Source organism: Entelurus aequoreus, linkage group LG12 (genome assembly GCF_033978785.1).
Source record: "Entelurus aequoreus isolate RoL-2023_Sb linkage group LG12, RoL_Eaeq_v1.1, whole genome shotgun sequence".
Lineage (NCBI taxonomy): Eukaryota > Metazoa > Chordata > Actinopteri > Syngnathiformes > Syngnathidae > Entelurus > Entelurus aequoreus.
Window position 1 is genome coordinate 44,938,583 of NC_084742.1, and position 144,179 is coordinate 45,082,761.

Sequence of the window (144,179 nt, forward strand, 5' to 3'; positions counted from 1 at the left end):
CAGTTAGCCGAGTCATTGTGCACAATCCATGTTGAGGCACAAACCAGTGACGTGCCTCAACTGGCTGCTGATCACCGCACCGTCTCTTCTCAGTATTTGAACGGCAAATGTGAAAATAAAAATAAAAATAATCTAAAACTGGTGAAGTTAAATGGAAAATAACTTTAGTATAATCACTGGATACATATAACAATTTAATTGATTTTTTTTCTTTTTACTTTTTTTTTCTTTCCATGATGGCAGGTGAGGCCGTGCCTCCCCTGCCTCTAGTGACTGCACGCCACTGATATATATATATATATATATATATATATATAGCTATATATAAATATGTATTTTATTATATATATATATATATATATATATATATATATATATATATATATATATATATATATATATATATATATATATATATATATATATATATATATATATATATACAAGGGGAACATATTGTAAGCAACAAAAACTTAATTTAGAGTTTTTTGGTTAGGGTTAGCGTTGGGGTTAGGGTTAGAGGGTTTGGGTTAGGGTTGTATATTAAGGCCATGCAGAATAAGGAATTAATAAGTACTTAAAAATGACTAATTAAGAGCCAATATTTATTAATTTGAATGTTAATAAGCAACTAATTCTTGGTGAATATGTTCCCCATACTAAAGTGTTACCAAAATCTCATATACATAAAATGTTTTGAATTATTTGAAAATGTGAATATAAAGTATGAAAATGAAAGTATTGTTGGGCCTGCTGGTGTTGGCGTACTAGTTGGGCTTCTGATGCAATACCCCGGCGGAAGGACCAAAGTATCTGGTGACAGGACGGCGGAGGTTTGCCCTCGTTGCCTAGTTACCAACTCAGGAGGCGGCGCATGAAGTGCTGTGCGCGCCATGAAACTGGCTTCCTGTGTCGGCCATTGTGGCTCTCCGTGTAGACGGCGACGAACGGGGCCATCTTCCACTCACTCGAGCCCGAATGTCTCCGTTTTCCTCGTCGAAGCCTACGAGACACTGGAGGTGAAAACAGCGCCATTTCTGTCGGCGTCCATGATACGCTATGCTACCGCAGCGGATTCCAGAGCTCCAGCTCCGAAAGGCAGCGGGCGAGAACTAGCCGCTCCCCTTTCGGTGGTCTTCTCCTTCTTCAGCCTACAGCAGGTACGTGGGCCGGCTTGTGTGTTTATTTGTGTTTTAGGGGGCTTTGTGATCCATTCTACGTGTTGTTGGCTGGACTGTCTGACGACATGGCGCACATTGGAAGGGAGAGCAACTGTCAGGACTGCTAGCTTCAGCCTCCCCCCTTCGGTCACAACAACGACCAACGCTACGACGCCGCACGCCAATGTCTCGCCTGGATCGCGCACTTCCTCGCTCCGAGCTCCAGCATTTCGGATGCCATGTTGCCCGCTTCCACTGACCGACTTGGCCTAATGTCAGCAGGTCGCCACTTGCTAGCTCGCCTCGTACACCGGGAGCTCAAATGTCACCGCGTTCGAAAACGTCCATCAACACAACGGAAAGCTTGTCCCGACATTTTTTTAATCGAATATATACATGTCTGTACACAAATTGTGGCGTTTTTGTTGCTTTAAAACGCACGGGACAAGCTTTTAGCTTGTAGGCTAACGTTAAAGGTCGGTGGTCCGGCTACACTCTTGCTGTGGTGTTAGCTTATGTCGCTACATCCTAACATTTAAATATGACCCTACCTAAATGTGCACATCCTAAAATAGTTCACTAGATGGACATGAGTGTGGACAGGATAGTTAAAATCTAGCACATACCAAAAAGCCATGCAGACTTCCACAAGTCGGTCTGCAATATTTTATTGATTAGGCCAGCTGAGGTAACTTCTCAGTGGTAAATAAATGACTTAATTGTAAAGTGTTGCACTGCTGGAACGCCGAGGTTCGCACAGTTAAGCTCCTTATCTTGCCCCCTTTTTGACGTCTCCTAATGGGTCACCCCCTTGATTGACTGCTTGCTCGACCAATCCGAGCGAACCGGCCTCCATTTGCTCTTTTTTTTTATTTTTTTAAACCAGCCTACAAAACACATGCGCGTGACAGGAAGTGTTTGACTGCCACTTCGTCCTAATATGATTGTTGTGTTGTCATGGAGCGATTGTTGACTACACCTGAAGTAGTGTCGCTGCTCTTTGTTGTTTAGGAGGAGGAAGCTTGAGTTTGACATTCCATGCATTTATGATAGGAGAAAAGCAAGCCCCTGTGTGTGTGTGTGTGTGTGTGTGTGTGTGTGTGTGTGTGTGTGTGTGTGTGTGTGTGTGTGTGTGTGTGTGTGTGTGTGTGTGTGTGTGTGTGTGTGTGCGTGTGTGTGCGTGTGTTTGCGTTCGTTCGTTCGTTCTTGTATTTCTACCCTTCTTGACACATCAACAAGGAAAATTACCTTCCGGTGAACAAGTTAGGACCAATATCATGGTCCCAATACGGAAAACCATTGCATCTAATAGAGAGCCTAATACTAGAGTCTGTGAACATTGATCCAAAGTTTGATTTAATGTGAATACAAAAGTATACACTGACAGGTGCAAAGGCAGCAATATATGCTGAAATAAGACGGCAGCTAAAGAATGACTTCCCTATTCATCCCCGAAAAAACCCGCCAGGTGAACAGCTGACTTTTTTCATAATTGTTCCAAGTAAAATTTCGATTATTATTATAATATTGCCAAAATGTTAAACTTTTCTCATAAAAATTGTGACTTTTGTCGAGTGAAATTACGACTCTTTTCATAAAATTGCCAAAATGTTAAGCTTTTCTTGTGAAATTGTGACTGTTATTGAGTAAAATTATGACTTTTATTATAATACTGCCAAAATTCTGTTTTTCTTAGTATGTATATATTATTAATGTTGTAAATACACATTTTTATATATCTAGAAAGGGTGGTCCTAAAAAGGTAGGCATTTTTCAGAGGTCTCAAGAAGGTAACAAATACAAGAATGTATGTGTTCTTCTATTTCTACCCTTCTTGAGACATCAACAAGGAAAACTACCTTCCATGTAAGGACCGGTGAACAATTTGGGACCAAAATCATTGTCCCAATACGGAAAACCATTGTATCTAATAGAGAGCCAAATACTAGAGTCCGTGAACATTAATCCAAAGTCAGGATTTTTGGTTGATTTAATGTGCATACAAAAGTATACACTGACAGGTGCAAAGGCAGCAATATATGATGAACTAAGACGGCAGCTAAAGAATGACTTCCCTATTCATCCCCAAAATAACCCGCCAGGTGAACAGCTGACTTTTTTTCATAATTTTTCCAAGTAAAATTCAGATTACTATTATAATATTGCCAAAATGTTAAACTTTTTTAATAAAAATTGTGACTTTTGTCGAGTGAAATTAAGACTCTTTTCATAAAATTGCCAAAATGTTAAGCTTTTCTTGTGAAATTGCGACTGTTATTGAGTAAAATTACGACTTTTATTATAATACTGCCAAAATTCTATGTTTTTCTTAGTATGTATTATCAAAGTTGTAAATACACATCTTTATATATCTAGAAAGGGTGGTCCTAAAGAGGTAGGCATTTTTCGGAGGTCTCAAGAAGGTAAAAAATACAAGAATGTGTGTGGGTTCTTGTATTTCTACCCTTCTTGAGACATCAACAAGGAAAACTACCTTCCATGTGAGGACCGATATCATGGTCCCAATACGGAGAACCATTGCATCTAATAGAAAGCCAAATACTAGAGTCTGTGAACATTGCTCCAAAGTCAGGATTTTTTTTGTTGATTTAATGTGCATACAAAAGTAAACATTGAGAGGTGCAAAGGCAGCAATATATGATAAACTAAGACTGCAGCTAAAGAATGACTTCCCTATTCATCCCCGAAAAAACCCGCCAGGTGAACAGCTGACTTTTCTCATAATTTTGCCAAGTAAAATTCTGATTATTATTATTATAATGCAAAAATGTTAAACTTTTCTTATAAAAATTGTGACTTTTGTCGAGTGAAATTAACTCTTTTCATAAAATTGACAAAATGTTAAGCTTTTCTTGTGAAATTGCGACTGTTATTGAGTAAAATTACAACTTTTATCATATCGCACAAATGTTCCGTTTTTCTTGTAAAGTTTTGACTAGCGTTGAGTAAAATTATGACTTATTATAATGCTGCCAAAATTCAAATGTTTTCTTAGTATGTATATATTATTAATATTGTAAATACAAATCTTTATATATATAGAAAGTGTGGTCCTAAAGAGGTAGGCATTTTTCAGAGGTCTCAAGAAGGTAACAAATACAAGAATGTGTGTGTGTGTGTGTTCGTTCTTGTATTTCTACCCTTTTTGACACATCAACAAGGAAAACTACCTTCCATGTAAGGACCGGTGAACAAGTTGGGACCAAACGTCATGGTCCCAATACGGAAAACCATTGCATCTAATAGAGAGCCAAATACTAGAGTCTGTGAACATTGCTCCAAAGTCAGGACTTTTTTGTTGATTTAATGTGCATACAAAAGTAAACATTGACAGGTGCAAAGGCAGCAATATTAAGTTAAAGTACCAATGATTGTCACACACACACTAGGTGTGGCGAAATTATTCTCTGCATTTGACCCATCACCCTTGATCACCCCCTGGGAGGTGAGGGGAGCAGTGGGCAGCAGCGGTGGCCGCACCCGGGAATCATTTTTGGTGATTTAACCCCCAATTCCCTCCTCTCTGAGCTGCCACCTTACCGTGGTAGAGGAGTTTGCGTGTCCCAATGATCCTAGGAGCTACGTTGTCCGGGGGCAAAGGCCCCCTGGTAGGGTCTCCCAAGACAAACTGGTCCTAGGTGAGGGATCAGACAAAGAGCAGCTCGAAGACCTCAATGAGAAATAAAAACTATGGACCCAGATTTCCCTCGCCCGGACGCGGGTCACCGGGGCCCCCCTCTGGAGCCAGGCCCGGAGGTGGGACACGATGGCGAGCGCCTGGTGGCCGGGCCTGTCCCCATGGGGCCCGGCCGGGCACAGCCCGAAGAGGCAACGTGGTTTCCCCCTCCAATGGGCTCACCACCCATAGCAGGGGTCATAGAGGTCGGGTGCGATGTGAGCTGGGCGGAAGCCGGAGGCAGGGCACTTGGCGGTCCGATCCTCGGCTACAGAAGCTAGCTCTTGGGACGTGGAACGTCACCTCGCTGGGGGGGAAGGAGCCTGAGCTAGTGCGCGAGGTGGAGAAGTTTCGACTAGACATAGTCGGACTCACTTCGACGCACAGCAAGGGCTCTGGAACCAGTTTTCTCGAGAGGGGCTGGACTCTCTTCTACTCTGGCGTTGCCGGCAGTGAGAGGCGACGGGCTGGGGTGGCAATTCTTGTTGCCCCCCGGCTCAGAGCCTGCATGTTGGAGTTCAACCCGGTGGATGAGAGGGTAGCTTCCCTCTGCCTTCGGGTGGGGGAACGGGCCCTGACTGTGGTTTGCGCTTACGCGCCAAACCGCAGCTCAGAGTACCCACCCTTTTTGGATTCACTCGAGGGAGTACTTGAGAGTGCTCTCCCGGGTGATTCCCTCGTTCTACTGGGGGACTTCAACGCTCATGTTGGCAGCGACAGTGAAACCTGGAGAGGCGTGATTGGGAAGAATGGCTGCCCGGATCTGAACCCGAGCGGTGTTTTGTTATTGGACTTTTGTGCCCGTCACAGATTGTCCATAACGAACACCATGTTCAAACATAAGGGTGTCCATATGTGCACTTGGCACCAGGACACCCTAGGCCGCAGTTCCATGATCGACTTTGTAGTTGTGTCGTCGGATTTGCGGCCTCATGTTTTAGACACTCGGGTGAAGAGAGGGGCGGAGCTTTCTACCGATCACCACCTGGTGGTGAGTTGGCTGCGATGGTGGGGGAGGATGCCGGACAGACCTGGCAGGCCCAAACGCATTGTGAGGGTTTGCTGGCAACGTCTGGCAGAGTCTCCTGTCAGAGAGAGTTTCAATTCCCACCTCCGGAAGAACTTTGAACATGTCACGAGGGAGGTGCTGGACATTGAGTCCGAATGGACCATGTTCCGCACCTCTATTGTCGAGGCGGCTGATTGGAGCTGTGGCCGCAAGGTAGTTGGTGCCTGTCGTGGCGGTAATCCTAGAACCCGTTGGTGGACACCGGCGGTGAGGGATGCCGTCAAGCTGAAGAAGGAGTCCTATCGGGTTCTTTTGGCTCATAGGAATCCTGAGGCAGCGGACAGGTACCGACAGGCCAAGCGGTGTGCGGCTTCGGCGGTCGCGGAGGCAAAAACTCGGACATGGGAGGAGTTCGGGGAAGCCATGGAAAACGACTTCCGGACGGCTTCGAAGCGATTCTGGACCACCATCCGCCGCCTCAGGAAGGGGAAGCAGTGCACTATCAACACCGTGTACGGTGAGGATGGTGTTCTGCTGACCTCGACTGCGGATGTTGTGGATCGGTGGAGGGAATACTTCGAAGACCTCCTCAATCCCACCAACACGTCTTCCTATGAGGAAGCAGTGCCTGGGGAATCTGTGGTGGGCTCTCCTATTTCTGGGGCTGAGGTTGCTGAGGTAGTTAAAAAGCTCCTCGGTGGCAAGGCCCCGGGGTGGTTGAGATCCGCCCGGAGTTCCTTAAGGCTCTGGATGCTGTGGGGCTGTCTTGGTTGACAAGACTCTGCAGCATCGCGTGGACATCGGGGGCGGTACCTCTGGATTGGCAGACCGGGGTGGTGGTTCCTCTCTTTAAGAAGGGGAACCGGAGGGTGTGTTCTAACTATCGTGGGATCACACTCCTCAGCCTTCCCGGTAAGGTCTATTCAGGTGTGCTGGAGAGGAGGCTACGCCGGATAGTCGAACCTCGGATTCAGGAGGAACAGTGTGGTTTTCGTCCTGGTCGTGGAACTGTGGACCAGCTCTATACTCTCGGCAGGGTTCTTGAGGGTGCATGGGAGCTTGCCCAACCAGTCTACATGTGTTTTGTGGACTTGGAGAAGGCATTCGACCGTGTCCCTCGGGAAGTCCTGTGGGGAGTGCTCAGAGAGTATGGGGTATCGGACTGTCTGATTGTGGCGGTCCGCTCCCTGTATGATCAGTGCCAGAGTTTGGTCCGCATTGCCGGCAGTAAGTCGGACACGTTTCCAGTGAGGGTTGGACTCCGCCAAGGCTGCCCTTTGTCACCGATTCTGTTCATAACTTTTATGGACAGAATTTCTAGGCGCAGTCAAGGCGTTGAGGAGATCTGGTTTGGTGGCTGCAGGATTAGGTCTCTGCTTTTTGCAGATGATGTGGTCCTGATGGCTTCATCTGGCCAGGATCTTCAGCTCTCGCTGGATCGGTTCGCAGCTGAGTGTGAAGCGACTGGGATGAGAATCAGCACCTCCAAGTCCGAATCCATGGTTCTCGCCCGGAAAAGGGTGGAGTGCCATCTCCGGGTTGCGGAAGAGACCCTGCCCCAAGTGGAGGAGTTCAAGTACCTCGGAGTCTTGTTCACGAGTGAGGGAAGAGTGGATCGTGAGATCGACAGGCGGATCGGTGCGGCGTCTTCAGTAATGCGGACGCTGTATCGATCCGTTGTGGTGAAGAAGGAGCTGAGCCGGAAGGCAAAGCTCTCAATTTACCGGTCGATCTACGTTCCCATCCTCACCTATGGTCATGAGCTTTGGGTTATGACCGAAAGGACAAGATCACGGGTACAAGCGGCCGAAATGAGTTTCCTTCGCCGGGTGGCGGGGCTCTCCCTTAGAGATAGGGTGAGAAGCTCTGCCATCCGGGGGGAGCTCAAAGTAAAGCCGCTGCTCCTCCACATCTAGAGGAGCCAGATGAGGGGGTTCGGGCATCTGGTCAGGATGCCACCCGAACGCCTCCCTAGGGAGGTTTTTAGGGCACGTCCGACCGGTAGGAGGCCACGGGGAAGACCCAGGACACGTTGGGAAGACTATGTCTCCCGGCTGGCCTGGGAACGCCTCGGGATCCCCCGAGAGGAGCTGGACGAAGTGGCTGGGGAGAGGGAAGTCTGGGCTTCCCTGCTTAAGCTGCTGCCCCCGCGACCCGACCTCGGATAAGCGGAAGAAGATGGATGGATGGACCCCCAATACCAACCCTTGATGCTGAGTGCCAAGCAGGGAGGCATTGGGTCCCGTTTTTATTGTCTTTAGTATGACTCGGCCGGGGTTTGGATATATGATAAAACAAGACGGCAGCTAAAGAAGGACTTCCCTATTCATCCCCGGAAAAAAAACGCCAGGTGAACAGCTGATTTTACGACTTTCGGTTCTGACGTAAGACAACCCGCGTCCCATATGTGACCATAGGATGAACAAATACATTATGGTACTAAGACTCTAGTGGCCATTAACAGTTAGCTTCTACAGTAAAATTATGACTTTTGTCATGATTTTGCCAAGTGAAATTTCTTACAAAATTGTGACTTGTCGAGTAAAATTACGATTCTGTTCATAAAATTGCCAACATTTTACACTTTTTTTGTGAGATTGCGACTGTTATTGAGTAAAATTCCAACTTTTATCATATTGCACAAATGTTCAGTTTTTCTTGTAAAATTTTGCCTTTGTGAGTAAAATTACGACTTTTACTATAATACTGCCAAAATTCAAAATTTTTCATGTGAAATTGTGACCTTTTTCTTGTGAAATTCCAACTAATTTCTCACAACAAGCTTTTTTATTATTTGTATAGCATGTGTATATTATTAATGTTGTAAGTACACATCTTTATATATCTAGAAAGGGTGGTCCTAAAGAGGTAGGCATTTTTCGGAGGTCTCAAGAAGGTAACAAATACAAGAGTGTGTGTGTGCGTGCTACCAGATTGACCTTCATTACAGATAATGACACTGTTTCAATCAATTTGTTTGATTCAATCAATATGTTTTCCACGTAGGGTCATGCCTTAGGGCATTTTAAATAATAGCGGGTTTTTGAGTTTTGCTTTCCAGGATGTAAATATTATGTGTTCACTTCTGAAAGCAACCAAGTAGCCAGTCACATTGACATGTTTGCTTGCTGTCTTGCAGGTGCTGAAGTATTTTCCCCAATATGGGCGCTTCTGTGTGACGCAGACACTACTTGTGTTTTGCTGAGCAGCTGAGATCGATCAGCAGCCATGCCTGACGAATGAAAACACCTTTTTTTGCGTAAAGCAAAAAAAAAAAAAGAATACCACATGCCTCCTCATGTAGAGCCCCTTCAGTGCATCCTGCTGGACTGATTGCCCACTACCCTTTCTGAGGTTTCAGTTCCACCTCTCCCTTTGCACTCCACCCAACAGCAACAACTCATCACTATGCCGATCCAGCTGAGAATGACGAACACCTGAGGTCTCATGCGTCCAGTGAGCACCGATTCAGACGGTCCCGCTCCTTCCGAGAACCTCTCTTGTCCCTACCGGCTCGTGGGCCCCCTGCCTGCCTCAGAGATGTCGCTGTTCCAGTCGCTGGGTCCAGTACAAAGCTGGCTGGGCCAGGAGCTGGAGAAGTGCGGGATAGATGCCATGATTTACACCCGCTACGTCCTCAGCCTTCTCCTGCACGACAGTTACGACTATGACCTGCAGGACCAAGTAAGCCTTCACCTGCATTATCACTGTTGGCGTTAACGCACTTTTTGTGTCTTTTAATGCATTGAAATCAGAAAGGCCGCGCATTTCCGGAATTCCGCGCGTCCTTGGGACGCTGATTTTTATTTACTTTTTACCGACCCTGCCTTCTCCGAGTCCAAACTCCGATTTACTTGTTTTTTTTATCGATTATCGCTTTCCGCCAGTGTTTTGTTTATATTTGCCGAATCAAATTTCCGTTCCCGTTTATTGCGTTTTTATTGGTCGACTTCAAAGTAATGAACTTTCCAGTACAATTTCTTAAAATTTGATTTGCCGAAAGTTTTATCAATCACAAATACTGCATTTCTGGTATTAGGACTCTCACGTGTTATTGTTTTCGTCATGGCGAGTAATAAACCCAAGAAGAAAGATGTTTTGCACGCCATGTAAACGGGCAAAGAAAAAGAACACCTTTACGACCGGGTGCACTGATTTTCAAAGATCCAGCCTCACCAGGCACCAAGAAACATCATGTTTCACCTTTCTTGTTTGTCGGCTCCCGGACCGTGGTCGAGGAGCGCAGGGGAGACGTTTCCTCCAGGGCCAATGTATTGTCTGGGGTAACACCCTCCACTTTACCCGGCAGTGGGTCCCTACAGTTCTGCTCTTTGGTCGGAATGACAAGGCCGTCGATTAGTTACAACTCTTTATTTATGTTTTCCACAAAGCCAAGCGGACATCCACCATGCTATTAACACTCCTGAACATGCTAGCGCTCCCTCTCCTAACTTGCCCCACTCACTTACACACGTCACTCACCCCACATATTGCCATTCTTAAAGGGGAACACACATCTTATGGCCATCACAAAGCCAGAGATGAAATGCCAGAGGCATTGAGTGCCACTGTATTAAATGACATTGAAACTAACTTGCAAAATTCTAAATTTGTTGGCATTATTTGCCATGAAAGTGTAGATGTGGCGGTTTTTAAACGACTGATCTACGTATAGGTGAGAATAATCAATTAAATTTTTCATATGCATGTATGCCCTGGCACACGATTATCATCATATCATGACCGAAGCAAAACACTTTTTACACTTTTATACTGAAATAAAGACACCTACAACTTATTAAATGGAAAAAAAATACCGGCAGCGGTAAAGTTTAGATCCATGAAGGAAAGAAGAAAGTGAATGAATGTTTATAACTGAATACATTTACTTATGCATAAAATGTGTTTTCTTTTGTATTATTTTTTTAACGAATTAAGTAGCTTTTATGACAACCTTTTTCCAAAACACAATATACAATGTGATATATAACAGGATAATGCATACATTTATCATTTGTTTTCAAAACGGTTACAAAAAAGTGGGACCCCAAAAATGTACTGTGGGACCCCTTTTTTATGACTTCATGGGGTCCCTGGGACCCCGTTTTGAAAATTCCTAGCGCCAACACTGATTATAATCACTTAAATTGATCTTATGTGTGTGACTTTATTAATATTGTCATTGTCTATTCAACAGGAGAATGACATCTTTTTGGGCTGGGAGAAGGGGGCTGGGAAAAAATGGGGCAAGAGTAAGAAGAAGGGAGGGACCGACCTGAGTCTTGAGGAAATGAAGAAACAAGCAGCTGTGCAATGTCTTCGTTCTGCATCGGATGAAGTAAGTGATCATCCTATAATTGACATGGTTGTGTGTCGTAATCGGATATTTGAAATGTGAAAGGTTGTAAAATGTTATGAATCCATGCATAAATGAAATTGATTCACCAAGGGGTCTGGTAAGCAAAAATGTGTCATGTATCTGTGAATTGGGCAATTGTAAGTTCACACCAAGATTGTTGTTAATTTGTTCCGAGCGAGAGTAAGGTAGGTGTCCTGCAAGTTCATAATGGCACCATGCAAGACTGAAAGGGGCAAAGAGTCTCTGCAAAGTGAGTCCTCTGAGGACTGAACTCTGCTGTCTATTTTATAATCGCACTTGCTACATAGTTTTGCAGCATAGTTGCTGCGCTGTCAAGCTGACTAGCATTAGCACAATGATGTAAGAGGAAACAAGAGGTAGAAAAACACTTTTACCTTTTTAGAAAGAAGGTAGTGGTTATAAATGCTTTTTTTGTCCGGAATTAGGAAGCATGTCTTTGGTTAGCATATATAATTATTTATTTTTTATTTAACAATATTTGTTTAATTGAGCCGGCCAACATGTTAGTTTTTAAGCCTAGATAATGTTGCTTAGTTAGCCAGCGTTTGCTTTTTTACGGCATTTCTTCATCACAACCAAATATACAACCGTCACAGTCAAGCGTACCTATGTTTTTTTACATATCAGCTGCTTTAGACCTTGTGCCTTTTAATCACTTTTAATGTGTTAACTGAGGTTTGTAGTCAAAAAGTTAATGGTCAGATTTTTAATAAAACTTTCAGGAAATGTCAAAAATTAGATAAGGAGCAAGTGTTGTTAATTTTGGGGTTAATCTGGATTTCTGTCTGGATTCAAAATAGTTCTAAAGTTTTCACTTCTACTTGTTCCTGGACACTTCGAACACATGTGCATCCCATAATATGGGGCATGGCTTCGCCCGCTCATCAGTGTTTTCTCAGTTCGACAATCGCCCGTAATCATTTCACAGCTTGCAGCCATCGGAGAACAGTGGCTCCCTCCTCATTAGAGTCCTTTGCTTTCGTTTGGACACACGTTTTCATTCACAAATGTTCATGCGTCTTCGAGTGTAAATTTGTTTCTTTTAGCGCAATGTCAATTACTAAAGTAAAGTGCACTGCTGAGCTCTGTTTAAATTATTCAATTTTGATATGTGTGTCTTTTGACATTAATATTCGTATCACCATATCTACCACTTCGGATGTGTATTTCACCTCGGTTGTTTTTAACTTTGGCAGATTTATTGACATTGTACTGGCAATACATTCACTGTCTGTAATCTGCGATACCGTTTACTTGTTTAGAGCCAAAGGTGCATTCAAGGAACATTGGAATTTTCAGTATTTGGCGAGAATGGCCACTAGGGATTTACGTTTGTAATGATTACTGGTATAATGATAAACCACAGTAAAATTCTTGGCAGTTAGTATTACAGTACTGTTTAAATGTTTGATCACCACTAAACAGTGATTGTACTGCACTCTGAAAAACTCACTGTGATACTGTAGTTTCACGGAAAAACAGCTAGCACACGAATCGCTAGTTATCTTAAATGCTAACATTAATACAAGACACGTTAATGCCTTTCCTCATTACATATGTCACCCCAATCTAAACTTGCATAAACACATTTCTGTTGAAGCAACTAAGCTATTCAATTATGCCCATTGAACCCACATGCTGTGCTCTCTTAGGACAGAGTGGTAGATATGACGATCCATACACTGGATGTGTCTACAACAGGAAGGGAATCCATGTGACATAACTTTAAACAGAAGTGAAAGGCAAACTTGATCGTTAAAGGTGCTCTCAGACTCCAGCATATTGTGGGCGGAGCAGACTAGGCGCTGAATGTCTGCAGGTCATCAAAGCTTCTATAGACGTGCTCTGCTTTGTTGTTGTGAAATTTTTGTGAACATTTTTTTATTCCACAATCCCCGCACAATTACATTTGTCATACCATGGTGCCGTTTCTTGACGACAAAGAAGTGGAGCTGCTCCTCTAGCTGCTCATTTTGCTAAACAGTGAACTAAAGAAACAGTCGGTGGTATGTACGGCCATTAAATGCCACAAGAGACGGGAAGGAGAGTATTTTTAGGCACACACTGTTGGAAATTTAATGCATACATTGGCCTGATTTTAATTTCATGATTGGTGGCAAAATGCAGATCGCTTTCACATGTAATGCGGGTTGATGGAGAAAAAAAAAGAAACCGAGCAGAGTATTGTGTCACAGGAGTGCTAGTATTGTGTCACAGGAGTGCTAGTATTGTGTGACAGGAGTGCAAGTAGCAGGGTCACGTGCGGTCAAAACATTTGAGCACAGGCCTGGGGGATGTCCGCTTTGATAATGCACGGATCTCTGCGAACTCTGTTCTGCAACTCCATAGCATGTTTGGGCCTTAAGAAACACTGTAAACGTATACAAATTAATTGCCGAAGTAAATGTCTTAAAAAAAAAAAAAGTGGTTAAAAGACTTTAGCGTTTGCATAAATAGCTTTTGAGCACATATTGTGATAATAATGATAACCGTGCTAATTTTAGTCACTAGAATCGTGATACAAAATTTTCATATCGTTACATCCTTAAAATGTCCCACAAATGACAGTATTCAGTATGACATCTATTGCACTATTTTATCGGTCATTCTCCATTTTTTGCAATATTTAGATTGCATATGCTTTGCATTGTTTATTTTTTATTTCATTACTAATTTACTTCTTTATTTCGTTTTTTTAGTAACCATAGATATAAACAAATAACATATTAATCAGAAACATCTTCAATAATAAAGACGGATATAAGTGTAAATGACGTCTACTATCATTGTTCTGTCCATACTACCTGTGGGAATTGAGGGTTTAAATCAGTTGCCTTTTATATAGTCTTTTAGAGGTCACAAATGTATATGCATATACATTATATACAGTACCAACACCTCCTTAAAGCACCACTTAAGAACTTTCAGTTTTGGTTGAATTTGGTGGCGCCAGTGGACCAAAGCGGTAGTTTTTTGCCAGAAGATCAAATTTCCCATGAGGACTAGCGCATATTAACCTGACTCTCGCCAGATCCTTGTAGTTCGCTGAGCTCCACACAAGGATCTGGGCTCGAGGGCATTGCAAACTCCTTCAAAATAGCAAAAAATAATGAACCAATTAGGATCGCCGGGCGGGAATTCATAGATGTGACGTAGCGCCGAAGCGACTGTTTGATTCAAACAACAATGTCAGCACGCAGCGAGGAGTCGTGTGTTGACATTGATTCTGCTATTGAAACTGTTTTGCGACATCGATCGTCTACTGACATTGCTGCGTTGTTTCAGTAAAAGTTGTCTAACTTTTCACTCTGTCGTTATTCAATATGTCGGCTGTTCTGTTTCGGATTTCCCAGCGTCGCTCTCATCAGCGTCACGAGTTGATTTCGATGTGAGTGGTTGAAGTAGCACGTCATTCAAGATAACGGTTAAACTGGTTTATCCAATCACATACAATTATTTTTTTTTTACAAGGCCCCGCCTTCTGAAATACATCTCCTATTGAGAAGTCCCAGATCCTTGTGTGGAGCTCAGCGAACTACAAGGAACTGGCGAGAGTCAGGTTAAGCGCATGTAGCATCATACTGAGATGTCAGCTGTAAAATTGGCACAAATATTACATCTTTAATGGCTATGCTGAAGTTAAATAGCAGACACTATCAAGAAATGATCTTGGATTGCGCTACAAACATGACACTACTACCAAGAATGTATCGGGCGGATGCAGGTCCGAAGCAAAGAGACTGGCGGGAGATTTTTTTTTAAGGAAGTAGTAGTGAAATCATCATGCTATGCTGGTGGCCAATATTGCTACCATGCAAATTTCTGATAGCATTATCATTTTAATTTGAGCAACAAAAGTCACTGGTTCAGCAGGAACAGAGCCAAGGCAGCATCAGTTGGCAATTCCTTGTCTTTGAACTCACGCCAGCAAGTGGATCTGGACTGTCCTTTAATCCGGGTAAACTGTTTTTCTGTTTTTGTCTCCTAAGACTAAACTTTTTGTTTCGTTGGTTGTTTTGGAGCTTCGGCCATGATAGCAGTAATTGCATGTGAACCTTCTCTTTCTTGTTGTTTTTTGGCGGTACGTTGGCGTTTGCATCGACTTCTGTCTTTTAAACGAATGCGAAAATGGGTAATGACGTACACCTTAAAGCAAGTCAGCACAATGGTAATTTTTTTGTATGTCAGGGTTTCTGCCACCCTTCCTCAATGTCGCTAAGTGCCAGTAAAAGCGACACAGACCCTCTCAGGCCATGACAGAGGTGTCATTCAACTAGTTAAAGTCGATGTATTATCCCAAAAGTTATGAAAATATTTTATAAAGTTTGAAAAGTTACTTAGTGTTCCTTTAACAATGCGTTTTTTGAATAAAGTTTCTTCACTAGGGGCGGCGTGGCGAAGTTGGTAGAGTGGCCGTGCCAGCAATCGTAGGGTTGCTGGTTACTGGGGTTCAATCCCCACCTTCTACCATCCTAGTCACGTCCGTTGTGTCCTTGGGCAAGACACTTCACCCTTGGTCCTGATGGCTGCTGGTTAGCGCTTTGCATGGCAGCTCCCGCCATCAGTGTGTGAATGTGTGTGAATGGGTGAATGTGGAAATACTGTCAAAGCGCTTTGAGTACCTTGAAGGTAGAAAAGCGCTATACATGTATAACTCATTTATTTTATCATTTATTCACTACTGCGAGAGGGGGCTTTTCTAGTTGTATTTTATTCAAGAGTCAGTCAGGGTCTTTCCACGCTCTTTGATTACTGACCCATTATTGTTTTATTTATTTATTGAAGTGCACATCTTTGTTGGTTTCCCCTAAAGTTAACCGTTTCTAAATGCAGTACTAACTGTTGCAGTTCCAACATCCATAAAATAGGGATGTTCCGATTAAGGTTTTATGCTACTAATTCTGATACAGATCACCCATGAGTGAAACTGGCCGATAACAATACCAATACTAATACTAATCACACGTATTAACTGTATAATTTTTCAATTAATGATGAGAACTTTTGACAGTTTAAAATTATCAACACAATAGTTAAACTTGTTCATTATTCTCTTTTAGTACATACAATTGTTTGAATTAAACAAAGTCACACAATAACTAAACAAAATTTTAAAAAAACTACGATCTTGAATTGTTTGGTTTTTGTCTTCACTAACAAAAACAACAAACAAATGGTTTTAAGAAAATACAAATATTGATCGAATCACTGTAGTGGGTGGGGCTGGTATTTTTATTTTGTATTTTTTATTTTTTCATAAAGAAATTCAATCATGTGTGCTTACGGACTGTATCCCTGCAGACTGTATTGATCTATATTAATATATTGTGTTTTTTATGTTGATTTAATTAAAAAAAAATATATAGATTTTTTTGTTAATTTTTTTTTTTTAATTTCTTGTGCGGCCCGGTACCGTACCGATCCGCGGCCCGGTGGTTGGGGACCACTGCCTTAGAGCAGTGGTTCTCAAACTTTTTTCAGTGATGTACCCCCTGTGAACATTTTTTAAATTCAAGTACCCCCTAATCAGAGCAAAGCATTTTTGGTTGAAAAAAAGAGATAAAGAAGTAGAATACAGCACTATGTCATCAGTTTCTGATTTATTCAATTGTATACCAGTGCAAAATATTGCTAATTTGTTGTGGTCTTTCTTGAACTATTTGGAAAAAAAGATATAAAAATAACTAAAAACTTGTTGAAAAATAAACAAGTTATTCAATTATTAATAAATATTTCTACACATAGAAGTAATCATCAACTTAAAGTGCCCTCTTTGGGGATTGTAATAGAGATCCATCTGGATTCATGAACTTAATTCTAAACATTTCTTCACAAAAAAAGAAATCTTTAACATCAATATTTATGGAACATGTCGACAAAAAATCTAGCTGTCAACACTGAATATTGCATTGTTGCATTGTAATGAATGGAATAGCCTACTTGATTTGATGTTCAGTTTATGAACTTACATTTATATTTTGAAGTATTATTCAATAAATATATTTATAAAGGATTTTTGAATTGTTGCTGTTTTTAGAATATTTTTTAAAAATCTCACGTACCCCTTGGCATACCTTCAAGTACCCCCAGGGTTACGCGTACCCCCATTTGAGAACCACTGCCTTAGAGGGCCGCCCAAAATATCTGTTTCTCAGCTGAGGTTGTATGGGCTGCAGCGTAACTCAATTGTGATACACTTTTCCACCACTTGTGGCAGTAATGACAATCTTAAACAAGCGGTGGTATTATTTTTTATTTTTTCCCCCATAAAGAAATGCAATCATGTGTGCTTACGGAGTGTATCCCTGCAGACTGTATTGATCTATATTGATATACAGTATAATGTATATTTTGTGTTTTTTATGTTGATTTAATAAAAAATAAAAAATAAAAATTTTTATTTCTTGTGCGGCCCGGTACCAATCGGTGGTTGGGGACCACTGCTTTAGATGAGGTTATCAAAGACTTTCATAGGGCAAAAATTAATGACAACACTCATTTCGATGCAATATTATTTTGAAAAGATGACTTTTTTTTTTCTACGCTCACACTATACCTCCTTGCCAAAAAAATGGGCAAATCCATAAGTGTTAAGCAACTCATATATGAATTATTTTTATTTTTTTTACTTTAAATGCTTTAAATCTTTTAGAAAAAAATAAAATAATAATAATTATGAAAAAAATATATATATATATGCAATATCCAAAATGTGTTTTAAAGTGCCATCCATCCATTTTCTAATGCTTGTCCCTCTCCGGGTCGCAGGAGCCTATCCCAGCTGCACTCGGGCGGAAGGCAGGGTACACCCTGGACAAGTCTTTTTTCAAAGTGGAATATTGTAAATAGGTTCTGGCATGTTCTCTCTGGGACTGCTGGGGTTCTTTCCGGGTACTCCGGCTTCCTCCCTACTCCAAAGACATGCACTTTGGAATAGGCTGCCTTCCGCCTGAATACAGCTGGGATAGGCTCCAGCTTCCCCTGCTATCCCGAGGGGACAAGCTGTAGGAAATGGACGGATGGATGGATGGAAGGTAGGTATCAGCACCGGTTTTTGCTTAAACTTAACGTTCCATCCATTAATTTTCTACCACCTGTCCCTTTCGGGGTCGCGGGAACTTAACATTTGTCTTAACGTAAATAATGTTGAAGACTCCATGCATTTGAAGTTACATACAGTAACCACATAACCTGGCGTCATCTAGTGGTTTATTGGTGCCATTGCATATATACACACTGACAATGGACACAAAATGTCTTCAAAACCACATTTACACACTTCTCTGTGGCAATAACAAGCCACCACTATCATTATTAATCGCATTTAAGTTGTTTGTTGGCAGATTTTTCTATTTGAATAAACAACTATGGAAAAACACTACAGGTAAAACTGGAAAAATACAAATATTGTGCAAAGGTTTGTTTGTACCAGCAATTAGTTACAAATTGAAACTAATACACTGAACAATAATAAACGCAACATTTTTGTTTTAGCTCCCATTTTTTATAAGTTGAACTCAAAGATCTGAAACTTTTACTTAATATACAAAAGACCTATTCCTCTCAAATATTGTTCACAAATATGTATAAATCTGTGTTAGTGAGCTTTTTTTTCTTTGATACGTAATCCATCCCACCTCACAGGTGTGGCATATCATGACGCTGATTAAACAGCATGATTATTGCACAGGTGTGCCTTCTACAGACACAAATAAAAGGTCACTCTAAAATGTGCAGTTTTGCTTTATTAGATGTCTGGGGGGTCCGAAAAGCAGTCAGTATCTGGTGTGCCCACCATTTGCCTCACGCAGTGCAACACATCATCTTCGCATAGAGTTGATCAGGTTGTTGATTGTGTCACTAACACAGATTTAGACATATTTGTGAACAATATTTAAGAGCAATAGGTCATTTGATTGTTTGTAGTGTGAAACATGTATAATAATGACAAATACAAAAATATAGCATTATTCATTGTATTGATTGTACTTAGGCGAAAGAGTCCTTCAATGTGCAATTATATTTCCGCATTCTTTGGATTCATATTCATGCGCCACCGAAAAATGTTGGCATTCGACAGAAAAGTGTCTCCAGCAAGATGGCTAGCCGTTAGACTTCACAAAAGTGAAATGAGGCGACCTGTTGCAGTAGTGCAGGAGAAGTTTATGAATGGTGGCCATTAAGGCTTGGTCATGTACCTCTGTGCCCATACACAGTGACCTCTGGCGTGGATGGGTGCTGCTTCACTTTTTAAGACGAGCCACTGTCACTTTTCTGCCAGCGCAGGCTGTGAAAGTGCTTGATTTGATATACAGCAAAGCCTGCTTTTTAAATGTTAATATCGCCAATGATTGCCATTTAATCGTGGCACCCAAAACCGTGATCGTTATTAAAATGATGTTAATTGTGCGGCACTTGGAGTGGCTCCACACTGTGTATAGAAATGCACAGCGAGCTGCTAGCAGTCTGTCAGCCGGGGAACCAAAAATAAATAGTTTGTGATCAGCTTTAAAGGGCATTAATCAGCAATGGCCGATCACATACTTTTTCATGTAAATCGGCCGATACTAATTGGTGGCCTATTGATCGGCAAATCCTTCTAATTAAAAAACTTGTGTTATTTATGACCTCCATATAGTCATGCTCTGTTTCTTTTGCAGAACTCTGGGATTGAAAGCCTGGTTGAAGAGCTTTGCTCCAAACTTAGGGAAATTCAAAACAAACAGAAAGGTTTGACTGATTCTGCTCACTATTTGTAAATATGTAATTCGTAAATAGACATGATAGTCATTTTAATGTTATGTTCGACAGAGGAAAAACAGATCCAAAAGAAGTCTGAAGGTGCTCTATCTCCAGATCGGGTTGAGTCCCCATCTTCAAAGGATCAGGTTGAAATGTAAGCATGTATCGTGTGTATTATTAAATATCCATACAAACTACTACTCTTGTATTTTGAATTTCCTTCTTTTTGTATTTTTGTGAACTCAGGTATTATGAAGCCTTCCCTCCTTTGTCAGAGAAACCTGTTTGTCTCCAAGAGATCATGACCGTGTGGAACAAAGCCAAAGCCTGCACGTACTCAAGTTCATCATCCTCAGCAGCCCCACAGACCAGCACAGACACCTCCTCCCCAAAAGATTGCAACAGCGAGTGTGAGGCTGCAAAGGAACGGAACCCAGAATCGTTTGGTACCATCACCGGTGTGAGCAATGAGAAAGGCCAGCAACGACGAAACAAGAAGGAGAAAGAAAACCGATATCATTGCAGCGCAGGAGCAGAAGAGAAAAACACACTCCACTCCAAGAGACAAACAAGACACAGGTCTGAGGGCAAATACAGAGCCCGTTCCTGGTCTTCTGGCTCTAGTGAAGCAGGCTCGAGCTCAAGTGGGAACCAGGGAGACACAAAGTCATTTAGAGGCAAGACGGTTAGAGTAAGGCACAAATGCAGAGAGGTCGGGAAGAATAGGAGACAACGCAATAGCGGACCGTTGAAGCTTCAGCTGAAGGCTATTGACAAAGAGGAGCGACGCAATGCAGGAAGGGGCAGTGCACCTGGAAGCACTGGCAAAGCACCACAGCTTTACAAAAAGAGTAAGAGATCCCTCAAGGAGTTTTGTAAAGATCCAGGCTGGGTGGAAGCAAATGAGATTGGCCTTGAGGCCAGAAACACAAAGGAATACATGGAGGAGCCCCTCTGGTACACTGAGCCCATCACAGACTATTTTGTACCTTTTAGCAGCAGACAAAGCAAGCTGGAAACAAAGTATAGAAGCAAAGTTGGCTCTCCTGAAGACTTAAATCTGGCAGCTGACATGGCTATGCTGCCAGAGAGAATCCAAGGAATCTGCATTGCCAGCGAGAGCTACCAGAGAACATACCTTGCTGCAGGCTCATTTGTTGATGGACGTTTTGTGGAAGCAGAGGACGAGACTGCTGAGCTCATTGGGAGCTCAAGCTGCCTTCAGCCAGAGGATAGTGGAGATTTAGATGACAAGCATCTGCCAGAATTCACCGACTTCTATGAAGTTGACATTTATCAGTCCATATTGGATACTAGTGCCTCAGACTCGTTACAAGAGAGTCGGATCCTCAGCATGATTCGACAAAAAAGCAAAGAGCAAAGAGATGTCGAGGCAGAACCTTGTTTAGTGTTAGATGGCCTTGAGCAGCAAGGGAAAAGTGCAATAAGGGCAGACTTAGAGGAAGCGCCGGAATCAGTTGGGTTCCTAATGGAGGATCTTGACAATATGGCTCAAGTTTGGGGGTGTTACACTCCATCTACGTCAGATGATATAGATGGAGAAAGTTTCATGGGCGACTCCCCCATACGACTCTCCCCCCTCCTTGATAGTGTTTCCTTTACTTTGAGTAAAATGTCAGGAAATCTGGTGGAGCCACAAGTTCCTGAAGCCACCAGGGAGCCATCTTCTTGCTTCTCTCTTTTTGAGCTGCAGTACGACAGCCCTGCTTTTCCTTTTCCCCAAGACTCGCTCTGTGTCGCTCAAGAAAACAAAGCCGATTCTAGTGTTTGTCTCGACCCACATACTAATAAACAGTCTCGTTTGCTAATATGGACCAAAAATAGTGCCTTTGATGAAACGGAACACTGCTCAAACCTTTCAACGCGAACATGCAGTCCGTGGTCACATTCGGAAGAGACGCGTTCAGACAACGAGCATGGGAATATTCCCACGGAGGAGTCTACTCAGATTGGCACAGAAGAAATTGATTTGAGAATCCCTCCTCTTTCTGGTACATATCTTGAGGAAGAAATCTTGGATTTTTTGCAAGAAGACTCTGGGCGCAATTGTGAGGCGACCACGGCATCCAGTCAGACTTACACCAAAAAATCGAAATTGGAGTCAATTTGTGGAATAGCATTAGAAGAGGATGAAAGCAAACAATACAGTTCTTGCATTTTCTCAGATGACACAAACCAACAGAGTGGCGAGTACAGCTCAGGTATAATTAAAGACATTTGGTCTGTAGTTGGGGATGGTAAATTGGTGGTATCAAGGCAAGGTGGAGAGAAACCAAGTGAAGCGTTTCCTGAGGACTCTGTTGGCTACTGTGGCAGCTGTCTGGAGGTGCAGGCCAAACGAGTTCCTCTTCATGGACCTCAGAAAAAAGCAGTGCAGCGCTCTGAGTATCACCTCTGGGAGGACAAGAGCGAAGAACAGGACTTAGCCAAAAACAAACTATCCAAGTTAGATGGTGCTGGGGATTACATGACTCCGTCCAGACCCTGTGACTTGAGATCAGATAAAGACAGTACGTCTTTTATCATTGGTGGAGTGTATGGAGAGTTTAAGAATTGGGCTGTCATGCCACCAAATGAATCTCAACACAGCTTGCTACAGTCTACCGCCACATCTGCTTCTACTTCTGAAATGCTCACCATTACTGGCACCGATGTGTTCATGAACACTAGCAGCTGCTTCGCTCCAGGACAAAGGCGCCTGTGGAGACCTCTTGTGTCCTTTGGCCAAAGCGACCACACTTTTACAGGGAGCAGAGATGGATTGAATAAGGGATTTTCTCTTATCTTCCGAGAAGATTTGCTTGGATCTTACGGAGGTTTGCGCGATGAGGAGCAAGGTTTAGAATACCCCTTTGCATCCTTCCACCTGAATAATCCCTTCTCTCAAGTTCTCCATGTGGAGTGTTCCTTCGAGCCTGAGGACATGGCTTCCTTTAGTCCTGGCTTTAAGCCTAAATCTATTCTTTGCTCGGACTCAGAAAGTGAAGTATTACGCCCTCAAATTTATGGCATCAACCAAACACAGTACAGGGCCATTCGCATCTCCCCCAGGACTCATTTCCGGCCAATATCGGCCACTGAGTTGTCTCCTGGTGGAGTGAGTGATTCCGAGGCAGAGTCCGACAAAGAGGAGGCAAGTTTTCCCGTCCTGGCACAAGTGGATGTCTTTGATGATCCTCAGGCAGATCTCAAACCTCTAGAGGAGGATGCAGAATGTGAAAGCCCTTATTATGGGAAGTCCGAATTGGAATCTGGTAAATTCATACCCAGATTGAAGAAATCTGGCATGGAGAAGAGTGCCCAAACCTCCCTGGATTCACAAGAGGGCTCCAGTACCCTCCTACCAATCCCTGAGCAAGAGAGAAGTTTGGACTGTCAAACAACAGCAGCAGCAGCAGTATCAACTGCATGTGGACAAATAGACATCTCAGTTGGCACGTTTCAAAAAGCGGAAACTCCAGGAGCAAAACCGACCTACTTACGTGCGGCAGCAGGTCAAGTCCCTAAATATGGGATCGCTTATGATTTTGTTGGAGATGTGCCAGAGGTGAGTTTTCTTTTACGCTGCCAATACGATGTAATGCTAATTTGTGACACAAGCATTCAGTATTGCATAACCTGTTAACGTTTTTGCCTGTTTAGTTCCCACTGTTAAACATAAGTGGGCAGGGAGGAAGTGGAAACCAGGAAGATGAGTGCTGGTGGCAAAACACTCTCTGTTCCCCCCTTTTCCCTGGATCTCAGTGTACAGGTACATGAACATATGTATTACCCATAGCATGACTTTGTAACAATTAAAGGAAAGTAGAGTAAACTGACCTGATTTCTGCCTCTAGGGAGCAGCAACATTTGAATTGTTTCACTTGCAGAGGACTCATGTTGGCGTGAGGGAAAGATCCTGGACTCTGGTGACTGGACCTCTACCAGCATTTATTCAGGGTCATCTCAGAGCCAGAAAACCTAATGTAGGCTGATTTCATGAGCTTGTCCCCAGCCGCCCACACACACACACACACACACACGCACGTACGCACACACTTGCGTGCACACAAACAAATAACTGATGGTTTTCCTTTACTAACAAAAAAACTTGTGTAATCAACAATCAGATCAACAGAAAAATTAGTTAAAGCAGGAAAAAAAGATTTTGTGTGTTTGAGTGATGCCATATGCAAATGTAATTTTTAGAATCGGTGATTCAGCTTGCAGCTATTAGGCATCCATATGGGTCCTTTTAGTTGTGTTCCCACCATCAAACATTAGAATACTTTATAGCTGGTGGTGTCTGAATGGTTGTACATGTGCGTCTGCCCGGCCAGTCTCCCTCTTTTTTTTTTCTTTTTTTTCTTTTTTTTTTTTAATATAAAAACCCTGGTTAAAAGACTAATTGCTGCGTGAAATGGAACACATCCTCTCCTCTACATCCCCTCTTGACAAAGACCACACTAGGATGTGATTTTTTTTTTGAGGTCTAAAAAAAATGTGATTATATAATTTACAAAGTTTGTTGTTTGAACAACTTTCTGAGAGCAATGTAGAGAATGTGTGCGCCTTTCTTTAAGATATCCATCAACTCTCCAGCAAAATGGAAAGTTATCATAAAGTCAGACGTTTGTACGGTGAGTTTTTGACAATTTAGTAATAGATTAAAGACTGGTTTGTAAGACTACATTTATTCGGATAAAAATAAAACGGGGAGCTACAATTGCATAACTATGTACTAAAATACAATGCGCCAAAACAATTGGGAAGACAAAAACACAACCATGAAAATAAAAAAATATTTCTGCAGGCAGCCTTTGCAGCTGAATGCAACATTTACCGGTAGTTGATATTTTTGTTCTTCTATGGTACACAACATTGGTGCTATACCTGTTCCAAGATGTGGCTGTGATAAATAGAATCACTTAGTATTTTTTTCCCAGTCCATTCAGTCACAAATCCATCGACTTTTGTTTATTTCTATGAAGCAAATTAAAAAGGAAGAAAAAACATTTTGTCTGATTACTCTTTAAATGTGGTTTGGTTTTAAATTTGAAATTGTAAGGCCTGTAACCAATGCAGCAGGAATAATACGATCTCTTCCATTGATCCAAAGCAAAAAGGACACAAATCATTCATTTATTTGTCTTTGTGTTGCAACTAAATCAATACAGCAAATCGTGGGCATGGTTAAAAACCAACAAAAATGCCATATTGACACTACAAGCTACCATTGTTTTTCTTGTATGGAGTGTTTTTATTTTGTTTTATTTGGTTCAGCATATATCTTGTTGAAATGTTGAGTAATGTGTTAACTCCTGGTCTCTTTAAAATGTGAATGTGTACACATGCATACATTCTTTAAATATGAAACAGATATATTTTTGAAAAGCTGAAACTAATTGGGTTCTAGTACACTTCCGTGAGTCATGCAAATTATACTTAAACAAATCTGCAGGGTAACTACTTTTCCTGTTTGCATTGTATAAACCCGCATAACTTTCCCACTTTTTGTTCCAACTGAAACGGAAGTAGGATGGGTTATTTTCCAGATCTCGCCATTGATTCTCAAGCACAAAATCCCTATCCTCATGCCATTGCTTGGAAATTTATGTTTAACTTATGTGGCAGTTTATTTTTTATTGGCTTCCTGGTTTTGATATTGAAAGATCTGAAAGTATGGGGTTCCCCCCCGCTAAATAGCTGAGATTTAAAAAAAAGAAAGGTACTCTCTTTCAGGGTCTCGCAAGCTTTTTTCTCAGTCATCAGACACTCAGGAATTTTTTGATATAAGTATACTTTTCATAAACATTGACAGTGTGGCAGTACAATGCATATTTGATTGTAGATCACAGATTTACATTATTTCCAAGCAAACCACAGCGACAGTGGACTTTATTTAGAACAATGTAGTTTAAAAGGGGGGAAAGATTAAGCCATTGTTGACTGCATAAGCAATGTGACGGCTTTTCAAGAGGCCTCTAGAGTCCTATGCAATACCTTGGTGAAAACCTTCAAGAATATGTGAAGAATAGTCACTCTTTCAATTTTGCGTGTTTGTTTTTAAGAAAACGATGCCTCAGTACCCCTCTAAAAATGTCACAGTCAACCTTTTTTTGGTTTGAGTGATGTTTAATCACTGATTGAAAGGTAAGACCTAGTTTGAGTGTTGAGTTTCAAAGACCCAAAGGACAGTGTGACACCAAGTGTTTAGTGTGAGTTTTTCAGTGTGTTATAAAGAGTTTGACTCATAAAGCACTTATTTGGAATTGAAAGAAATACATCCCACCTTTTACTCCATCAGCTCACTTCCATTTTTGTATACTGCATTTGGTTTAAAAAAAAAAAAAAAAAAAACTTGTGTGATGAGAAAATGCAGTCAGTGAGGGTCTTTGGTTTTGGAACAACACTGGTGTGGCGGATGGAGTTAGGATTGCATTGTGGTTCAAAGAACATATAACCCACCACTGAAAAGTTTACTTTTCCTTGTCCGTTCATTCCTTCACCACCCTTCGCCTCTTCTTTGTCCTAAAGTTAGCTGTGTTGTTCTGATTTCATGTGCACCCTGAAGAAATTATTTTTCTTTCATTGTGGATTTCATTAACATCTAATAAAAGGGTCAACCAAACATCTGTCAATTTGTATGTTCTTATGACCATTAGCCTACGTGGAGTGCACCAATTAGTGGTGAGCAATAATTAGGCTGGCTGCAAATTTTAATATGGCTCCAATATGAAGTAAATAAAAGGCAATAGTGTTGTTGATGCCAATACTTAGAACGTTTCTTTTAATAAGCTGAGCGCCTTAACCATCAAAATCATACATTCTAGTGTGAGAGTCTCACTTGTTGAATTAAACTAAATAAAGTCAAAATTTTCTCATATATTGAGGTGAAAATTAAGTCAACAGAGCCCTCCTGTGTCCAAGAACTTATTTTTCGTTTGGGAACAACTGCAGACTTTGAACTGTATAAAACTGTTTTTTAACTGCTTTTTATATAACAAATTGCTCTTAATATAATTTGTATTTGCTTTCTCTGTGCATATATATATATATACACTACCGTTTAAAAGTTTGGGGTCACCCAAACAATTTTGTGGAATTGCCTTCATTTCTAAGAACAAGAATAGACTGTCGAGTTTCAGATGAAAGTTCTCTTTTTCTGGCCATTTTGAGCGTTTAATTGACCCCACAAATGTGATGCTCCAGAAACTTAATCTGCTCAAAGGAAGGTCAGTTTTGTAGCTTCTGTAACGAGCTAAACTGTTTTCAGATGTGTGAACATGATTGCACAAGGGTTTTCTAATCATCAATTAGCCTTCTGAGCCAATGAGCAAACACATTGTGCCATTAGAACACTGGAGTGATAGTTGCTGGAAATGGGCCTCTATACACCTATGTAGATATTGCACTAAAAACCAGACATTTGCAGCTAGAATAGTCATTTACCACATTAGCAATGTATAGAGTGTATTTCTTTAAAGTTAAGACTACTTTAAAGTTATCTTCATTGAAAAGTACAGTGCTTTTCCTTCAAAAATAAGGACATTTCAATGTGACCCCAAACTTTTGAACGGTAGTGTATATATATGTATATATATATATATATATATATATATATATATATATATATATATATATATATATATATATATATATATATAAATATTTTTTTATACAAACCCCGTTTCCATATGAGTTGGGAAATTGTGTTAGATGTAAATATAAACGGAATACAATGATTTGCAAATCATTTTCAACCCATATTCAGTTGAATATGCTACAAAGACAACATATTTGATGTTCAAACTGATAAAAAAAAAATTTTTTGCAAATAATCATTAACTTTAGAATTTGATGCCAGCAACACATGACAAAGAAGTTGGGAAAGGTGGCAATAAATACTGATAAAGTTGAGGAATGCTCATCAAACACTTATTTGGAACATCCCACAGGTGTGCAGGCTAATTGGAAACAGGTGGGTGCCATGATTGGGTATAAAAACAGCTTCCCAAAAAATGCTCAGTCTTTCACAAGAAAGGATGGGGCGAGGTACACCCCTTTGTCCACAACTGCGTGAGCAAATAGTCAAACAGTTTAAGAACAATGTTTCTCAAAGTGCAATTGCAAGAAATTTAGGGATTTCACCATCTACGGTCCATAATATCATCAAAAGGTTCAGAGAATCTGGAGAAATCACTGCACGTAAGCGGCATGGCCGGAAACCAATACTGAATGACCGTGACCTTCGATCCCTCAGACGGCACTGTATCAAAAACCGACATCAATCTCTAAAAGATATCACCACATGGGCTCAGGAACACTTCAGAAACCCACTGTCACTAAATATAGTTCGTCGCTACATCTGTAAGTGCAAGTTAAAGCTCTACTATGCAAAGCAAAAACCGTTTATCAACAACATCCACAAACGCCGCCTGCTTCTCTGAGCCCGAGATCATCTAAGATGGACTCATGCAAAGTGGAAAAGTGTTCTGTGGTCTGACGAGTCCACATTTCAAATTGTTTTTGGAAATATTCGACATCGTGTCATCCGGACCAAAGTGGAAGCGAACCATCCAGACTGTTATCGACGCAAAGTTCAAAAGGGCATGGTATGGGGGTGTATTAGTGCCCAAAGCATGGGTAACATACACATCTGTGAAGGCACCATTAATGCTGAAAGGAACATACAGGTTTTGGAACAACATATGCTGCCATGTAAGCGCCGTCTTTTTCATGGACGCCCCTGCTTATTTCAGCAAGACAATGCCAAGCCACATTCAGCACGTGTTACAACAGCGTGGCTTCGTAAAAAAAAGAGTGCGGGTACTTTCCTGGCCCGCCTGCAGTCCAGACCTGTCTCCCATCGAAAATGTGTGCCACATTATGAAGCGTAAAATACGACAGCGGAGACACCGGACTGTTGAACGACTGAAGCTCTACATAAAACAAGAATGGGAAAGAATTCCACTTTCAAAGCTTCAACAATTAGTTTCCTCAGTTCCCAATTGTTTGAGTGTTGTTAAAAGAAAAGGTGATGTAACACAGTGGTGAACATGCCCTTTCCCAACTACTTTGGCACGTGTTGCAGCCATGAAATTCTAAGTTAATTATTATTTGCAACAAAAAAAAAAAAGTTTATGAGTTTGATTGATTGATTGAGACTTTTATTAGTAGGTTGCACAGTGAAGTACATATTCCGTACAATTGACCACTAAATGGTAACACCCAAATACGTTTTTCAACTTGTTTAAGTCGGGGTCCACTTAAATTGATTCATGATACAGATATATACTATCAGATATATACTATCATCATAATACAGTCATCACACAAGATAATCACATTGAATTATTTACATTATTTACAATCCGGGCGGGGGGGGGGGTGGGGGGTTAGGTTTGGTTGTTATCATTAGTCATCAACAATTGAGAACAGAGAAATGGATATTGGAACAGTGTAGGTCTGACTTGGTAGGATATGGACAGCAAGTAGTGGACATAGAGAGAGAGAGAACGAGAGAGAAATAGAGAGAGAGATCAGAAGGCATAAGAAAAAGTATCTACATTTGATTGTTTACATTTGATTATTGACAATCCGGGGAGGGTGTTAGTTTAGGGTTGTAGCTGCCTGGAGGTGTACTTTTATTGCGGTTTTGAAGGAGGATAGAGATGCCCTTTCTTTTATACCTGTTGGAGCGCATTCCACATTGATGTGGCATAGAAAGAGAATGAGTTAAGACCTTTGTTAGATCAGAATCTGGGTTTAACTTGGTTAGTGGAGCTCCCCCTGGTGTTGTGGTTATGGCGGTCATATACGTTAAGGAAGTAGTTTGACATGTACTTCGGTATCAGGGAGGTGTAGCGGATTTTATAGACTAGGCTCAGTGCAAGTTGTTTTACTCCGTCCTCCACCCTGAGCCAGCCCACTTTGGAGAAGTGGGTTGGGGTGAGGTGTGATCTGGGGTGGAGGTCTAAAAGTAACCTGACTAGCTTGTTCTGGGATGTTTGGAGTCTAGTTTTGAGGGTTTTGGAGATGCATGCGTAATCGAAAAAGGGTTGAACGAGAGTTCCCGCCAGAATCTTCATGGTTCTTTTGTTGACCAGAGAGGAGATTCTATAGAGAAATCTCGTTCGTTGGTTGACCTTTTTGATTACCTTGGTTGCCATTTTATCACAGGAAAGATTAGCCTCTAGAATGAAACCTAGGTAGGTGACCTCATCCTTCCTGGTGATAACAATGTCACCCACTTTTATAGTGAAGTCATTGACTTTCTTAAGGTTTATGTGGGACCCAAATAGGATGGATTCCGTTTTACCCAAGTGTATGGATAGCTTGTTGTCAGCGAGCCAGGTGCAAATTCAAATTCAATTGAACATCAAATATGTTGTCTTTGTAGTGCATTCAATTGAATATGGGTTGAAAAGGATTTGCAAATCATTGTATTCCGTTTATATTTACATCTAACACAATTTCCCAACTCATATGGAAACGGGGTTTGTATACCATATATATATATATATATATATATATATATATATATATATATATATATATATATATATATATATATATATATACCATATACAAACCCCGTTTCCATATGAGTTGGGAAATTGTGTTAGATGTAAATATAAATGGAATACAATGATTTGCAAATCATTTTCAGTTGAATATGCTACAAAGACAACATATTTGATGTTCAAACTGATAAACTTTTTTTTTTGCAAATAATCATTAACTGTAGAATTTGATGCCAGCAACACGTGACAAAGAAGTTGAGAAAGGTGGCAATAAATACTGATAAAGTTGAGGAATGCTCATCAAACACTTATTTGGAACATCCCACAGGTGAACAGGCAAATTGGGAACAGGTGGGTGCCATGATTGGGTATAAAAGTAGATTCCATGAAATGCTCAGTCATTCACAAACAAGGATGGGGCGAGGGTCACCACTTTGTCAACAAATGCGTGAGCAAATTGTTGAACAGTTTAAGAAAAACCTTTCTCAACCAGCTATTGCAGGGAATTTAGGGATTTCACCATCTACGGTCCGTAATATCATCAAAGGGTTCAGAGAATCTTGAGAAATCACTGCACGTAAGCAGCTAAGCCCGTGACCTTCGATCCCTCAGGCTGTACTGCATCAACAAGCGACATCAGTGTGTAAAGGATATCACCACATGGGCTCAGGAACACTTCAGAAACCCACTGTCATTGATTGATTGATTGGAACTTTTATTAGTAGATTGCACAGTGAAGTACATATTCCTTACAATTGACCACTAAATGGTAACACCCGAATAATTTTTGGGTTGTAGCTGCCTGGAGGTGTACTTTTATTGCGGTTTTGAAGGAGGATAGAGATGCCCTTTCTTTTATACCTGTTGGAGCGCATTCCACATTGATGTGGCATAGAAAGAGAATGAGTTAAGACCTTTGTTGGATCAGAATCTGGGTTTAACTTGGTTAGTGGAGCTCCCCCTGGTGTTGGGGTTATGGCGGTCATTTACGTTAAGGAAGTAGTTTGACATGTACTTCGGTATCAGGGAGGTGTAGCGGATTTTATAGACTAGGCTCAGTGCAAGTTGTTTTACTCCGTCCTCCACCCTGAGCCAGCCCACTTTGGAGAAGTGGGTTGGGGTGAGGTGTGATCTGGGGTGGAGGTCTAAAAGTAACCTGACTAGCTTGTTCTGGGATGTTTGGAGTCTAGATTTGAGGGTTTTGGAGATGCATGCGTAATCGAAAAAGGGTTGAACGAGAGTTCCCGCCAGAATCTTCATGGTTCTTTTGTTGACCAGAGAGGAGATTCTATAGAGAAATCTCGTTCGTTGGTTGACCTTTTTGATTACCTTGGTTGCCATTTTATCACAGGAAAGATTAGCCTCTAGAATGAAACCTAGGTAGGTGACCTCATCCTTCCTGGTGATAACAATGTCACCCACTTTTATAGTGAAGTCATTGACTTTCTTAAGGTTTATGTGGGACCCAAATAGGATGGATTCCGTTTTACCCAAGTGTATGGATAGCTTGTTGTCAGCGAGCCAGGTGCAAATTCAAATTCAATTGAACATCAAATATCTTGTCTTTGTAGTGCATTCAACTGAATATGGGTTGAAAAGGATTTGCAAATCATTGTATTCCGTTTATATTTACATCTAACACAATTTCCCAACTCATATGGAAACGGGGTTTGTATACCATATGGTATATATATATATATATATATATATATATATATATATATATATATATATATATATATATATATATATATATATATATATATATATATATATATATATATATATATATGGTATACAAACCCCGTTTCCATATGAGTTGGGAAATTGTGTTAGATGTAAATATAAACGGAATACAATGATTTGCAAATCATTTTCAGTTGAATATGCTACAAAGACAACATATTTGATGTTCAAACTGATAAACTTTTTTTTTTTGCAAATAATCATTGACTTTAGAATTTGATGCCAGCAACACGTGACAAAGAAGTTGAGAAAGGTGGCAATAAATACTGATAAAGTTGAGGAATGCTCATCAAACACTTATTTGGAACATCCCACAGGTGAACAGGCAAATTGGGAACAGGTGGGTGCCATGATTGGGTATAAAAGTAGATTCCATGAAATGCTCAGTCATTCACAAACAAGGATGGGGCGAGGGTCACCTCTTTGTCAACAAATGCGTGAGCAAATTGTTGAACAGTTTAAGAAAAACCTTTCTCAACCAGCTTTTGCAGGGAATTTAGGGATTTCACCATCTACGGTCCGTAATATCATCAAAGGGTTCAGAGAATCTTGAGAAATCACTGCACGTAAGCAGCTAAGCCCGTGACCTTCGATCCCTCAGGCTGTACTGCATCAACAAGCGACATCAGTGTGTAAAGGATATCACCACATGGGCTCAGGAACACTTCAGAAACCCACTGTCATTGATTGATTGATTGGAACTTTTATTAGTAGATTGCACAGTGAAGTACATATTCCGTACAATTGACCACTAAATGGTAACACCCGAATAATTTTTAACTTGTTTAAATCGGGGTCCACTTAAATTGATTCATGATACAGTCAGTAACTACAGTTGGTCGCTACATCTGTAAGTGCAACTTAAAACTCTCCTATGCAAGGCGAAAACCGTTTATCAACAACACCCAGAAACGCCGTCGGCTTTGCTGGGCCTGAGCTCATCTAAGATGGACTGATACAAAGTGGAAAAGTGTTCTGTGGTCTGACGAGTCCATATTTCAAATTGTTTTTGGAAACTGTGGACGTCGTGTCCTCCGAAACAAAGAGGAAAAGAACCATCCGGCGCAAAGTTGAAAAGCCAGCATCTGTGATGGTATGGGGGTGTATTAGTGCCCAAGACATGGGTAAATTATACATCTGTGAAGGCGCCATTAATGCTGAAAGGTACTTACAGGTTTTGGAGCAACATATGTTGCCATCCAAGCAACGTTACCATGGACGCCCCTGCTTATTTCAGCAAGACAATGCCAAGCCACGTGTTACATCAACATGGCTTCATAGTAAAAGAGTGCGGGTACTAGACTGGCCTGCCTGTAGTCCAGACCCGACTCCCATTGAAAATGTGTGGCGCATTATGAAGCCTAAAATACCACAACGGAGACCCCCGGACTGTTGAACAACTTAAGCTGTACATCAAGCAAGAATGGGAAAGAATTCCACCTGAGAAGCTTAAAAAATGTGTCTCCTCAGTTCCCAAACGTTTACTGAGTGTTGTTAAAAGGAAAGGCCTATGTGACACAGTGGTGAACATGCCCTTTCCCAACTACTTTGGTACGTGTTGCAGCCATGAAATTCTAAGTTGATTATTATTTGCAAAAAAAAAATAAAGTTTATGAGTTTGAACATCAAATATCTTGTCTTTGTAGTGCATTCAATTGAATATGGGTTGAAAAGGATTTGCAAATCATTGTATTCCGTTTATATTTACATCTAACACAATTTCCCAACTCATATGGAAACGGGGTTTGTATATATATATATATATATATATATATATATATATATATATATATATATATATATATATATATATATATATATATATATATATATATATATATATATATATATATATACACATACACACGTGTGTGTGTGTGTGTGTGTGTGTGTGTATGTGTGCATTTTACCTCTGTTTAAATTTTATTTTTTTGTCTGTCCTTTGCCTGTATTTCTTTGTGGTGTACAGCCCTTTATTCTTCAACTGCGGTTGTTTTTAAAGGGCTTCATAAATAAAGTTGGCATGGTATGGTACGGCATAACATATGTGGAAATAAACACCTTAAAATATCGATTTTACAACGTGGTATCGACCAAATCCGAATTCTGGACCCAACATTATAACACTAGAGGGCAGGATGATACGGATTATTACTTTGTCTGGTTGAACGTGCTTTTTGTCAATGTACATATCGCACGTCCTTTGTCACAACAAAATTGCTTCCTATACGTTCAAGTACATTTATGTACCGTTAGAATTCATGTCATTGTCTTGAAAGGCACTCTAAAGTGAATTGCAGTCAAAAACTATTGATCTAAAATATGTTTAAAGGACTCAAAGCTTTAATATTGTAGCTTGGAAATCAATTCCTTTAACAGCGCAGTAGTGCAGTTGGCGAGGTCGATTGGTCATGCCTTGGGCTACGGACAGGTGAATCCATCCGGCAACGACGCTCGGGGCTCGATTACACTCGTGTGCAAGTTTGTGTTTTAAAATGGCGGCGGAAATACCCAGACAGGTACGAGGCGTCAACTAAGGCGACCAAACTTGTTTGCTTAACTTAATTCGCCGCTCGACAGGGGGGTTGTTTGTGTTGCTGTAATAGCGAAAAAATGTCGAATAGTGTTTAAAAAGATGTCCAACCTATTTCGTTAAAAAAAAGTTGAGGAAGCGTTGGTGCACTTGTTTAGCCGGTGAGTCCGCTTCAAAGTGGCGTTCGATCCCTTTATGTCAAATGACCTCACCGCGGTCATGTTTGTGCACACCGAGTTGCGTCGAAGAGGTAGTAGATAGTCGTGCCGCATCATCATGGACCACCGCAGCCCACCGACACCTTGCCGCCACCTGTAGCACCGAGCGGGGGCCATGGAGGACCGGACCCACGGCGAGCAGAGCCGAGCAGAGAGCCACTGTGGTAGGTTCATTCATCACGCCACACTTGCACTTGTCTGTTTACTGACAACACTTAAAAAAAAAAAACTTTATTGAAATCTGTGAAAGTCTTACTCTTGAACAACTAATGTGATGGCAAAATGTCCTGTTATTGTGTACATACAGTCCAAACATTACAGTGGGGCAATCTACAGGATTTGTCACAAGCAAATGTCATTTTTGAACCGTTTTCTCTGATTGTGCGGTTATTTTTTCTATTTATTTAATGCATTTATGTCTATACGGTTCATTTGGTCAAGTGTTCAAGTCCAGGACCGAAGGAACCAGACCAAACAGGGCGACCAAGACCACCTGAGTAATGGGTCTCGGGTAAGGCAAGTGAGAACAAAACGTAAACGACACTAAAACACCACGTATGATGTCAGGCGATGCCTAGCAACACCCAACACAAAGCTGAGTGAAAATCTTGCAAAAATAAGGCTTTAATGCAGGGGTGTCAAACTCATTTTATATCGGGGACCACATAGAGAAAAATGTACTGCCAAGTGTGCTGGACTGGTAACATCACGGCACAATAACTTAAAAATAAAGACAACTTCAGATTGTTTTCTTTGTTTACAAATAGAACAAGCACATTCTGAAATTGTACAAATCAGAATGTTGTTTTTTTTTTTTTTTACAGTTGAATGTTGCGGTTGATAGTATTCTATCTTTGTTGTTATTTATATTTTCTGAACAAATTATGTGATAATGTTCACCAGTCAACTCATTAGTGTTAATTTTCAATCTATCAAGATAAAACTAATGATATCAAAATCAAATTAGAGTATGTTATTTTCAGAATCAGAATCAGAATAGTTTTATTGCCATTGTTTGAGAACGGGTTCACAAACTAGGAATTTTTCTTGGTGCAATCGTGCAACATAAAACACATACAACACATATTAGGTAATAAAAAGAGCTGTAGCTGAGCTATCAGATCTTGTTATAGACTTAGAAGGAATTCAAGGAATTCATGGAGCTACTGTTAGGAGTTATTGTTCATGTGCCTGATGGCCAAGGGGAAAAAACTGTTCAGGTGGCGGGAGGTGTGTGTCTGGATAGAGCATAGTCTCCTGCCTGAGGGGAGAGGGGAGAATAGTGTGTGTCCAGGGTGAGAAGAGTCAGCTGTGATCCGACCCACACGCCTCCTGGTCCTGGAGGAGAACAAGTCCTGGAGGGATGGGAGCTTGCAGCCAATCACCTTTTCAGCAGCATGTACGATGCGCTGCAGTCTATGCTTATCCTGGACTGTGGTGCCGGGGAACCACACGGTGATGGAGGTGGTCAGGATGGACTCGATGATGGCTGAGTAAAACTGCACCAGCATCTCGGTCGGCACCTTAAGTTTCCTCAGCTGCCGCAGGAAGTACATCCTCTGCTGGGCCTTCTTGATGAGGGAGCTGATGGTCGGCTCCCACTTGAGGTCTTGGGTGATGGTAGTGCCCAAAAAACGGAAGGAGTCCACAATGGAGACGGGGGTGGGAGAGTCAATCAGGGTAAGGGGGGATGGTGGGGCTGTGACTTTCCTGAAGTCCATGATCATCTCCACTGTTTTCTGGGCGTTCAGCTCCAGGTTGTTGAGGCTGCACCAGGACGCCAGCCGGTCCACCTCTCTACTGTAGGCGGACTCATTGCCATCCGAGATGAGCCCGATGGGGGTGGTGTCATCCGCAAACTTGAGCAGTTTTACGGACTGGTGACTCGAGGTGCAGCAGTTTGTATACAGGGAGAAGAGCCAGGGGGAGAGTACACAGCCCTGAGGAGTACCAGTGTTCGTGGTTCGATTGTCCGAGACAATCTCCCCCAGCCGCACGTGCTGTCTTTGGTCTGTCAGGAAGTCATTGATCCAACTGCAGAGGGAGTCGGGCACGCTGAGCTGGTAGAGCTTGTCTCGTAGCAGTCCAGGGAGGATGGTGTTGAAGGCAGAGCTGAAGTCCACAAACAGGATCCTAGCGTAGGTTCCTGGGGAGTCCAGATTTATGTAGTTTGATAATTTTCCTTGACTGATGTACTAACATCATGTGGTTTATTTTGTACATATGGAGCATCATATACAAAGATCTGCTGTTGCGACATCCAGTGGACACATTTAGAACAGCTGTTTCTTTCATTCAAAAATGTCAGGTTAATTTTTATACTTAACAAACTCATCCCGCGGGCCGGATAAAACCTGTTTCCCGGGCCTGATCCGGCCCACGGGCCGCACGTTTGACACCCCTGCTTTAATGTGAGCCCAGAAGTGTAAAGGCTGTAAAACATCCGTCTCTTCAACAAAGAGGCTGTTTATCATTTGTTGAAGTCGTTACAAATGCCATCTCCAGGAACCTTTTTTAAGTCTTTATGTATGTGCGATTTGTTAAATCTCATGTGGTAAAAAAAAATTGCCATAGAAAGAAAAGTCCTACAATTTTAAAGACGCCATGCTGTTTTGGACGTCGGACAATTAACGCAGGACTTTTTGCTTGTCATTAACTGTTAAAGCGGTGAAAAATGGATGGATGGATTAACTGTAAAAGCAATGGAAGATGGATGGATGGATTAACTGTGAGCATTATTTAGTCCAGGGGTAGGGAACCTGTGGCTCTTTTGATGACTGCATCTGGCTCTCAGATAAATCTTAGCTGACATTGCTTAACACGATAAGTAATGAATAATTCCGCTGGTGATTCAGTGTTAAAAATAACGTTCAAAATATAAAACATTCTCATGCATTTTAATCCATTCATCCGTTTTCTACCGCACCTGTTCAAGAAGTCGCGTTAATGTTAAGAAGTATTTTATTTATTATTGGTTAGCTTCAGAATAACAATGTTATTAAAAATAATAAGAGACTTATTATAGTCTAAAAATGTTGGTCTTACTTAAAAATGCAGGCATTTAGTTGTATTCATCCATCCATCCATCCATTTTCTGCCGCTTGTCCCTTTTGGGGTTCCGGGGGATGCGGGGTACACCCTGGACAAATCGCCATCTCATCACAGGGCCAACACAGACCGACAGACAACAATCACACTCACATTCACACACTAGGGCCAATTTAGTGTTGCCAATCAACCTAGTTGTATTCAGTGTTAAAAAATATTATATGGCTCTCACGGAAATACATTTTAAAATATTTGGCTTTCATGGCTCTCTCAGCCAAAAAGGTTCCTGACCCCTGATTTAGTCTTTTGACACAAATACAAGCGTGAATCCAAAATAGAACGCACTAAAGTGACCAAGTAACTTTTTCAAACATGATTTGGACCAACATAGAGGACTACAGGTGTGATTGGACACATAGAAATCTAATATAATGCTCTTGTTATTTACTAAAAGAAAAGCACAAATGAATATCACGTATCCATCTGAATCGGTTTTCCAGACACAAGATGAGAATAGCGTATTATGTGTGTGGGTGACATGTACAATGTGTATTTACCCTCCACGGACGGGAATGGCAGCGACGTCTTCAATACCATTGTGGAAAGTTCTGGGTAGTTTAAAAAAAAAAATTGTTTCAAGATTTATTTTGTATATTGTTTGTTTCAATGAATGCATGAATGACCTATGCCCTTTCAACTGTCGAGCTTCCGTCCATCCATCAATCCATGTTATTACGCTTATCTGAGGTCGGGTCACGTGGGAAGCAGCCTAAGCAGAGAAGCCTAGACTTCCCTCTCCCCAGCCACTTCGTCCAGCTCCTCCCGGGGGATCCCGAGGCGTTCCCAGGCCAGCCGGTAGACATAGTCTTCTCAACGTGTCTTGGGTCGTCCCCGTGGCCTCCTACCGGTCGGACGTGTCCTAAACACCTCCCCAGGGAGGCATCCTGGTGGCATCCTGACCAGATGCCCGACCCACCTCATCTGGCTCCTCTCGATGTGGAGGAGCAGCGGTTTTACTTTGAGGAAACTCATTTTGGCCGCTTGTACCCGTGATCTTGTCCTTTTGGTCATAACCCAAACCTCATGACCATAGGTGAGGATGGGAACATAGGTCGACTGGTAAATTGAGAGCTTGCTTGGCTCAGCTCCTTCTTTACAACAACAGATCCATACAGTGTCTGCATCACTGAAGACGCTGCACCGATCCGCCTGTCGATCTCACGATCCACTCTTCCCTCACTCGTATACAAGACTCCAAGGTACTTTAACTCCTCTACTTGGGGCAAGATCTCTTCCCCAACCAGAAGATGGCACTCCACCCTTTTCCGGGCAAGAACTGTTGAACTTGTTTCTACAAATAACTCAAATGAAATGACTCAGCGAAAAAGTTTGATTCTCGCTCTTGGTGTCTTTCTGCGTCGAGTTTGACTGCGTGGGTTCCCTCCCACCTCTAAAGACATGCACCTGACAGGCTGATTTCCGACTCTTAATTGTCAACACTAAATTGGCCCTATTGTCTGAATGTGAGTGTTAATGGTTGCCTATTTGTGTTGACCCTGCCTTCCGCCCGAATGCAGCTGGGATAGGCTCCAGTCCCCCCGCACTCCCGATAGGGACAACCGTTAGAGAATGGATGGATTAATGTCTTTTTTAGGATCTTCGTGGTGTCTTCTGTATGTTTGTAACGACAGCTGTCAAATGTATCACTGATTTGACCAATTTGTCTAATGTTTGGGTTGATGTAGTGGCAGCTTGCTACTTAGGGAAGCAATATAGTGTGTCCGGGGTATGGATGTCCCGATCCAGGTTTTTGCACTTCCGATCCGATACCGATGTTGTTTTTGCACTTCCGATCCGATACCGATACTGGCCGATACTGGCCTATCCGAGCATGTATTCAAGTTTTTTAGCCTACTTAGTTGTCAGATTCATGTTGAAAAGGGTTTTAGTACTCTTGATAACAACTAGCCAGCTGAATTAGGTGAGTTTGAATAATACACAATGGTTGGTAACAAGAAACTGACCGGTTTATGGGGCGGCGTGGCGAAGTTGGTAGAGTGGCCGTGCCAGCAATCGGAGTGTTGTTTGATACTGGGGTTCAATCCCCACCTTCTACCATCCTAGTCACGTCCGTTGTGTCCTTGGGCAAGACACTTCACCCTTGCTCCTGATGGGTGCTGGTTAGCGCCTTGCATGGCAGCTCCCGCCATCAGTGTGTGAATGTGTGTGTGAATGGGTGAATGTGGAAATACTGTCAAAGCGCTTTGAGTACCTTGAAGGTAGAAAAGCGCTATACAAGTATAACCCATTTATCATTTATTCAAGGATAAACACAAAATAGACAAAATTATACATGACAAACAGAAATGGCATCATTGAACAGTAAAAAAGTGAACAGTATAAAGTGCAAATAATGCTGTAGAGGTGCTTTTAAGACATGACTAGCTAGCTAGAAGCGAACGTCATTCCGCAGTCGGCAGTGTTTTAGCTATTTCTAAATCACTAATCCTCTGACAAATAAAGTATGTTTCTTACAAGTATCATCCCTGCAGGACGAGGAATAGCTAAACATGCTTCACTACACACCGTAGGAGCATACGATAGGTAACCGCTAACAGCAAGCTAGCACCCCTGAATGTAAACAAATGCCATGGGTGGATCTACACCTAACATCCACTGTAATGATACCAAGTACAATAGCGTATCTAGTCGATACTACTATGATAACATCGATATTTTTTATCGCCACAAAATCTTTTTTCATTTAAAAAAATTCATATTATGTTTATAAACTCAGGAAATACATCCCTGGACACTTTTCTTCTAGTAGCTTTGCATAGTCTTATGTACATTTAATTGGTTTTAGCATATTTAATGAACAAAGTGTATCCAAGTGGCCCCTCACAATATTTCAGTGTGGGCTCTGTACCGAGGATGTCGTTGTGGCTTGTGCAGCCTTTTGAGACACTTGTGATTTAGGGCTGTATAAATAAACATTAATTGATGATAGATTGATTTCACTTTTCAGTATGCGGCCGTCAGGGAAAAAAGTTTGAACACCCCTGGCTTAAAGGCCTACTGAAACCCACTACTACCAACCACGCAGTCTGATAGTTTATATATCAATGATGAAATCTTAACATTGCAACACATGCCAATACGGCCGGGTTAGATTAGTAAAGTCAATTTTAAATTTCCCGCGAAATATTCTGCTGAAAACGTCTCGGTATGATGTTTGCGCGCGACGTCACGGATTGTGCGGTCATATTGGGACACCATTGTGGCCAGCTATTAAGTCGTCTGTTTTCATCGCAAAATTCCACAGTATTCTGGACATCTGTGTTGGTGAATCTTTTGCAATTTGTTTAATGAACCATGAAGACAGCAAAGAAGAAAGCTGTTGGTGGGAAGGGGTGTATTAGCGGCTGGCTGCAGCAACACAACCAGGAGGACTTTGAGTTGGATAGCAGACGCGCTACCGTGAGTATGCAGATTTGGCTTCCAAACATTTGATCGCTTGCCCGTACGTGCATGCTGCTTTGTGCATGTCACGTACATAACTTTGGGGAAATATATGTGCTGTATGAACTTTGGGGAGGTGAACGGTACTTTGGGCTGTGGGATTGAGTGTGTTGTGCGGGTGTTTGAGTTGTATTGGTGACGGGAGGGGGAGGTGTTTGTTATGCGGATTAATTTGTGGCATATTAAATATAAGCCTGGTTGTGTTGTGGCTAATAGAGTATATACAAGTATATGTCTTGTGTTTATTTACTGTTTTAGTCATTCCCAGCTGAATATCAGGTCCCACCCGCCTCTCACAGCATCTTCCCTATCTGAATCGCTTCCACTGCCCTCTAATCCTTCACTCTCACTTTCCTCATATACGAATCTTTCATCCTTGCTCCAATCTATGGAGTAATCGTCGCTTTCTCGGTCCGAATCGCTCTTGCTGCTTGTGGCCATGATTGTAAACAATGTGCAGATGTGAGGCGCTCCACAACCTGTGACGTCACGCTACTTCCAGTACAGGCAAGGCGTTTTTATCAGCGACCAAAAGTTGCGAACTTTATCGTCGATGTTCTCTACTGAATCCTTTCAGCAAAAATATGGCAATATCGTGAAATGATCAAGTATGACACATAGAATAGACCTGCTATCCCCGTTTAAATAAGAAAATTTCATTTCAGTAAGCCTTTAAGCTGCAGTCTATGGTTTAGAAAGTGCTTACGCAAAGAGACATTTTAATTTATGCATTTTTCCAGACATTCTTCAAAGTTGTGGTCACTGATTTTGATACAGGGTTACTGTGTGTGTGTGTTTTGGGACAAAGTCCACGAGGTGCAGAAATGTGCAAGTCTCTGGCGATAATCTGGCTTTGTTAAAGCGTTGAGAAAATATGCTGAATTTTGATGAATTTCCGCCTCATTGAAATCAAGAGTGTACAAAGTACAGCCATTTGTCTCACCTAATGTTTTTATTGACCCAGGGCACATTCTAAACATACAATTATAAAAAACTCAAAGAGAAAAAATGTTTCTGATAACACAAAACTGACATTTCAGGCACTCAGATACAAGTTTTTTGGGTTACACGCTCTATCTCACCATTTGTTACGCTTTAGATTACGGACAAACATTCGGATTACGATCCTCCCCAACGCTAATTGGTGTAGCGAATGCCACAGTGAACCCAACCCCTGGTCTTACTCGCTAGCATTAGCGTATAGCTAGTGATCAACTTAACTTTGTTTTCCAACTATTGAAATGAAGAAAGTGAGTGCTGGAAAGAAGAAGCAGATGATAGTCATTGAATTAAAGAAATCATCAAAACATTACTGAGTGAGTAGCCGTTGGCGATGCAGTTTGAGCGTCGCACTGACAGTCTGCGTCATACCGAAGCAGAAGTAAATAACAAGAATGTTAAAATAATATCTAAACATCGGACATTTATCCATGAAAATTTAGAGAAGCTGCTAATGGTGAGTTTGACGAAATAGCAGCTTGAAGGAGAAACCGTAGAAGTTCGCTTTCCAAGGTAAATGCTGTACATTGTTATTACGTTTTTTCATAAAACTAATGTAATAGTTTGTCGTAGATTATTTTGGATTGTGTTTGATACAATAGTTTGTTTTTCTTTTTAAAAGGCATGTTACATGTTGGAATTGTGCTGTAGTGGGGACCCAGCACAGATTTTAAATTAATTTTAATGGGCGACGCTGTTTCGCAGTACGAGCTTGTTCACAGCACCAATTAAACTCGTATCCCGAGTAGGGCTGCAACAACTAATCGATTAAAATCGATGATAAAAATAGCTGGCGATTAATTTAGTCATCGCTTTGTTGGATCTATGCCAGTGGTCCCCAACCACCGGGCCGCGGCCTGGTACCGGTCCGTGGATCGATTGGTACCGGGCCGCACAAGAAATAATAAAAATACATTTATTTTTTTTTATATTTCTGGTTCCTACATTATATATCAATATAGATCAATACAGTCTGCAGGTTTCAGTCCGTAAGCGCACATGATTGTATTTTTTCATGACCAAAAAACAAAACAAAAAAACCTCCCCCCCGGTCCGTGGGACAAATTTTTAAGCGTTGACCGGTCCGCAGTTACAAAAAGGTTGGGGACCACTGATTTATGCTATGCACATGCGCAGAGGCTACTTTTTTTTTTTTTTTTTTTTTTTTTATAAACCTTTATTTATAAACTGCAACATTTACAAACAGCTGAGAAACAATGATCAAAATAAGTATGGTGCCAGTATGCTGTTTTTTTCAATAAAATACTGAAAAGGATAGAAATATAGTTTGTCTTTTTTATCCGATTATTAATCGATTAATCGAAGTAATAATCAACAGATTAATCGATGATCAAATTAGTTGTTAGTTGCAGTCCTAATCCCGAGGTACCACTCTATAATACTTTTTTTTTTTTTTTTTTACTTAATCAAATTGAACCCTGAATTCTTTGTGATTGCACTAGGCATGGCTTGTTGGTAAATGTTTCGACCCCCACAGTTTATGTTAAACAACAATATACTATATATTTTGTAAGTTTGCCCCCTAACAAAGACATGAATGGTCCATAATTGTAATAGATGTCTTGTTGTAACAAAGAGAGACATATAACTTAAATCCTGCAAAAGTAAACATTAGATAACTGTTATTTGAGACTTTTGTGATTTAGGGCTATATAAATAAACATTGATTGATTGATTGATAAACATATATTGTATTTTATTGAGAGACATTTTGAGTGTTTCTGTATGGTTTTGCAAAATCAGCAAGGGATCAAATACTTACTTTTCTCTCTGTAAATTAAGATGAATTACAAAAAAAATTTATATTATGAAACTGTTGAACATTTTTTGTCACTCTTTTCCGATATTGCAACCCTTTTTTTTCTTGCAAGTTTGATAATAGCTTACAGATGATGAAAACCAAAAATTCATAATTGAGAAAATTTTAATATTTACCCATTAACTCAAAACAGCCTTCAAATAGTCTCTTAGTCTTGGTCAGTAGTGACAAAAATATTGACCTATTTCATGGTGCTTTATTTAATTTTTTTGACACATAACTGTGAATCAAAGGTTATTCACAACCTTTGTGTTGCAGTTACTGAAACTCAACATGTTTTTAATCCAAAGTGTGTCTGCAGGAGCAATCGTGGCGAATGGGTCTGTCGTGAAAGGCGAAAGCGAGTCCAGCGACCTTCATGACCATTCCAAGCAGCAGCTCCCTGAACCCAGCACTGTCCTACTGAGTGAATCCACTTTCCAATGCACACCATGCCACTCCTCAGCCTCTATGCTCCACAGCACGGCCCAGAAGCTCGGTCCCAACCTGGATCAGGATAGACACAGCTTGAGTTCCCAAGACTCTGGGATTCCAACACTGGAGCTCAACCCTGCAGAGCTCACTGGAGGAGACTCCCCTGCAACGCTAACGTTGGACGATGATCCCTCTGACAGCAGTGCAGTGCCCAAGTCCTCCAGATGCCCACGCAGTGGCATTGAATCCACCCGCTTTTTCAGTCCGGGCCTCAGATTGTCCACAACTGCCACCACGGGGCACCGAGTCTTGAACCGCAGCGACAACATCTCCGTGGGCAGCACGTCCAGTTTGAGCACAGAGCTCTCCATTTCCAATGAGGACATCTTGGACTTCACCGTCACATCTGACTCCAGCGCCATTGTCACTTTGGAGAACGATGACCGCTGCATGCCTCCCTTCTCCAACAACCTGCATGCTCTGTCGCCGGGATGCTCGATGGACTTTATGATTCTAGGGCGACCAAGCCAGGGGTCGGGGGTTATGAGACAGGAAGAAGATGGCAGGCAAAAGAAACTTGTATCTCTTGTCAGCTTGTTCAACAGGTAAATTCAGTACTATCAACCCACCTTTATTCCTGTAGCACACATAATACATGTCCCCGCTCATACAGTCATTTTTTTATGATTTCACATAAATGTCCTGTTTTTTTTTATATAACAGACATACAAATTATTTCTTAAAAATTCACTGAAGTTAAGTTACTTCTAAAACTTTCGACCTTAACTGTACATACACACACACACACACACACACACACACACACACACACACACACACACACACACACACACACACACACACACACACACACACACACACACACACACACACACCTACAATTGCCAACACAAATACATTGCACTACAACTGTATTATGCTATTAGTCGTAATGGAAAGACTGATTAAAGGGGTGTCTTTTTCCGCCAAGTGCCACATATCACACAATGCTATGAAATGTAATATTTATTCTACACATTTTTACAACATTAGAAACCATTAGTAAATCAGAGGCTACTCAGAAGGTGAGATAACTCCTGGAAATTACTGGCTATTAATGGCAAAAGGTATAGATGTGTGTGTCCAAGTTAAGGCTGTCTTCTTTTAATAGATTTATTACAATCTTTGGCAAGCTATGTGCTATTGATGCTATCAAACCAAAACAAACAACCAAATAAACAAAAAGTTTTGTCTGAGAAAACAAAAAAAGAACAACGGAGTTTACCCGGATAAAAGGACAGTCAGGATCAACATTGACCCGGCTTTCACTCGCCAGCGTGATTTCAAAGACAATAAATTTAAATAAATAAATAAATTTAAGACCGATGCTACCTTGGCTCTGTTCCTGCTGGGCTAGTAAGTGATTTTTGATGTTCAAATCAAAATGCTAATGCTAATGTTAGCTATCAAAAATGTGCGTGGAAGCAATAAATAGAACCAGCGTGATAGTTTCATTACTACTTCCTTCCAAAAAAAATCTCCTGCCAGTCTTTCTTTGCTTCGGACATGCATCCGCCCCGATACATTCTTGGTAGTAGTGTCATGTTTGTAGCGCAATCCAAGATCATTTCTTGATAGTGTCTGCTATTTAACATCAGCATAGCCACTACAGACATAATATTTGTGCCAAAATTACAGCGGGATTCATGTCAGTATGAGGCTATATGCGCTAGTCCTCATGGGAAATGTGGTCTTTTTCTGGCAAAACACTACCGCTTTGGTCCACTGGCGCCGGCAAAACCAAACAATCCTGAAAGTTCTTTATTTGGGCTTTAAATCTTTCTACAAGGTCTGTCAGCTGCCACTCAGTGTTGATGACAAAGCTGGCCGTTGATCTGAAAAATCACAAGAATGTTAAGCAAAAAATGACTTAACTTTTTTCAGTATATATATATGTATATATATATATATATATATATATATATATATATATATATATATATATATATATATATATATATATATATATATATATATATATATATATATATATATATATATATATATATATATACATATATATATTTCTTACCTTCTGAATCTTTCTATGTCTGTCAGCTGTAAAGTGTTGATGACAAAGATGTTTGTTGATCTGTAACAAACAAAAATAATTAAAAAAAAAAAAACAACTTACAATAAAATATTAAAGTAATGTATACTTCTTACCTTTAAATCTTTCTACCAGCTGGTCTGTCAGCTGCAAAGTGTTGATGACAAAGCTCTCCATTGATCTAAAACATACAAATGGAATTTATGTAAAAAATAACTGTTATTTAGTTGATATGGTTCTAATAACAAAATAAAATAGATCTATGCTAAAAGCATACAGACAATGAAATGTAAAGATGACAAGCTTGTTTTTGAGTGCACAGTAAACGTATTTAGCTTCAAAGATTTGACAAACCAATCAGGGCGGTATAGCTCGGTTGGTAGAGCGGCTGTGCCAGCAACTTGAGGGTTGCAGGTTCGATCCCCGCTGCCGCCATTCTAGTCACTGCTGTTGTGTCCTTGGGTAAGACACTTTACCCACCTGCTCCCAGTGCCACCCACACTGGTTTAAATGTAACATGGATATTGGGTTTCACTATGTAAAGCGCTTTTGAGTCACTAGAGAAAAGAGCTATATAAATATAATTCACTTCACTTCCTCACTCTCTGCCTGTCTAATATATGTGATAAATTAAGTACATGTACATCGAGCTAACGTCGTACTGTATAATGAAACTGACTCAAACTATGTCCTTAATCTAGCCTGGAGCCAGTAAAGCAAGCTAGCGCCAGCCTGTATGTAAGCTGGTGACTCGACAAACTGGCAAACTAAAAATAAAGATGAACATAGTTTGATGGGTAAAACCAGTGAAGTTGGCACGTTGTGTAATTCGTAAATAAAAACAGAATACATTGATTTGCAAATCCTTTTCAACTTATATTCAATTGAATAGACTGCAAAGACAAGATATTTAATGTTCGAACTGAGAAACATAATTTTATTTTTGCAAATAATCATAAACTTAGAATTTAATGGCAGCAAAAGATGGCACAGGGGCATTTTTACCACTGTGTTACATGGCCTTTCCTTTTAACAACATTCAGTAAAAGTTTGGGAACTGAGGAGACCAATTTTGAAGCTTTTTAGGCGCAATTATTTCCCATTCTTGCTTGATGTACAGCTTAAGTTGGGTCTCCGTTGTGGTATTTTAGGCTTCATAATGTGCCACACATTTTCAATGGGAAACAGGTCTGGACTACAGGCAGGCCAGTCTAGTACCCGCACTCTTTTACTATGAAGCCACGCTGTTGTAACACGTGGCTTTGCATTGTCTTGCTGAAAATACCAGGGGTGTCCATGATAAAGTTGCTTGGATGGACAACCTATATACACCCATACCATAACAGATGCTGGCTTTTGAACTTGGCACCTATAACAGTCCGGGTGGTTCTTTTCCTCTTTGTTCCGGAGGACACAACGTCCACAGTTTCCAAAACCAATTTGAAATGTGGACTCGTCAGACCACATCAGTCCATCTTAGATGAGCTCGGGCCCAGCGAAGCCGGCGGCGTTTCTGGGTGTTGTTGATAATGGTTTTAACTTGCACTTTCAGATGTAGCAACTAACTGTAGTTACTGCCAGTGGTTTTCTGAAGTGTTCCTTAGCCCATGTGGTGATATCCTTTACACACTGATTTCAGTTTTTGATGCAGTACCGCCTGAGGGATAGAAGGTCACGGGCATTCAATGTTGGTTTTCAGCCTTGCTGCTTACGTGCAGTGATTTCTCCAGATTCTCTGAACCTTTTCATGATTTTAAGGACCGTAGATGTTGAAATTCCTAAATTCCTTTCAATAGCTCGTTGAGAAATGTTGTTGTTAAACAATTTGCTCAGGCATTGTTCACAAAATGGTGACCCTCGCCCCATCCTTTTTTGTGAATGACTGAGCATTTCACGGAGGCTTTTTATACCCAACCATGGCACCCACCTGTTCCCAATTAACCTGTTCACCTGTGGGATGTTCCAAATAAGTGTTTTGAATGAGCATTCCTCAACTTTCTCAGTCTTTTTTGCCACTTGTGCCAGCTTTTTTGAAAAATGTTGCAGGCATCACATTCCAAATTAGCTAATATTGGCAATATATAACGTTTTCCAGTTCGAACGTGAAGTATCGTGTCTATGCAGTCTATTCAATTGAATATAGGTTGAAAAAGATTTGCAAAACATTGTATTCTGTTTTTATTTACGATTTACACAACGTGCCAACTTCATTGATTTTGGGTTTTGTAAAACAGACCGTATGAATTGAATATTTAAGAGGACAAATCTTTTATAGTCAGTTTTCCTCGACACAGGGATGCTCCGTCGAGGTTTGTGTGTTCAAACATGGCGCCGTGTGTGTTTCTTTTTGTCTTCCTCTACGTAATGAGTCAATGACGCCACAAGCTCTTGTTCCAAGGCTGGACACATTTTTAAGCAATACAATTGATTTGGATAAAATCTATTTATGCAGAGATGGGGGAAAAAAAGCAATTTTGTGTTGTAAAAGTATTGTTTAAAAGAACAAAAAAATTGTTACAAAAAACATATTTTGACTATATAAAACAAATAGTAACAACACATAAATCAACTTAATTTGCGATACAAAAACCAGTTTACAAAATTGGATTTAATGAACTATACGTAGTATAGATGTATCGATCCGTTGTGGTAAAGAAGGAGCTGAGCTCTCAATTTACCGGTCAATCTACGTTCCCATCCTCACCTATGGTCATGAGCTTTGGGTTATGACCGAAAGGACAAGATCACGGGTACAAGCGGCCGAATCGAATTTCCTCCGCCGGGTGGCGGGGCTCTCCCTTAGAGAGAGGGTGAGAAGCTCTGTCATCCGGGAGGAACTCAAAGTAAAGCCGCTGCTCCCCCACATCGAGAGGAGCCAGATGAGGTGGTTCGGGCATCTGGTCAGGATGCCACCCGAACGCCTCCCTAGGGAGGTGTTTAGGGCACGTCCGACCAGTAGGAGGCTACAGGGAAGACCCAGGACACGTTGGGAAGACTATGTCTCCCGGCTGGCCTGGGAACGCCTCGGGATCCCCTGGGAAGAGCTGGAAAAAGTGGCTGGAGAGAGGGAAGTCTGGGCTTCCCTGCTTAGGCTGCTGCCCCTGCGACCCGACCTCGGATAAGCGGAAGAAGATGGATGGATGGATGAACTATACCTATGCACAAGTTTTTACAGTGTACTTCTGCCTTACAAGACCAGCACTAATGCTGCGCGAGACCGGGGACAGTGAGAATGTTTAGGGAAATTTGCCATTATGTTCTTATCAGTGACAGAGCAGGAAAGGGCTAGAAACACGTTTGTGGTAAAATTTCAAATGAAGGACTTTTACATGCTCATCTTCACGCAAAGCGTGTGATCTGTCTGTGAATAGGGAGGTGTCCAAACTGAAGCCCTTATTTAAAAAAAAAAAAATATATATATATATATATATATATATATCTTTAGTTGCAAAAGACAGCCAATGCAACTTTAAAGTAATGCTATTTAAGATTGCATAGACTATAATTAACATTTTGTAAATGTTTATTATTTTCATGTTAAATATGTTATACACTTTAAAATCTTCAGTTATAATTTTGTAGTATTATTTTTATAGTACTACTTTTATCTTTACAATATGTCGAAGGCCAAAAAAGAAAACGAGCTCTGTGCCAAAAAATACAAATGGCCACGGGGAAGCACTTTGGACACCCCTGCATTAGACTACTTGATCATTTTGTCATGCTATTAATGATAATGAAAGGGTTTATTGCTATAAGGTTCCCCAAATAAAACCCCTTAGCTGTGTGTTATAGGCGACAAATGAAGTGGTTGTACTGTATAGTAATATATATAACTATTATTGAAATTATTTTATTTTTAGAAAATGCAGTGCCAATCAAAATAAGCTGGGAAACGACCTGCTCTATGGACACCTAATATATAGGCTTGGTTTGCATGCATTTGACTACATGATTCAGCAGCCCGATCATGCATTAACCCCATTGCAGTGAGTGCACTCGCCGCATTACTGTAATCCTTTCACACGTGCATGCTTGACTGATTTGATTGACAGTTGAACAGTTTGAGGTTAAAATGTTCGGTTAGGTTCTAAAATCTTCTGCATGTCCCTTTCTGTCCAAATGCAGAAGGTGGGGTATCCATAACGTTATTAAGCCAACACATGTGAATTTTGTATCCACGCTCACACACTTGTACACAATGTGCTGTTATCACTTGCTCACATGGCAAAGTTACACATTCCTTTTTGCACTTCAGACTTCTCCAACCCTCCGAGTAGACTTGTCCCTGCAGAGGGTGGAGCCAGTGAGGAGCTGTGTTCTCTCCCGGCACACTATGGGAATATGTACCTGACTGAGGGATTGCTCAGTCCTTTGCTTCCTTTCTAAGTTTGCATTCGAGCATCATGGCGGCTTCATCGCTTCTTTTCTTCATTGACAGGTAGGAAGAAAAGTTAGTGGATTATGTCTTGCCCAGCGTGTTTTGTTTTTTCTTAAATGGAAAATGTTATTTAATCGGCGGTTGATTAAGCTGGGACTTGGTTTGAAAACACACATCATTGTTTGTGTGTCCTCTGACTTAGTGTGGCAGCATCTAGATGTCTTTGATAACCTCTTACTCTTCCTGTCCCGGCTTGTTGATGGGCACAAATCAGTTCCAACACAGGATTTTTCTCCTGTATCACTTGAGTAGTCAACCATTCATCCTCAACGCAAACTTGCTGCGTCTTTGTCTACATTTACATTAAAGCACACAATGTCACAGTAGAAGAGTTCTGACATGTGTTAAAGGCTGGTGTGTTTTTTTACTCCTACACTTTGCTCCTCTCCTTCTGCTGTTTCATGCCATTACCAGTTGAAGTGAAGAGAAATGCATTCACCCCTCCTAGTTACTTACAGCTGTGTTGCTAATATGCACATGTTGACTTTAAAGATAAGGCTGTGCAATGGACTTGAAGAGTGTAAAGTTTTGTCATTTATTATTGTATCCCTTCTGGGGTATAGGGTAGGATTGAATGGTTTTTACAAACTTTTCTGTTTATCTTTATATTTCACCTTTATGCCGATATATTACATTTTTTGTATTTTTTTAATTTTTTTTTTTAGAACATCCTTACTGTGACTATACAGTTATATTTGTCATTCTGAGATTGGGCCTAAACAATACTTAAACCTATAATCCAAGTTAAAGTACCAATGATTGTCATTCACACACTAGGTGTGGTGAAATTTGTCCTCCGCATTTGATCCATCCCCTTGTTCACCCCCTGGGAGGTGAGGGGAGCAGTGGGCAGCAGCGGTGGCCGCGCCCGGGAATCATTTTTGGTGATTTAACCCCCAATTCCAACCCTTGATGCTGAGTGCCAAGCAGGGAGGCAATGGGTCCCATTTTTATAGTCTTTGGTATGACTCAGCCGGGGTTTGAACTCACAACCTACCGATCTCAGAGCGGACACTCTAACCACTAGGCCACTGAGTAAGGAACGGTTTAAATTTGTTTTGTTTAACTGCAACGTTTCTAACATGTAATAAACCCTTTTAATAACTAAGAAATATCCATCCATCCATTTCTACGGCTTGTCCCTTTTGGGGTCGCGGGGGGTGCTGGAGACTATCTCAGCTGCATTCGGGCAGAAGGCGGGGTACACCATAACATGTATATTATTAAAAAAAAGAATGTAAAAATGTTTGCAAACAGTTAAATGTAGTAAAAAATAATTTATAAATATTGATGTATAAACAACACCCGTTTGCACTCATACATATAAACAGTGCTATCATAAAGCCTAATGTGGGGGTCGGCAACCCGCGGTTCTAGAGCCGCATGCGGCTCTTTAGCGCCGCCCTCGTGGCTCCCTGAAGATTTTTAAAAAATGTATGAAAATGGAAAACGATGGGGAAAAATATATATTTTTTGTTTTAATACGGTTTCTGTAGGAGAACGAACATGACACAAACCTTCCTAATCGTTAGAAATCCCACTGTTTATATTAAACATGCTTTACTGATGAGCGTATTTGGCGAGCGCCGCTTTGTCCTACTAATTTCGGCGGTCAATGAACTCACCGTAGTTTGTTTGCATGTGCAACTTTGTCCGAAGCTGCCACAGAAAGATGTGTTTTATGCCACTCCTTCTTTGTCTCACTTTGTCCACTTAACTTTTTATGCTGTGCGTGAATGCACAAAGGTGAGCTTTATTGATGTTATTGACTTGTGTGGAGTGCTAATCAGGAATATTTGGTCAGTGCATGACTGCAAGCTACTTGATGCTAACATGCTATTTAGGCTAGCTGTGTGTACATATTGCATCATTATGCCTTGTTTGTAGGTATATTTCATTTCCTTTACTTATGTCCTCTGTGTATTTAATTTATATTTGCATGTCTCATGACATTATCTGGCTGCGTTTCTGATAGTTTGGGTGCCATGTTGTTCCAGACAACAGCAAACGTTTGCAAAGATTGTAATGAATCCATTAGAAGAAGACAGCCTGCCGTTTCCTATAACTTGAACGCACACATCTATACGTTTGACCATCCTAAGCCAGTAAGTTCCAGGAGTTATCGCACCCTCTGAGAAACCTCTGTTTTACTAATGTTTTCCAATGTTGCAAAAATGTGTAGAGTAAATATTACATTTCAACTTTTATGCCAACGGAGATTTGCGTTAGCCTGCGACACAGTCATTTTGATAGTAGGCTAATATTGCTAATGTAGACACTTATATCATGTGTTGCCTTCATTATATAAGGCTTTTAATTTTCTGCAGCTCCAGACAGATTTATTTTGGTATTTTTGGTCCAAATATGGCCTAACCCTGGCCTAATGCAACCCTCAATTAAATATCCCAGTCCCACAGCTTTTTGTAGTCAAGTCATACTACGTCATGCTGTACACACATGTACTAAACAGTCACCTCTCATGACTGACATCACATCACATGCAATTATACACATGGCAGAATGACCAGTGATGAAAGGTTTTCAATGGAGTGAGTCCCCAAGACCCACAAATGGTCAAATTCAGTGGGACCCCACAAAAAGAGGCTGTTTGTAGCCTTTACGTGCATGGCCAGAGGGCGATAACTTTCCAATGTATTTTCATTTTATCCTTACTACTTATAGCTTTTAGCACGTTATGACATAACTATGCCCGTACATAACATGTGCACGTGCATTTGCTCTGTGTGTTGCTCGCTAATGATAGCAATCATTGAATATATTCTATCATAACAACAACATGACTGCAAATTGTTAGTTGCTTCTCTTGGACTGTTTTTGTGTATGTGCACGCATGTCGTGTATGTCCGTGTGTACGAGACATGGGTGAGGGGCAAGCATGAACGCCAAACAAATTCCTCAGACCAATGAGCAATTTTTATTTTATTAGTAATTGTGAAGAATATTTACACTTAAAAAATGATATTCTGTTAAAAGCCTACTGAAATGAAATGTTTTTATTTAAACGGGGATAGCAGATCTATTCTATGTGTCATACTTGATCATTTCGCGATATTGCCATATTTTTGCTGAAAGGATTTAGTATAGAACAGGGGTCGGCAACCCGCGGCTCCGGAGCCGCATGCGGCTCTTTGACCACTCTGATGCGGCTCAGCTACATACTTGCCGACCCCCCCGATTTTCCCAGGAGACTTGTGGATCTCAGTGCCTCTCATAGATAACTCCCAGGGGAAATATAATCATATTTACACTCTAATTACTATATAAAGGAAGTGCCCTAATTGCACTGCAAATAATTGTCCTCTATAGCATTTACAAACAGTGTGCCAGTCCGGCCACATGTTGAATGTAGCTTTTGCTTGCACACATAGGAGACAGCAAAGCATACTTACTCATCAGCCACACAGCTTACACTGACGGTAGCCGTATCAAACAACTTTAACATTGTTATGTTACAAATATGCGCCACACTGTGAACCCACACCAAAAAAGAATGAAAAACACATTTCTGGAGAACATCCCACCGTAACACAACATAAACACAACACACCCAATACCCAGAATCCCATGCAGCCCTAACTCTTCCGGTCTACATTATACACCCCCGCTACCACCAAATCCCCCCACACATCAACACCCCCCCCCCCCCCCCTCTCCGTGCGTTGGTTGCGCGGAAGAGTTAGGGTTGCATGGGATTCTGGGTATTGGTACCGTCAGTGTAAGCTGTGTGGCTGCTGAGCTAGTACGCCTTGCTGTCACTTACGTGAGCAAGCCGAAACTGCATTGTACATGTGGTCGAGCAGGTACACTGTTTGGGCAGACTGAAGAGGGCGCCAAAAGCAGTGCCACCACGCCCTGATATCCGGTAGTCTCCTGGGAAAAATGAGAGGGTTGGCAAGTATGACGGACGCTATCCAGCGCCATTCATTCAAAACTCGCGGGCCGCACTAACATCAAATTTCCACATTATAGTGCGTGCCAGTGCGTGTGTCTGAGACCCCTGGTTAACATAGCACAAAGCATTTAAGCTTTGTATGCGGTGTTTTTAATTTTTCGTGGCTCGCATTATTTTCTTTAATTTGTGAAACCTGCCAAAATGGCTCTTTGAGTGGTAAAGGTTGCCGACCCCTGGTATAGAACAACGACGATAAAGATCGCAACTTTTGGTATCTGATAAAAAAAGACTTGCCCCTACCGGAAGTAGCGTTACGTAGTCAATTGAACATATACGCAAAGTTCCCTATTGTTTACAATGATGGCCGCATGAAGTGAGAGAGATTCGGACCGAGAAAGCGACGATTTCCCCATTGATTTGAGCGAGGATGAAATATTTTTAAATGAGGAAAGTGCAAGTGAAGGACTAGTGGGGAGTGGAAGATGCTGTGAGAGGCGGGGGTGACCTGATATTCAGCTGGAAATGACTACAACAGTAAATAAACACAAGACATATATATACTCTATTAGCCACAACACAACCAGGCTTATATTTAATATGCCACAAATTAATCCCGCATAAAAACACCTAGGTGTTTGTTATGCTAGCTCCTAGCTCCTAGCTACTAGCTACTAGCTCGAGCTAGTTATAGCTCGAGCGGGTAATATGGACAGGATCCCGTATATATAACCCGCCAATACAATTCAAACACCTACATAACACACACACTCACTCAGCCCAAACAACCGTTCACCTAACCCAAGGTTCATAAAGCTTATATATTTAATCAAAGTTACGTACATGACACGCAAGTACGGGCAAGCAATCAAATGTTTGGAAGCGCGCGGGTGGGACCTGATATTCAGCTGGGAATGACTACAACAATAAATAAACACAAGACATATGTATACTCTATTAGCCACAACACAACCAGGCTTATATTTAATATGCCACAAATTAATCCTAATGCTAGCTCCTAGCTCCTAGCTACTAGCTCGAGCTAGTTATAGCAAGCGATCAAATGTTTGGAAGCGCAGCTGTGTACTCACGTTATCGCAACTGTGTATCCAAATCAAAGTCCTCCTGGTAAGAGTCTCTGTTGTCCGAGTTCTTCCATCTTGACTGCATCTTTCGGGAATGTAAACAAAGAAGCGCCGGCTGTGTACGTGTTGTTGCTGACTTCCCTCGCAAAATAGACACTTCGCACCGACAACTTTCTTCTTTGCTTGCTCAGCTTCTTTCTCCATAATGCAATGAACAAATTGCAAAAGATTCACCAACACAGATGTCCAGAATACTGTGGAATAATGAGATGAAAACAGAGCTATTTCGTATTGACTTCAATGGTGTCTGAATACTTCCGTTTCAATGATTGACGTCACGCGCATACGTCAACCCTCAGAGGCGTTTCGAACCGGAAGTTTAGCGGGAAATTTAAAATTGCACTTTATAAGTTAACCCGGCCGTATTGGCATGTGTTGCAATGTTAAGATTTCATCGTTGATATATAAACTATCAGACTGCGTGGTCGCTAGTAGTGGCTTTCAGTAGGCCTTTAAACCACTAATGGTATCAAAAGCTAGCTGGTGGTGTTCCTGTTGTATTTTTGTTTGGAAAAATGTAACTAAGAGCAAGTTGCAAAAAGCTGAGCCCCTTTAAAATTACATACTGTATTTCTTTTTATGTCTTATATTCTTTTCTTTTTTTTAATGTATTTAATTATTTTGGTGTTTGTATAATACGGTTATAATAACGGATGTATTAATTTAAGTTGAAAATGTATCTGAAATTAAACAAAACTGTCACAGTGGCATGACATACACAATTCTATAGAATAGCATTGTGTAGCAACATGAATAACACCTAAATAAATTAGTGAAATACAAATAAAAACAAATGGAAATGAAAGGTTTGAAATCCATATTCGCACGAGTGCTACTTTTTTTTTTAGTCGCACAACCTATTTTAGTAAATTGGTCGCACTTGATCCATAAGAAAGCTAAATACAACATCGATCTATTCCGCCTACAAAGCCATCTAAAAACGTTCAAAAACCTTTGTTTTATATACATGCTATAATTACATTTTATATATATATATATATATATATATATATATATATATATATATATATATATATATATATATATATATATATATATATACAGGTACAGGCACATCCAATAATATCATGTAATATTAACCATATCTCGGTCATTTTAAGCATTGCCGGAACATTTTGGTAGCGCATTGATTTCACAGAGCGCATCTGTTTGCCATTTCCAACAACTGATGGTAATCATTAAAGACTTCATGAGACAACGACTACTTTGGGACAAACGATGATCCAGAACCTTATATTTTTTAACCTGAATATACAGAGGATGAGCTACAAATTTCAGAAGCTGAGTAGCTGAGCAGATCCAGCTCTAGTGAAACACTATGCATCATGCAGCAATAGTGCTAAGTGCTAAACAAGTAATACAAACATAATAAAACAATCACTGAATTTTCAATTTCCGCTCTCGGTGGGATGCCGACTGATGGGATGTTTAAATCGTTCAGCACAGGACTTGTTCAGCATAATTCTCACTCCTCGGGTAAAAAGAAAAAAGGTAGAAGCAAATTAGTATTTTATTGCATCTTCCTAGCAATGTCTTCGGGTCTATATTGAATTTTAAACTTGAGCAACTTCTCGGCTTATAGCCACAACCTTCTATCCAGGTGAGAGGCATGATTTATAATCTAGCACAAACTTTTACCAACTCAGAGGCGATGCAGCAGCAGTAGTTCAGTATGGCAACAGCTGCAGTAGTAGCTACGTTACCCCGATGATCAAGGTGCCATGTTACTAAAAGTAGTTTTTCAGCATTTGCTCTTACAATGACAAAGTTAATACTTGGTTAATATGCAGGTCACAGCATGTAAAAATAGTAATGTTGGTGGTTTCTGAATTTCTTTAGAGGGCACTATAGGTGGAATAGATGACTTCCAATAGTTACATTGTTAGCTACCTCTTGCTAGTGTTTTGTGCGATTTGGAATCCACAAAATGGAAAAAAGAATGATGCTGTTATTCCCGTGACATGTTGTTGTGATGAAGTGCTAATAAATGACCAACATGTTAGAGCGACTCATACAAGGAAACCAAAACCTCCAGCTTGTAAATCTTTTCAGTTTTTTTATTATGCGTAAAAGAGTTTTGATTTGTCAAGCAAACACGAGGAGGTCGGATGACACGTTAGCCTAATTAGTTATTGTGTGACCATTTTGCCAGGTAGTTGTGTGACAGCTGATCTATGCATGAAAGCAGGAGCGGCCTGAATTTAGAATCTGACATACTGTACCATAGAAATATGTTTATTCCGCTTCCCTTTCGGTTTCAGGAGCCTGTTTGCCAGGAAAGTGAAGGACAGTCATTCAGCAGAGCAGCGGGATGCCGGATGGAAGCTGTTTGGAAAGGTGCCACCCCGCGAGGCTCCCATCAAGGACCCTAAAAGAATACAGAAGGTAGTGTTGCAGCATTTGTTATTACTGTTATTTAGTCTAAGGCAGGGTACTTTAGTCAATACATAATCATGTTCACAAGCTTATCATTGTACCTCACACAGATGCAATAAATGACTGTTATGGCTCCTCATAAGAGATAACTTTAGTTGTCATGTAAGGCAAGTGGGACTTTGATGTGTTGTTAAATAACATAATTACTAAACCACTAGTGACAATAGGCATATGACATAGTCTTCGAAAGCCTTTTGTTAAACTGTCAACTGGTAAGTAAACCTACAACTTGCTGCCTCGAGAGCAGAGCTAGACAAATATTTTGATTCGAGAGAAATTGACATTGAGAGAAAAAATGTGTCTGGGGGGCCAATGTGTATGTGTGTATAAATTATATATACACATTTAGATGTAAAAATCTGCTGTACAGTATGTGTGTTTGGGTCCCTTTTTTTCAGGAACACTAATACCAAAAGTCACAATATCCGATAGAATTCTAAAAAAGTCATGACAGACCACCTCAAAAAAACGGAATGGAATTTTACAGTCTACTGAATGGGACACCCAAAATGTACATTAAATAAAGAAGGTAGGATTTACAATATTAACTATGAACAATAAAACACTGAATATTAACAAGATATGAACATCGCTTCTCTTTTACTTCTCAGACCAGCTTCTCGATAGACATGTTTTACAATCAAGCAAAACACAACACAAATTTAACAAACAGCAACATATCAATGCAAAGGGTAATAAACACCTACAATATGATATATTATACCTTTTATGCAGGCATTTGTTGTAAAAATGTGCTTCCGCATCAGTTCCAGACACACACGTTTCGGGCTGGCTGCTCTGAAAACAAACCCCGCCCACTCTGGTTTGTTCCTTGTCTGAGCTGCTGTAACATAGATTACCCCAATAACTCGTATAACACTCAAAAGCGCAGATTGAAATACTTTCTATAGTTCGAGACTTACGGTAATTTAAAAACAGCACTGCACATCATAATGGCGGCTACATTTTTGATGTTAAAGGTCTTAAAAAAAATTATGTAAAACGGGATGGGAAATCTTCATGGGCTGCATGTGGCTGTATTTTGCCCAGGTCTGCTCCAGAGTGTCCCCTGGCCAACGACAGCCAGCCAACAAATGGTTCGTTACAAGACCTCTTTTAAATAAATGACCCTCCCCTCTCAGCATTTTTGTGAAGGACCGAATTTCGACTCCACGCATGTGCCTCACATCCCGAGTGCACCTGATCCACGGTTGTAACATCATATCCTAGCCAGGAGTTGTTTAACCAAGCTCGTATTTCAAGCCTTTTGTCTTCCGGCTGATTTGAAGGTGGGGTCGGAAAACCTGCGTGAGCCTGTTTGCACTTCAACAACCTTTTAGCGTTGTGATCAAGCGGTTTCAATGTCTACCTTTTGTCCCAATTTTAGTAGCATGTTGACTATGTCTGTGTCACTGTAATATAGCGGCACACACAGAACACATGTGGTCTGTTTACTTTAACAGCTACTGACTGGATTAGGCCTGAAACGTGATATCTTGCTCTGGGATCGATTAGAATGGCTATGAAGGCGCAGCAGAGCCCAGAGCTAATAACACATGCCGCGCACACACACTCTGCACTTGCTCCAGATCTGATGCAGAGCAGCTCGGGTTAGCATCTCCCTTCTGAGAGGGATGGTGGAAAGGAGGAACAAACCGAGGGGTCTACAATGCTGCTGCGTTTGCTCCGAGGTGGGGTGTGTCCCTCTGGAAGCAGCTTGACCGTCCCTGCATCCTCCTCCTCGTTCTGCGGGTGCTGTTGCCAGGAGTAAGCCCCCCCCTTAGGACCAGCAATGACGTTCAGCTAGGGGGTTAATAAAGAAACACCCCTTCCCCCTCGAGGACTGTCCTTGTGTGAGGGGACGGCAGCGTTCATGGTGAGTTAGCATTGTGCATACCGGGACGTTTGCCTTTTGACCCCGCATTTCCCGCCTTGTGTGTCAGGACCAGAAGGCATTGCCAGTTAGCGCACTTGGAACGCAGGCAGAAGGATGGCTCCCACGTCACATAAAATACCCTCGGGGTTCCAAAGGGAACTGTGCTGCGTGCTGCGTGGCACAGGGAGCAGCGCATCACTAAGATAGATGCACAGCAAAACCTTTGTTGTATCTCGTCAGCTTCTCTGCTAAAAATCCTAAAGAAGTAAAAATGTTTAAGTTGGGTAAAATGAACAACACGTTTCATTTTAAGAAATACGTTTGAATACCCACATGAGATAAGTTTATTTTAGCTCAACCTTTTTTTCTTTTTTTTTTTTTACCATTGAGTGTTTCAAAGGCTATTCTGTCAAAGTGCAAACATTTTTGGTACTTTTTACAATAAACTTATCAGCACAATTAATGCTTGATGAGACCTTACTTACATTGGCTCTGTTGCTGCTGTGTGCAATATACTTGCTTATTAAAACACTATTTAGTGAACATTTCACTTAATGTGATCTTTCACAGGTTTCCTCTCTCCAGCCACCCTTTGCTTCAACTTAAGGCACCATCCTCTGTGGTTCAGCTAAATAAGTAGATGCATTATTAGAGCATTTTTGTTATTAACTTTTGCGGATGCTTTTAATTAATACTGTGATGAACAATTTCCTTACTTAAAGTGTATGACAAACATGAGAATTGATCAAATGGCATGTTTAGCACAATCGCTCTGCAAAGTACAGCCTCACAGTGCATGTGTGAATTTTACTGCACATATTTACTTTGTGTTAATCTTGTCAGTGGCCGTAGCTTCATGATAAGTACTTTATGATGCTTTAATGACTCCCATTAAATCAGGATTTGTTTTTGTTGTTGCACCTCTCATATTTGTACTTTGGTCAGTCCTCTTAAAGTGGGGGAAAAATCAGCAATCCAATTAGCTTTATTATCCATCCGTCCTGGCAAATGAAACCCGTCATTGGTAGGAGTGACTATAGATGGTGAGCATGCGTGCTCAGTAGAGGTGGGAATCTTTGGCCACCTCACGATTCGATTAAAAATTTATTATTGATTAATCTTTAATAGTATTGATGCAGTTTAAAAAAAATTGTTTCACTAAATAAGCCTTTATCCCTTGCAACTTTTGAAAACGCTGCATTTGAACCAACAAACGGTTGACTTACATTTATTAAATTCGTGGACATGTGTGCAAAACTAATACAGGCCAAAAGTTTGGACACACCTTCTCCAGATTCAATGCGTTTTTTTTAATTTTCATGGCTATTTACATTGTTGATTTTCACTGAAGGCATCAAAACTATGAATGAACACATGTGGAGTTATGTACTTAACAAAAAAAAAGGTGAAATAACTGAAAACATGTTTTATGTTCTAGTATCTTCAAAATAGCCACCTTTGCTCTGATAACGGCTTTGCACATTCTTGGCATTCTCTCGATGAGCTTCAAGCACACCTGTGAAGTGAAAACCATTTCAAGGTGACTACCTCTTGAAGCTCATCGAGAGAATGCCAAGAGTTTGCGAAAAAGTAATCCGAGCATAGTGTGGCTATTTTGAAGAAACTAGAATACAAAATATGTTTTCAGTTATTTCACCTTTTTTTGTTAAGTACATAACTCCACATGTGTTCATTCATAGTTGTGATGCCTTCAGTGACAATCTACAATGTAAATAGTCATGGAAAAAAAAGAAAACTCATTGAATGAGAAGGTGTGTCCAAACGTTTGGCCTGTACTCTAAGTGCCCTAAAATAAAGGAGCTGGTCGGATCTCTCGGTGAGGTGGCTCGCTGCAGTCAGTCAAATTTGAGAACTGTCTGCATTACTTTATTTTCAATTAATGAATCGATTATTGACTGTTACTAATCGATTTTATAAACCATGTCCGAATTGCGATGCATCTAAAAATGTATTATTTCCCCCACCTTTAGTGCTCAGTATATAGCAGCACCCTATGGCGATTACTGGCCACTGTCAGCCTGCATAATTAAGTTGACATGTGTGATCAAATTACATTTGACCTATTTACACTAGCTCTTGACTTCACTCTAAGTCTAAGACAATGCATTATTAGCTTAGAAAATCTTATTTGTGCAGTCAGTTGCCACTGTGTTGCTCTTGTTACATTGTGAAGGGCGGATCGACACTCAAGATGTTGGAGAGGTAATTAGACAGCAGCTGGAAAATGAAGCGTGTATAGGTGTCTTTACCACAAACCTGTCGACATATCTGAAAGTGATTGTGTTCATTAGCAACGAAAACTCTAAGTTGATCTGTGACAAACCGTGTGTATTGCGTTGTCAGGAATATGAAACGAAGGCAAGCAGAGCTGGGACCGGCAATGTGATGTCTCCCAGGCAGAACGTGAGGAAAAACCTGGACTTTGAACCTCTTTCCACCACCGCTCTCATACTGGAGGACAGACCTGCGTATGTAAACACAATGTTTGCCTTGATACAATAGCGTTTGTTTCTCATCTAGAGGTGATAAAGGCACGTCTGTAGCCTTTTTAACTCCACATTCCCTCCATTCTTTCCTGTGTATCTTTTTCCTTGAAGCCTTACTAGCGTCTATCATGTACTGACAGAATTAAGTCAACATAAGCAATGGTTTGATTTTGATCACGGAAAATTATAAACGGACTACGGTTGTACGGTATACCGGTATTAGTATAGTACAGCGATACTAATTAATCATATTTGGTACTATACCGCCTCTAGAAAGTACCGGTCCCCCACCCCACGCCCCCCCGTCGTCGTCATGACATTGCTGGTTTACAAGCAGACGAGCATATTCGGCTGCGCACAATCACTGAATACTTACAAGCAGACACAGTGTGTAGACAGAAAAGGGAAAACGGATAACGATAAAGGTGAAGCTATAACGCCCACAGGAAGAGGTGCTTTAAGACATGGCTAGCTAGCTAGCGGCTAACGTCCAGCCACGGTCGGCAGTGTTTTAGCTACTTCTAAATCACTAATCCTCGCCTCCATGGTGACAAATAAAATACGTTTCTTACAAGTATCATCCCTGCAGGATGAGGAATAGATAAACATGCTTCATTACACACTGTAGCTCACTGGCATCAAAATGCAAACAAACGCCATTGGTGGATCTACACCTAACATCCACTGTAATAATACCAAGTACAGGCGCGTATTTAGTCGATACTACTATGATTACATCGATATTTTAATTTTCCTGAGGTAACTCTCCTGAAGGAATCAATAAAGTACTATCATCTATCTATATTTTTTGGTATCACGTCTTCTTTCATTAAAAAAAAAAGTGTTTATAAACTCAGGAAATATGTCCCTGGACACACGAGGACTATGAATATGACCAATGTTTCATCCTGTAACTACTTGGTATCGGATTGATACCTAAATTTGTGGTATCATCCAAAACTAATGTAAAGTATCCAAACAACAGAAGAATAAGTGATAGAACATGTTGAAACAGAAAATAACCAGATATTAGCAGTAAATGAACAAGTAGAATAATCATTCATTTTCTACCACTTGTCCTTAATAATTTTGACAAAATAATAGAATAAAAAATGACACAATATGTTACTGCATATGTCAGCTGCTAATTTAGGAGTTTTTGTTTGTTTACTTACTAATAAAAGATAAGTAGTCTTGTATGTTCACTATTTTATTTAAGGACAAACTTGCAATAAGAAAAATATGTTTAATGTACCATAATATTTTTTGTTAAAATAAAGCCAATCATGCAATTTTTTGTGGTCCCCTTTATTTAGAAAAGTATCAAAGTACCGAAAAGTATCGCAATACAAATAGTATCGGGACAACACTAAGACGGACCTATGCTTTTAATTTGTGGGAACATGCTGAGAATTCTATCAGACATTCCAAAAGAATACAATATCAAATAATTGCGTTTGAATAGGGATAATACAGTTCAACATAGTTTCAAATAAGGATGTAATGATAAACTGTGATAATGATAACAGCGGTAAAATTCTCGACGGTTCGTATTACTGTTCTAAATTAAAATTATCGAAAAACCGTGATTGTTAGTTTCACTTTGATAAATTCACGGGTAGGCTGGTGCTAGCTTGCTAGCTTAAATACTGACATAAAAACAAGAACATTATCCTCTTTCCCAATCAGGAAACACATACCCCAATCTAAAGATGAATAAACACATTGCTGCCTGAGTAAGTAAGATATTCAATTGTGCACATTGAACCAACAATCTGTGCTCTCTTAGAACATAGTAATCGTTTTGTTCAAGGACCGCTGAACAGAGCAGGACACCACAACGCCCACCAGAACACTCTTATCAGTGAAGCTCAAGAAACACATACCTGAGATCAATTAGCAACAAAAGTTGTTCTGAGAAACTGAAAGATGTCTTCAGCCGTGTTACAAACCATGTGTATTGCGTTGTCAGTAATATGAAACAAACATGTATCTATTTATTTTTTTTTAAGCTTGTTAGAAATTTTGTAGGAAGTTGTTCTCGCATGCAACCCACTGACTTACAGCGTGTGTGTGAACGCCATGCAGGAATCTTCCAGCTAAGCCGGCCGAGGAGGCAGAGAAACACAGACAACAATATGAAGAGATGGTGGCCCAGGCCAAGAAGAGAGGTAGGGTAAAAGTTAGCCATAGAACCTCTTCGTGTTTGACCACATCTCCTTTATTTTGTTGTTGTTAATTGACGTTCCTGCAGAGTTGAAGGAGGCCCAGAAGAGAAGAAAGCAGCTGGAGGATCGCTGTAAGCTGGAGGAGAGCATTGGCTCGGCGGCTCAGACGTGGAACCAGGAGATTTTACCCAACTGGAGCACTTTGTTAGTCATGAGAAGAGAGACAATGGGTCTCACATTACTTGCATCCCTCTAGTCAAATTATAATAGTGGATGAATCACTGTTGCAGGTGCACGTCTCGGCGAGTGAGGGATCTCTGGTGGCAGGGCATCCCGCCAAGTGTCAGAGGCAAAGTGTGGAGCCTGGCTGTTGGCAATGACCTTAACATCACACATGGTACAGGGTGCTCTCTCTCTGTCTGTCTGTCTGTCTGTCTGTCTGTCTGTCTGTACATTTTCTATGTTACTAGAGCATGCTGCTCTGCATCATCACATGCATACAGAGTTCCTTCATTCACTGCTCTTTAAAATTTTACATTTAGTATGGAGCTATAGATTCTGTCACACTAAATTAGGAGTCGGCAACCCAAAATGTTGAAAGAGCCATATTGGACCAAAAAAATCTGTCTGGAGCCGCAAAAAATTGAAAGCCTTATATAAGTGTTACAATGAAGGCAACACATGATGTAAGTGTCTATATTAATATAGACACTTACATCATGTGTTGCCTTCATTGTAACATTTCTGTCAACGAAGCCTTTGATAGTAGGCTAATACAGCTAACTATATTAGCCTACTATCAAAGGCTTTGTTGACAGAAATGTTGTATTTAAATTTGTATTCTACACATTTTTCCAACATTGGAAATCATTAGTAAAATGGAGCCTTCTCACAGGATGAGATAACTTCTGGAAATTACTGGCTCAGAATGGTCAAAGGTATAGATGTGTGTGTCCAAGATTAAGGAAACGGCAGGCTGTCTTCTAGTGGATTTATTACAATCTTTGAAAGCTGGGTAACGTTTGCTCTAGTCTGGAACAACATGGCACACAAACAACTATGATAAATGCAGTCAATATAATATAGCCATGTAATGTGTCAAGAGAAATGCAAATATAAATTAAATACACAGAGGACATAAACAAAGGAAATTAAATGAGCTCAAATATACCTATAATCATAATGATGCAATATGTACATACAGCTAGCCTAAATACTATGTTAGCATCGATTAGCTTGCAGTCATGGATTGACCAAATATGCCTGATTAGCGCCCCAGCAAATCAATAAAATCAACAAAGCTCACCTTTGTGCATTCACGTACAGCATAAAACATTTGGTGGGCAAAATGAGACAAAAAAGGAGTGGCATAAAACACGTCTTTCTGTGGCAGCATCAAAGAAAGTTGTACATGTAAACAAACTACGATGAGTTCAAGGATCGCTGAAATTAGGACAAAACGGTGTTTTCCAAATACTCTCATCAGCTAAGCATGTATAACATAAACAGTGGGATTTTTAATAATTAGGAAGGTTTATGTCAGCTTTGTTGTACAGCAAATATATTAAAACAAAAACAAAATTTTTCTTCATCTTTTTCCATACACCTCTCTGAAAGAGGTCCAGGGAGCCACTAGGGTGCGCTAAAGAGGGCGCCTAAGTCAAAAGATGTCACTGTAGCACCACCGTGGTCTCCATCTCCTCTCCCAAAATGACAGTTCTGTGTTCATTTCAGAGCTGTATAATATCTGCCTGGCGCGGGCCAAAGAGAAGTGGACGGCGCCGGCGAGTGCTCCAGAAGCTGAAATTGAAGGTAGCGTACACCACGCCTTTCAGAGTGTTAATAGCGTATTATGCTATTGTGTCGTCTCTTACAGACGCGGGCTCGTCCAATCGGGAGTCAAGCTTGGAGCTGATCAAGCTGGACATCTCTAGAACATTCCCCCAATTGTGCATTTTTCAGCAGGTGCGAGTGAGGGTGCCACATGTTCTGCAGGACCACATTTCTTTCTGGTATTCCTTACATGTCTTCTTGTCATTGTTTTGTCATCAAGGGCGGGCCTTATCATGACGTGCTGCACAGCATTCTGGGAGCATACACCTGCTACCGGCCTGACGTTGGCTATGTAAGTCACAAACCGGCTCGTCCCAGTCCACCATGTTCTTATTACGAAAAATGACTAGTAAAAAATAATGAAGAAATGTAACATCCCAATTTTGACTAGGGGCGGCCAAATTTAGAGAAAAAAGTGTCTGGGGGCCGGTATATCTGATTTTTAGGAACACTAATACAAAACCTCACAATAATGTCTGATTGAATGCTAAAAAACTTTGACAGACCACCTTAAAAAACTGAATGGAATTTTATGTTTTTTTTACTGAAAGACACCCAGAATGTACAGTACAGGCCAAAAGTTTAGACACCTTCTCATTCAATGCGTTTTCTTTATTTTCATGACTATTTACATTGTAGATTGTCACTGAAGGCATCAAAACTATAAATGAACACATGTTGAGTTATATGTACTTAACAAAAAAGGTGACATAACTGAAAACATGTTTTATATCCTAGTTTCTTCAAAATAGCCACCCTTTGCTCTGATTACTTTTTCGCACACTCTTGGCATTCTCTCGATGAGCTTCAAGACGTAGTCTTTTGAAATGGTTTTCACTTCACAGGTGTGCTTGAAGCTCATCAAGAGAATGCCAAGAGTGTGCAAAACAGTAATCAGAGCAAATTGTGGCTATATTGAAAAACTAGAATATAAAACATGTTTTCGGTTATTTCACCATTTTATGTTAAAACTCCACGTATGTTCATTCATAGTTTTGATGCCTTCAGTGACAATCTACAATGTAAATAGTCCTGAAAATAAAACACATTGAATGAGGAGAAGGTGTGTCTAAACTTTTGGCTTGCACTGTACATGAAAACAAAGAATGGGGGATTTACAATATTAAGTATAAAACACTGAACAACATGTGAACGTCACACCCCCTCTTGATCGGCATATTTTACCATCAAGCGAAAAGCAACAAAAATGCAACAAACGGCAAAATATGAACGTGAATGGTAAAAAAACAACCCACCTACAATCTGTTACATCTGATATATCATTACATTTAGAACTAAAAATCTCCTTCCGCGTTTGTCCCTGACACCCGCATTTCAGGCTGGCCGCTCTGGAAACACTCTGTGGAAACGCTCCCCACCCACACGGCTTGGTGCCTCGTCTGAGCTGCTGTGACTTAGATTACCATAGTAACTACTATATCATGCAAAAGTGCAGATTGAAACCATTGAAATACTTTGTATAGTTCAAGACTTAGGGTCATTTGAAAACATCACCGCACATCATAATGGCAGCTACAGTTTTGATCTTAATGATCTAAAAAAAAATTGGGGGGATGTCGAGCGGGCCAGATTGAAAAGCTTGACGGGCCGCATGCGGCCCCTGGGCCCTAATTTGCAGAGATCTGCATTACACTAATGTGTTTTGTTACATGTAAGACAAAGCTAAGATGTGGATCTATAATGTACAAAATGTATCAAAGTGCCCCTGCATCCTTCAATTTTTCTGTTTGTTGTCCTCTCTGGGGCAGCCCCAACAAGAAGGCTGCCGACGTCGGCTAGACTGCTCTAAAGTGTTAATTATTCTTTCCTAAGAATGTCAACTTAGAAGTATAGGTGAGATACAGAGTCACTCAATAGAATGAACAAAAATTACATTTCTAAACGATTTAGATTATTACATTTTTTATTTTCAAGTAAAATTTTAGGACTCTATTGTCTAATATTCAAGGTAGTTTAAATTCATCCTGTAAATTATTAAAATTATTTCTTAAACATGCAATCCGATCAATGTGACACTTTGCTTCATAAAGATATATATAATAGTAGTACATTTCAGGGACGGCGTGGCGAAGTTGGTAGAGTGGCTGTGCCAGCAATCGGAGTGTTGCTGGTTACTGGGGTTCAATTCCCACCTTCTACCTTCCTAGTCACGTCCGTTGTGTCCTTGGGCAAGACACTTCACCCTTTGCCTCTGATGGCTGCTGGTTAGCGCCTTGCATGGCAGCTCCCGCCATCAGTGTGTGAATGTGTGTGTGAATGGGTAAATGTGGAAATAGTGTCAAAGCGCTTTGAGTACCTTGAAGGTAGAAAAGCGCTATACAAGTACAACCCATTTATCATTTATTTATTTATTTCATGGGGATGCCAATGACACCAAATTAGTGGAATAATTAATAAAATATATGAAAACAGCAGAATCAAAATTTAAAAAAAAATGCATAAATGGAGGTAATTTGGATGTCAACTAACATTGTAGGTTAAAAATTATTTCTAATTTCATTCATTTTTATGTCTCTGCACACAATTGCTATTTTCAGTTGTGATTTCAATTTTATTTAAAAACAGCTTACATTATTAAACCTTTCTGCAAATGTGTCAGTTATAGCCATAGAGCTCGTTTTAGCTTGTACTCCCCAAGAAAGGTATAGAATGGTTTTAGTTACGTTGACAACCACTTATGTCGACGCCAGACAGTCCGAGGTTAGTCAACATACGCTTGTATATTATTTGTGCTCTAATGCACACTCTGTTAGAAGCCAAGATGTCTTCATCTCGCAGTACACAGTGCCTCACAAAAGTGTATTATGTCTTTTCATGTCACCTGTTTACTCATTTTTATTGCCAACCGTTTAGACATTAATGGCTGTGTTGACTCATTTAGGGGGGACAGTAAATTCACACTGTTACTCAAGCTGTACTCTAACTACCTTACATTGTATCATGTACCATTTATCATTAGGATTAATTACATCAGTGTTGCCTGCCAATATTTTATTATAGCTCTTAATGGGATATGTGAGGGGTTTTTGTGGGTTATATTGTATTTCATGAAAAGTTGAAAGGGAGCAACAGTGGCTTGTAACTTCCCACACAATACCCACATAACATGACATTTTCTGAAATGAAGAGCGTCGTTGTGGTCTTTAGGTGCTGAATTTCCACTGCGTGTGACTTAACCAGAAAGCCTCAGTGGGCGCACTGATAGTTATATATGTATATATAAATATACACACACAATTGCAAACAAGTTGGCACAGGGGCATTTTTACCACTGTGTTACATGGCCTTTCCTTTCAACAACACTCAGTAAAGGTTTGGGAACTGAGGAGACCAATTTTTGAAGCTTTTTAGGTGGAATTATTTCCCATTCTTGCTTGATGTACAGTTTAAGTTGTTCAACAGTCGTTGGTCTCTGTTGTGGTATTTTAGGCTTCATAATACGCCACACATTTTCAATGGGAGACAGGTCTGGACTACAGGCAGGCCAGTCTAGTACCCGCACTCTTTTACTATGAAGCCATGTTGGGTCGGCATTGTCTTGCTGAAATAAGCAGGGGCGTCCATGATAACATTGGTTGTATGGCAACATATGTTGCTTTAAAACCTGTATGTACTCTCAGCATTAATGGTGCCTTCACATGTGTGTAAGTTACCCATGCCTTGGGCACTAATACACCCCCATACAATCATAGATGCTGGCTTTTCAACTTTGCGCCTATAACAATATGGTTCTTTTCCTCTTTGTTCCGGAGGACACAACCTCCACAGTTTCCAAAAACAATTTGAAATGTGGACTCGTCAGACCACAGAACACTTTTCCACTTTCAGTCCATCTTAGATGAGCTCGGGCCCAGCGAAGCCGGCGGTGTTTCTGGTTGTTAAAATAAATGGCTTTCGCTTTGCATTAAGGCTGAGACGACGCGTCGACATAGTCGACGTCATCGGTTATGTAAATACGTCGACGCCGTTTTTGTGCGTCGACGCGTCGCATAATTACGTCACACTACCGTCATGGCGGAGCGCAAAGCAGGCTGTGCGAGCGAGGGGAAAAACGCACGCCAAAAGTCGTCAAAAGTGTGGGAGTATTTCAATACACAGCCTAATAATGTTGTTGTATGCACACTGTGTCGAGCGGAAATGGCCTATCATAGCAGCACAACGGCTATGAACGAACATTTGAAAAGAAAACCATCAACTAGTCAATCGTCCGCGTTAGCATACGTTGTCATCATTACACAAAAACATGAATGTGTCATTTGTATCTGCTAGGGGTGTAACGGTATGTGTTTTGTATTGAACCGTTTCGGTACGGGGCTTTCGGTTCGGTACAGGGGTGTACCGAACGAGTTTCTAAGCTAAAGCTAACTTTAGCTGCTAAAGTCTTAACAAGTTGCTTTGCTCCTCTGTCTCAGCACGCAGCATTGTCCCACCCATACAACCATCTGATTGGTACACACGCAGCATTGTCCCACCCACACAACCATCTGATTGGTACACACGAAGCATTATCAGCCAATCAGCAGTGCGTATTCATAGCGCATGTAGTCAGCGCTTCAGCGTCGAGCAGATAGGTGTTTAGCAGGTGAGCATCAGGCAGCGGACTCTCCCCAAATGATAATAAACACCTCCCAGTCAACTACTAGTAACATCACTATGAGCCCATTGACCTACTAGAAACTTAAACTGCAGCTCAGCTCACTCGCAGTCCTGGCTTGAGGTGAAGGCTAATTACCTCTCAGTTCCAGCCACATCGACCCCTTCTGAGCGCCTATTTTCAGCTGCTGGGAATATTGTAAACAAGAAAAGAACCAAAGCATGTAGACATGCTAACCTTTCTTCATTACAACTGTTAGTCACTCACTGGAATGAGTAGAATTGGTTATTGTGTACTGTGTTGGACTGGATGTTTATTTTGCACATTTTAAGAGCAATACTTAATGTTTACAGTGCTCCAGAATATTTAGATTGGCACTTTTTTGTATTGGATGTTTATCTTTATTTTCGCACATTTTAGCAAATAAGCAATACTTTCACTTTTGTTGAAATGTTTACACTGTTGTTACAGAATATTTCGTTTTGCACTTTTTTGTATTGGATGTTTATCTTTATTTTTGCACATTTTAAAGCAAAATAAGCAATACTTTTACTTTTGAAATGCTTATACTATTGCAGAATATTAAGATTTGCACTGGATGTTTACTTTTATATTTGCACATTAAAAAGCAAATAAGCTACTTTTAATTTTGTTAAATGTTACGTTTTAAATGTTTACATTGTTACAGAATATTTTGTCATGTTGTTGTCAATGTTGACTGAGTGGCCATACCTTTTTTTTTGTAAATAAAAGCCATGCCTTTTGAAAAAACTGGCCTACTTTTATTTTTTCATCTTCATTTTAAATAAAATAAAATAAAAAATAATCTGTAAAAGGAAAAATAATCTATAGATGAATCGAAAAAATAATCTATAGATTAACCGATTAATCGAAAAAAAATAATCTATAGAAAAATAATCGTTAGCTGCAGCCTTACTTTGCATAGTAGAGTTTTAACTTGCACTTACAGATGCAGTGATGAACTGTAGTTACTGAAGTGTTCCTGAGACCATGTGGTGATATCTTTTACACACTGATGTTGGTTTTTGATGCAGTACCGCCTGAGGGATCCAAGGTCACGGACATTCAATGTTATGTGCAGTGATTTCTCCAGATTGATTCAGATTTTCTGAACCTTTCGATGATAATACAGACCTTAGAGGGTGAAATCCCTAAATTCCTTGCAATAGCTCGTTGAGAAATGTTGTTCTTAAACCGTTTGACAAGTTGCTCACGCATTTGTTCACAAAGTGATGACCCTCGCCCCATCCTTGTTGTGAATGACTGAGCATTTCATGGAAGCTGCTTTTATACCCAATCATGGCACCCACCTGTTCCCAATTAGCCTGTTCACCTGTGGGATGTTCGAAATAAGTGTTTGATGAGCATTCCTCAACGTTCTCAGTCTTTTTTGCCACTTGTGCCAGCTTTTTTAAAACATGTTGCAGGCATCAAATTCCAAATGAGCTAATATTTGCAAAAAATAACAAAGTTTTCCAGTTCGAAAGTTAAGTATCTTGTCTTTGCAGTCTATTCAATTGAATATAGGTTGACAAGGATTTGCAAATCATTGTATTCTGTTTTTATTTACGATTTACACAACGTGCCAACTTCACTGGTTTTGGGGTTTGTAAATATATTATATATCCTTCTTTTCGATAGCTTCAAGTGCCGTTTTTGTAAATGACATATTTCGCTGACCTCTGCTGCAGGTGCAGGGAATGTCATTCATTGCAGCAGTGCTCATTCTGAACCTGGACACAGCCGAGGCCTTCATAGCGTTTTCCAACCTGCTCAACAAGCCGTGTCAGATGGCCTTCTTCAGAGTGGACCACAGCCTTGTAAGTCAATAATCTCACCAGATAATAACAACTGTTGTTATTATATTGTTTGTGGATGTGATGTAATTGTTTATTGGATGTTGTCATAAGTTGAGCCTTGATGCTGGAATTTGGTTTTAGGACTCAGTGTCCCTAATGGGAAAACATCTGTAGCCTTGTGTCATGTCTTTAGCCACACACTAATAAGAAGCATTGTGCCCCACTAAAATGAGATTGAATTTACTTTCACATGTGAATCGGTGTCTGTGTCTAATTGTGTGGTCATTGATAATTAGCTATCTTACTGTGGGGTGAGGAAAGCAATGGAGATTTGCCAAGGTCATCTTGTCATGCCTAAATAAAAACTAATAATTGTGTATTAGAAATATGTTTCAAAGAGTCACAAACAGGTAACAATGTATCCATAGACAGCAGATACAAAATGAGCTGAGCACCTTTGAATGTTATCCACATTATTCACATCCAAATTCTGTTTGAGGCTTGCAAGCCATAATCGCCTTCCTTCTTTTTAGACAATCACTCTGTCTGTTTTTCACTACTTTGTGCAGATACAGCAGTACTGTAGATGTTTTTATCGCTTTGCTCAATTCTGACAGCCGAAAAAAACGGTACCAAAGTTAACCATTTAGCTTTAGCAGAGATGCTAACTGTCCCTTTCACAGACAATATATTGTTGTGCTTTCCTCTACCATTGTTGATGTTGCATGAAAATACTTGATAGAAGCACACTGCACCTTTTGCAAGAAAACACTTCTATGGCAAATTTGAAAATTGGCTCTTATGATGTTTGCTAATATTTTTTTTCAATGAGTTTACACTAGAGAAGCTCCTGGTGTATTTAGTTAGTTTAACCATTTTGTTTTCCAATGTGAAAGAGCAGTGATTGAATTCTGTTGCGTCTGACCAGTCTTCCTCTCAGGGAATAAATGTCCCTGGTCAATCCCAAATTCTTTCAGATGACATATATGTTGAGTAAGAAGGACCATCAAGACATAATAGGAATATCATCAAGTTTTACTAAAGCTTTAGGAGACCACCCTTACAATGCGGTAATACCAGCATCTAGAAGCGGTCTAAAAATCAAACGTGAAGTGACAACTTATTGAATACGAAAACAGCCCCCACCCTGCACAGAAAGGAATACAGCCTCATTGTTCTAATACTGATAAGGTAAAAAGGGAGTACACCATACTCCCACATTCCAACGCCTTCAAGGTAAGGCACAGAGTTTACTTGCGGACATAAGGTACAAGCATAAAGAGTACACATGGGAAAATATTAGCTGCTTTAAACATGACTAGGGCTGCAACTAACAACTAATTTGATAATCGATTAATCTGTCGATTATTACTTCGATTAATCGATTGATAATCGGATAAAAGAGACAAACTACATTTCTATCCTTTTCAGTATTTTATTGGGGGAAAAAACAGCATACTGGCACCATACTCATTTTGATTATTGTTTCTCAGTTGTTTGTAAATGTTGCAGTTTATAAAAAATAAAATAAAAAAGTAGCCTCTGCGCATGCAGAGGCTACTTTTCTCCAACGAATCGATGGATCCAACGAATCGATGACTAAATTAATCGCCAACTATTTTTATAATCGATTTTAATCGATTTAATCGATTAGTTGTTGCAGCCCTAAACATGACTATGAACAAAGAAAGAACTCTTAAAAATATATGCATTCGCTACAATTCATATACTTAAAATTCATTCTCGACCTCTGATTTTACTTTGTCCTTGTATTTTTTGTCCGTATGGATGTGAAATGGTCTTAAATTATTTTCAAGATTATCTTCAAAAAGTCTTAAATTTGACATGTTGAAATAAATAATGATAATGATAAATGGGTTATACTTGTATAGCGCTTTTCTACCTTCAAGGTACTCAAAGCGCTTTGACAGTATTTCCACATTCACCCATTCACACACACATTCACACACTGATGGCGGGAGCTGCCATGCAAGGCGCTACCAGCAGCCATCAGGAGCAAGGGTGAAGTGTCTTGCCCAAGGACACAACGGACGTGACTAGGATGGTAGAAGGTGGGGATTGAACCCCAGTAACCAGCAACCCTCCGATTGCTGGCACAGCCACTCTACCAACTTCGCCACGCCGTCCCCTTAAACCTGTAGCAACACTGGCTTAGATATTTGAGCTACAGCGCTAACATTACAGTTCCATTTTAACGTGCTCGTTTAGCCTAATTGCAGAAGAAAAATAAAATTGTAGCCGACTAACGGACAGAGCTTTGTTTTAAGATGTGTAGCGAAGCCCAGAACTTCAAAATTGAGCACCTCTTCTCCACTAACAAACAAGTGAGATGATGGACTGTTTCCATGTTTTGTGTTGTTATAGTGCCACATGTGACTGTCAGAAGGTCATTACAAAGTCAGTTTGTGTTAATCTGTGACAATTTACTGTGGGAAGTCATATCACTAAAGGGAAACCAGACCCAACCGCAATTAAACATCAAGCGGGCGTAATTGTACACACAAGTCATCCCCTTGACACTGTCTAATGTTGCAGATGTTGACCTACTTTGCTGCCTTCGAAGTCTTCTTCGAAGAAAACCTACCAAAGCTCTTTGCACATTTCAAGGAGAACAGCCTGACCCCCGATATTTATTTGATCGACTGGTGAGTTGTCTTTTCCTCCTCTCTTGCCTCGAGTGTGTTAGCTCTGCTCTCACGTCAGCAGCCATGTTTGTTTGTGTGCGCCACACTTGGCTTCTGAGCTGCTGAGAACACAGGAAACGGGTGTATGGTGGGGGGCGGTGGTGGGCTCTCACTTTGAAAATTCCTCGATTTCCGTTTCCAGTTGCGCCGGCAAAACTTGTGGTGTGTCTTTCCTTTTGTTTCTTCGGTCTGTCTTTTCAAAATAAAAGCTGGGAAAGTGATACACTATATTGCCAAAAGTATTTGGCCACCCATCCAAATGATCAGAATCAGGTGTCCTAATCACTTGGTGTATAAAATCAAGCACTTAGGCATGGAGACTGTTTCTACAAACATTTGTGAAAGAATGGGCCGCTCTCAGGAGCTCAGTGATTTCCAGCGTGGAACTGTCATAGAATGCCACCTGTCCAACAAATCCAGTCGTAAAATGTCCTAGCTCCTAAATATTCCAAAGTCAATTGTCGGCTTTATTATAAGAAAATGGAAAAGTTTGGGAACAACAGCAACTCAGCCACGAAGTGGTAGGCCATGTAAACTGACAGAGAGGGGTCAGCGGATGCTGAAGTGCATAGTGCAAAAGACTTTCTGCACAGTCGGTTGCTACAGAGCTCCAAACTTCATGTGACCTTCTAATTAGCCCACGTACAGTACGCAGAGAGCTTCATGGAATGGGTTTCCATGGCTGAGCAGCTGTATCTAAGCCATACATCACCAAGTCCAATGCAAAGCGTGGGATGCAGTGGTGTAAAGCACGTCGCCACTGGACTCTAGAGCAGTGGAGACGCCTTCTCTGGAGTGATGAATCACACTTTTCCATCTGGCAATCTGATGGACCAGTCTGGGTTTGGAGGTTGCCAGGAGAACGCTACATTTCGGACTGCATTGGTGGAGGAGGAATTATGGTGTGGGGTTGTTTTTCAGGAGTTGGGCTTGGCCCCTTAGTTCCAGTGAAAGGAACTTTGAATGCTCCAGGATACCAAAACATTTTGGACAATTCCATGCTCCCAACCCTGTTGGAACAGTTTGGAGCGGGCCCCTTCCTCTTCCAACATGACTGTGCACAAAGCAAGGTCCATAAAGACATGGATGAGTCTGGTGTGGCTAAACTTGACTGGCCTGCACAGAGTCCTGACCTGAACCCGATAGAACACTTTTGGGATGAATTAGAATGGAGACTGAGAGCCAGGCCTTCTCGACCTCACCAATGCACTTTTGGAAGAATCAATCAATCAATCAATGTTTAAAGAATGGTTGAAAATTCCTTTAAACACACTCCGCAACCTTGTGGACAGCCTTCCCAGAAGAGTTGAAGCTGTAGTAGCTGCAAAAGGTGGACCGACATCATATTGAACCCAATGGGTTAGGAATGGGATGGCACTTCAAGTTCACATGTGAGTCAAGGCAGGTGGCCAAATACTTTTGGCAATATAGTGTAACTCTGTGGTTTAGTCAACAGCATGCATCTAATTCCCTCTATTTGATGTGGCGTGACATGTCCTACCTGCCCTGCGTCCCAGGATCTTCACCCTGTATAGCAAGTCTCTTCCGCTGGACCTGGCGTGCCGCGTGTGGGATGTCTTCTGCAGAGACGGCGAGGAGTTCCTGTTCCGCACGGCGCTGGGCCTCCTGCGCCTCTTCCACGACGTGCTGACTGGTATGGACTTCATCCACATGGCCCAGTTCCTCACCCGCCTGCCCGACCTCATCCCCGCCGAGCAGCTCTTCCAGCACATCGCCGCCGTCCACATGAGCGGCCACAACAGGAAGTGGGCGCTGGTAGGTGCACGGCCGAGCTTTCTCTACGCCGCGTGACAGTTCTAGCTCAACTCGGTTCCGTTTGACGCAGGTTCTACAGACGTTGCAGAAGGATGTGGAGCGGGGCAGTCCGGTGTTGAAGCGCTGACATTGAGAAGACTTTGGCTTTGGGAACTGAGTGCTGCTATGTGGGACCTCTCTGAATGGGATCAGGACCTAGGAGGAGGACCTGGTGCCTTATTGAACACACTCCCACCCAGGAGGGGATCAGAGAGACCAGACCTCACATTCTCTCTTTTAATTGTACTTCCTGACTTTCTTCTTTGTTTGTTTTTACCGCGGACTCCCTGAACGCACTTTGAGGGAGTGAAGGCCTTGTTGATGTTACACGTTTCCAGAAAGAAAAGGTCATCGGCTGCCTTTAAGCTACATTTCAACATCTTTTATTTGTGTATTTATTCAAAGGGGAAGCAAATCGTGTTTCTGCAGAGGCTTTTATTTTGCTGTGTTCTTTTACAAGTAGAGCTGTGGCTTTTGTGTCATGTTGCACTATTCCTGGCAGACCACTTTGCTCTTTTTGCCGTCCATTTTGCACACAGATAGCCCCGATCAGGCGTCCTTGTTGTCACTTACTTGATGTTTCGTAGGTTGCAAACAGGAAACTTTTCTTTTTTTTTTAACGTCTCGAGTTTTTGCAAAGCAATGCAATGCAATGCGCTTTCACCGCGACCTAAGCGCAGTAACACACCACAGGACTGCAACGACCCATTTAGCACACACTTGTCCTCTCCTGTTTGTTTTTAAAATGAAGTGTGCTGTCCGGTGGCGTTTCCACTTTTGTTACTTTCACACTGGATCCTAAATATTAATCATGTAAAGTCTGATTGCGCTGTCGTTACATAGTGTATACATTAAAGGCCCACTGAAACCCACTACTACCGACCACGCGGTCTGATATATCAATGATGAAATCTTAACATTGCAACACATGCCAATACGGCCGGGTTAGATTAGTAAAGTGCAATTTTAAATTTCCCGCGAAATATTCTGCTGAAAACGTCTCGGTATGATGACGTTTGCTCGTGACGTCACGGATTGTAGCGGACATATTGGGACACCATTGTGGCCAGCTACTAAGTCGTCTGTTTTCATCCCAACATTCCACAGTATTCTGGACATCTGTGTTGGTGAATCTTTTGCAATTTGTTTAATGAACAACGAAGACAGCAAAGAAGAAAGCTGTAGGTGGGAAGCGTTGTATTAGCGGCCGGCTGCAGCAACACAACCAGGAGGACTTTGAGTTGGATAGCAGACGCGCTACCGTGAGTATGCAGATTTGGCTTCCAAACATTTGATCGCTTCCCCTTACGTGCGTGCCGCTATGTGCATGTCACGTACGTAACTTTGGGGAAATATATGTGCTGTGTGAACTTTACGGAGGTGAACGGTACTTTGGGCTGTGGGATTGAGTGTGTTGTGCGGGTGTTTGAGTTGTATTGGTGGGTTATATGGACGGGAGGGGGGAGGTGTTTGTTATGCGGATTAATTTGTGGCATATTAAATATAAGCCTGGTTGTGTTGTGGCTAATAGAGTATATATATGTCTTGTGTTTATTTACTGTTTTAGTCATTCCCAGCTGAATATCAGGTCCCACCCGCCTCTCACAGCATCTTCCCTATCTGAATCGCTTCCACTGCCCTGTAATCCTTCACTCTCACTTTCCTCATCCACAAATCTTGCATCCTCGCTCAAATTAATGGGGTAATCGTCGCTTTCTCGGTCCGAATCGCTCTCGCTGCTGGTGGCCATGATTGTAAACAATGTGCAGATGTGAGGCGCTCCACAACCTGTGACGTCACGCTACTTCCAGTACAGGCAAGGCTTTTTTATCAGCGACCAAAAGTTGCGAACTTTATCGTCGATGTTCTCTACTAAATCCTTTCAGCAAAAACGTGGCAATATCGCGAAATGATCAAGTATGACACATAGAATGGACCTGCTATCCCCGTTTAAATAAGAAAATGTCATTTCAGTAGGCCTTTAATTCTCCTTTTTAGGGTGTTTGGATTGCTTTGGACTTGCTGCTAGTGGGGGCGGGGCTTCTCACCATGCCACCTTGTCTCATTCCAAATGAAAATGTTCATGTGACGAAATAAAAGATGAACATTGTACGCATGATTACGTGAACACAAGTGAAGGTGGCATAACCACACTTCATTTCCTCTGCAGCTTTTTCAAAGCAGAGTGGAAAGTTTGTTGTTCAAACCGCAGCCTCCTTCCTACCCCTGCGTGCACATGCTATATAAGTGTGGCTGTCATGCGCCTCCGACCATCTCACCATGAGGGGCATGACCGTCTTTGCGCTGTGCGTGCTGGCCTCCGCCATCATTTTGTCCGCCCGCTGCAACAGTGAGACTTCCGTCGTCCGGACTCCTCGCCCACGGTGATGTTTGGAATATTAATTTTTGTCTCTCTCTGTCGATCAGATTCCAGCGGTCCTGACCACTGCTGCTTCAAACATTACCCCATCAAAGTCAGCCAAAGGTTCATAAAGACGTACTCCATGACTGACAGCAGATGCCCCATCATGGGAGTCATGTGAGTTATTTATCGTCATTGTTTATCATGTTTTGTTAAGAGACTTTGTATCATTTTGTGTTTCTTTTCAGTCTGGTGACTAATAAAAATTTTCACATCTGTGCCAACCCCAAAACCCCCTGGGTGGAGAGAATCATGAAACATTTGGATGAATCCACCATGTGATGTGTCTACTTTCTTTCGCTTTCATTATTATCATTATTACGCACTTATAGTCCAGTCTATCCTATAGTTACTTTGGAATAAGGTCATGTAGTTTGAACTTCTGCTTTTGTTTGGTTTTGTAGGCTTTTGCCTAGAAATGCATTTGTTACTCTGAATAAACAGTCATTTACAGAAAGTGTGTATTCGTTTCTTCAATTCAGCTGCGAGGAGCATTTTAGAGAGGTTACATTAACTGCTCGACGTTTAATTGATGAACAAAAAAAAAGCATGAGAGCCAACAACTACTTTGGGGGGAAATGATGATCCAGAACATTATATTTTTGAGCCTGAATATACAGAGGATGAGCTACAAATAAGTGCTAAACAAGAAATACAAACTACGAACATAAATTAATCACTGTACAATGTCTGCTCTCACCGGGATGCAGACTGATAGAATGTTCATATCTTCTTGTTTCGATGAAGAACTAATCAATCCTCATGCAGAAGAAAAATGGTGGGTGCAATTATTTTCCTGTCTTTCTCATCATCCTCGGGTCTAAGTTGAACGTCAAAGATGACTAATTTCTTGGTTTATGGCCAAAACCTATTACACAAGTGAAAAGCATGATTTATAATCCAGAATTATCTTCTACCAAGGGGTTGTCCCGATACCAAAATTTTGGTGCCGGTACCAAAATGTATTTTGATACTTTTCTAAATAAAGGGGACCACAAATAATGTCAGTATTGTCTTTATTTGAACTAAAAATGTTAGGGTACATTAAACATGTTTCTTATTGCAAGTTTGTCCTTAAATAAAATAGTGAACATACAAGACAACTTGTACTTCAGTAGTAAGTAAACAAACAAAGGCTCCTAATTTAGCTGCTGACATTATTGTGTTATTTAATTATAAAGGACAAGCTGTAAAAATTGATTATTAATCTACTTGTTCAAGGCTGCCCCATATAACACATTTGGAAAATGGGAGGACTTTTTTGACTGGGATACAATATTCAAATTAATCTACAAAACTACTATCGATGTTCAAAATCATTATTTTCAAATTAAAATCATTTATAACTTCTTACCCACGGGAAAAATGTTAAAACTATGGAATGTGACAGAGTCAGATGATTGCCGTTTTTGTTGTCAGGAGTCTGAATCCACCCTGCATTTGTTTTGGTATTGTCATATTGTGTCTTGTTTTTGGGTGGAAGTTGAAAAAATGTGTTTAAGGATTGGTTTGTTTATGAAGCTTGATGTGGTTTCTGTTACTTTAGGAGAGTTCATTGACAGTCATGATTTACTCAATTAAATTATAGTACTCGGTAAAAGGTTTATTTTTAAGGCCAAAAATAGATATTCACTTAGTATTACTTTCTTTGAAACATTTATTCAGTATTTTTGAACTTTAGAAAGTTATATGGTTGAAACCGATAATGATGCAAAAAACATTTCTCAAATGCTTGTTTTGAAAATGTAATTTTGTTTATAGGTTATATGCAATCTGTTGTTGTGTTCCCTAATTTGAGTGTACATAAATGATCTAGACTGGACCTGGCTTTAAGAACCATTTAAACAATCTAATTTAATTGACAACCTGGTCTGGTGAAGATAATGTCCTTTAAATTAAAAAAAAATTTAAAAAAAGAAATAAATCTTGAACAAAAAAGAAAAGAAAATAGAATAAAAACAGTTACATAGAAAGTAGTAATGAATGAAAATGAGTAAAATGAACTGTTAAAGGTTAGTACTATTAGTTGACCAGCAGCACACACAATTCCATAATTTATTCAGAAAGTATAAATAACGACAAATAAAGATAGAATGCTATTAACCGCAACATGTAAGTGTAAAAAAACCACAACAACATAATGATTTGTACATTTTCAGAATATGCTTGTTCTATTTTTAAACAAAGAAAACAATCTGAAGTTGTCTTTATTTTTAAGTTATCGTGCTGTGATTTTACCAGTCCGGCCGACTTGGGAGTAGATTTTTCTCCATGTAGCCCCCGATCTAAAATGAGTTTGACCCCTACTGTAGTCTCCCGAGAACATGTATGTGACTTGGAGTAACAGTCAAGCAGATCAAAAGGCTGTAAAACCATTTTAATTCCAATTAATTCAGACATCTGCCAAATTAAGGCAAAACTTAAGCAAACCACAAATTAAAATATCAAAATCTGAAGGCACTCAAAGACTACGTCGAGTTGTGGGAATGTCCGACCTCCAAACGGAGCCACCTGGAAGACTCACCTGGACAAGTGTCGCCACCAGTAACAGGCGTCAGCGCCATCTTGGACTCCATGGAAAAGACCCCGAAGTGATTAGATGGCCGCCTCGCGCTCGTCAAGGTGCTCCACAGGGAGTTCCAAACCCTCCGAGAGTGTCTATTTTGGACAACAACAGGTCGTCTCTCTCTCGCCCAGGAGAACGCTACTCTCCGGGATTCTGTGAAAGTGCTCAGCGCCTGAGTTACCCAGCTTACCAGGGAGGACCAGATAATGAAGAAGACGAGCTGCATGAGGGACTCCCAGAGGGTCAAAAGGCTGAAGAAGACAGGGAGGAGTCAGTGAAAGCCTTCATGGAACTTCAACTCAAACTTTTAGCGGACGGCGTCGGGAATATTAAACTTTCATCGCATCCACTGGCTTGGAGCCTAGAAGCCAGAGAGCAGGAGACTCTCTGGCTTTGTCATGGTGCGATGAGCGTTGCTTGTGTGTGACCCCAAGGATGCAGAGAACGGCAGGCGGAATGCAAGTAAAACACACTTTATTACTTACAAAGAGGCATGGAACCCAAAACAGCACACGATGCATCTGTCTCAAAAGGAAGAGTAAGAATGAACCAACACTGAAGGAGGGACCCAGGTTGAACTAATTAAAGTTAATAAAGTTAAAGTACCAATGATTGTCACACACACACTAGGTGTGGTGAAATTTGTCCTCTACATTTGACCCATCCCCTTGGTCACCCCGTGGGAGCAGTGGGCAGCAGCGTAGCCGCGCCCGGGAATCATTTTTGGTGATTTAACCCCCAATTCCAACCCTTGATGCTGAGTGCCAAGCAGGGAGGTAGTGGGTCCCATTTTTATAGTCTTTGGTATGACTCGGCCGGGGTTTGAACTCACGACCCATCGATCGCAGGGCGGACACTCTAACCACAACAGGCTATATGCCAGACCTGGGCATTCTGCGGCCCGCGGGCCTCATCCGGCCCTTTGTACGTCCCTGTCCGGCCCGCGTGAGGCCACTTTTAAATTACAAAATACATTTTAAAAAGTATCTATTTCGAGTGTGCAATACAACGGTGCTGCTTTTCTTTTGAAAAGCGTTATTTGTATTACTTCCGTGTGGACGTATGCTCGTGCGCGCAGCGGCAATCACAAATTACAAAATAAATTTAAAAAAACATCTTCGTCGTGCGTGCAATACAACTGTGCTGCTTTTATTTTGAAAAGTGTTATATGTGCGTATGTCCTGTGAGGGAAGGCGCACAGTGACAAGTGATGCACGGTTATCCCCGAGACGCTAAAAAGAGAAAAGTTGATGACGAATGGCGTGTTTTCAACAAGACATGGACTGCCAAGTAAAGGTAAAGCCGTGTGCTTATTTGTGGTACACATGTTGCTGTGTTTAAAGAATATAGTGTAACGACCTGCTGAAGTAGATGTTGTCTTCTTGAGTTGCGTAAATGAGAAGTGAGGAGACGTGCGTGTGGAAGGAACGAGATGTTGAGCTGTGTTAGTATAGCTTGCTCAATAAAAGTTTAAAAAGAGCGTCAGACTTGGTGTGCACTTCTTCTGGACGCTACAATTGGTGTCAGAAGTAAAACTTTGCGCATACTGCGCTGTTTGTGTGCTACGTCATCGGGAGGTACGTGCCACGTGAGGAGCTCCCCGCAAAGAGAGAGAGACACAGAGAGAGAGAGAGAGAGAGAGCGTTTACAGGTGCAGCCACGCTGCTTGCCACGGGGGGAATTCCGCCCTCTATGAAGACTCCCAGGTTTGATGGCAAAGCGAACTGGGAGGCATTTCATCCCACTTGTGACATCAATTGTAGCGTCCAGAAGAAGTGCACACCAAGTCTGATGCTCTTTTTAAACTTTTATTGAGCATGCTATACTAACACAGCTCAACTTATCTCGTTCTTTCCAAAAGGAAAACCAATCCTCACTCCTCATTTCCGCAACAGCAACGCTTCCTCCTTCTTCGCCAATCACCTTACAGGCGTGCTACGTTCACAACAAAAAGGATGCAGGGTAAAGTGACAGAAATTGAAATGTTTGTATTGTAATATACATCAGGAAGTGTTGTGTAAGAAAGTGTTAAAAAAAAAAAAACCCATCAAAAGCCATCTGCTTTTGTATAAAGATAAGTTAGGTTAAATGAAAATATTATTATTATTATTATCTATCTTACGGTATATCAAAAATAATTTGAGCAAAATTTAATTGAAATATTGTCGGTGTGGCCCTCCAGCAGTGCTCGGGTTGCTCATGCGGCCCCCGGTAAAAATTAATTGCCCACCCCTGCTATATGCTAATGACTATCAACAAAAAGACATTGGACTTTATAATTTGGGACAGAACGTTTTAAAAAGATCTGTGAATAAAATATCCCCTGAAATTAGGATTTTTTAAAATGTGTGTATTATATTTTGTTTGTTTGTCATGTGACCAACATACATGACAAAAGGCCTTCGTTTCATCCCAAAAACCAAATGTCAAAAAGCAACGGACACACATCATTGACTGGGCTGGTGCTGAACTTACCTAACATTTGCTTCCATCGACAATGCTGCCATCTGCTGGCTAACAAGCAACACGACAGGTTGCTCACCTTCCACTTTGTAGCCTACAGCTGTGCAATGCAAAATACTTTTTTTTTTTTCAAAGATTTTACATTTTATTTCTACAAATTTCCCCAGTTTTAAGAGCTATTTGCTTATTTTTAGTCATTGACTAATCATAATTTTAGCACAAATATTTTTTGTGTTCTAGTTTAAAAATGTTAAAATTGAGAAAATAACTCTTCCAATAATTGTTTTCCCCACATGGACAATGTTGTTTAAAGATTCTGCAGCATCTCAATGATGCTTAATTTAAGACCTGCTAGTTGAATAATGTTTGTTCTCAGAATAAAATACTTCTTTCTGTCTTAAAAGTCCTGCTAATTTCTAGATGGACAAATCTTAATTTAGGATGTCTTATCAAGTACAATTATCTGTCCATGCAGCTAGTTAATATGTATAAATTGTTATGAAGAAAAATATGACTGGTGATATACATCATTATGAATTCTTACACACAATTATATAAAGTACCAATGATTGTCACACACACACTAGGTGTGGTGAAATTTGTCCTCTGCATTTGACTCATCCCCTTGTTCATCCCCTGGGAGGTGAGGGGAGCAGTGGGGAGCAGTGGGCAGCAGCGGTGGCCGCGCCTGCGAAAGTATATCAATGAAATGCTACAATAATCACATGAATTATGGCTACAACAACTGAAACCACATCATGCTATTGATGTTTTAGTTGAAAGCATTTCTTCCAGTCGACTTTGGAGTTTGTCCACTTTGTCTTGCAGCAGCTTTGAGGCGCCGGCGGTGATCCCAAAGTCCCGCAGCAGCATCCTGTGTCCCAGCAGCCCAGCATCGTGCTTCAGGTCCGCGTTGTGCCTCTGCAGGCGGCTGCAGGCCCGTTTGGTCCTGGCCAGCAGGTCCCTCTTGGCGGCCATGGTGGCGTCCAGCTGGGCCAGCTGCTCGCGCTTGCTCAGGACCTCCGTGCGACTCCGGTGCAACTTCTCCTTGGCGCTGGACAGCAACTGAGAGAAGCCAAAGTCAATGCACACCAGGTAAAACCTACGTAGCATGAGGTGGCGACTTGTCCAGCCGGGATAGGCTCCAGCCTATCAGCGTTCCTGTTCTGTAACCCTGTACACTGTTTTTGTCTAATCTTGAACGGGTTTGTGCTGAAAACAAAGTTGTTTTGTGCTTGTGCAATGACAATAAAGACCGACCGACCTACCTACCTACCTACCTACCCCCCCGCGACCCCGAAAGGGACAAGCGGTAGAAAACGGATGGATGGATACTGTAACCATAGTCTCTGTAATATTACAACATCCATCCATCCATCCATCCATTTTCTACCGTTTATCTCTTTCGGGGTCACGGGGGGGGGGGGGGGGGGGGGGGGGGGGGGGTCTCTGGAGCCTATCTCAGCTGCATTCGGGCAGAAGACGGAGTACACCCCTGGACAAGTCGCCACCTCATCACAGGGCCAACACAGAAAGACAGACAACATTCACACTCAATTTAGTGTTGCCAATCAACCTATCCCCAGGTGCATGTCTTTGGAGGTGGGAGGAAGCCGGAGTACTCGGAGGGAACCCACGCAGTCACGGGGAGAACATGCAAACTGCACACAGAAAGATCCTGAGCGCAGGATCGAACCCAGGACTTTCGTATTGTGATGCAGACGCACTAAGCCCTCTTCCACCGTGCTGCCCAATAATATTACAACAAATGACTCTAAATTCAAAGGACTACATTGCGCACTCTTGTACAGTAATGTAATTAACACTAAATTTACAGCATATAGTTGTCATTTTTAAATAATCAACTCAAATTACAGTGGTGGCATCCAGTTGTACATTTATTGCAATGAACTGTAAAGTGACAGCTCTGCAGTTGCAGTAAATTGCTGTAAAGACGTTTCACAGTAAACTACTGTAAATGTTACTGTGATTAAATATAATGTCATTGTCCGCCTGCATTTGCTGTGAATTTACGATGAAGATTTTTTACAGTGTGGGTTCCTACCTCTAGGGTCCGCTTCATCTTCTTGTGGAGCTTGAAGGCTTCTTGGCTCCTCTGCTCAAAGACTTTTCTCTGTTGCATCTTGTCGGCCAGCAGCTGCTCAAACCGGAGCTGGAGATGATCCCCGGCCTGCTCGTCCTCTTCGTCACGGAGCTCCGCCTCCAGACGCCGCACGGCGCTCTTCAGGCTGCCGTGCTTCACACGGAGGCTCCTCAGTTCCTCACGAACGAGACGCTCAGACTCCAGAGTGGCTTCCACTCTGGCCTGCGCCGCCTCTTGGCCCAAACGTCGACTCAGCAACGGCACCGCCAGCTTCTTCTTAAGCGCCAACAACGCTCGCCACTCGTCCTCCACCTGGGAACAAACGGTCAATCGAGGTTGTCCATGATCCGCAGACATGCCCCACGGTCTTCACCTTGTCCTGCTCCTCTTGACAGTGCAGCCTCAGCTCAACCTCCTGTTGCTGTGCGCTAACCAGCTGGGCGGCATGCTGTCTCCCCCAGTCCTCCAGGAGGTTAACGCACCTGTCGTAGTCCTGCGTGCACACCTGGGGGTCTTCTTGCTCGGGGGTGTTCTTGCTGAAGTAAAAGGCCAGCTTGGCCTGCAGCAGCATGTTGTGCTGGCTCACCTTGTCCTCCTCTTCCAGGAGCTCTTGGACAAGGTCCATGTTGTGCTTGCTGGTGTCCTCCATCATGGACGTGCTGAAGGTCTCTCTGTTCTCTTCTTTAGGCTTTGAAGGTTCTTCATTGTTCTGGTCGTGTGTCCCAACAACAACGATATCAGACGGTTCTCTTGTATCCTGCTGGCCTGGATCTTCTCCATCAGGGTCCACATCCTCAGTCCACTTGTCTTGACTTTCTCCATTATGGTCTTCATGCTTATCTGCTAACCCTTCATCCATTTTAGTTTTACTGATGATTTTTTTTCTAATTATTATCAAACTATTTTAAGTACATATTAAGCCAGAATGCTGGTATAGGCCCCCAGGTGACCAAGTTGTGTTTAGTCATGTTGTCATAGAAACTGCTCTCATGAATATTAACAAGCAGGCCGGGCCTTTGTGGCTGTAATAGCACATATTCACCACCAGAGAGCGCTGTTCGAACAACCTGCGCCTCCAACATGTGTCGTTTGAAGCTGTAATGACAGGAAACCTCCACAGGAGGTCGCTGTAATTACATATAATCCTTAGTCGTGTATGGATTTCTACCAAGGCCGTGCTGTCCTTTTGACGTTAGTATTTCTGACCAAACTAACCAAAATAATACGTCTATATATCGTTCTAGACATACTCCAGCGCATAAATTTACGATAAAACATGATTTTAGTCCGTGAAAGTATAATTTTGCGGTCGTATTTGATGCACTCAGCTGCTACTGTTTTGTGACCAGCAGGCACTCGACAGAGCAATAAACGTCAAAAAGTATACAGGACGACCAAAAAATAGCTTATTACCTTCATTTTGCCAACATTTTCATTAGCGTTGGACCAACAATCCCAGAGAAATGGTGACTTGTGTGAAGTATGTCACCTGTGATGTCTGCCTGCAATGTATTTGTAATCACGGTATGTACCACTCATTATGTATTATTCTATCTGATCTTTGTTATTTGTAACATGCTAAGTGAATAAGTGTACTTTTGTAGTTATGTCCCCATATTTCTACACAATAACTCAGATATGGTAACACTGGCGAACAGAAGGGAATATGCAGTGGTTTATGGTCCAGAGCATATTTTGCTTTGTTCATTTAAATATCTTTTGCCACTTTATGTTGTATATTTTGTACATGAGATGTGCAGTTCATTTTATATTGAATTGTTACACCCAAATAGTAGCCCGGGCGTTTATTTCACAAAATGGGGTCAGACCCCGGGCAGCTATTAGGACATGGACGGTTATTTGCACAAGGCTTTTAGTTATTTTTGCACCAGCCTGCATATCCATTATTTGGTTACAATGGTTACTGTCCAGTATTTTTTTTTTCGTACAAAAAACTTTAAATGTAAAAGCTATTGTAAACATACAAACAAAAAAACAAGAGATCAACATGAGGTAGGCTATCAAAAGACAAGAGATCAACAAGGCCTCAACATGGCAGTAGTGCAACAATTGTCAAATAGAATACCAATATCCATTTTCTACCACTTATTCCCTTCGGGGTCGCGGGGGTCTCTGTAGCCTATCTCAGCTACAATCGGGCGGAAGGCGGGGTACACCCTGGACAAGTCGCCACCTCATCGCAGGGCCAACACAGATAGACAGACAACATTCACACTCACATTCACACACTAGGGCCAATTTAGTGTTGCCAATCAACCTATCCCCAGGTGCATGTCTTTGGAGGTGGGAGGAAGCCGGAGTACCCGGAGGGAACCCACGCAGTCACGGGGAGGACATGCAAACTCCACACAGAAAGATCCCGAGGCCGGGATTGAACTCACGACTACTCAGGACCTTCGTATTGTGAGGCAGACGCACTAACCCCTCTGCCACCGTGCTGCCCAGAGAATACCAATACTAAAAATAAATACACTTTTTAAATAAAGCAGCCTACCGGGAAAAATAAAATTATGGTACCAAGTACTCAAGTATAAAAACCCACCATCAAAACAGAACAATAATACTGTCACTTAAATAAAATAAAGGCTACAGTACTCCAAGTTTTAAATAAAGCACCATATGTGATGTATCCACTGACACAAATTAGCATCAAGCTCGTCGCTCACTTTCTTCCTACCTCCACCAGATAAGCGAGCCCGTTTTCCATCGATTGCCGACTGAGATAGTAGTTCTCCCTTTTTTTGTTTCCATTCTCGTACGCGTTTTGGGTCAACGTTAAACTGCCTGGCCGCTGCCAAACCAGAATTCTGCTCCGCATACTTCACAACCGCTAGCTTGAACTTTAAGTCAAACTTTCTGTTCTTCTTCCCCCTTAAAGTATTCCCGTCCATCAGTTGTGGTGTACCGGTATCCTGTTCATTCAACTCACCCCATGTTGAAACTTTTCCTCGTGGGTTTGTTGTTGTCGTTGAGTGTGTGTTACGCTATATGCGGTGACCCATTGCAATATGTTGATTACCCAGAATCTCTACGTAACGTCTGCTGTTACCGTAATTACCAGAATTACTGCACCTTTGCTTTTCCTTTTACCTTATAAATTGGGCTTAATGAAATCAATATGATTTTAATATAAATTATGCAAATAACAGCCCATGGGCGGCTATTTGGACATGGGCGGTTATTAGGAAGAGGCGGTTAATTCACAAAATGGGGGGGGGTCAGACCCCGGGCGGCTATTAGGACATGGGCGGTTATTAGGACATGGGCGGTTATTTGCACAAGGGCGTTTATTTGGTAATATACGGTATTTTACTCGTTCAATATCTACTCCGTCCATTTGTATCTGTGTTTGACTTTCTCTTCTACTGTTACCGAATTGCAGTATTTTAATCTCAGGGCATTCAGTTGATCACAACTGGACTGTTTGGTTTGCCTTAGAAGACATTTCGCATCTCATCCTAGAAGTCTTCGTCAGTTCATGCTCTTAGACTTAGATAGGTCAGATCTAGTCTTAGACTTAGATAGGTCAGATCTAGTCTAGCGGCTGGTGCCAATACCTCAGTAGGTTTAATCAGTTCATGCTCATAGACTTAGATGAATCAGTGTAACAGGGTCAATTATGTCTTGTAAATAATGTATTTTATAATGTTTTATTATTGTTATAATTACACAAAATGTGAATATTGTTCGATGTTTTGTCAATGTGGAACCATTGTCTCGTTGTCCCTCCTACTGCAATAATTACTGTGACGCCTGTCTTTTTATATGCGTTGGACACGCCTTCCAACTTCCCTTTTGTCTTCGATGACGGGGAAAGGTAGGCGTCCATGCGACGACAGAAATTGTATTGTCTTGTTAAGAACTTAAGTTCACTTTCTTGTTCTGTATTATATTTGTGTAGGGACTCGACGATGGCAAAAAGTTATTGACAACAATTGTATTCTGTGTATTATCAGGTATGTTTATTTCACTGTTGTACGTAACGCCCTTTTGTCTTCGATAACGGGGAAAGGGACTCGACGATGGCAAAAAGTTATTGACAACAATTGTATTCTGTGTATTATCAGTAAAGCCACACAACGCAGAGGAAAAGACCACCGGTTACATCAAATCTAGTCTTAGACTTACATCGGTCAGAACTAGTCTAGCGGCTGGTGTCAATACCTCAGTAGGCTTCATCAGTTCATGTTCATACACTTAGTTTAATCAGATGTAGTCTTAGACTTGGATTGGTCAGATCTAGTCTAGCGGCTGGTGTCAATACCTCAGTAGGCTTCATCAGTTCATGCTCATAGACTTAGATTAATCAGATCTAGTCCTAGACTTAGATTGGTCAGATCTAGTCTAGCGGCTGGTGCCAAAACCCCAAATGTTTATACTCCAATACCAGGAAGATGTGCCATGGGCAAGGATGGTTTTGCCCTATCGTAGTGAGAAAAACAACTGTTTTGATGCAAACATTCAATCCTAACTGTCAAAGTCAACGACAGTCGTTGAAGTGTAATTTCCCCGAGTTAGCATTGCGGTATTGTGTGGCCGATTGATCGCAGTGGATAGACCACGAGACGCCCAAAATAGTCGGAATCACCCACGTTAGCATTCCATTCAGTTGTAAACCAGTCTGACCAATCTAATTCTAAGACTAGATCTGACCAATCTTAAGTCTATGAGCATGAACTGTTTAAGCCTATTGAGGTATTGGCAGCAGCCGCTAGGCTAGATCTGACCAATCTAAGTCTGAGACTAGATCTGACCAATCTAAGTCTAAGAGCATGAATTGATGAAGCCTAATCAGATGAGAGGCAAAATGTCTTCTAAGACAAACAAACAGTCCAGTTGCGATCGATTAAATGCCCTGAGATGACAATGACCTGGATGAATGAGAACATTCATAGCCATGCATTATTTGAGTTTTACTGAGATACAAAGATAATCTGTTTTTGTCAAACCGTAAATTTAATTTGTTCATTTATTGTGTTATTATTTGTATTAGCATCTGTGTGTTCTGTCCTGAACAAAGTGTCTACCTCGCATATGACACTGTGATCGGTGGCTCTCCAGTGTTGATGACGAACATTCACTTCTCATAGTTCACCTTTACAGTTTTTGGGGAAAGCGATGTAAAAGCTTTTCGCACTTTTGGCGAGTAAAGCAGCCCTATGCTGCACAACAGGGCATTTATACACGTCGAAACAAGTGGTAGAAATGGATGGATGGAAAAATTAGCGCAAAACAAACAGAGCATCAGCTCAAAGTTAGTATCAGTCATGGCGCCCAGTAGTCACGCCCAGTAGTCACGTGGACTGCCGAGACTTGTTTATTTCTTATTTCTTGTGTATTCCTATTACAACAAACTTGACAACAAAGACAAAGAAGAACGAAAGGAGCTTTTGAAATGCAGGAACTTTTGTGGGGCATCTGTGTGCTGAAGAACGCTGATTAGTGGAATGTTTTTACTCAGCCGTAGTCTTTAAAATCTATCTATGCAGTTTAATGTTGTTTATTATTTTTACAAACTTCCTTTCGATACGCAAAGCTACGAGAAGTATAGACAGACTCTTTTAAACGTATTTACGGAGGAGTATGAAGCCGGACTAGGGGATGGTGTGGCGCGGTTGGGAGAGTGGCCGTGCCAGCAACCTGAGGGTTCCTGGTTCGATCCCCACCGTCACGTCTGTTGTGTCCTTGAGCAAGACACTTCACCCTTGCCCCTGATGGGTCGTGGTTAGGACCTTGCATGGCAGCTCCCGCCATCAGTGTGTGAATGTGTGTGTGAATGGGTGAATGTGGAAATAGTGTCAAAGCGCTTTGAGTACCTTGAAGGTAGAAAAGCGCTATACAAGTATAACCATTTACTCGAAGCAATGACCTCAGCTGCTTACTACTCTGACTTTGTTGGATAAATCTGAAATACAGGAGGCAGCACATAAGTGGACCAAAGGTAAATAACATCAAATAATAAAGGCCTACAGAAATGAGATTTTCTTATTTAAACGGGGATAGCAGGTCCATTCTATGTGTCATACTTGATAATTTCGCGATATTGCCATATTTTAGCTGAAAGGATTTAGTAGAGAACATCGACGATAAAGTTAGCAACTTTTGGTCGCTGATAAAAAAGCCTTGCCTGTACCGGAAGTAGCGTGACGTCACAGGTTGTGGAGCTCCTCACATTTGCACATTGTTTACAATCATGGCCACCAGCAGCGAGAGCGATTCGGACCGAGAAAGCGACGATTACCCCATTAATTTGAGCGAGGATGAAAGATTCGTGGATGAGGAAAGTGAGAGTGAAGGATTAGAGGGCAGTAGAAGCGATTCAGATAGGGAAGATGCTGTGAGAGGCGGGTGGGACCTGATATTCAGCTGGGAATGACTAAAACAGTAAATAAACACAAGACATATATATACTCTATTAGCCACAACACAACCAGGCTTATATTTAATATGCCACAAATGAATCCCGCATAACAAACACCTCCCCCCTCCCGTCCATATTTACCTGCCAATACAAATCAAACACCCGCACAACACACTCAATCCCACAGTCCTAAGTACCGTTCACCTCCGCAAAGTTCATACAGCACATATATTTCCCCAAAGTTACGTACGTGACATGCACATAGCGGCACGCACGTACGGACAAGCGATCAAATGTTTGGAAGCCGCAGCTGCGTACTCACGGTAGCGCGTCTGCTATCCAACTCAAAGTCCTCCTGGTTGTGTTGCTGCAGCCGGCCGCTAATACACCGCTTCCCACCTACAGCTTTCTTCTTTGCTGTCTTCATTGTTCATTAAACAAACTGCAAAAGATTCACCAACACAGATGTCCAGAATACTGTGGAATTTTGCGATGAAAACAGACGACTTAATAGCTTGCCACAATGGTGTCCCAATATGTCCGCTACAATCCGTGACGTCACGCGCAAACGTCATCATACCGAGACGTTTTCAGCAGAATATTTCGCGGGAAATTTAAAATTGCACTTTACTAATCTAACCCGGCCGTATTGGCATGTGTTGCAATGTTAAGATTTCATCATTGATATATAAACTATCAGACTGCGTGGTCGGTAGTAGTGGGTTTCAGTAGGCCTTTAAACATATTTACGGAGGAGTTTGAAGCCGGGGGATGGCGTGGCGCTGTTGGGAGAGTGGCCGTGCCAGCAACCTGAGGGTTCCTGGTTCGATCCCCACCGTCACGTCTGTTGTGTCCTTGAGCAAGACACTTCACCCTTGCCCCTGATGGGTCGTGGTTAGGACCTTGCATGGCAGCTCCCGCCATCAGTGTGTGAATGTGTGTGTGAATGGGTGAATGTGGAAATAGTGTCAAAGCGCTTTGAGTACCCTGAAGGTAGAAAAGCGCTTACCATTTACTCGAAGCAATTACCTCAACTGCTTACTACTCTGACTTTGTTGGATAAATGTGAAATACAGGAGGCAGCACACATGTGGACCAAAGGTAAATAACATCAAATATTAACTATTTACTTGAATACATGTTGTAAAAGTAGTCAGTGACACTCCATTTGTGTAGTTATTAGCCTCAACCTGAGGTTACAGAATGCTAATGCTAACAAGCTAACGCTAAAACTGATGTGTTTATGTTGTAGGCCTGAGGAGAACACTGACATTTATTGTTTATATATTGTTATTTACCGCTGAAATGGACCAAAAGGAACGGCCTCTTGCCAGGAGGAAAAGCAGGCCCAAGGAGAGGGCAAGGTAGAGGTGTACCAATGTGTGGTGGTGGCATTGCAAGGGCTGCAAGAACAGTAGTCAGCAATGACATTTGTGCCAGTATCATTGACCCTGTAATCAACCACGGTCTTTCACTAAGAGAGGCTGGTGAACAGGTGCAGCCAAATTGAAGGCGGTCAACGGTGGCCTCCATTCTACGCATCTTTCGACAAACCAACAAATAAGTTCCGTATTGCATTTTACATGGATTGTTTCTATTCTATTCTGGGCAGCACGGTGGAAGAGGGGTTAGTGCGTCTGCCTCACAATACGAAGGTCCTGAGTAGTCGTGAGTTCAATCCCGGCCTCGGGATCTTTCTGTGTGGAGTTTGCATGTTCTCCCCGTGACTGCGTGGGTTCCCTCCGGGTACTCTGGCTTCCTCCCACCTCCAAAGACATGCACCTGGGGATAGGTTGATTGGCAACACTAAATTGGCCCTAGTGTGTGAATGTGAGTGTGAATGTTGTCTGTCTATTTGTGTAGGCCCTGCGATGAGGTGGCGACTTGTCCAGGGTGTACCCCGCCTTCCGCCCGATTGTAGCTGAGATAGGCTCCAGCGCCCCCCGCGACCCCAAAAGGGACAAGCGGTAGATGGATGGATGTTTCTATTCTCACGTGACATGTCAATAAGTCCATACAGTAACACATATTGGGGTTCTTTTATTGTTGTTGTTTTGTTCAGAACGCTGTTGTGTGTTTCATGGATATTTTGTTCACTGTAAGCTATACTGTAAAACTTTTTCTGTTCCTCCTGTAGTAAACAGTAAAGGAAAAAAAAAATCATCAGGTTTTTGCTGGAACGCTTTGGACTGTGAGCATTACGTGTGGACATACAGTTCCCAACCAAGAAATGTAGTGTAAAAATGGTGGATTGCATGCAAATAAAAAACAGTAAAACTGAAACTTAAAACAGTTTTTGTCATGTCAGCAAAAGACAGTATCTTGAAACCTGGTGTATTTTGATTGTCTGTATGCACCATTGTGAAGGGAAAACAAGCATTATTTCCTTCAACAGAATTGTTTCATTTTGAGTCAGATTTTCAGTGTTTTTGAAATGAGGGATTAGTGTGTATTTAACAAAATGTGTTTTTGAGTAGAAAGTGATCCGTTATGCCAATTCTTCTAAGTCTGTGTTAAGAGTTGAGAAAAAGTATCCGAAGTATGGGTAAAAAAAACCTGTAAATATGAATATATAAACATATTGGACACTTGGAATATTGATGATTTTGATTAGTTGCAGAATCTATGAAATGTCACAGTTCAGGGTGGTTATTGCTTTGGGAGAAAATAATTATTGGGTTTGTTTGTCCTCTCCCTAATGCACCTGTAGCGCCTCCCCGATGGCAGCATGTCAAACAGGTCAGTTTGCTGTTGCTTTGACTTTGCCTATAGGCAGCGGTGGGTGTAGATGTCCATTAGGGCATACTTGCCAACCCTCCCGATTTTCCCGGGAGACTCCCGAATTTCAGTGCCCCTCCCGTAAAAACCTCCCGGGGGAACAATTCTCCCGAATTTCTCCCGATTTCCACCCGGACGACAATATCGGGGGCGTGCCTTAAAGGCACTGCCTTTAGCGTTCTCTACAACCTGTCGTCTGGTCGGCTTTTCCTCCATTCAAACAGCGTGCCGACCAAGTCACATATTATAAGCGGCTTTTACACACACCTCAGTGAATGCAAGGCATACTTGATCAACAGCCGTACAGGCAATGTTCCCTCTAATTTTTCATGTGTGTGAGCAAACGCACAAACTCCCTGAGCATTCAGTGGAGCAGATGTGAGCAACATCAGACGTGCACACTGTCCCAAATCTGACATCATAACAATTGAAATGTTTTATTAAAATAATTTTCTAATATAAGTGATTTTTCCCTCTTACAATGACAATAACAAAAAAACATGTTTTTCATGACCTATGTGCTAGTATTGTATGTCTGGCTGCGGGTCCTGCCTTTATTGATTGATTGATTGATATATTTTTATTTTAAATATGCATAAAAACAAGAGCAAGCCTGATCCAATACAGTGCTATAGCCTTAACAGCCATTATGACAAAATGAAAAACAATGGAGAATAAAAAACAAAAACAAATGAGCATTGGACTTTCTTTTTCTTTTTTTTTTTCCTTTCTTTTTTTTTTACATATTTGAAAAGGAGTGAGAAGAAGTTTACACTTATTTAATCCCAACCCTTTTCTTTAAATCATAAATTACTCTAAGCTAGAATTACCTATTCACTCAATGTACAAACTTAATGAACTTGTATATACCACCATAGATATATACATACATATGCACACCACACACATACATAGCCACATCATTACGACTAGTGATCATGGAAATGGTATGATGCCACCACAACAACACCACTGCCTCAATGGGCAGCCCCACACTCTTCTGTAACACAACAACCCAATATCAAAGCCCTTCTTCATCTCTGTACCTCTGGAATACCATGTACTTATACTTCTTTTTAAACTGGTTTATGTTTGGACATTGCTTTAACTCATCATTCAAACCATTCCATAATTTCACTCCACAAATTGAAATACAAAAACTTTTAATGGTCGTTCTATAACTAAGCATTTTGAAATTTAAATTCCCCCTTAAATTATAACCGCCCTCTCGTGTGCTGAACAATTTTTGAATGCTTCCTGGGAGTTTATTTATTTTGGCTTTATACATTATTTGTGCAGTTTGATACAAAATAATATCATTAAATTTCAATATTTTTGACTGTAAGAATAGTGAGTGAGTATGGTCCAGATATCCAACCTTGTTGATGATCCGTACAGCTCTTTTCTGAAGTATAGTTATTGAATTTAATGAGCTTTTATAATTATTCCCCCAGACTTCCACACAGTAGGTTAAATATGGTAAAACTAATGAACAGTAAAGAATGTGGAGTGATTTGTGACCCAGAACCTGCTTTGCTTTATTTATTACTGAGATGCTTCTTGACAGCTTAGATTGTACATGTTTTATATGTGATTTCCAGTTAATTTGATCGTCAATTGTAACTCCAAGGAATTTTATTTCAAAAACCCTTTCAATATCCACCCCATCTATTTGTATCTGCACCCTTGTTTCACGTGTCCTCTTTCCAAACAGTATTAACTTAGTCTTAGTCAGGTTTAATGACAATTTATTATAGTCAAACCAAGTTTTTAGTTTACTCATTTCTTCCATAATGACTTCCTGCAATTGTTTTAAGTCATCCCCTGAACAAAAAATATCAGTGTCATCAGCAAATAACACTAATTTCAATAATGTAGACACTTTACATATATCATTGATATACAGCACATATGTCAGAGTCAAGGCCCGCGGGCCATATCCGGCCCGCGAGAAGGTTTTTTACGGCCCTTGGGATGATCTTGATTTATTATTAGAACCGGCCCGCAGACCGCAGATCTTTTACACGCACCAAGCGGATGCCGGTCTAAGGTTCCGAAAGGGGGCGAGCGGCCCGCCGGGAGGCGCCTGCCGGCCGAAGGGCTGCAGCCCGGCCGTCAGTCGCGGAGCCCGCCGTGCCACGCGCGCCAAGGGGGCGGGCCGAAACCCGGCCCCGAGGCCCTGAGACTTCTGCTTTGTTTCCCCAAACCGCGCGTCACCGCCGGGCCCGCACCACCGTCGGGCTGCAGCCCGAGCGTCGGTGGCGGAACCCGTCATGTGCCGCGCGCGCCAAGCGGAGCGGGGGGGTCAAGCGGGCCGAAACCCGCAGGCCACCCCCTCACCACGAGGCCCTGAGACTTCTGCGTTTGACCCCTACGCGCGGCCCGTCGGGACGCGCCCGCCGTCAAGCCACGAGGGCCAGCCGTCGGGTCGCGGAGCCCGCCGTGCCACGCGCGCCAAGGGGCGGGCCGAAACCAGCGGGGGGTTTCGGGCACCCAACTCGCCTCCCTCCCACGGAGGGAGGAGGGGGGTTTAATGTGAACATTACTGTGCAATCACATATTTAGAGTTTTTACTCAATTCAAGTTTAAAAGTTAAAGTTTAATATTTGTTTTCACTGCATGTTACTTCTCCTTAAACAAAGTGTTGTTTTTGATTTATAGATTTTTGCACTTTATTTTATTGTATTTCAATTTAATTATATTTTAAAAATATTTCAGTTGAGTGGATGATAGAAAATTGCTATTATTGTTTTTTTCTTTGAAGTAAATTTAGCCCACTTTTGCTAAAATAGAAAATATAGGCTACTGATGGTGCCTTGAATACCGGTTTCTTTCATTTAATGTTCATGTTATGGGGATTTTTATATAAAGGAAATTTGTCTTTTGTGTCTGTTGAAAATTAAAGATTACTGACAGAGCCATAAGAAAATATTGCTTTATTTATCTGATCATATTGGAATATATTTGTTAGGTTTTCAGTAGGTTCAATTAGGTTCACTAGACTATATGCGTCATTTAAAAATTTTTCAATGAACATTCGAACAGTCCGGCCCTCGGCTTGTAGCTAAATTTTTTATTTGGCCCTCCGTCCATTTGACTTTGACACCCCTGATATACAGGATGAACCGTTTTGGCCCCAACACTGACCCCTGGGGGACACCACAAGCAATATCCAAACATGATGAACAGCAATCCCCCAACTTCCCAAACTGTTGTCTCTTATTTAAGTAACTTTTAAGCCAATCTAATCAAACTCCCCTGATTCCATACTTTTCCATTTTATTGATTAATATATCATGGTTAATTGTGTCAAATGCTTTTTTTAGATCAATAAATATTCCCATTGCATATTGTTTCTTTTCTATGGCATTTGTGATTTCCTCTATTGTTTCAACTATTGCCATTGATGTAGATCTGTTTGATCTAAACCCATATTGACAGTCAGAGAGTAATTTATGCTTTTCTATAAATGCATCTAACCTGTTATTGAATAGTTTTTCTAATATTTTAGAGAATTGTGGAAGTAAAGAGACGGGTCTATAGTTTGTGAAGTGGTGTTTGCTCCCAGTTTTAAACAGAGGTATAACTTTAGCTATTTTCATTTCATTTGGAAATGCGCCGGTTTGAAATGACAAATTACAGATATATGTTAATGGTTTTGATATCCCTGTAATGACCTTTTTCACCAATGCCATACTAATGTCATTGGAGTCAGTGGACATTTTGTTCTTACATTTGTTTACAATATCCAACACTTCTTCTTCACCCACTGCATTTAAAAACATAGAATTGGGATTTCTCTCCAACAATCCCTCCATATTTTTACCAGTTGTCCGTGGATCTGGGATTTTTTCTGCAAGTTCAGGTCCAATACTTACAAATAATTTATTGAAGGCATTAGCCACATCTTCAATATTATCATTTTCTTTACCATCATTTGTGAAATACGTTGGATAGTTATTTGAAGAGGTACTGTTTCTTATAATACTGTTTAATAAATTCCATATTCCTTTGATATTGTTTTTATTATCATCTAGTAATTTCTTATAATAATCTCTCTTATTTGACCTTATAATATGAGTTAATTTGTTTTTATATTTTTTATATTTATTTTCTGCTTCTTTTGTTTTCAATCTTATAAATTCCCTGTAAAGAGTGTTTTTCTTTTTGCAAGCATTTTGCAATCCCTTTGTGATCCAAGGACAATTGGTATATTTTCTTCTACTGGTGCATTCTTTTATTGGGCAATTTTTATCATATAATGACCTAAATATTCTCAAGAATATATTGTAAGCACTATTAACATCACCATTTTCATAAATTACATCCCAATTCTGCTCCAGTAAATCATGTTTAAATGAACTAATGGATTCCTCTGATCTCGTTCTTCTGTATTGGGTTGGCTTTTCTAGTTTTTTTGTCCTGTAGTTTCCATTAAATATCAGAAAAACTGGGAGGTGGTCAGTGATATCTTTGATCAATAGCCCACTTACGGTCTTATTCTCAATATCATTAGTGAATATGTTGTTGATTAGAGTGGCAGAGTGAGACGTAATTCGACTGGGTCTGGTGATTTTGGGATATAGACTCATACTGTACATTGTGTCAATGAAATTATCTATATCTTTAGTTTTACTGGGATTTAACATGTCAATATTAAAGTCTCCACAAATGAAGACAGCTTTACTAACGTTACTCTCCTTTGAAAACAGGCATTCCATCCAATCTGTAAAACGTTCAATGCTTGTACCTGGCGATCTGTATATACAACGAATAATGACATTTCTACTTTTTTCCATACAAATTTCAATTGTTAGACATTCAAGTAGGTTATCAACCACAGTTGTCATATCATCCAGATGTTTGAATCTCAAGGTGTTATCCACATAGATTGCCACCCCTCCACCCCCCTTGTTTTGTCTATTCATATTAATAAAATCATAACCATCCAGTTCAAAATCTGTCAGTTTTTCACTGTTAATCCAAGTTTCAGATACTGCAATTATGTTAAATGGTTGTGAAAAGGTGTGTAAATAGTCCTTGATGTCCTTGAAATTCCTGTTTAGGCTTCTACTATTGAAATGGATAATGGACAATTTGCCTTAAGTAATAATATTCTGGTTGTACTGTTCATTGGTGTAGTAGCAGCAGTTCTCATTGATATTGAGGAGGAAATTATTGTCCAGGTCTATATCATGTTCCAAGTCTTGTAGGTGGTGCTCAGTGTATTGAGATGCTTTCAACTGTACATTGTCATATTCACTTACCAACTGAATTATGTGGCTAGTGTCATCTTGCGTATTGTCAATGTGTGTCATGGTTGTGTTTAATCACTTTTACCTTACATTCCAGTTCATATGTCATATTCGTTCAGATCTTCGATGTTTCTAATCAGCAGCACTTTGGCGTTCTCCGGAGTGCCGTTGAGTTTGATGAATACTTTACAGTTCGCAGTCCAAGTTTGTAGAATTTTCTTCTCTCTCCTCATTTGGCGTGCTTTTCGGGCTATATCAGCATTTCGTTTGGTCAAATGGTCGTTCATGTATACGTTTGTTCCTTTTAGCTTTCTTCCCTGTTTTAGCAACGCGATCTTGTGCTTTCTGTTGACAAATCTCAGAACTACGCTCGGCTTGTCGTTTGTTCCTCTCCTGGGCAAAGGTGACATGCTTCGATGCTGTTACAGTCCAGTTGTATGTCCTTGGACTGCATGAAGACCGCTACCTGTCGCTCCATCGAAATAACATCCAACTCCGCCGGCTCCCCGCCTCCATTCGCTGGGGCTACTGCTCGTGCGTAAGACCGGGGTTTGATGCTAAGTCCGGTGATGATCACATCATTGATCCTTGTGTACTGCTCAATATCAGCAACTCTGTTCTCCAGAATTGCGATTTTCTTGTCTTTCTCCAAATTGTCAGCCCTCATCTGATCCAGCTGCACAACAAGGGACATGATGGTTTTCTGCTGCTCCTTGATCGTAGCAACTTCCTCGATCAGAGTGTCGATTGACTTTTTAAGTTCGCTATAATCAGCCTTGGGCGCCATCTCGTGTTTGTAACAGCGCACCGGCTATTTACTCCAGACATTCACTTGTTTAATTAATTGCAAACTTTCTCCTTACATTATTAAACTTAAATGTTTGGAGTAAAATTTGCGAGCGCCGGTTCAGCTACCGGAACAGGAAGTCGATCTTCGGGACTTGTTGTTGTTTAAAAGAAATGTTACCCCTTTCAGAGATCACATTTAGTTCCTGTAACTTTCTGTCTGTAAAATACTTCTTTTTATTAGCATTTATGAAATCTAGTGACATATTTCATGAATAATATCCTTAGATTAACATTCTTAATAAATGGCAGTAAAATAAGCACACATCTGATGTGGAGTCAGAGTGTTACAATCTGGCATTTACACATTGTGTGGCGTTGGGGTTGTCCGACTTTTTGTGTGGCCATAAACGCAGCACTGGCTAAGTGCCATGAGTGCGTGTGTTGGTGCAGGTGAGACAGAGCGAGCGGCTTCTGTTAATATGACGGATGACAAAGTTGGTTTAAGCCTGGTTTCTATGGCAGAAAATTACCAGTTTTTATAAATAAAAGTTTTTTTTACTCATGTTTTTGGTGTGGTTACAAACAGTTTTGCTCAATAAAGTGATTGATGGAATTCCTGTCCGTAAAGTGTCTCGACAGACGATAATTGAACTTTGTTGACAAAGATTGTTTCGTTCATTGGGGCCACTCTTGTTGTCACTTGTCACTCACAGAGTTGCATTGCAAAATCATACAGAATAAATTGTAATGTGTTTATTTTGTTTAAAGTTCAGATGGGATTTTTGATTTTCTGCGCGGCATTAATTTGCTGTGCGCAGAGGACGCGTGAGCAGTGCGCAATTGCGCAGGCGCGCACCTTAGAGGGAACGTTGCATATAAACAACTTTAACACTGTTACAAATATGCGCCACACCAAACAAGAATGACAAACACATTTTGGGAGAACATCCGCACCGTAACACAACATAAACACAACAGAACAAATACCCAGAATCCCGTGCAGCACTAACTCTTCTGGGACGCTACAATATACACCCCCCGCTACCACCAAACCCCGCCCGCCTACCTCAACCCTGCCCCCCACCTCAAACCCCCCCACCTCCCGAATTCGGAGGTCTCAAGGTTGGCAAGTATGCCATTAGGGAGAGGAGAGGTATAGCCCATGATCTTCTGAGCTGCCTTCACTACTCTAAACCCTCTCCCTGTCTGCCACGGTGCAGCTGCCGTACCAGACTGTGATGCGCAGGCTCTCAGCGCACCAACGGTAGAAGGTCAGAAGCAGGGTGGCATTGAGGTTGTGCTTCCTGAGCACTCTCAGGAAGTGTAGGCGCTGCTGGGCCTTCTTGATGATGGGTGACGTTCTCTAAGTAGGATATGTCAGTGGAGATGAAGATGCCAAGAAACCTGAAGGTGTGGACACTGTCCACCCGCTTTTTGTCGATATAGAGAAGGGGCTGGGCCAGCTTTTTTTTTATCACATAAACTTAAAGGCCTACTGAAACCCACTACTACCGACCACGCAGTCTGATAGTTTATATATCAATGATGAAATCTTAACATTGCAACACATGCCAATACGGCCGGGTTAACTTACAAAGTACAATTTTAAACTTCCCGCGAAACTTCCGGTTGAAAACGTCTATGTATGATGACGTATGCGCGTGACGTCAATCGTTGAAACGGAAATATTAGGACACCATTGTATCCAATACAAAAAGCTCTGTTTTCATCGCAAAATTCCACAGTATTCTGGACATCTGTGTTGGTGAATCTTTTGCAATTTGTTTAATGAACAATAAAGACTGCAAAGAAGAAAGCTGTAGGTGGGATCGGTGTATTAGCGGCTGACTGCAGCAACACAACCAGGAGGACTTTGACTTGGATAGCAGACGCGCTCTCCGATGCTAGCCGCCGACCGCATCGATGATCGGGTGAAGTCCTTCGTCGCTCCGTCGATCACTGGAACGCAGGTGAGCACGGGTGTTGATGAGCATATGAGGGCTGGCTGGCGTAGGTGGATAGCTAATGTTTTTAGCATAGCTCTGTGAGGTCCTGTAGCTAAGTTAGCTTCAATGGCGTCGTTAGCAACAGCATTGTTAAGCTTCGCCAGGCTGGAAAGCATTAACCGTGTAGTTACAGGTCCATAGTTTAATAGTATTGTTGATTTTCTGTCTATCCTTCCAGTCAGGGGTTTATTTCTTTTGTTTCTATCTGCAGTTAAGCACGATGCTATCCATAGGTGGATTAATGACCGGGCCTACCGGGCCCAGGCCCAGGGGGCCAGAGGCCCCAAGGGGCCAGGCCAACTTGGCCCCGCGGCCGCGACCCAAGCAAAACTACTTTTGCAAAAATAATAATCTTAAGCCCCAAGGGGCCAGGCCAACTTGGCCCCGCGGCCATGATCCATAGAGGGTAAGAGGCCCCAAGGGGCCAGGTCAACTTGGCCCCGCGGCCGCAACCCACAGAGGGCCAGAGGCCCCAAGGGGCCAGGCCAACATGGCCCCGCGGCCATGATCCATAGACGGTCAGAGGCCCCAAGGGGCCAGGCCAACTTGGCCCCGCGGCCACGATCCATAGAGGGTCAGAGGCCCCAGGGGGCCAGGTCAACTTGGCCCCGCGGCCACGATCCATAGACGGTCAGAGGCCCCAAGGGGCCAGGCCAACTTGGCCCCGCGGCCACGACCCACAGAAGGCCAGAGGCCCCAAAGGGCCAGGCCAACTTGGCCCCGCGGCCGCGAGCCACAGAAGGCCAGAGGCCCCAAGGGGCCAGGTCAACTTGGCCCCGCGGCCACGATCCATAGAGGGTAAGAGGCCCCAAGGGGCCAGGTCAACTTGGCCCCGCGGCCGCGACCCACAGAGGGCCTGAGGTCCTAAGGGGTCAGGCCAACTTGGCCCCGCGGCCATGATCCATAGAGGGCCAGAGGCCCCGAGGGGTCAGGCCAACTTGGCCCCGATCCATAGAGGGTCAGAGGCCCCAAGGGGCCAGGCCAACTTGGCCCCGCGGCCACGACCCACAGAGGCCCCAAGGGGCCAGGCAAAATTGGCCCCGCGGCCATGATCCACAGAGGGCCAGAGGCTCTCAATCATTATTATCAAAGCTAATTCTCAAATTGGATGGATCACACAACCTCACTCACATATTCTTTATCAATTATTAAAGGTTGTTTCTGAATTTTGATCACAGAACTTAATGCAAATATTCTTGATTGATTGACAAAGCTCATTCTCAAATTTTGATTACACAACCTTACTCTGACAAATTATCATTATCAAAAAGCTCTATCTCGAATTTGGATCACAGAATCTCACTCAAGTATTCTTAGCTGTGCCCCTCCCCCATCAAGTCTTTCATAAACCGGTCTGTTCTTTTAGAATCTCCTCATTTGGTATTTTGAACTCGTGAGAGACTGCTCAAAATGTGGTTTCCTTTCCCTCAGTTCAGACTCAGAGATAATTTGAAATCATTCAACAAGAAGTTTAACGCGCGCACACACACACACACACACACACACACACACTTGAGTTGAGCATTACTTGGAAATTCTTATATTTTCCATTTTGCTGTTATTATCAGCATCTTCCCATTTTGTCATTTTCTTTCGAGAAAGTTTACAGTCTGACATTTGTCACTGCTGTCAGTTAATAACTTTTTGGTCTTTGACCCATTTTGTCATTTTCTCGATTCGATCGTCACTGACCACTCTCTCCTGTCTGGCAGACATCGTTGCTGCCATCATAGCTAGCAAGCTGCCTGCAGCGGGTCATCCCTATGTTCCCCGTCCCTATGTTACCCGGGTCCTATGTTCCCCTCTACCGGGGAACTAAGGACCCTTTTTAAAAAAAAGGGTTCTATGTTCCCCGTTGCGGGGAACGTACAACACTTTTTCCAGAAAAGGGTTCTATGTTCCCCGCTGCTTCCAATGCGCGACTAAGTAAGACGCACGCAGACACGCATGACAGAGACGCGTTTAAGTTGTCGAAGGAAGGAAGTTCGCGTTTGAGTTGCTCTATCTGCTGCCGCACGCCCTGTGACAGGTTAGGTTTAGGGATGGTTTTGGTCAGGGCACAATTTCGCCAAAAAAGTGCTCCACAACGCCCTGTGACAGGTTAGGTTTAGGGATAGTTTTGGTCAGGGCACAATTTCGCCAAAAAAAAGTGCTCCACAACGCCCTGTGACAGGTTAGGTTTAGGGATGGTTTTGGTCAGGGCACAATTTCGCAATTTCGCCAGATACAATGCAGGGAACATAGGACCCTTTTTTAGAAAAAGGGTCCTAAGTTCCCCGGTCGCATACAAAGACCCAGGAACAACCGGGGAACATAGGACCCGGGGAACATAGGACCCGGGGAACATAGGCACGCTCCCGCCTGCAGATAGCAACATTTTGGTGTCCTTTGGGAAAATATTTAGAAAGAAGACAAAAGTACACACAGTTGTACAACTATTATCTTTATGATCTTTTTTTTGTTAGTTTCTCTGTTACTGTGTGTGGCCAATTAAGCGACTTTTGGCCATACCTGGCTGGTGACATTTAGCGACTTTCTGGTTGATGTTAAGATTAATAATAGCAACAGTTCTCCTCATCTTAATGCAATTTATTGTGTCTGTCTCTCCACATTTTGCCATTAGGTACTTTGAGCTCTTGTTGGTCAGTCACTCTAAGGTACATTGTTGCTGCCATCATAGCTAGCAAGCTGCCTGCAGATAGCGACATTTTGGTGTCCTTTGAGAAATATTAAGAAAGAAGACAAAAGTACAAGACATTGTACGATTACTATCTTTTTAAAATTATTTGTTTCACTGTGTGATTGACCGACTTTGCCGCTAGATTTCGCGTCTTTTGGCCATACCTGGCTAGCGACTAAAAACATCATTTAGCGACTTTTTGGTTGTGAAGATAAGTGGTAAAAGCAGATCTTCCTGTTGGTCTTCCCACATTTTGCCATTTGGTACTTTGCACTCTTCTTGGTCACTCCAAGGCATTTGTCCCTGCCTTCAGCTAGTCACTTGGCTCTTTTGGAATATATTTCACTGTAATTGGCTCTCTCTCTCTCTTTCTCCTCAGTACAAATCAGCCTGTTCCCTTGCCATTCATCACTGACCACTCTGCTCTCCTGTCTGTCAGACATTATTGCTGCTTGCAGATAGCTTGGGGTCCTTAGAGAAAATATCAGAAGAGAAAAGTACACAATTATCTTAATTATCTTTTTTATTCAGTCAGTCCTTCAGTGAGTCCCAGTGTGTTGGCGATTAAGCAACGTTGGCATTCAATTAGCGACTTTTGGCCATACATGGCTGGCGACTCAAAAAACTAGAAAAAAAGTACAAAAAGTTGTACAATTAATATCTTTATTATCCTTAATTCCCCTGAATCCTAGAGTGTGTTGCAATTAAGCAACTTTGCTGCTAGGTTTAGCGACTCTTGTTTTGGGCATACCTGGCTAGCGACTACAAACATTATTCAGCAACTTTTTGGCTGTTAAGATTAACGTTAATAAATTAAATCCTAATACAATTTATTGTGTTGGTCTCGCCATCTTGCTATTAGGTACTTTGAATTCTTGTTGGTCTCTGCTAAGGTATCTGGCTGTTGTCTTTGCCTTCAGTTAGTCACTTGGCTCTGGAATATATTTAACTGTACTTGGCTCTCTCTTTCTCCTCAGTACAAATCAGTCTGTTCCCTTGCCATTTAGACATTTTCTTGATTGGATCATCACTGACCACTCTGCTCTCCTGCTGTCTATCAGACATTGTTGCTCCCATCATAGCTAGCAAGCTGCCTTGGTGTCCTTTGTGAAAATATTTAGATAGAAGACTAAAGTGCACAAAGGTGTACAATTATTATCTTTTCAAAATATTTGTTTCACTGTCAGTGTGATTGACCGACTTTGCCGCTAGATTTCGCGTCTTTTGGCCATACCTGGCTAGCGACTGAAAACATCATTTAGCAACTTTTTGGTTGTGAAGATAAGAGGTAAAAGCAGATCTGCCTGTTGGTCTTTCCACATTTTGCCATTTGGTACTTTGCACTCTTGTTGGTCACTCCAAGGCATTTGTCCCTGCCTTCAGCTAGTCACTTGGCTCTTTTGGAATATATTTCACTGTAATTGGCTCTCTCTCTCTTTCTCCTCAGTACAAATCAGTCTGTTCCCTTGCCATTTAGACATTTTCTTGATTCGATCATCACTGACCACTCTGCTCTCCTGCTGTCTATCAGACGAATCAGTTGATTCTCTGCTCTCAATTGTCTATGCTAGTAAGCTGTTATTCTCTGCTTTGGAGTGTTGATGCTGGGTTGCTAGTTTTCTAAATCACCTCACACACTTGAAGGAAGCAGCACCGATCATAAACACACAAACAAACTCACACACACACACACACACACACACACACACACACACACACACACACACACACACACACACACACACACACACACACACACACACACACACACACACACACACACACACACACACATAGTTGGTTTATCTGTTGTGATAGGCAAAGAGCCAATGTGCAAAGAAAGAAGGGAAATATGGATCATAAACGTTTAAGTGGAGGAGCTAGAAAAAAAATTCAGCAAGAAAAGAAAAAAAAGGAATCAGTTTTACTTGAGAGTGTTCCAAATATCTCCAGCTTCTTCAGTACAAAGACATCTGCTGAAAGCAATTCTATAAATGCTACTGCAAATTCAGCTAAGGTTAGCAATGCACCTGAGCTAGCATGTAGCTCCCAAGATCCTGAGACCACTACAAGTGTAGACACTGAACCAAATGCTTCTGATGCTTATGATTCAACCAATTCAGCAGTAGCCAGTTGCTCGGATGAATGTGAGGTCACTGCACCTCTGGACAGCATAGAAAATGAGCTGAATCTTTCTTCAACACCATCTACAGTGACAACTCTACCTAGTGATCCCGCTAAATGGGCTGAGACCCTCACTGAGTCAATGAAGGAAGTTCTTATTCAAAGAGGTGCAAAATCATTTCACAACCGTCACAGCCATTATCCAGCTTCTGTGAGGAACAGTGGGCTAGGAGGCAAAACCCGATGCCTAAACAATGAACATTTTACTTCACACTTGCCCAATGGACAACGAGTACAAAGAGAGTGGCTGATGTACTCTCCCTCTACTGGTAATGTTTACTGCTTTGCATGCAAACTGTTTTCCCCAAAAACGCATTCTTTTGTGACAGGCTATTGTGATTGGAAACACTCAGAAAGATTTGGTGAACATGAGCAAAGTGCTGAGCACATAACCTGCATGCAAGCAGTCTTGAACCGCGCCAAAGGTGCCACAGTTGATGCAGACCTGTTCAAACAGTTTCAGGCAGAGAGCAGCTATTGGAGGCAGGTGTTACAAAGAGTTGTTGCAGTCATTAAATTCCTTGCAGAAAGGGGCCTTGCATTTAGGGGTAAAAATGAATCGTTAGGGTCTCCTCTCAATGGGAACTACCTTGGTATTCTGGAGGTCCTGGCTGAATTTGATCCCTTTCTAAAGGATCACATCAGAAAGTTTGGGCAGATGGGTCGAGGTAATACCTCATATCTGTCCTCCACCATTTGTGAGGAATTCATTGAATTGATGGGTGCAAAAACCAAACAGGCTATAGCAGATGAACTGCAAGCAAGCAAATACTACTCTATCATTGTGGATTCAACCCCAGATTTATCTCATGTGGACCAATTGACATTCATATTCCGTTTTGTTAGCAAAGAGGGCAGTGTTGTTGAACGCTTTGTGGGTTTTGAGCCCATTACTAGCCATACAGGTGAAAGTTTGGCTAACTGTGTCATGTCTGTGTTGGAAAATCTAGGGTTAGAGCTGTCAAATTGCAGGGGGCAGGCTTATGATAATGCCAGCAACATGTCAGGGAGGTATAATGGGTTGCAGGCTCACTTAAAGAAAAGCAACCCATTAATACACTATATTCCATGTGCAGCTCACTCTTTGAATTTGGTGGGAGTCAACAGCATTGACAGATGTGGAAATGAAGTCTCTAAGTATTTTGACTTGATTCAGTCTATTTACAACTTCACAACTGCATCCACACACCGATGGGACAGGGTATTTGGCAATTCCAACATAGATCTCACACTTAAAGCTTTATCCAACACGCGTTGGAGTTGCCGTGCAGAATCTACCAAAGCACTGTGGCAGAACTACAGTAAAATAAAAGCAGCACTACAGGTTATTTCCACTGATGACACAGAGAAACGAGACACACGAACTGAAGCTGACAGTCTAGTGCGGAAGCTGGATTCACTTGAGATGGCCTTCATGGCAGGCTTTTGGGACACTGTTCTGTCCAGATTTCAGGCCACAAGTCTGCAACTTCAAAAAGCAGACATGGACCTTGGTACAGCAGTTAGATTGCTGGAATCTCTGCGCACCTTTGTTCTCTCCCAAAGAGATCTATTTGATCATTTTGAGCAGAAAGCCTTAAACATGTTGGGTGGCACCCCATCTTACAGGGCTGAACGGACGAGGAAACGTAAAAAGTTTGCTGATGAATCAGCATCCCCAGATGTTGTGCTTGAGGGAAGGCAACTGTTTCAAATAGAGACATTTATTGCCTCTATTGATCAACTGAGTTCAAGCCTTAATCACCGTCTGGAGGCCTACAAACATCTGAACAATTTGTTCAGTGTCCTTTTCTCTTTGGATACAGAGTCCAATGCTTCAGTCCTTCACAAGGCCAAGATTCTCACTGAATCATACCCATCTGACCTCAATGAAAGTCTTGGACAGGAGCTTATACAGTTCAAATCTTTTATACAGCTCAACAACACTGATGAGGAGAGGACCCCTTCAGGACTGCTCAAAACAATAATACATTTTGGACTACAGCCTACGTTTCCTAATACATACATTGCGCTACAGATTTTTCTCACTCTACCGGTCAGTAACTGTGAGGGAGAACGCTCATTCTCTCTTTTGTCAAGAGTAAAAAATGAGCTGCGCACAAGAATGACTCAGAAAAGATTAAATGCGTTATCTCTAATGGCAATTGAGAGTGAGCTGACAAGAGAGTTGGACTTCAATGATGTGGTGGATGATTTTGCAAAATTGAAAGCACGAAAGAAACCCCTTGCTTAAAGGTGCACTGTGTAAGATTTTTAGGTTATTTCCAGAATTCACCCATTCACTAATGTTAGGCTACCTGTTTTCATGAATACTTACCACCACCATAAAATTCTAAGTATCCATTATGACTTGGAGAATTGCACTTTTGCCATTTCTGGGAAGTGTCACCTGGATTGTGAAGATAGGATTGACTTTAGGCAGAAGCTTGGTGCTTTCTCTGGCAAACTGAACCTCAAGCTTCATTCTCTGCAGCTTTGCATTCTTGTGCAGACTTTCATCCACAAGGAACTTTTCAACTTCCCCACTATCGTGAAGGGGCCATCAAAAGATTTCAGTGTGTCCAGCATGTCTAGTCTCTTACTCTCCTTTCTTTGAGCCATCTCTTGTTTCTCATCTGCCCTACTCTCGAATTTTGCCTTCATGAATTTACTCCAGTTGAGTTCAACCTCCCTTTTTGCTTGTGCTGCTGCCTTGAAACCTCTGAAGCTCCTGGCTCTTCTGTAAAATTATTGACCTATTGACTGCGTTCAGTGTGCCCAACTTCTTCAGTTTGTAGTCCACCTTGCCACATTGTCTCTCCATCCCAATGTTGTGCACAGGGGTGCCATCAATGTTACTAGCCTGTTCACTGACAGGGTCCATTGGGAAGGTCTCCTCATCCATCCTCTGCCTGGCCAGGACAGTCTTCAGATGGGGCAGCATGAGATCTGTCAGCTGCTTCACTTCATCCAAGTATTCGGCAGCCACGTCTGACACTGAGTTCAGGACATGTCCAGTGCCTGTCCAGCCACTATAGCATTCTTGGAAATGGGCTATCTTGACCTGCATGCAGCCCTTGTACCATGAACTGGCCTACACCTTTCTTTGTGGTGCTCTCCGATGCATGTTATCATTTTACCTTTCTCCTTCTCCTCAAGCTTAACCACAAATAGATACAGACTTTGAGCCTCAATTTGCTGCACAGCTGCCGTTATGCCAATATGTTTTCCTAAGATATTATTTTATTTTTAATGATAGAAGGGAGGAAAAGGGGGCAAAAATCATGTCCGATTTAGTTTTTTGGGTGGGTTGGGGGGTTTATTTCATGATAGCTACCAACTTCCAATACATAATATCTCTCAAATGACCCAATGCACCATCACTGAAGTGGGCGTAATCATTTTCAAAAATGTTTATTTTTAGGCCATTTATCCCCTCCCCCTGTGTCTGTGTGAAACCTGTGCTTGTCAGTGTCTGTGTGGTATACCTAATAGTGTGTGTGCAGTATGTGCACTCTTCTGTACAGTACAGTGTGCATGTCTGTTCACAGTATACAGTATTTCTTGCATAGTGCGTGCGTGTGTGTGCGCCCACACGCGCGGGGGGTTGAGGGGCCAAGACCATGTCAGGCCCAGGGGGCCAAAATTTCTTAATCCGCCCCTGATGCTATCACGTTAGCTCCGTAGCTAAAGTGCTTCGCCGATGTATTGTCGTGGAGATAAAAGTCACTGTGAATTTCCATTTCGCGTTCTCGACTCTCATTTTCAAGAGGATATAGTATCCGAGGTGGTTTAAAATACAAATCCGTGATCCACAATAGAAAAAGGAGAAAGTGTGGAATCCAATGAGCCCTTTTACCTAAGTTACGGTCAGAGCGAAAAAAGATACGTCCTGCACTGCACTCTAGTCCTTCACTCTCACGTTCCTCATCCACAAATCTTTCATCCTCGCTCAAATTAATGGGGTAATCGTCGCTTTCTCGGTCCGAATCGCTCTCGCTGCTGGTGTAAACAATGGGGAAATGTGAGGAGCCCTTCAACCTGCGACGTCACGCTACTTCCGGTACAGGCAAGGCTTTTTTTTATCAGCGACCAAAAGTTGCGAACTTTATCGTCGATGTTCTCTATTAAATCCTTTCAGCAAAAATATGGCAATATCGCGAAATGATCAAGTATGACACATAGAATGGATCTGCTATCCCCGTTTAAATAAAAAAAAAAAATTATTTCAGTAGGCCTATAGTAATTGTGTAAAATATAGTTGTAACACGTATATGTTGTGTTAAACCACTAATGCTAGCCAATGGTGTTCTTGATATATATTTTAATTTGAAAATTGTAACTGTAAGCCAGTTGCAAAACATCCTCTTTAATGACCTTTTACAGGTAAGCTTTTTTGTAATCTAATGTAAGTCGTGATTTTAAATAAGGAAGTTGTAATTTATTTTCAACAGTGGCCCCTGTATAATAATGTATCTGTTCAACGACACATATTTACCCCTCGAACTTTGACCACCAGTTGTCGTAAGAAAAAATCACCACCAGAGGGCAGAAATTCCCTGAAATATGGTGGTCAATAGAGCTTTTTGTAATAACAGCTTATAACCACCAGAGAGCAACACTTGACCAGAGCAGCTGACCTCATTCGTCGCTAATTTGATTAATGACGACTTTTACTTCAATCTCTCCTCACTCCTCAATCTTATCATCATTTTGATTCATGTCAGATTTTTCTGATTGTTGTCTAAAATAGCCAAATAGCTTTGGGTGTTTTCTTCATGTTGTTATGGTTAAGGTCAAATGAAGACATTATTTATGCATATTGAGTTAGTGCTAGCTGTAAGGTTATCTTATGTCAAGTTTAAGTTAGGGCTTGTATATATTTATAGATAAATATATACAATGCAAATCATGAAATATAGACGAATAAAGATGCATCGTTTTGTTTTTGTATAAACTATTTTTGTTTAATCAATGCATGTGACTTTAGATTCTATTCTTGCATTACATTATCCCAAATTAGCTCATCTGAAAATTAAGCCTGCAGTAATTTTGACTAGGTGAGATTTTTCTTGTTTTTTTGAAAATATTGCATGACATCATCTTAAATGATTTTATCTGAGATTTAAGCATAGATTTAGTTTTAGCTTTACCATAACCATAACCCAATTGTTCTTTAAAGTTTTATTATATCATTCTAACCTTTCATTCATTTATTTGATCCCATTTGTGATTGTTGGGCATAGTTTAGTTTGGATCGTCATATATATATATATATATATATATATATATATATATATATATATATATATATATATATATATATATATATATATATATATATATATGTGTATGTATATATATATATATATATATATATATATATGTATATATATATATATATATATTCTATTTATTTCATGTAAATTCCTATTCAGTTATTAAATGATTTCATGTACGAATTAAAGCCCTGGAAACATTTTAAAAAATCATGTCTGGTATTGTCATATGTTTTAAATAATTCATCTTTGAATTAATTTACTTGCTTGTACTTATTTTAACTGATGTGCAAAGCTTACATAAAACAAAACAACCAGTCCGTGTTTGTAAAAAGCCTTTAATTTAAATTCTCCCCAAATGATCTTTTATGTTGCATTTTTATTTTTTTGCACTTGTTTTTTGCCAGTATGTGCGTGCATGTTGTTTAAGACCCAGACAGTAGACTGGTCTAGAGTTTCAGGGCTTTAAACGTGATCGTCGGTCGCTAAAAGTGACACCCGAACTTGAGATGTAGCAGGGCCGGCCGGCCGGCCTTTAAAAAGACTCACGGTCTCATGTTGGAGCTTGGGGGACCAGTGAGTGTCATGGAGGCCTCCTGCGTGGTGTCAGCGCTCTCCATGGCTCACTGTGGACCAGACAAGAACTGTTGTGTCTGCAGGGATGATAATGACACACAACAAAGCAATGTTAAACATGGCAGCAATGTTGTCAGGCTTGGGCTAAGTGACAAATGCTCAACTTTCAACCACGGTCTCTATATTAAGTGACAGCGCTAATGTTAAAATCAACCATTCGGGGAATTAAATAGTTGGACATTCAGTTTTTGTTAGCGTCAACCATGCATTTTTACAATAAAGAACATCATATGTTGCACAATTCAAAATCCAGAAAAGGAGTAGGAAGAAGCAGAGCCTGTTTCATCCATGTCTCAGCAATTCTTGATAGTCTGTTCCCTTCCTGGTATTCATTAAAAATACATGCAGGATAAATGATATGAGGCACTGTGGTTTTGGTATTAAAGGGGACTTATGATGATTACTACATTTAACACGTTTCCTTGTGGTTTAGATCAGTGGTCCCCAACCTTTTTTGCACCACGAACCGGTTTAATAAAGGCATTAGTTTCCACTTGTGCCAGATAAATACAGCAAAAATAAGTGCGTGAAAAATACAAGTCACTATAGCTGAATTAGTGGGAGCCCTGCAGGGCGTGTTTCTTTGCAATGAGATGCTGATGGAAATCAGCCTTTGGCTACAATCTGTCGCATTTATATTTGATATATTCATTAATGTGCATTGTATAATTTCACAAAGTTATAACAAATATAACAAACGGCAACTTCCTATAAGGAGTTTTATTGTACATCTATAAACAAGCTTATTGGTGTGTCTAGTGCAGGTGTGTCCAAAGTGCGGCCCGGGGGCCATTTGCGGCCCGCAGCTAATTGTTTACCGGCCCGCCACACATTCTGCAAAAATTGCAAAATTGATAATATTGCAAAAATAAATAAAAAAACATTTTAAAAAAGTGGAATGAGGTGAAATCTAACAAGAAAAAGTTGCAATGTTGACACAAAGCTGCCATGCAGGCTGTTTTTTTTCTTTTGTCTTTGTTTATTATTCTTTTTTTTGCCATTGCTGAAAAAAAAAAAAACACAAAAAAATCCATGTTATAATGAATTATTACTTTAAAAATATCACTTTAAAATGTTTTATGTGGAAAAAATATTGCATATATTGTGTGGTTGCCATATAAAAACATCAACGTTTTATTTGACAAAAGAGCATAAAACAAACAAAATAATAGTTCAAACGTAAAATCGACAGATATATCTGAAGTTGATCTCGTAATTTAAGTGTTAAAAGTAAAAAAAAAAAACCTAATAAAAATGTATCACTTTATGACTGGGGGACCTTTTGGATCCCAAATATATTTAGTAGGATTTTATTTAACTTTTCACTGTGAATACTCAAAAATATTAAAGACTTAAAATCAATGGTGTCCTGCATTATTGATCTTTTAAGGCTCTAATTACTAAATACTGCATATTTCAGTTTTACTATAAAAAACAAAGTTGTCTTTGACAGAAAACCTTTTTTTACTTTATATCAACCTCAAGTTGATATAGAGATTTACTGTAAGCGTTAAATAAAAAATAATAATAATAATTTGACTTATTTTTAACAGTTTAATGACGGAGACCCTTTATAGTCCCCGGGAGCCCTAAATGTTAAAAAAAAAAAATCCATATATTTTGTTAAGGTTTGAAAATGAAAAATATCAAAATGGCCCCCACATGCTTAAATTTTTCCGTGTAAGGCCCTCAGTGGAAAAAGTTTGGACACCCCTGGTGTAGTGGGACAGGTAAAGGTTAAGTCGGAGAAAATGCAGTCGTTTACAAATGATTTAATGTTCCTCTTCGGCCCGGTAACAAATGCGTACCGGTCCCCGGACCGGTGGTAGGGGACCACTGGTTTAGATTATATGCATTGGATATGCTTTTGTGCAAATGTTGCCCCACAGTCACATTTATAACTCGCTTTTCGGAAATCGACTCGTGTTGGTGGCGTCTTTGAGCTCCAAATGAACCATTCTCTTTTGAGAAGGAATACTGAAGTTGAACGTAATTTTTATTTTGTTCAGGAACAGTAAAATATAAACTTCATATCTACAATCAGTGTTATTGTGCGCACGGCACGATTATTTATGAAAATAATACTCTATCCACATCTACATGACTAACAGCTTTCTCTTGTTTCTCTGCAACAGAACCAGGTCGTAGTTTAGTGGCTAACCACTGGTGCATGTTGACAAAACACGTCCAAACAATAATACATTAATGAATTCAGGATGACTGACATCAGACACTGTTCAATAAATATCAATAATTAGATTAATTCAGGATAAATTATATCAGACACTGGTATTCATTAAATTGAGGGTAAATAATGTAAGGCATGGTGGTATTTATTGAATGAAAATCAATGAATGAATTTGTGTTCAATAATATCAGACATCCTCTTGTATTCATTAAATAGCAATACGTAAAGGCGTTCAGGATAAATTATATCAGATATTGCAGTATTCATTAAATAATTATAAATTAATTAATTCAGGATAAATTATATCAGATATTGTAGTATTCATTAAATGATTATAAATTAATTAATTCAGGATCAATTATATGAGACACTGGTATCCATTAAATAGCAATAATTAAATGTTTTCCAGACACTATTAATTAATTGCACAAATAATCCATTAATTTGGAATAAACGCTATGAGACACTGGTGTTCATTAAATCATAATAAATAAATAAATAAGCAAACTCACGATAAATGATATCAGACCCTGGCATCTCTTGCCATTCATCTTCTTCCACATTAAACACCGTACATCATACTGTTCCTTTGATACAAATCGTATGTGTTGTTTGAGCATGCAGATGTTCTAAATTACATTTTCCCTGAGGTCGTAATTATTCTCTCTTGCTGAAATGTTGTACATGTTCAAGGAGCGCGTCGCTGTTTGATTAGGAATCTGCACATTTAAGTATTTGCGATACAATAAATAGAAGTTGGTAAAAAAAAAATCGTTTCCACTTATTATTTCAAAGTGAAGAGTAGAGAGTGTGACGTGAGGAATGGACTAATGTGCATTGTGTTAACTGACAAGCGTGAGTGTGTGTGTGTGTGTGTGTGTGTGTGCGCTACCTGCAATGAATCTTTCTGCCACATGACACACACAGACACTGACCGTGAGACCACCCACACGTCAGACCACCATCAGAGTGTCATGTTGTCATATTAGTCCCTAAATTATTGAACAACGGCCCTCGCTAAATGTATTTATTAGCATTTTTGTTGCTCTCATTTAAACCTTAAGCAATGTTTCAGGAAATAAAGGGATTGAATAATGTTGCAATGAAAATAATATTATTATTAGAAATGGAGTGCGTAAATAAAAAGTCCAAACTTGCAGATGTTAGAGTTCAAAGGTCACCTTCCCGAGCTTGAAATCTGATTGGTTTCGGTTCAAAACAAACTAGACAAAGTTCATCACAACACACACACACGCACACTCGGCCACAGATGGAGTCTCTTTTTCAAACACACCACCTGGACATGACGGGTTAGTGTTACCCCGAAAACGCCCCCGTCCTCCCTTGAGCCCTTTGATGGCTGAGCCCTTTCTCTCCAACTTCAGTCAAGTCTGTGTTGCTTGTGTGCTCAGAAATCACCTTGAACGTGACAAAAAAAAAACTTCTCAGAGGGCCTGAGATTATCATGGTTACTATCATATTTATTTGTTATTTCAGTTTTTTCCAGTTGCTAAAACACAATTTGATTTGATCAAAATACTTAACACAATTCACAAAACCACACACCCAAACGGCAAAATATCTCCTATAGCCCGCAAAATGAAGCACTGCAACCAAAACTGCATTTTGCATTGTCAAAATCCAACTTTTGCACTGAGTGCACTGTAAAAAAATGGCAGTAAAAACTACGGCAAGCAATTGTTAAATACAGTAAAAGAGCGTTTAACATCTAATTGTTTATCCCAGTAGTAAATGAAACAGTGAATAACCTGAATTACTATGGTTAGATTACGCAGCAAACACATGAAATGAAATATTTTGCAGATGGTATATTTAAATTTACAGCATAGTGTGTTAAAGCAAGTGTTAAGGTGTGTTGGAACTGGTTGCAAGCAGCTATTTAACAAATACAGAGCATTTAAGGCTAAATTTTAGTAGCTCACTTATGCTGCGGAAGGCCATGTTGTGAGTTGTCCAGTGAAAGGTTGTACAAATACTTTCAAGTTAAAATGCTCATGTCCCACTCACATGTCTCGGAAACACAGGCATTTTGAAGATACTAGTATTGGACTGGAGTCTTTCTGTGTGGAGTTTGCATGTTCTCCCCGTGACTGCGTGGGTTCTCCGGCTTCCTCCCACCTCCAAAGGTAAAGGCTGATTGAAAACATTAAAATAGGCCCCTGATTTGTTTTACAGTGAATTCCTTACCGCTATTTTACCATAAACGATATAGTTCGTTACCAATATATCAGTTTTTTCTATAGTAATTTACTGTAAGCAAAAGCAGTTATCAACTGTAAAATGACAAATTCAACATTAACATACTGTAATGTCCTAAACATTGTGACTGTCATTTTTACGGTGAGTTCCTGGCAACCACACTCAATTATGCAGATTTCTTTTTTTATGGTGTGGCACACTCGTCATGCATATTACCACAATTCTTCAGATTTTAATGCACAGAAATATTTGTTGTGGCAATGGATGCCCAAACGTGTGTGTGTGTGTACACGCGCGGTTGTGTGTGTACGTGTTTTGGCGTCGCTGGCCGTGCTGCTCTTGATTAGTTCTAATCTGAGCCGGAGTTGGGTTGCCATGTCGGCAGCGTGTCCGCATGGAAGGCATGCAGGCAGCAGATCAAACGGATTGACCCTCAGCCTCTCAGGTTAACAGAAGCTGTGTGTGTGTGCGTGCTTGTGTGTGTTTGTGCGTATGTGAGTGTGTGATTTTATGTATAGTGAAAGACAAAACAGACATAAGAGGGTGACTCTGGTGTGATGGGTATTTAAAAAAAAAAAAAAAGAATTGTTTATTTTTATTATTTAGTGTGTATTATATATTCCAATTGCCATTAAATGTAACCTTTGGTCAAGGGTGTCCAAACGTTTCGACTTGGGAGCCACATTGGCCTAAAAAAAAATTGTCCGAGGACTGAAAGCCCACTGCATGTAAAGTAACAATATATAAAGTATATATACACACGTATAGCCCGCAACCCCAAAAGGGACAAGTGGTAGAAAATGGATGGATGGAATATTATAGACCTGTCAAGTGATTATTTTTTAATCATATTAATCACACTCCTAAATTGTGATTAATCATGATTAATCACAGGTCATTACTCGCTTACATATATAGTCTATACATACTTGTACACATATGTATGTATATATATACATACGTATATATATATATATATATATATATATATATATATATATATATATATATATATATATATATATATATATATATATATATATTATACATATATATATATACACGTATAATATATGTATATATATATACACACATATATATATATATACATATACATATAATATATGTATATATATATACACACATATATATTTGCATGTATATATATGTATATATATATATATATATATATATATATATATATATATATATATATATGCATATATGCATATATATATATATATATATATATATATATATATATATATATATATATATATATATATATATATATACATATATATATGCAACTGAGATAGGCTCCAGCACCCCCCGCGACCCCGAAAGGGACAAGCGGCAGAAAATGGATGGATGGATGGATGTGTATATATATCTATGTATATATATATATATATATATATATATATATATATATATATATATATATATATATATATATATATATATATATATATAGATACACACACACAACAATATATATACCATCATTGGCGATCACTCGAAGCGAGTATGATAGTCCTCCCGTTGGTGAGTCTGGTCATCTGTGGGTCCTCAGGTGGCTGTAGAGGCCAATCCGTGATCCACAGACTCTATTGCAGTGGGGGCATCTGTGCGTGATTGTCGTGGTGGTCTGAGGAGCTGTTTTGGTAGTGGATCTCTCCTTTCTTTGTTGCCTCTTGGTTTCCACGGCACGGTGGAGGTCCTTTTCTAATTGTGCTGTGCCTTCATGGACCATCCTGCTCCACAAAACCCTCTGGTGGGCAGCATCCTCCCAGGTGTTGAGGTTGAAGCAGCATTTCCTCAGGTGGATTTTGAGGTTATCTTTATACCGCTTCTTCTGCCCCCCTTGGGTGCGTTGTCCTTCCGTCAGTTGTCTGTACAACATCTGTTTTGGAAGGCGACTGTCTGGCATGCGAATTACATGGCCTGTCCATCGCAGCTGGTGCCGAATGACAGTTGTAGTGATGCTGGGCATGTTAGCTTCCTTCAGAACACTAATGTTGGTACGCCTATCTTCCCAGCTGATCCTGAGGATCTTGCGGAGACATCGCTGGTGGTACTGCTCCAGAGCCTTCAGGTGTCTGCTGTAGGTGGTCCAACTATCAGCCCCGTAGAGCAGAGTGGGCAGAACTACAGCTTTATATACGAGAAGCTTAATGTTGGTCTGGATGACCCGATTCTCAAAAAATATTTTCTTGAGCTTAGCAAAAGCTGCGCTGGCACAACCTATGCGGTGGTGGATCTCGGCATCGATGACAGCTCTCGTTGAAAGAAGACTGCCAAGATAAGCGAAATGCTCCACGTTTTCCAAGATGTTGTTGTCCACATAAATTGTGGGGGGTTGGTAGGGTGTGTCAGGGGCCGGTTGGTACAGGATCTGAGTCTTCTTTATGTTGATGTCAAGTCCCAGGAGTCGGTACGCTCTGGCAAAAGCATCCATGATGTTCTGGAGGTCCAACTCAGAATGAGCAACTAGAGCATTGTCATCTGCGTACTGAAGCTCTGTAATGGAGGATATAAGCACCTTGATTTTTGCCCTGAACTTACTCAGGTTGAAGAGCCCGCCGTCTGTCCGGTATATAAACTGGACTCCCTCAGGCAGGTTTTGACTGGTGAGGTGAAGTATGGCTGAGATGAAGATAGCAAACAGGGTTGGTGCGATGATGCAGCCCTGCTTGACACCAGTGTCAACTTTGAAGGGAGCCGTTTTAGAGCCGCCATTTCCAACCACCACTGCGGTCATGTCGTCGTGCAACAGACGCAAGATCTTCAAATACTTGTCTGGGCATCCGATCTTGGAGAGGGCACCCCAGAGGGCAATTCTGTTCACAGAATCAAAGGCCTTTGTAAGGTCAATGAATGCCATGTATAGTGGCAGGTGTTGTTCTCGACATTTCTCTTGCAGTTGACGAACTGCAAAAATCATGTCCGATGTTCCCCTAGCTGGACGAAAGCCACACTGGGACTCTGGGAGGATCTCTTCTGACAGCGACAATAACCGGTTTGCCAAAATACGGGCCAGTATTTTTCCTGTTGTGGACAGGAGAGAGATGCCTCTGTAGTTGCCACAGTCCGCCTTATCTCCCTTCTTGAAGATGGTGACAATGAGGGCGTCCCTGAGTTCGGCTGGGATTTCCTCCTTATCCCAGATTTTACCAATGAGGCTATGGATGTGGCAAAGGAGTTTTGGTCCGCCTTGCTTTAATATTTCTGCTGGTATCCCATCTGGTCCGGAAGCCTTGTTGTTACCCAGTTTTCTGATGGCAGCCTGGACCTCATTTTCGGTGGGAGGATCACCCAAATGCTCCATGATGGGTCACTGAGGACTCTGGTTGATGGTTTCCATCTCCACTGTGGAGTTCCGATTCAGGAGCTCTTGGAAGTGTTCACGCCATCTGGAACTGATACCTACATCGTCCTTGAGTAGGGTTTGTCCATCTTTAGAGCGGAGGGGGTTTAGGCCTCGATAGCTGGGCCCATAAACAGCCTTGGTAGCATTGAAGAAACCCCTGGTATCCCCAGAGTCAGCAAGCTTCTGGATTTCCAGAGCCTTCTCCATCCACCATTTGTTTTTCAGCTCTCTCACTCTGCTCTGGACAAGTGCCTTTGCCTTGGCGTGGGTCTGCCTTTTGTCCCTGCAGTTGATGTCGCTCTGCCAAGAACAAAAAGCTTTCCTTTTGGCATCAATCAGCTGTTGTTTTTTCGATGTCGTTTTCATCGAACCAGTCCTGGTGTTTCCTAGTCCTGTAGCCAATGGTATCCTTGCTGGTTTCAAGTAGCGTGGTCTTAAGAGCCTTCCAGTGTTCCTCCACATCCTCGGGATATTCTTCCGGGAGTCTCACAGACAGGGTGTTTTGTAGATGTTGCACCCTATCTGTGTCTCCAAGGCTATCAATGTTAAATTTAGGGCGGAACAGTCTCCTTTGTGTTCTCCTCTTCTGCCGCAGCTCGATGTTCATTTTGGAGCGGATGAGGCGGTGGTCTGTCCAGCAGTCGTCTGCACAAATCATGGCCCTGGTGATGTTAACATCCTTACGATCTCTGGCCCTGACAATGACATAGTCTATGAGATGCCAGCGCTTTGATCTGGGATGCATCCAGGACGTTTTGAGCCTGTTTCTCTGGCAGATAAGGGTGTTTGTTATTAGAAGATCATGTTCAGCACACGTCGACAGAAGAAGGACTCCGTTGGAGTTGACATTCCCAACACCTTCTTTACCTAGAGTGCCTTTCCAGAGCTTGTGATCCTTGCCAACCCTGGCATTGAAGTCCCCGAGTAGAAGGATCTTATCTTCTTTCGGGATATCCGATAGAACCTGGTCTAAGGTTGCATAGAAGGTCTCCTTGTCTTCATCATGTGAGTCCAAAGTTGGTGCATAGGCACTCACAGCCGTTGCCATCTGATTGTTTGAGAGCCTCAGGCGTAGGGTCATGAGTCGCTCATTGATGCCTATTGGAGATTCGGAGAGTTGGGAGATGAGCCGGTTTCTGATGGCAAATCCCACTCCGTGGATTCTGGGTTCATCAGCTGTTTTTCCCTTCCAGAAGAAAGTGTATCCCCCTTTCTCCTCCTTTAGTTGCCCCTCCTCAGCCAAGCGGGTTTCAGACAGGGCAGTAATATCGATCTTGCACCTTTTCAACTCCCTGGCAAAGATCGCCGATCTTCTTTCTGGACGATTGCTGGAGGCACTGTCCATAAGTGTTCTCACATTCCAAGCTCCAAAGTTCATTGTTTTTGTTTTTGTTTTTCGACCGCTATAAGGTGAACCCACTGGACGCGGTATTCCAGTCTAGCCCCTTCCCGTGTAGGGTGAGCAGAGTGGATCCTAAATAGGGCTGCTCAGACGTGGGTGCTGCTGCCGAAATGCTCTCTCTGCCTCGATCCGAGAGCAAGGCGACTGAATCAGACATCCACCGCCTATGTGCCAGTGCGTGGCTAGAAGCTCCCAGACTTCACTGTCCTGCTCCCGTCACCATTTCCTGGTCGCTATAGGACTTATAGGGGGGTTGGGTAATGATGGGTCCTTCAGGAGAACGCCTGTGCGGGGAATCTTTTAAAGTGGGGAAACTGGTGCACAGGCAGTCACCACACTGTCCTTGGCAAAGAGAAGGCCAGGGTCCAATGGCATGGAAACCAAGACAATTGGGGGCCCATCTTTGCTGCAGCCTTCTTCCGCCTTTGTGACCGTTGTGGAGGTTCTCTACATCCATCATCCGCCCACTCCGCCGTTGAGGTCTTTTTTGACGATGGGAACGCGCTGTCTCCAACGTCACTTGCTTTTCTCTCAGGGTGTGCTCCCCTAGCCTTTTGTCTTCCCAGACTAACCCACAAGGCACACACACAACAATATACACACACACACACACACACACACACACACACACACACACACACACACACACACACGCACACACACACACACACACACACACACACACATATATGTATACAGTATATATATATATATATATATATATATTTTATATATATATACATATATATATATATATATGTATATATATATATATATATATATATATATATATATATATATATATATATATATTACATATTATATACATATTATATTACATATTACATATATGGATATTACATAAATATGTAATATACATATTTACATAAACACACACACACACATATATATATACATATTTTAAAAAAATATGTATATATATGAATATATATATAAATCTATATATATGTATATGTATATATATATGTATATTAAAAAATAAAAAATAAATAAATAAATAAATATATATATATATATATATATATATATATATATATATATATATATATATATATATATATATATATATATATATATATATGTGTGTACATATATATATATATATATGTGTGTATATATATATATATATTATGTGTATGTACTGTATATATATATGTAAGTAATCTATCGGTACTCAGTTTTGTTTCACCTCCATTGTAGTTTAACTAAGACAGGGGTCCTTGATTACATTTGTCTTTGGGGCCTGAAAATACAACACCCAGGATACTTGAGTGGTTAAGACCGTCGCTCACCAGCAAGTGCTACTGGGTTTGAATCCCAGTCGGACCTGATAGGTAACCTACAAAACTCCAGTCAGAGGAGTTAGTCTTTTATCGTAACGCGATCATAGGTTCACAATTAAATATGTCATTGGGGTCCGAAAGAAGATCACGGATAGCTGAGTGGTTAATGTAGCTAACTTCCAATCAAAGGGTACTGGGTTCAAATCTCAGTCTGTAACTAGGAAAGTTCCAGCCGGAGGAGTTAGTGTTTTATATCATATTTTAGGACTGGTTCTCAATAAAATGTGTCATTGTGGCCTGAAATCCGGCATTAATAAGACCAAGGATAGCTGAGTTGTTAAAGCAGCTGGCTCACAATCAAAAGGGACTGGGTTCAAATCCCCATCCGGTTGATCCATAACTTGGAAAGCTCCAGCGGGAGAAGTTCACATTTTATATCATAGTTTACTGAGACAAGTTCTCAATTAAATATGTCATTGGGGCCCGAAATCCAGCCTTAGGAAGACCGAGGATAGCTGAATGGTTAAACAGCTAGCTCACAATCAAAAGGGTTCTGAGTTCAATCTCAGTCTGGTCGATCGCCTTGCCAAGCCAAAATATGCAGGAGTGGGGATGCCGGACAATTTGGGTTTTTTTTCACCTCCCCCCCACACAGAGTAAAGCTAAGTGGTAGCTGGTTAATTAACTTATAGTTAAAAATGTAAGTATGGCTAATAATAAAAACAAATAGTCTATAGTCAAGGGTAACCTCAGGGGTTAGCTCCTCCTGTGTGCAGAGGCTAAAGTTGGTAAGTGTACCATCATAATTCCTAGGCTGGGATGGGCGGGATATAGGACACATGAATAATTATCATTGTGGATGTTGACCAATCAGCTCTCCTTGGTCTGACAATTGGTTGATAAATAAAATGAACATAAAGAATCGGTTAATAGAACAAATGTGTAATTAGTAATTGGTTAATAAAACATATATTTGAAGAATTGGTTACTTTAAAAAAATTTAAAAAGCTAAATTAATTATCAACAAACAAAAAAAATAAAAACAACCAATTCTTCACTTTTATCTTTTTAATCCCAATTATTCACTTTTTTTAACGAATTCCAGTTATGTTTTTTTTTTTTAATTAACCAAGGAGAGCTGATTGGTCAACGCCCACATTAACTAATGTTTATTCATGTTCCCACCCATTCCAGTATCAGAATTACAACAGTACCAGTGTTTCTCATAAACTGCCAAGATACATGTGGCGGTGGGGGCGTAGCTATGGGCGTGGTTATGGGCGTGGTCACCATGATATCATCGAGTAATTTGCATAATTTACTACAATGATTTGATTTTCTCTAAAAAGGCTCAAAAAATGTATACTTACTAATTAATAATAACAGTTTTGTTTTAAACGTCCATCCATCCATCCATCCATCCATCCATTTTACAATATAATTACAACACTTTATGTACATATTTATATACATATTTGAACAATAAGTTATTCACTGAAATATATTTATTAATTGTGGTTCTTACAAAAAATATATCTTATAAAATATAAAAGCTAAAATGTCTTAAAGCTCTGCCCCTTTAATTAGTGCATACTAAATAATTTAACTTTAGCCTACTACTACAACCATATTATTTACCAGCAACATAAAGTGAAACAGAGGCAGAGGTGTCCTGCCACAGTCAGTAACAAATAAACAGAAAACAGTAGTGGTGGTAGATAGACACAGAGCTTCATCAAACATCTGATCCACTGAACAAAGAGCTCCAAAAATCTTGAACTTTAGACTGCCATCAGTTTTACTCCGTACACTTAACCATGTGTTTCCTACTGCCTGCAGACTTTGCACCCTTTGTTATATACACATGTTGTGTTTCTTATATAAATAAATTTAATAAAGTCAAATACAAATAAGGCAACAAGAGAAGTATCCTACACTTCTCTTTTGTAAAGTAAATCTGAACAGCCGATATGGGCAGCTACATCAACTATATGATTTGCCTGAGAAGCTGGAGAGGACAACAACCAAAAAAAAAAAATAATAATAATTTTTTATTTGTATTTTTAATTTTTCTAAATTTATTTATTTTATTTGTGGCGGACGTAATTCTTTCGTGGCGGGCCGCCACAAATAAATGAATGTGTGGGAAACACTGAGTACACTTACCAACTTTAGCTTCGGCACACAGGAGGAGCTAACCCCCGAGGTTACCCTTGACTTTTGGACTGTAGACTATTTGTTATTGATTATTATTACTTATACTTACATTTTTAACTATAAGTTAATTGACCAGCTACCACTTAACTTTATTGTGTGGGGGAGAGGTGAAACACCCCCACATTGTCCAGCATGCCCACTCCTGCATTCTTTGGTTTGGCTAGCCGGTCGACCTGACTGGGATTGAACCCAAAACCCTTTGATTGGGAGCTAGCTGTTTTACCATTCAGCTATCCTTGGGCTCCTTGAGACATATTTCGGGCCCCAATGACATAGTTAATCGAGAACCTGTCTCAGTAAACTGTGATATAAAACCTTAACTCCTCCCACTAGAGCTTTCCTAGTTACCACTCGACCTGACTAGGTTTTGAACCCAGTCCCCTTTGATTGGGAGCCAGGTGCGTTAACTACGCAGCTATCCCTGGTCTTCTTAAGGGCAGATTTCGGGCCCCAATGACATATGTAATTGAGAACCTGTCTCACTAAACTATGATATAAAACGTTAACCTCTGCTGCTGGAGCTTTCCGAGTTACCGCTTGACCTGACCGGGATTTGAACCCAGTTCCCTTTGATCAGGAGAGAGCTGCTTCAATCACCCAGATATCCTAGGTAGTCTGAAGAACAGATTTCGGGCCCAATGACATATTTAATTGAGAACCTGTCTCAGTAAACCATGATACAAAATATTAACTTTGCCTGCTGGAGGTTTCCTAGTGACTGGGATTTGAACCCAATACCCTTTGATTGGGAGCTAGCTGCTTAATCCACTCAACTATCCTGGGTCTGATTGACACGATTTCGGGCCCCAATGACATATGACAGACTTCCCACATGGGACAGTTTAGTAAGTGTATATTGTTTTAGTTAAACTGTGAAACTTACAAATGTGGTTTGGAGTGATTAATGCAGAATATTCCTTTTGAGCAAAAATTATAGGGACAATTTCTTCCAGTTTACAGCATTAAAGTTTCAGTCTGCACGTATAAAAACACTCTTACAGACATCACACATAGGACTGTTTAAAACAATAAGAATTGTTTTAGTTAATCTGTGAAACCTACAAACGTTGCTTGGAATGATTAATGAAGAAACGCTATGGGCGCTTAGTTCCAGTTTACGGCATCAAAACAGGAAGTACATTTTCAACCCGCGATACCTGCAATGAGCAAACTCATACAATAAATGGCGTCATAGCAAAAACTAATAACACCAGGGGTGTCCAAAGTGCGGGCCGCAGGTCATTTTTTAACGGCCCCACGGCACATTTTAAAAATACGATTTGAAAAAAACAAAAAACATAAAAAGTGGTATTTAAAGAGCAAACAGGTGAAATGTAACAAGAAAATGTGTCAATGTTTACTCTAATCACACAAAGCTGCCATGTAGGCTGTTTCTTTCTTTAAAAAATAATAATGACTGAAAATCAATGTCATTATGAATTATTGACCTATTCAAGGCTCCAATTCAGAATCAGAATCAGAATCAGAATAGTTTTATTGCCATTGTTTGAGAACGGGTTCACAAACTAGGAATTTTTCTTGGTGCAAACGTGCGACATAAAGCACATATAACACATATTTGGTAATAAAAAGAGCTGTGACTGAGCTATCAGATAGACTTAGAAGGAATTCAAAGAATTCAAGGAGCTGCTGTTAGGAGTTATTGTTCATTTGCCTGATGGCCGAGGGGAAAAAACTGTTCAGGTGGCGGGAGGTGTGGGTCTGGATGGAGCGTAGTCTCCTGCCTGAGGGGAGAGGGGAGAATAGCGTGTGTCCAGGGTGAGAAGAGTCAGCTGTGATCCGACCCACACGCCTCCTGGTCCTGGAGGAGAACAAGTCTTGGAGGGATGGGAGCTTGCAGCCAATCACCTTCTCAGCAGCACGTACGATGCGCTGCAGTCTATTCTTATCCTGGACTGTGGCGCCGGGGAACCACACTGTGATGGAGGAGGTCAGGATGGACTCTATGATGGCTGAGTAAAACTGCACCAGCATCTCGGTCGGCACCTTAAGTTTCCTCAGCTGCCGCAGGAAGTACATCCTCTGCTGGGCCTTCTTGATGAGGGAGCTGATGGTCGGCTCCCACTTGAGGTCCTGGGTGATGGTGGTGCCCAAGAAACGGAAGGAGTCCACAATGGGGACGGGGGTGGGAGAGTCAATCAGGGTGAGGGGGGATGGTGAGGCTGTGACTTTCCTGAAGTCCATGATCATCTCCACTGTTTTCTGGGCGTTCAGCTCCAGGTTGTTGAGGCTGCACCAGGACGTCAGCCGGTCCACCTCTCTCCTGTAGGCGGACTCATCGCCATTCGAGATGAGCCCGATGAGGGTGGTGTCATCCGCAAACTTGAGCAGTTTTACGGATTGGTGACTGGAGGTGCAGCAGTTTGTATACAGGGAGAAGAGCCAGGGGGAGAGTACACAGCCCTGAGGAGTACCAGTGTTTGTGGTTCGACTGTCCGAGACAATCTTCCCCAGCCGTACGTGCTGTCTTCGGTCTGTCAGGAAGTCATTAATCCAACTGCAGAGGGAGTCGGGCACGCTGAGCTGGTAGAGCTTGTCTCGTAGCAGTCCAGGGAGGATGGTGTTGAAGGCAGAGCTGAAGTCCACAAACAGGATCCTAGCGTAGGTTCCTGGGGAGTCCAGATGCTCCAGGATGAAGTGGAGGGCCAGGTTCACTGCATCATCCACAGACCTGGTGGCTCTGTAGGCGAACTGCAGTGGGTCCAGGAGGGGGGGCGGTGATGTCCTTGAGGTGGGGCAGGACCAAGCGCTCAAAGGACTTCATGACCACAGACGTCAGCGCGACCGGCCTGTAGTCATTTAGTCCTGTGATCCAATTACGTCACATTAAATATTTTGAGATATTTTTTGGGGAAAATGTTGCATATTTTGTGTTTGCCATGTAAAAAAACGAGCTGTTTTTTTAAAGAAGGGCCTAAAACGAACAAACAAAAAACATAAACAACAATAAAACTTATAATTGACAGATAGATCTGAAGTTGATCTCGAGATTATTGTGTTAAAAGTAAACAGTAAATTTTTTTTTTAACACTTTAATGAGTAGGACCCTTTTGGATCCCCTACAATTTTAGTGTGATTAGTTTTTAAGTGTCATTGCTCAAAAAATAATAATGAATCAATGGTGTTATGAGTTATTGACCTTTTTAAGGCTTCAATTATTATATAATCTCAAATATCCCATTTAAAAATTTATTGGGTGAAAATATTGCATATTTTGTGTTTTTTTCATTAAAAAAAGGGTTTTCTTTGACAAAAAGAGCATACAATTTAAATCTTTAAAAAATGTTATATTGTCAGATAGACCTAATGTTGATCTAAACTAGAGATTTAAAAACTTGAATAATAAAATAATAATACTGAATTATGACAATTTTTTTAATATTTTTTTGGACCAAAACCCTTTGGGGTCCCTGGGATCAAGCCTGAGTGGAAGCCTAAATGTATATTTTTTATACATATATTGTATTTGTTTTTAAAATAAAAAATATCAAAATGGCCCCTGCTAGCTTTGATTTTTCAATGTGCGGCCCTTAGTGGAAAAAGTTTGGACACCCCTGAATAACACCATTTCAGGCCTCTGCTTGGGTTTAATGCAAACTATTGAACACAAAACATTATGGGCATTAGCAAAAAAAAATCCATAAATTAGCCGCTTCGTTTTACAAACCAAAGGGTTGAAAATCTAGGCAAAAAAAGCTGCTGATCGAGAGCATGTAACTGTTAAGGAGAGGAATTTATTGACGAGTTGTGTTATTTCCGCATTTTCAGACCAAGACATTGGCCAGTACTCCTCCGTTTCTCTGGTCAAAGTTCCACAGACAAGCGGAAGCGACGGGTAACCAATTAAAAAGTTAAAGTTAAAGTACCAATGATTGTCACACACACACTAGGTGTGGTGAAATTACCCTTGTACAACCCCTGGGAGGTGAGGGCAGCAGTGAGCAGCAGCAGTGGCCACGCCCCGGAAATCATTTTGGTGATTTAACCCCCAATTCCAACCCTTGATGCTGAGTGCCAAGCGGGGAGGTAATGGGTCCCATTTTTATAGTCTTTGGTATGACTCGGCCGGGGTTTGAACTCACGACCTACTGATCTCAGGATGGACACTCTAACCACAAGGCCACTGAGCAGGTGTTAGGACCCGCCCACTGACTTTGAGGCCGAGTTTGACAGATGATATAAATTCATGAAATACATTTTTATTTAATATTGATTTATTTAATACACAATTTATTTAATAGTAAATTATTTTTCACATTAAATAAAAAAGGACACATTTAATAACCCAGTTATGTATTAAATTCCCATAGTAGATAATGACATTTAAGTAATTATTTACAAATGTATTTAATTGTGTCCCATTTGACCCTCCAAAGGGTTGATTACTTAACAACATGTAAGATGTATGTTAAAAAAGGTTATGTCTTTTGGGGGAAAACTGTTCTAATGTGTCTGTGACACTTGAACATGTGATTTTTGAAGGTCATTTTTTTTATGTTTGTTTATTTATTTAGATTTTGTTCAATGGTTTATTTTTGCAATTTTTTTCACAAACCAAGCTGAGAAGAACAGAATTTTACTGAATATAGAAAACAATATAAACAAACATTACTTGACTAGCGATGTTTACTGTCTAAACTTGAAGAATTCTAATGGAAGTCTTGTGTTTTATTAGATATGCAATTTACTTTACTTTTTATTGTTGTGTACAACAATGTGCTGCTAGTTATTTTCAATGTAATGCTGCATTTTGTTACCATCAATAAATATCTTTTTTTTTAAAAAACCTAATAAAGTATTGTCATAATTACTTTAAATACACAAACTTTATTTTCTTTGGAGACAAAAGTTTTGGTAATAGCTCAAGACCACATCTGGTCCAGAGCTGCTCCGAATGTAATATTTTGGTAACACATACGGTATTTGGGCCTTATGTGACCTTGTTTTCCACTGCTTTGGACCAGATTTGGCCCTGTTTCAGATCTGGCAAATGAGTCCGTATCAGATCAATGCTGTGGTGCAAGAATCCACTGGCCCAGACGGGTAAAACGGATCAGCACCGACATTTTTAAGCACATCCGGCCCATATCTGGTCCAGTTATATTTTGCTGTCTGGGTATGTAAAGTAAAATTAAAGTACACATTTTAACATTGTTCCTTTCATCGGTTGCTTAAACCAGGGGTCCCCAAACTACGCCCCGCAGGCCGGATATGGGAAGTCCCAAGTTAAAAATAAAAATTTTTAAAAAATTAAAAATAAATTAAAAAAAGTTTTTTGTTTTTTTTTAAACTATTTTTTAAATCTGTCTTTTTAATCCATTTTCTACCTCTTGTTACTCTCGGTGTCTCCTAGCCGCTCAGGCACATCACACTGTCTAAAAATGTATTTTCCCATCGATAACGTGACATCATCGCAGTGTCGGGCGAGCGCGCAGCAAGTGCGCGCTCTTTCAGTCAATTAGTGCGCGAGGAATATATATATATATATATATATATATATATATATATATATATATATATATGTTAGGTCAGGAAAAACCACAAGAGGCTATAACATCCCTACTTTTTATATATTTTTTAATATATTATTTATATGATTTTATATATTTTTTATATATATTATATATTTATAACGGATAAACCACAGAAACCTTGACATATATATATATATATATATATATATATATATATATATATATATATATATATATATATATATATATATATATATATATATATATATATATATATTAGGGATGTCCGATAATGGCTTTTTGCTGATATCCGATATTCCGATATTGTCCAACTCTTTAATTACCGATACCGATATCAACCGCTACCGATATCAACCGCAACCGATATCAACCGCAACCGATATCAACCAATACCGATACATACTGTCGTGGAATTAACATATTATTATGCCTAATTTGGACAACCGGGTATGGTGAAGATAAGGTCCTTTTTAAAAAATAAAAATAAAAAAAGATAAATAAATTAAAAACATTTTCTTGAATAAAAAAGAAAGTAAAACAATATAAAAACAGTTACATAGAAACTAGTCATGTATAAAATTGAGTTCAATTAACTGTTAAAGGTTAGTACTATTAGTGGACCAGCAGCACGCACAATCATGTGTGCTTACGGACTGTATCCCTTGCAGACTGTATTGATCTATATTATATAATATATATTATATTATAATATAATATTAATAACAGAAAGAAACAACCCTTTTGTGTGAATGAGTGTGAATGGGGGAGGGAGGTTTTTTGGGTTGGTGCACTAATTGTATGTGTATCTTGTGTTTTTATGTTGATTTAAAAAAACCAAAAACGATACCGATATCAAAAAACCGATACCGATAATTTCCAATATTACATTTTAAAGCATATATAAAACATATTATCGGACATCTCTAATATATATATATATATATATATATATATATATATATATATATATATATATATATATATATATATATATATATATATATATATATATATATATATATATATAAATATATAGCTCGGTTGGTAGAGTGGCCGTGCCAGCAACTTGAGGATTCCAGGTTCGATCCCCGCTTCCGCCATCCTAGTCACTGCCGTTGTGTCCTTGAGCAAGACACTTTACCCACCTGCTCCCAGTGCCACCCACACTGGTTCAAATGTAACTTCGACATTGGGCTTCACTATGTAAAAGCGCTTTGAGTCACTAGAGAAAAGCGCTATATAAATATAATTCACTTCACTATATCATCCCTACAAGCCTGTTTTGCAGGTTTCGCCAGAGGATTCTATTTTATATTATTTTAAAATCCCCCGACGAGCAGGGAAACCTGCGGAACAGGCTTGTAGGGATGATATAGGCTCTGTGTTTTTTCCTGACCTTAAATATATTCCGCTCTACCCCGGTATTGAGCACTGTATAACGGATAAACCACAGAAACCTCAAATATATATATATATATATTTATATATATTTATAGATAGATAGATAGATATATACACAGCCCCGGGCCCCGGCCAAATTGTTTTAACCCAATGCGGCCCCCTAGTCAAAAAGTTTGGGGACCCCTGGCTTAAACAAACAAGCTTATTTACCTTTTTTAATGCCAGTGCGGATCTCCTTTTTTTTTTGATCCATTACAAACTACCTGGGGTAGTTGAGATGACTTACAGATGTCCAATGGTCTCCAGGAAGCAAAACATATTCAGCATCAGCCAGAAGTTGCAACATGTTGCTCTTGTTTGTAAAAAACAAGTACGCTTTGTCTCTCCTTGTTGGAATTATACGCATGACATCTTCTCGCAGGACTCTGTCTTCACTGGTGCCAGGTGGCATACATGTGCTGGCTTTCCATTTTGCGAAAGCATCATTTACTTTCCTGCGGTTCTTTTGTTGACAACATTGACGCAGCTCAACTTTGTTGATGTAGCATCTATGCTAACGGCGCCAACTTCACGTACGTATTTTCTTTGAGAGGCTATTTTAAACTTGTTGTGTGCCGTTTGTCGCTACAATACCAACACATTACTTTAGTTGTATCGAAAGTTCTGTCAGGGTTTGTTTTCAAGCGAAATTAGCCGCCGGGCGCGCCGCGCTGACGCCTCATTACTCATTACTTTGGCCGTGTGTCGACTTCCGGGTTTGCGCCTGGTCATAACTGACGTAATGTTCATCCATTTATAACAACGCAATCATTTATTGTTTAGACCACAGGTGTCATACTCAAGGCCCGGGGGACAGATGCGGCCCGCCACTTCATTTTATTTGGCCCTCGAAAGCCTGGAAATAATACGTATTAATAAAGTACTGTAACTTTTCTCACTAAATGTATTCGTTTTTTCTATTATGGGAGAAAGAAAAAAAAAAGTACTCCATGTAATCGCAAATTATGTTAACGTAAATATTGTCAAACATTCAAACCATTTTTTAAATAGAAAAAAATACTAATAATGACTAAATTGCCCCTAGTGTGTGAATGTGAGTGTGAATGTTGTCTGTCTATCTGTGTTGGCCCTGTGATGAGGTGGCGACTTGTCCAGGGTGTACCCCGCCTTCCGCCCGATTGTAGCTGAGATAGGCTCCAGCGCCCCCCGCGACCCCGAAGGGAATAAGCGGTAGAAAATGGATAGATGGATGGATTTCAAAGCAAGTTATCAATCAAATTGTGCAATGGAAAAATAACTCCAAAATGTAACCCAACACTCACAACTCATAAATTGGGTTATTGAAATAACCCAGCATTTTTTTGTGTGTATTTGTGCCTATAGTAGGAAGGGTTGTATGGACTTGTGACGTCTCGCGGGCTGTAGTTTGGACACCCCTGCCTCTTGTGTTTAAGAAATACCCAGCTGTCCAGGTAAAGATAACAGGTGGCGCTGAAATGCAGAGATTTAGCCAATTAGAAGATGGAGCAGAATAATTTCCTGGTAAAGACAAAAGTTGAGTTATGCTCACTACAATGTTGGGTTATTCCAAACCCAACTATTGGGTTGCGCAATTTAGCGCTCCTTGACCCAATTATTACTTTTACCATCATATTTGTACATGTCGTATTTGCTGATGTTGCTCTATTGTTGTTGTTTTTGTCTCTCTGTCTAATCCCCCTCTTGTCACCACAATTTCCCCCTCTGTCTTCCTTTTTTTCTTTTTCTATCCCCTCCTGTTTCGGCCCGGCTGCACCAAATGATAATATAAATACATTTAATAAAGACAAATACAAATAAGGCAACAAGAGAAGTATCCTACACTTCTCTTTTGTAAAGTAAATCTGAACAGCCGATATGGGCATCTACATCAACTATATGATTTGCCTGAGAAGCTGGACAGGACAAAAAAAAAAAAAAAGATACATTTTACCTGCTGGTTTGCCCTACTCCTTCCCAACTACTGATCAAAATTATTTTTATTCCATGAAAATATACTCAAAAGCAAGATATGAGTGCCATTTTTTTTTTTACAAGAATTGCCGTGTATGATCATAGTAGTTCTATACAGCATGCTCAAATATTTTCATGTACATAGGATGTTTGATTGTAAATAATCTTAATGAGATTAATCCTTAATAAAATTCCCTTCAAGAAAAAAAGTACCTTTTTAATAAATAAAAAATACATTAGTCGTTGAAAAACAACCCAAAAATGGTTCATAGTTTTGAAAACCCAGAAATTGAGTTAAAATAATACCCTTATAACCCAAAAAATGGATTGCTCTTCATAAAAATAACTCCAAAATTTTACCAAAAACTCGCAACTCATAAATTGGGTTATGAAAATAACCCAGAATGTTTTAGTGTGTATTTGTGCCATTAGGGGTGTCCAAACTTTTTCCACTGAGGGCCGCACACGGAAAAATTTAAGCATGCAGGGGCCATTTTGATATTTTTCATTTTCAAACCATAACAAAATATATGGATTTATTTTTTTTAACCTTTAGGGCTCCCGGGCACCAAAAAGGGTCTCAGTCATTAAACTGTTAAAAATAAGTAAAATTATTATTATCTTTTTTTATTTAACGCTTACAGTAAATCTCTTTATCAACTTGAGGTTGATATAAAGTAAAAAAAAAAAAAAAAAAGGTTTTCTGTCAAAGACAACTTTGTTTTTTATAGTAAAACTGAAATATGCAGTATTTAGTAATTAGAGCCCTAAAAGATCAATAATGCAGGACACCATTGATTTTAATTCTTTAATATTTTTGAGTAATCACAGTGAAAAGTTAAATAAAATCCCACTGAATATATTTGGGATCCAAAAGGTCCCCCACTCATAAAGTGATACATTTTTATTAGGTTTTTTCCACTTTTAACACTTAAGTTACGAGATCAACTTCAGATATATCTGTCGATTTTACGTTTGAACTATTATTTTGTTTGTATTTTGCTCTTTTGTCAAATAAAACTTTGATGTTTTTATATGGCAACCACACAATATATGCAATATTTTTTCCACATAAAACATTTTAAAGTGATATTTTTTAAGTAATAATTCATTATAACATAGATTTTTAGTCTTTTTTTTTTTGCCATTGCTAAAAAAAAAAAAGACTAAAAATCTAAACAAAGACAAAAGAAAAATAAAAGCCTGCATGGCAGCTTTGTGTCAACATTGCAACTTTTTCTTGTTAGATTTCACCTCATTCCACTTTTTAAAAATGTTTTTTAAAATGTTTACAATATTATCAATTTTGCAATTTTTGCAGAATGTGTGGCGGGCCGGTAAACAATAAGCTGCGGGCCGCAAATGGCCCACGGGCCGCACTTTGGACACCGCTGCATTAGTAGGAAGGGTTGTATAAACGTGTGATGTTGTCACACATGTTGCCTTTTGCGTTTAAGAAACACCAAACTGTCCAGGTAAAAATAACAGGTGGCACTAAAATGCAGAGATATAGCCAATTAGAAGATAATAATTCCTATTGCAATAAAAATGATAAATCAAGAAAAAGGAATTATGTCATTACTTCTTTATCATAATTCTTAAACCTTGAGTTAAAATATGAAACAGTTTTGAAGAGGAATAACTCATGTTTTTCTTTGTTTAAAAAAAACAAAAAAACAATTTGGGATAAAGGATTGATGGTCTCAAAAAGCTAAACCGCATTAAACAACATGCGTAAAAGATATCAAAATGTGTCCTTCCGTTTCGTTTACGAGGCCTCCCACTTCGAATGAAACTGAACGGCAGTTATTTGTGCAGGAAGGCGTGCGAACAACATGGCCGCGCACGGCCGCGCCATTCAGGCTTAAGTTGTCTGTTAGTGTCTGTGTAAGTGTGTGTGCTTGGGGAGTTTGAGGGGGATCAAACGCTCATGTCGTCAGGCGCTGAGAGGGGAGACGACCACTGACAGGTGCTTCCTGCGGGGCGCGGAGTGGCAGGTGCATGCAAACACACACGCACACACACACACACACACACACACACCCACACACACACTAGCACACACACTCAAGGGCAGATAGTTTGCCTGTCAGACATGCTTGTGACCCGTTTGCACTCTTTGTTGCTTCCTGCCACTGACCCAGCAGCCAATCAGCAGCTGCCTCTCCCAAAACATGTCCGCCTTGCAAATAGGAGTGCTTCCATCTGTCTTAATGCAAACCCCCAAACTCCCAAACACACACACACATGTTATTGTGGCATTTCCCCAGGCTATGACGTCGTAGCGTTCAGATGTAAGCAGTCATCATGACTGCAGGACATCCGTCCAAATATGGTCATAAGGAAAGTGTTGATTAACACAGTGGTCCCCAATCACTGGTACCAGTCCGTGGATCGATTGGTACCAGGTCGCACAAGAAATTAAAAAAAATAAAATAAAATAAAAATAAAAATAAAAAATATTTTTATTTTTTATTAAATCAACATAAAAAACACAAGATACACTTACAATTAGTGCACCAACCCAAAAAACCTCCCTCCCCCATTCACACTCATTCACACAAAAGGGTTGTTTCTTTCTGTTATTAATATTCTGGTTCCTACATTATATATCAATACAGTCTGCAGGGATACAGTCCGTAAGCACACATGATTGTATTTTTTTATGACAGGTTGGGGACCACTGTATTAACACACATATTGTAACTAGGGATGTCCGATAATGTCTTTTTGCCGATATCCAATATTCCGATATTGTCCAACTCTTTAATTACCGATACCGATATCAACCGATACTGATATATACAGTCATGGAATTAACCCACTATTATCCCTAATTTGGACAACCAGGTATGGTGAAGATAAGGTCCTTTTAAAAAAATAAAATAAAATAAAATAAGATAAATAAATTAAAAACATTTTCTTGAATAAAAAAGAAAGTAAAACAATATAAAAAGAGTTACATATAAACTAGTAATTAATGAAAATGAGTCAAATTAACTGTTAAAGGTTAGTACTATTAGTGGACCAGCAGCACGCACAATCATGTGTGCTTACGGACTGTATCCCTTGCAGACTGTATTGATATATATTGATATATAATGTAGGAACCAGAATATTAATAACAGAAAGAAACAACCCTTTTGTGTGAATGAGTGTAAATGGGGGAGGGAGGTTTTTTGGGTTGGTGCATTAATTGTAAGTGTATCTTGTGTTTTTTATGTTGATTTAAGAAAAAAAAACAAAAAAAAACGATACCAATAATAAAAAAACCCGATACCAATCATTTGCGATATTACATTTTAAAGCATTTATCAGCCGATCTAATTGTAACAGTGTTTTTCAACCTTTTTTGAGCCAAGGCACATTTTTTAAATAAATAAAACACGGAGGCGCACCACCAGCAGAAAACGTTAAACAATGTAACTCCACCAGGTTGTCGTGCCTTATTTTGAGTTTGTTGTTGTTTTCCTGTGTGTATTGCTTTAGTTCCTGTCTTGCGCTGTTATTTTGGTGGCCCTTCCTGTTTTGTTAGTGTTTTCCTGTTGCAGCTTCACGCCTTCCTTTGAGCACTATAGCCTGACCTGCTTTCTATTGGCAAACAAGACTATTTCACTTGTGCGGACGCTTTCCTACTTTGTGGGAACATTGTTGATTGTCTTGTCATGTACGGGATGTACTTAGAGGACGCCGTCTCCGCGCCACACGCTGTAAGTCTTTGCTGTCGTCCAGCATTCTGTTTTTGTTTACTTTGCACGCCGTCTCCCGCTGTGCTCTGCATATTGGGGTCATGACAAACCATCCTCGACGCGTTCCGACTTCTACCAAGCAATGAACTACCTGCTGCCACCTACTGATATGGAGTATTACATGGTTACCCTGCCGAGCTCTACACAGCACAGGCACTAGACAACATACACTTTTATTCTTTGGCTTTTAACACTATGTGAGTTGTGTGGTCCTCTGTCCTCTGTGTTTTTTTTTAATACATTTTGATTTCTATTTACTGTTTTAATTGGTTTTACCCTTTAAAATCGTTTTTAATCATATTTATTTTTATTTTGTTTTTATATCTATTTATTTTTTGTTTTTTTTCAGTCATTGGTGGAGCTAAGGGTAATATTTGAATATTGTTTTTAATATTGTTGTGCAGCACTTTGGAAACATTTTTGTTGTTTAAATGTGCTATATAAATAAAGTGGATTGGACTATTTGCAGATTATAATTATTGATTTGCAAAAAATATTTTTTGGACCTATTAGGTGAAGTTGCATCATTTCCCACGGCACACCAAACAATATCTCACGCGGCACAGTGGTTGAAAAACACTGTTGTAACAAATACATTGTGGTATTAGTGCAAAAGTGTCATGTCCAACTCAAAAACAATAAAATGCATTGCCACTCTCCGTTTTTATTACAAATAAAAGGTAGAATATTTACATTTGTGTAAATATACACTCTGTGTGTGTGTGTGTGTGTGTGTGTGTGTGTGTGTGTGTGTGTGTGTGTGTGTGTGTGTGTGTGTGTGTGTGTGTGTGTGTGTGTGTGTGTGTGTGTGTGTGTGTGTGTGTGTGTGTGTGTGACTCAAAATAAATACGAAGAAAATAATTCAAATAAACAACTTTATGACAAGGCAGTTTGGTGCGAGAGAAGAAGGCAAAACCAAGAGTGTAAAAAAAAACGGAAAAAGAAGATGGCCGAGACTTTATTCATGTTCATATGTGACCTTGTGTCGTAACCAAAAGGTCGGGTGGCGACAAGGTCGTGACCTCGCTTACGGAGCTCCCAGTGTCCGTGTCGACCAGCAGGTGCGGGGGGATGTACCCCGTCTGCGGCTCGGAATCCCTCCTGTGGGGGTCGGAGGACTTGTCCTGGCAGCGCCCCCTCTTGTCCTGTCCCCGGAAGCCCCTCAGCTTGGGGCTCCAGTGTTCGCGCCACTGGAGGGCCAGCGTCGAGCGGTCGGCCACCAAGCGCCGCTCCTCGGGCGCCCAGCCCCTCTCGCCCTCGTCGGCGCCGATCAGCAAAAAGGTCCGGCCCACGTGGATCGCAGGGCAGCCGCAGGAAAGATCCCGGTCGGGGACCCACAGGGATTGGGGGCCCCTGCGGATGCGGGAGGGGGAGCCCGTGCGGAAAACGGTTTGGACGGAGATGGAGAACTGCCACCAGGGACCTGAACGCTCCATCGCTCTCACTTGCACCTTCAGGACTGAAACATAGGAAGTCAGTTGTTACACAAATAGTACAAACCCCAAAACCAGTGAAGTTGGCACGGTGTGTAAATGGTAAACAAAAACAGAATACAATCATTTGCAAATCCTTTTCAACCGATATTCAATTGAATAGACTGCAAAGACAAGATACTTAACGTTCGAACCGGAAAACTTTATTTTTTTGCAAATATTAGCTCATTTGGAAATTGATGCCTGCAACATGTTTCTAAAACAAGCTGGCACAAGTTGCAAAAAAGACTGAAAAAGTTGAGGAATGCTCATCAAACACGTATTTGGAACATCCCCCAGGTGAACAGGATAATTGGGAACTAATTGAAATGCTCAGTCATTCACAAACAAGGATGGGGCGAGGGTCACCACTTTGTCAACAAATGCGAGAGCAAATTGTCAAACAGTTTAAGAACAACATTTCTCAACCAGCTATTATAAGGAATTTAGGGATTTCACCATCTACGGTCCGTATTATCATCAAAAGGTTCAGAGAATCTGGAGAAATCACTGCACATAAGCGATTATATTACAGACCTTCGATCCCTCAGGCGGTACTGCATCAAAAAGCGACATCAGTGTTTGTAAAGGATATCACCACATGGGCTTAGGAACACTTCAGAAAACCACTGTCAGTAACTACAGTTGGTCGCTACATCTGTAAGTGCAAGTTAAAACTCTACTATGCAAAGCGAAAGCCATTTATCAACAACACCCAGAAACGCTGCCGGCTTAGCTGGGCCCGAGCTCATCTAAGATGGACTGATGCAAAGTGGAAAAGTGTTCTGTAGTCTGACGAGTCCACATTTCAAATTGTTTTTGGAAACTGTTGACGAGTAAAAGAACCATCCAGATTGTTATAGGTGCAAAGTTCAAAAGCCAGCATCTGTGATGGTATGTGGGTGTATTATTGCCCAAGGCATGGGTAACTTACACATCTGTGAAGGCACCATTAATGCTGAAAGGTACATATGGTGCCATCCAAGCAACGTTATCATGGACGCCCCTGCTTATTTCAGCAAGACATTGCCAAGCCACATGTTACAACAGCATGGCTTCATAGTAAAAGAGTGCGGGTACTAGACTGGCCTGCCTGTAGTCCAGACCTGTCTCCCATTGAAAATGTGTGGCGCATTATGAAGCCTAAAATACCACAACGGAGACCCCGGACTGTTGAACAACTTAAGCTGTACATCAAGCAAGAATGGGAAATAATTCCACCTGAAAAGCTTAAAAAATTGGTCTCCTCAGTTCCCAAAAGTGTTGTTAAAACGAAAGGCCATGTAACACAGTGGTAAAAATGCCTCTGTACCAACTTTTTTGCAATGTGTTGCTGCCATTAAATTCAAAGTTCATGATTATTTGCAAAAAAAATAAATACGTTTTTCTAGTTCGCACATTAAATATCTTGTCCTTGCAGTCTATTCAATTGAATATAACCAGAAAAGGATTTGCAAATCATTGTATTCTGTTTTTTTTATTTACGAATTACACAACGTGCCAACTTCACCGGTTTTGGGTTTTGTAGAACAAAAGTGGTTCCAAAAAAAGACACCGACCATAGTCCTTCAGGCAGTAGGTGTCCA

At 40.8% G+C, this 144,179-nt stretch overlaps 5 protein-coding genes and 1 long non-coding RNA gene across 10 annotated transcripts in view; 3 read left to right on the plus strand and 3 right to left on the minus strand.

The window, feature by feature from the left end:
• The first annotated feature begins 880 nt into the window (after positions 1-880).
• Positions 881-26,919, plus strand: kiaa0232 (KIAA0232 ortholog). 2 transcript variants are annotated; one of them, XM_062066077.1, is made up of 8 exons: positions 881-1,160; positions 9,006-9,550; positions 11,064-11,204; positions 19,907-19,976; positions 20,058-20,142; positions 20,235-23,556; positions 23,652-23,760; positions 23,879-26,919. In XM_062066077.1, the coding sequence occupies exons 2-8, from the start codon at positions 9,314-9,316 to the stop codon at positions 23,971-23,973; spliced, it is 4,059 nt and encodes a 1,352-aa protein (XP_061922061.1). In that variant the 5' UTR covers positions 881-1,160; positions 9,006-9,313; the 3' UTR covers positions 23,974-26,919. The 2 variants fall into 2 exon arrangements, with proteins under 2 accessions (XP_061922061.1, XP_061922062.1); XM_062066078.1 differs by having other exon boundaries at positions 23,846-26,918.
• A 7,732-nt stretch (positions 26,920-34,651) lies between these two features.
• tbc1d14 (TBC1 domain family, member 14) lies at positions 34,652-79,111 on the plus strand. Of its 4 annotated transcripts, none has more exons than XM_062066080.1 (14): positions 34,652-35,175; positions 44,711-45,439; positions 58,723-58,846; positions 63,138-63,262; positions 65,369-65,451; positions 65,535-65,652; positions 65,739-65,845; positions 67,183-67,260; positions 67,325-67,413; positions 67,502-67,573; positions 73,609-73,737; positions 76,273-76,382; positions 77,939-78,197; positions 78,268-79,111. In XM_062066080.1, exons 2-14 carry the CDS (start codon positions 44,871-44,873, stop codon positions 78,322-78,324), a joined length of 1,920 nt encoding a protein of 639 aa, XP_061922064.1. In that variant the 5' UTR covers positions 34,652-35,175; positions 44,711-44,870; the 3' UTR covers positions 78,325-79,111. The 4 variants fall into 4 exon arrangements, with proteins under 4 accessions (XP_061922064.1, XP_061922063.1, XP_061922065.1 ...); XM_062066079.1 differs by having other exon boundaries at positions 34,653-35,175; positions 44,722-45,439; XM_062066081.1 differs by lacking the exons at positions 34,652-35,175; positions 44,711-45,439 and adding an exon at positions 51,231-51,385.
• LOC133662255 (uncharacterized) lies at positions 45,948-58,874 on the minus strand. The gene is made up of 4 exons (XR_009828082.1): positions 58,684-58,874; positions 47,061-47,125; positions 46,927-46,986; positions 45,948-46,729 (listed from the first exon to the last, which is right to left on the minus strand). It is a non-coding gene; the product is annotated as an uncharacterized LOC133662255 (long non-coding RNA).
• A 148-nt stretch (positions 79,112-79,259) lies between the features above and the next one.
• LOC133662254 (C-C motif chemokine 4 homolog) lies at positions 79,260-81,109 on the plus strand. Its single transcript, XM_062066083.1, has 3 exons — positions 79,260-80,586; positions 80,664-80,775; positions 80,847-81,109. Exons 1-3 carry the CDS (start codon positions 80,517-80,519, stop codon positions 80,938-80,940), a joined length of 276 nt encoding a protein of 91 aa, XP_061922067.1. The 5' UTR covers positions 79,260-80,516; the 3' UTR covers positions 80,941-81,109.
• A 5,334-nt stretch (positions 81,110-86,443) lies between these two features.
• Positions 86,444-88,650, minus strand: cfap184 (cilia and flagella associated protein 184). Its single transcript, XM_062064421.1, has 3 exons — positions 88,165-88,650; positions 87,753-88,103; positions 86,444-86,752 (listed from the first exon to the last, which is right to left on the minus strand). Exons 1-3 carry the CDS (start codon positions 88,648-88,650, stop codon positions 86,444-86,446), a joined length of 1,146 nt encoding a protein of 381 aa, XP_061920405.1.
• A 53,362-nt stretch (positions 88,651-142,012) lies between these two features.
• ntn5 (netrin 5) overlaps positions 142,013-144,179 on the minus strand; it is a 26,153-nt gene continuing 23,986 nt past the window's right edge. The window contains exons 6-7 of the mRNA XM_062066667.1: positions 144,153-144,179; positions 142,013-142,580 (exon numbers count right to left, since the gene is read on the minus strand). The exon at positions 144,153-144,179 is cut by the window's right edge and continues 54 nt beyond it. Coding sequence (XP_061922651.1) covers positions 142,090-142,580; positions 144,153-144,179 — 518 coding nt within the window. The 3' untranslated portion in view covers positions 142,013-142,089. The remainder of the gene's footprint in view (positions 142,581-144,152) is intronic.

Excerpts from the sequence above, each read along its gene's own strand:
- tbc1d14 (XM_062066079.1), top strand. The coding sequence starts at position 35,127 with ATGGAGGACCGGACCCACGGCGAGCAGAGCCGAGCAGAGAGCCACTGT. Across the intron at positions 67,414-67,501 it reads AATTGTGCATTTTTCAGCAG|GGCGGGCCTTATCATGACGT; the intron begins GTGCGAGTGAGG and ends TTTGTCATCAAG. Across the intron at positions 78,198-78,267 it reads ACAACAGGAAGTGGGCGCTG|GTTCTACAGACGTTGCAGAA; the intron begins GTAGGTGCACGG and ends CGTTTGACGCAG.
- cfap184 (XM_062064421.1), bottom strand. The coding sequence starts at position 88,650 with ATGGATGAAGGGTTAGCAGATAAGCATGAAGACCATAATGGAGAAAGT. Across the intron at positions 88,104-88,164 it reads GTCAAGAGGAGCAGGACAAG|GTGGAGGACGAGTGGCGAGC; the intron begins GTGAAGACCGTG and ends GTTTGTTCCCAG. Across the intron at positions 86,753-87,752 it reads AGATGAAGCGGACCCTAGAG|TTGCTGTCCAGCGCCAAGGA; the intron begins GTAGGAACCCAC and ends GGCTTCTCTCAG.
- kiaa0232 (XM_062066077.1), top strand. The coding sequence starts at position 9,314 with ATGCGTCCAGTGAGCACCGATTCAGACGGTCCCGCTCCTTCCGAGAAC. Across the intron at positions 11,205-19,906 it reads TTCGTTCTGCATCGGATGAA|AACTCTGGGATTGAAAGCCT; the intron begins GTAAGTGATCAT and ends TTTCTTTTGCAG. Across the intron at positions 23,761-23,878 it reads CCCTGGATCTCAGTGTACAG|AGGACTCATGTTGGCGTGAG; the intron begins GTACATGAACAT and ends TTTCACTTGCAG.
- LOC133662254 (XM_062066083.1), top strand. The coding sequence starts at position 80,517 with ATGAGGGGCATGACCGTCTTTGCGCTGTGCGTGCTGGCCTCCGCCATC. Across the intron at positions 80,587-80,663 it reads TTTGTCCGCCCGCTGCAACA|ATTCCAGCGGTCCTGACCAC; the intron begins GTGAGACTTCCG and ends TCTGTCGATCAG. Across the intron at positions 80,776-80,846 it reads TGCCCCATCATGGGAGTCAT|TCTGGTGACTAATAAAAATT; the intron begins GTGAGTTATTTA and ends GTTTCTTTTCAG.